Source organism: Larimichthys crocea, chromosome VI (assembly GCF_000972845.2).
Source record: "Larimichthys crocea isolate SSNF chromosome VI, L_crocea_2.0, whole genome shotgun sequence".
Lineage (NCBI taxonomy): Eukaryota > Metazoa > Chordata > Actinopteri > Sciaenidae > Larimichthys > Larimichthys crocea.
In genome coordinates, this window is record NC_040016.1 from 14272030 (window position 1) to 14393925 (window position 121896).

The window sequence follows — 121896 nt, forward strand, 5'->3', positions numbered from 1 at the left end:
GTTTGTGAAATAACACAATTTCTAACACATTTTTCGTGCTCTGTCATCATCCTGTGTAGGTTCTGAGGTTCTCATTTTTCACCCAGTGATTTGAAAAGCCTGCCAGAAGAAAGTGACTGAATCCTCAGAGTAACTTAGATGTCTGTGGGCTGCTTTCCCCACCTCATTTTACAAACACCCTCAAGGTGACCTTGAGCATGATAGTTAACCCCAAACTGCTCCAGTGGGGCGTTTTAGAAACTGGCAGTAAAAGACTGCAGCTAGTGTGAAGCATGCATGCTCAGCAACACTCACTGGGCGAGGCATGAAAATGGTTCGATATGTGACTGCTCTTTCACTTCTTCTCCTGGTTAATGTACGCATAGCGTATGTGTATACACATGCTCACACAGGGTTACAGAAAACGCATTGTATTATCTCATGAGGAGTGTGTCATTTCCTGCCAAATTAACCAATCAAGCTCTATATATAACTATGTTATATCATTTACAGGTCGGCTTGCTTCTATTGTGAGATTTCACAACAATCCGTTCAGAACAACTGAAGTTCGAGGTGACTGACAGCTCAGACTGACTTCCTGTTTGCACTTCCTCTTTGGAGAAATAAGCTCAGCTGCATTTGGAAGACAGCGCTGCCTATTCAACAAAGTTAGAACACACAGACCATGTTTTTAAAAAAAAAAATTATCTCATATCATTTTATTATTGCAGTTTAAGTTGCAGCTACTGGAGGGTTTCTCCACTTTGACACTACTGGGTTATTACTGGCAGTTTGCATCTTGAGTACTTTTGCGCATTACAAAAAAAGTACTTTAACATGTTTGGCTTTATACAGTTATTACTCTTTGTATTGTAGATACAAATGTGGTTGTTATCTGTACAGTCGAGCTCTTGTTTCCTTTAAACTGTTCAATGGAAACTGATAAGAGGAATGGAAACAATTAAAAATATAATTCAAGTTTAATTGATTTCTAAGTAGTGAATAATTATGTACTCATATGTCTACTCTTAGATGTATCTTTATATCATGTAATAACTGTACGCACATACAAACCAAGACCAAGCCAAAACACAAGAAATGAAAGTCAAGTTCCTTTTTTCTCGTTTCTGTTCACAGACAACTTGCCTTTATAAACATTCCTACTCTCCCTCACCTTCTTAATGTAGTTCATTCGTATTAGCACCCCATTCCCTCTCTCATTGAGGATGACGAGTTTTTCGGCCAGTTTCTGTTGGTAGTCCATGGCTGCAGGAACACAGCACCTCTCTCACTATGTTCGAGCCTTAGGCCGCTTTGTTCCGTGTAGCTGTTGAACCCTCGGAAACAAGTGCACCCAGAGCCTCACCCTGACACTAGGTCACATGGGGCTCTCTGGTGGAGGTGGAGCTAGTTGAGTCAAGTTGGACTGAGTCATCTTCCATCCTGTAACTGTATGACAGAATGTAGAGACAGATTAATTAAGAAAAAGGGGAAATAAAAGATCACTTCAAATAAAAATCCTAAAAATTTAAAGTTAGCAAAAGAATCCTAGAAAGTATTTTCATTGCACCATCCAATACTTTAATTTCATGCTGGAGTGAAAACATACATTAAAAGTGTTGTCATTTAAAGAATGTCAATGTAATGTTTCCTGTCCGTTAAACATACTGCCTCTATTGTGGTGTGCCGTTTCAGCTACTTCCTCTTGCTCTGTAAAATGACTCCTGTGAACAGGGAAGATAGGAAGGTTCAAATGACATTTTATTCAAGCTGGCCTGTTATTTTCTACTTCAACAAAACAGAAAATAAGACAGGAACAAAGATGGATTTTCAGACCTGTAAAAAAATGTCTCACCACAAGATGGCACTATTTACTAACTGAAGCTCTGTTTTCATGCAAATAAATGTGGGATCAACTATGCAACAAAGTCTGCCTGACATAAATTCCTCAACTCACACAGTCCAGTAACAAAAGACAAACCTGAATCAAAGGACATGATGGACCTAAAAACTATTAACTACATTATGTATGTGTACACAAAGGTGGGCAGCACAAAGGTAGTATAATTAACACACTGTGATAATAATATAATATGTATCTGTAGTTATTTTGTAATAATAGTACATTATAAATACAAAGAGTTGTTTTGCAGGTCTAGAAAAAAACAGTTTAATCTGTCCAGGGAAGATTTGGATCATAAATGTGTAAGCATTCAATTCAAATACAAAATCTAGTGTTTACTTGTCTATAACCACACACTATGTTAGAGATAAAAGGGTCATTTACAAAAATTTGGGCACCATGTGTTGGTACTTCAGGGGATGATAAAACTTGTTTTGATTGTGAGGTCTGTCTCGCTTGCTTCATGGGCACACAATTGGATTTAAAAGGCTTGTAAATCGTACAATCGTCCAGACTTGTTGACTTGTTTCAAAATGGAATTTGGTTCCTAATAAACAAAATAATTAGATTGTGTCTCTTATTAATCAGCTTAAAATCAGGGTTTGTGTTTGTGTTCTGTATAAATGGTTATAGGAGCCTCTATCACCTAGAAAGCATCCAGGTCTCACATCAGGCTATCTTCATGTCCAGCAGAATGACTGAGACTAAAGACTTTGTCATGTAAACTAGAAGGGCCTCAAGTTATTCAGCAACCAAGTGTTGTTTTCTGTTTTTTTTTCTGCAAACCCCCAGTAACTCCTCCTTGAATTAAGTAACGGGTTCAGTAAAGTGTAAATTGAAGGACTCAGAGTCGAGCACTGTAGAGCTTAGAGAGAGTAATTTTGTTAATGAGAATCACCAAAGTCAACCACAGCGAGGGCAGTGGTGAGCAAAGTGATGATTGATGTTAAGTGAACTCGAAAAAAAGAATCTGTTTATTATTTCCCTACTGGCAGAGGCTCAGAGAGCGGTAGGCATGTTAACAAGGGTGTCTGGGAAAGCAGAGGAGGATGTGGATGTGGGAGGAGGGGATGGGGCTCGGTGGTCGAAGGGTACAGAGTTTATAAACCTCTTACCCTCTGAGAACCAAATAAATACATTTTGATTTCTATCTGGCTCGTTATGAAGAAGAGAAGCTGTTTGGCTTCTCGACTTATCAACTTGCAGCCTGGTCTGAGGCAGCAGCTGACACAGGTTTATGGTCACAAACACAGATTTGAGAGGAAGAATGGAGCTGTGGATAAAAAACTAGATTAGAGCATCTAGACTGTGCTGAATAGACCACTGGGTTGAACCAGGATGCTTTTGTTTGATGGCTTGCAACAAAAGCTCAATACCAAATGAATTAATTATTCATCCCTGAGCACCGCAGACATAGAAAATAAAATGCAAAGAGCAACAACAGATGCACTGCCAGCCTTACAGAGTACAGAGAGTATTTCTTGCAGTCTGTGAGCAGGGCTGCAGGAGGAGGTAATGATAGAGGAAAGGTCTGGGGAAGCGCTCCTAGCTCCGGCTGCAGCCCAGATGTTGGAAGACTGATAGCAAAACACATGGCCCAGTCTAATAAATACAGTAAGTAGAATATAAGCTGTTTGTGGTATGAGTCTGGCACATTCGGTGAAGATATATATGCAGAACTGTTGACACACCATTTAGATTAAGTGTGTTTATGTCATTTTATGTCATCAATTAGCTAGTTAATAACGCTAAAATGTAAAAATTAGACTAAGAAAGACAACTCCAAATAATGCTGCCCCATGTCTTCTGGATGTCTGAATAAGCAGCTGTTTGTTAAAAAGCCCAGCATACTACTGATGTGTCCCCATTTGCATACTTCCATACTTCCACTTTTGCATGGAAGCCCTGAAAGGCCATAGATACATACATTTTATTCCACCCATTTTCCCGTGATAATGAGATAATTTCCTCCGTTTTCCCGTGATAACGAGATAATTAATTAGAGATCTCGAGAAAACAAAATGATAGTCTAGTGAATAAATCAAGTGCGCCTGTATTACAGAATGTATGACAAATGCATGTAGTCCATAAAATCCCTTTGATCTATAATTTCTGACAAAGGTTTGTACACTTGATCTCAGGACTGGAGTGGGGATTAACCAAAGTGTATTAACCTTTGTCAGAAATTATGGATCAAACAGATTTTACAGTGGAGTAAATATTGTACATAATGCCCTTTTCAATTCAAAATAATGAACTTTGAGGATAATTTGCTCAAAAATGATACAGTAAATATGCTTGACACTGAGTGAGTGAACAGTCAGCATGGTCCTGAGATCACGTGTAGAAACTATGGGTCAAAGGGATTTTACAGTGGCGTAATAGGTTTGCTCGCTCCGTATCATGGACTACATGCATTTGCCATAGATTCCGTAATACGGGCGCACTTGATTTAATACACTAGACTAGACTATCGTTTTGTTTTCTCAAGATCTTGAATTAATTATCTCGTTATCTCGGGAAGACGGAGGAAATTATCTTGTTATCACGGGAAAACAGAAATAAAATGTATGTATGTATGGCCTTTTAGGGCTTCCGTAATTTTGAGTACATAAGTGCATTCACACTTTAATTAGTCAGTTATGGCCAAATGCAGTGTATTGTGAGGACCCAGATGGTGCACTCATAACGGTAAGACACTGGACACTTCCTTTGGCTACGTGTGAAAGAGGAGCAACCGCTGGTTGTTTATGTTTTATATTTCTGTTTTGGCAGTCAAACGTTAGTGCTAATGATCAACTTAGTTGCAATTTGGGGAGAAAAAACGCGGTAAAATGTTGCGATCGTCATTTCCGGTAAGTACACAGTTGCTCGAATTAAGACTACCCTGAAGAAATTTGCCACACTATGCCACAGAACAGTACTAAGCACATAGTGCAAACCCAAGTGTCCTAACGGAGGTATCCAACCTGAGAAAGTGGCGGGAAAAGCAGTTACTGCTGGTTTAACATTATAGCTGTAAAACAGGACGTATCATTCGCAAGATCAGTACTCGTTAGCTACACAAAATCTTCTCAGCGCCTGTTATTTGCAAATGTTTCAGCCAACTGGACATCTGTCACAACTGCACTCTTATAATTGACCTAGCTAACAGTTAGTAGACCACTGGCAAAATATTAGCCTCAAACAGCTATACTAACAATCACAAAACTATGATAATGAAAAGAGTACTTACAGGTTAATGCCCCAACAAGCGGTTTTAGCACTGTAAATAAAAGATGTTTGTAAAGACCATAGAAAATTGGGTGTGTAAGAGAGGGTGTACTTTACCGTGATTATTGGCAAGACAGTGGGGGACAGTGGCTGCTCTTAAGAGTGAGTTTGCTGGTGGCAAAACACAAGCTGCAGTCGTGACTGATATGATATAAAATATATAGTGACAGTTTACATGCACACTGTCCTCATTGTGTAGCGTACGAACAAATGTTTTACCGAGCCTGTAATTATCGAACACTCACAGTTTTGGTCTTTTAACTTATCAAAGGTTTTTCCCTTAACAAAATTGAAGTAAATTTGGCCCCCAGCTATGACATCCTGCACAGTATGTAATTACACATCTAAATGGTTAAAGGTATAGGGGAGTTAAAAGAGACAGCATTCTTCGTTGGCACGTTGGGACATGGTACAGAGACAGAAAGCAAAACAAGACTCCGAGGATAATATACAACCCTGATGAAAAGTTAAATATCATTGGCCGACAGCAACAACAAAGACATTAAATCTTAACACTTTTACTCCTTGAAGGCAGCGTGGAATGTATGTGATGAGTGAGTGTACATGCGTACATGTTCAAATAAACATGACTGATGATTATCTCTTTAGAGACATCAGACTCACTTCATTGGCTTGCTACTGTATATAAATCACCAGTCTTTCTCAAAGTCACTTTTCTGTACTTAGGCTGGATTTCTGCTGCACTTATGCTTCATCCCCACGAGGAATAAAGTCTGTGCTCTCTTCAGCTGGAAGGAGTTAAACTGTTTAGTCTAGTGCCCGCAGTGTTGAAACACAATAGTGTTTTGTATTAGCGTACTAATTTAACACACTGACAAGTAAAGTAGTCTCATTTTTACCTGAATAAAATTAGCACAGGAGTATTGTAACCAAAATATATTACATGTAAAGTTATTATAGCCATCATTTGTGTGTGTGTGTGTGTGTGTGTGTGTGTGTGTGTGTGTAATCTGAATCTGACTAACTAGTAGAAGGAACTATAGCTGACAAATTTAGAGGTACAAAAAGTACAACAATTCCCCCTAAATGTACGTAGAGGACAAGAAGTATGGTTGACGTAAAGAAGCACAATATGAAAATAATAACATAAGTAAAGAGCAAATAACTTGAAACTGTACTTAACTGAAGACTTAAGTAGTGTTTGAATAATTGTGTTTGTTTGCACCACTTATCAGTAATTCCATTTAAAACTATCTAGACCACTGGTTCTCAAAGTATGGTACATGTACCACTTTGAAATACCCCTTTTCCAACAAATTAGCTCTGGTTCTTGAACAGTCAACAATAAAAAAACAACTTATAAGGAATAAAACTGCTTCCTGTGTGAACTGTCTGTAGCTGAACAGGGTCAGCCTACAATGCTGTATTTTAACAACTGTCGTGATGGTGGTAGCTTGATATTTTGTGAGGCGGTATGTGCTGTAAAAGCTGTAAAAACACTCATTTGGAATGAGACTAATAGCAATTCATGCTATTTCTTCATGCCAGCTATGTGTTATATTTGTTTTCTATATATAACAAACTGTAACTATATAACTGAACTGTAGTTTCCTGTGTGTTATCACTGTCTGTCAGGAGGTATTTCCATGTTGAGTCAGTAGTTTCTCTCCCTGCAGGTTTTCATGTCAAACTGACAGTGGTATGCAGTAGCTGACTAATGCCAGAGAAGGTGGGATGACAGCAGGGTGAGAGATCCAAAGAGATGAACATAGAAAGAAAGAGACAAGGTGAGAGAGAGCAAAAACACCACAGATGTAAGAAGGACGCAAAAAAAGAAGGAGTGACCAAATGACCTGAGGCTGGTTTTACTCACACTCGGAAAGGAGTGTAACTGCAGGACACCGGACCTGCCCTCCTACTTTGTCTGATAATTACTGAACTGAGGGAGGGTGGAGGGACCCAATAAATACTGACGAGAAATGCGGCATGTGTGCATGCAGTTACACACGGACTAGTGGACAGGACAGGGCGTGCCAGTGGGCAGCTCCAATAAATGTATGGCACAGTGATATTCATAGACTTGTGAATCCAGTAACCTGGCAAGACTTCACACGAATAGCTTGGAGAGAGAGAGGGAGAGAGAGATAGACAGAACCAGGCACATGGACAGAAAAACATTAGAGGTGGAAATGCAGGTCAGGGCACTGAAACGAAGTGAGGGGGAGGAGGTGGTGGTGCATTTTGAAGTTAGACAGTAATCCCCTTACCTGGCCAGAGGCTTAGCTACCAACTGTTTGTTACAGATTCTGTCTGGGAAAGTGACCTGTGAAGTCCAGTGAAAACTCAGAGAGAAATAAAGTTATACATTTATACGGCAAAAATAGCTGGTATTTGGAATGTATTCGGAGCATAATCTGTGTGAAGTTGCTCAATGTTCCTAGTGTACAGATGGTAGAGATATCAAGCCTTTGCGAGATTTTCCAAAATAGAGCAAAACTGTCATGTGATAGCCACATTTTCTGGTAATGTGAGGCACTCTGTATGAAGTATGATCAAGCACAACAACAGGAAACCACATTAAAGTCCTTCTTATGATAAATAGAACATTAAAAACAAAGCGCTTCACTTGCCCCTTGCAAAGTATCCAATTCACATTAACACTTCACAAAAGCACATATGTGTATACATCTGTATCTCTCCACTGCTTTGTGTGAAAATTTTCTCAAGGCTAGTTTTTCCATTTTCCCTCATGGTTTTTTTTTTCTTTCTCCCATACCAGTGCTTTTCTCTGGCATCTCTAAGTGCCTGTCAGGGCCCATTTAGCCGAGGTGTGTCCCTTCACTGCACATTGCACTTTTCAAAGACAAATTGGAGCTATATTAATGGACCAGTTTCTCCCACTCAGAACAATTCCCACCTCTTTTTTATTTTCCACCTACTTTGTCTCAGTTTAGTCACCAAGATAATGTTCCAAACACAAAAGTGTGTAATAGCTCGAGCTTAAAAACAAAGGGAAAAAGCCAGTGTCATGCATAAAGAGGACAAAAAGTGTTTCATTTAGGATTAAAAAAAGCTACACTTTTGTAATTACCAGTCATCTTGCAAAGCCTTGGACCACACTATTATTATCAAGTGTCTTTGAGGCTGTATTTTCTTTTATTATGCTAACAAGGTGATGAAAAATGTCAAACCCTGAAAGAAAAGAATGCAAATTGCTCACAGACAGCATGGCCTCACACCGGAAACAGATCAGCTGTCTGCCAGCCACTCAGCTGGTAACACCGATTAACTAACATATGGTTTCATTTGCACATTTTTCTTTTTACTTACCACTGCAGTGACCAGCACTCACTGATGGTTGGAGTACAAAAAGAAAGGCTTTGTGGCAGATACATAATGTTTGTGAGTTGTGATTTCTCTGGCAAGTCTTTGCAGGAGTGTTATTAATAAAAGATATTATCATCTACTCTACTGACCACAAACTTGGAGACCTCGGAGAGCACAAGTTTTTATAACTTATTCTTTTGCTTATGAAGTGACTTATGCGTACACTCTACCAATAAAAACTGCAGTTGTTGCAAAAATGATGAAGGACTTACTCAATATCAGCTGATATCTGATATGAAAGAAAATAATCAGAGAGGGAGGAGTTGACAAGATGAAAATAAAGAGAGTGTGCGATGATTGGGCCAGAGGCGTAAAAAAAGAAAGAGCGAGATGGTGGGAAGAGGGGAAAAAAACTAGGTGACAGGGAGGAGGCAAGAGTGAAAAAGAGGAGGTGAAAGAGTTGGTAAGATATTTCTTCACTGATGTGGGATTTCCTTCCTGACAAAATCCTCTAAACTTGGAATGTAGCAAGTGGCTTGCAATGTATTGTGGATGTCTTTACCTTCTTATATGTTTTACGACACCTGGCATCTGTACTTTTTGAAAAAAGCCTAACGTTCCATTCTGCCCTCGTCTCTATTCTCATCTTCCCTCCGGCCTGCCAGAATGTCTCGTCATGAGAAGAGAGTTAAGGTATGCCAAAAGGAAATAGCTCTAGCAGTCATCCATCCAAACCTACTAAGAGCTGCCGCAGTGAGGCTCCCTTCCTTAAAAAATTCCCCAAAAGCTGAGATTGAAAGTGCAGAAGATGGTGTTATGCTAAATGGCAGTAAAACTGTCTGTTAAAAGATGGTGCCTCAGTGTTTCTGGGTCCTTGTTCACTGTTGTGTTTTCATTTTTTTTTTAGCAACGTAATCACTTTTTCTGACTTTTTCTCTCTTTTCGACTCTCCAGCCACTTTCTGTGAGTAGATTTTGTGAGCTTTTCATGCTGTATGTGACACATTTTGTTTCCTTTCACATCTTTCTGTCAGCTTTAAGAAATGCAGTTTGTCAGCAATATGTCCCACATTCAGTTTTTTAACATTCAAAATGTTAAGTTGTGTGTATTTTGGAACTGAAGAATATAGTACTTTACTTTTTACCTATAGTACTTATTTATTTCAAAAAAAATCAATGCACGGTGGTGCAGTGGTTAGCACTGTCACCTCACACCAAGAAGGCTCCTGACTGGGGCCTTTCTGTGTGGCGTTTGCATGTTCTCCGTGTGTCTGTGTGGGTTCTCTCCGGATACTCCGGCTTCCTCCCACAGTCCAAAGACATGCACTAAATAGGTTGATAAACTCTAAATTTCCTGTAGGTGTGAATGTGAGTGTGAATGGTTGTTTTTCTCTGTGCTCTGCGATGAGCTGGCGACTTGTCCAGGGTGTACCCCGCCTCTCGCCCAAAGTCAGCTGGGATAGGCTCCCACCCCACTGTGACCCTGATGAGGATAAGCAGTTACAGATAATGGATGGATTGGACTAGTCTGGACCTCCAGCCCATATGTTTGACTCCCCAGCCATACAGGATCAATCTAATGCTATAGTTTTCTTATATTGTCAAACTGATCTCACTAACACATTTTCTCTATGTCCAAAGACTGATCAGCGAGCCACACTGTCACACTTGTTCCTTCATTACCGTGAACATGGGTACTGTATTTTGAAGCTATCACACATACACTGCTATCTTGCTGTAGAGCACCAAATGTGTATTAACGCAACTGAAAATAGCCCCAAACAAATGCATTATTTACTCCAGATACAGTAACATTTGCTAAAAGCTACAGTATGCAAACATTACTAAGCCTTTAATAAAAGATGAACCTATATATTTGTGACCCATTTTTAACAATTTATGTCTTTGGTAGGAACAGTTTGGTTTGCGGCTGAGAGCCACTGGGTAGAGAAGTTTCTTTGGGAATATATTTTAGGAATATATTCATTTAAAATCTACTGTAGACAATATGTCTTCTTGGGATGCTTGAGACTGACTTTTTTTCCTTCTTTTTGTGAATAATTGTAAAAACACATACACATATTACACCATCAGCTGCACATACATGCTGGGCAGTGTACCCACAAAAACTTGTCTTTACCTCCACATTCTCACTGTCTGTCAGCACCTGTAGGTGGCGCACTCTTCCTGGCAGTAGTGATGGCTGAGTGGTGAGGCTCAATATGAGACCTGTGTCTCTGGCCCACTGTCTGCTGTCTATGAGGCCTTTGTATCAGTGAGGTAAAGATAGCATCTCTCAGAAGACATCACCTCCATACACACAGAGTCCCCAGTGTTCACGTCCAACTGCCCATGAATGAGAGCTCAGCGACTGGCTGAAAACTCTACTCTGCTCCCTCTGACAAGTATCTTTCTACTATTTCTGTTTTTTCCTCTCCCTCCTTGTTTTACTGTCTTTGTCCTGATTACACCAAACACTTACTTCATGTCAGCAAGCACACTTATAGTCTCATTGTCGCTCAGCTGCCCTCTATGATTTACTGCCACTTAAAATGTGCCCACATAACCTATTGTGGAATACATCTACAGATTGTGACACTAAATAATAACACAAAAGAGGCTAATCTCACATAAGTGTTATCAAGGTGCTACGATCACAGATGAGTCCATTTACAAGTTTGTCCAGGTGGAAATACCTCCTTTAATCTTAAACAATGATTACATCAAGTGTTTGGACCGCTGCCAGTGTATTTATGAACAGCTGACATGGGTATCCATCAGTTGCCATAGTAACTCACTCCCCTGACATTTGAGAGGGCAGCTAGTGAGCTGAAGGTCAGGGCAGGTGTGTATTAATCTGTCATCACACAAAGATGGCAACAGATGAGGCTGCTGCAAGAGGGAGGTGACGACCGACAGGGTAATTGTGTCTGTCAGATAAATCTTCTGCCTTCTCAGGCCTCTGCTGTAACGCCCAGTGAAGCACATTAAGCAGGAAGTTATCCCCATGTAGTGTATAATTAGCTGGAAACATTTAAGTAAGTATCTTCATTAGATCAGCGTATTTTTCAGCTCACTTTAATCTAATCTATTGTACAAAAAGACACAATACTTGAGGTACTTCCTTACAATTAAAAGTCTAGGCCTCAGGTAAGTTTTAAAATCACTTAATCACGTTTAGGCACTCAAAGATTGTGAAATTACAGATGGGCCTAAAAAATTAAAAGTAATCCTTTTAAAGTAAACTCTGATGTAGTATGAAACATGATTTTAAAAAAAATATATTTTACAAAATCACAACAATAGCAAAGTGCTCTTGTTGTCTAAAATTCACCACACACAGGAATCAGGTGGTAAAGTCCTATGTTTTGGACACCAACCATCTTATGACCTCTGAAGATAAGAATAGGGGAGACAGGCAGACTGTGCAGTACAACAACGTAAATGTTAAATGTTGTCAGTGAACAGGCAGGCAGCCAATAAACTAGGACACCCTAAGAAAAACAAGTTAGTGAAAATATAACTTTAGTTTTAATACAATATATTTGGTTAACCTATGCTAGATTGTCTTTTCCCATACAGTCAGTTTTTTCTTTTTTTTGTAAAAACACTAAAGCCTGGACTGGTGCTCCCACATACTGTAACAGTCTACAAAATCACCGCTGTCAGCACAGGAGTGCACAACAATGTTTTGTCATTCCTCAGGTAATTCCTGAAACCCAGCCCAGCTGCACTTTCCCCCCTTTCACCACCACCACCACCAACTCAAATTACCCATTCCTTTCCTCCCTAACCAGCTCTTTAGAGTCCAAAAGTCAAGGGAAAAGATGCCTGAGGAGACACTGCACAGATATTACCTGCACAAGAGAGAGAGACACAGCACTGTGTGTTTCTGAGGAGGCTCAATACAGTTTAAAGCTGCAATAGACCATAAAGAAGTGATGTGCTGCAGACAGAAATGAAAATGAAAATACTTACATAATGCATACATAATAGTTTTATATACTTCATCAGACTAGAAATGTTATATTCAGTATCCTTTGGTTTACTCTTATGTTGGTCAGTAGATTCCATAAGATTTTATTTGCCATTTTTAAGCCGTTGATATGAGTCCTGTTATTGTAACCACAAATTAAAACCTGCATTGTTTTTTTGGCCACTTGGGGGCAGTGCAACAAGCTCCCATCACAACATTGATATATTATTTTCTTTTAAGGTTGGTACACCCCTAGTAGACATAGAAAACATTAGCATCCAACTGAAGCTGTGTTTATGTCAACCGGATGAATATTTAAATATTCTCTTTTTTGTTCTGTTTTGGTCCCTAACAACTGTTCCACTATGTTGGCCACTATTCCAACTTTGTCTATCTGTTGTTTTTTTGGGAGTAGTGGGCAGGTAGTGTAGAGTGTGTTTAATCCCTGCTGCAGCTGAAAATGATGCTGGTGAGAGCAGTGAGAGGGAACAATAAAGCTGAAGGCTGAAAGGTTGAGTGGCAACTTTCTGTGGGGGTCATCACTACAAGTGAGCCCGTACCCATTTCTCCCCTTGTTAATATAAAAATAGAGAAGATAGCAGCTTTCAATGCTGAAATGTGGGAATGTGGCTCCAAAAAGTCAAATGTGAAATCAGAAGGGTTAGTCTATGAAAATATTATGGAAATGATCAGTTGTAAACATTCACAGTTTGTATTTGTACATGTAATGCAGTTGTGCACGCACACATTTCCACACAAAGTAGTTTAATTCTGATGGTTAAAGTTATGATAAGTGACAGTGAATGGTGGTCAAAATTACAAAATAAAGGTCTAAGTTGTAATAAACAGGAAAAATACTTTAACTGAAATGATCCTCTTGGATAAAAAAAAGGTTAAGAAGAAACCACATAGTGTCTGTTGTAATATAATATACTGAATAAAAGAAATGAATCAAAGTGATTCATAGCTGTACCTCTATAAACAAAACATATCTAGGTCGACTGCTCTCACAGGCATTTATTTTTCCTTTTTTAAAATATATCATATAGGGTGCAGTGGTATTATAAGTTGGGAAAAAAGTTGAATTATCTCATCATCTTTATACCTCCAGGAATTCATACACTGTGACAATGACTTGTGCGATATATTGACCTAATTACTTCCTCTGCACTGTGACACTATACACTTTGATCCCACATCCAATTACAACACACACACATTTTTTAAAAATGAAAACATCAGCAGTCGTGGCCTTCAAGTTTCTCCAGCGCTGTAGGCAGCACCCCTCAGGAAACAGGATGTCCCGACTCATATTAGTGCCTTCAGCAGATTCAAACAAAATAAAGTTTTTCCAAAACACAATATGGGGCAATCGGAAGCTTTGGGGCCACCCAAAAGTGTTTCAACCTTTTGATCATCCCTTCATCTGTGTCTTAAAAACTTTTCAGAAGCAGAGCTTGTTCCAAGTTAAACAGACTACCTGCAAAGTCATTCATAAGATGAAGAGAAGGATTGTGCTTAGATAAGAAAGAATATGTAAATTCTGTATGGTGATCAGACTTGGCCTGTACCTCATTCTTGGTATCCACCAAGACATTTAAGCAGAATCTCGATTCACAATTTTAATACTGTAAATTAAAGTTTGGTTGCACTTATGTCGATCATTTTTGTCAATATTATACAGCAGAGCCTTGAATGTTCTTTTGCATAATCATATTAAGTACATGATTCAAAGTTAATCATGATCATTCAATACTGCTAGTGATTAATTATTTTGGTTATTCATTCTTAAATGAATTAAATTACATCGTTCACATACAGCTGAGTTCTCCCAGTCTCCCCTTCATATATAGGTGGTGAATGGAGAAGTTGTGGTGGTTGACAAATAAGTACTTAAGACTCATAGTTAAAAATAGTCAGGAACTACTTAGTTTCAACCTTGTTTATTGTTTGCTACACAGGAATGCGGGACCTTACAGTAGTTGTTGAGATTATACCAACATTCAAAAGTGGATGAAGTAAAGCAGTTACTCTGTTATACCAAGTAGACCCGGTATCCAGAACAGGTCCCCCTGGCCTCCAAGGCCATATGATCCTCTGCCCACTGAGGAATAAGTTCAGGCCTTTCATTTCCTCCCTGCTCTGCACTCTGTGGCACAGATGCATGGTTCCTTTCGCCTGTGTGGAGATCTCGACGTGGTTCACACAGCACGAAGATCCTAATCCACAGCGGCAGGGACCTCTCCCTGTCTGTTGTCTTTGCAGATTTGCCCCTTGCTCTGTTTTCAGCGTCAGGGGAAAACTTTTTCCATTACTGAGGAATAACATGAATGGTAGCTTTGTTGGTTGGTCTTCATGTTGGTTTGGTATGAGCCCCCTCCTTGACCACCACCACTGCACATGACCACCCCAGATCCCACTACCACAATAACTATCCCTCACTTACCATTTTGTCTTCATATGTTCTCTTGATTCAATAGATGTGAAAAGATTCATATCTATTTCGCTTTCTTTCTACCCACCTCTCTCTGTCTGTACATCTTTTTTTGATCACAGGAAGTAAAAAGTAGGACTGAACGAGCTTTGATCCAGATGGGGCCGTATGAGAGCATGAGTAAGACCCGAGAGCCAAGGCTCAACAAAGGATGCTCAGTGCTGCAGGCCTGACCAACTTTATTTGATGAAGAAAACGAAAGAGTCTCTGTTTTCATCTTCCATATTTCAGCTTCAACACACTCTTTTCCAAGAAACTCTCGTTTGATTTCACAAAGCTCAAGCTGATCACTCTAATCACATTTTACACCGATTAAACAACAATGCACAGAAATGAGTATTGTATTGTGTATTGTGGTATGGACTGCTGTACATTTGTTATGATGTATCAAAAACAGCCATACATAAGGCAAGTGCAACAACAAAAGACGTAGCCGCCAGCTAATATTACTTACTAGTCAAACAGCAAGCTGAGTCTGTCTTTCAGCCTTTTATTTCACAGAGCTCTAAGAAGGCTCAGAACAGATATTTGAAGATATTTTTTTGGCCTTTTTGACCCTTATTTGACAGAGACAGCTTGAAGAGTAACAGGAATGTGGAGAGAGACATGGGGAATGACACGTAGCAAAGGGTCGCAGGTCGGATCCAAACCCTGGGTCGCTGCTGAGCCTTCGTACATGGGGTGGATGCTCTACCAACTGAGCTAATCGACACCCCAGGTTAGATGCAGTTTTGAGCGAAATGTCCAAACAACTGTAGGTACTGCTATCAAATTTGGCACAATCATTTATATTTCCATCAGGATGAATTGTAATTACTAATTTAATCTGATTATTTTGAATGCAAAGAATGGCAAATGTTTTGTATAGCCTACTGTTTGATTTTGCTCTGAGGGAGAAGATGTAAAGAGAATATTCACCCTTGACTACAGAAAAATGTTTGAGAGAAGCTGATGAAAAATAACAAAATAAAACAAAAGTGGTTATACTGCTGTAAATTGTTTCCATTGCTTTATTAGGCTTACTGTTATTTGTTCCTCCCCATTCAGCTGTTTGCGCACATTTACTTTTCCGTCTGCTGATTACAACTTCAGTTAGTAATGTAAAGGTTTAATTACTCCCTCGCCCCAGAAGAAGAAATGTCTCCACACAATGAGTGTTTTACTTTACAGAATTGTCAACAAGAGGCAACAAAAGACTGGAAAAGTTGGGAAATGCTAAAAGAAGAAACTCCTGGGAACATCTCACAATTAATTAGATTAACTGGCAACAGATTAATAACATGACTGGGTATAAAAAGAGCATCCCAGTGAGGCTGAGTCTTTGTGAAGTGAAAATAGGGAGGGTTTCACCACCATGTAAAATTGCAAAGAATCAGTGGATTTCATTGTATGCAGTGCATAATATAATTAAAAAGATTCAGAGAATCAGAGGAAATCTCGGGCTAAAGAGGACAGGGACCAATGCACAGTTCAAACGGGACGGGTATCTGTGATGGTATGGGCACGCATAATGCACATTTTTGTAAAGACGGAACAAAAGATTGAGTGCAGCCATTACTCTGATGCAATAGAACAAAAAAAGAAACAGATGACTAACAAATCACTCAACACCAGCTACAGCGAAGTGTCTCTGTAACAACATCAGTGGTCAGAGAGGTCACTATGGCTGACCTTGTTTGTAGGAGGGCCGCTGGTATCCAGGGGTATTGCTTGAAGAAGCACGATGGATGCAGAGAGGTTAGAGGGAGACAAACAGAGCCGACGGTCAGTTTGTTTGGGATTCTTGAGAGTAGATAGCAGTTCACAAAGCCTTTCTAATGGGAACCAGCTGACCGCTAATAAAGCCATAGCCAGGCTGGGGCTATTTGCTTTTGTTGTGGACCTTTGGAGGGGGCTTCTGTTTATTGTGCTTTATTCTTCCAAGCCCCTCAAAAGGGGCAAGAGAAATTTATACAGGGTTGAGAGTTTACTTTAAGTCTACCCAGAGTTTATCGGGCTACTATGAGTTTTCCCAGAGTGTGAGATTTGCTGAAACCATAAAGTGAAATCAGACAAATGTTCTTGATTTGCTGATCTTGCACTACTCTGGGAGTTTTGATTTTCTTAGAATAAAGTGAGAGTGAAAGAAGTGCCTTTATAGCATACTGAATTTATTAGTGCCGTGACTTTTACATACCATTTGGTCGGTGAGTTGCATCTATGAAAAGACGGGAACTTGATGACTAGGAGTACAGTATGAAGAATACATGTACTCAGTTGCTAGTTTAATACACCTAATACACCTACACACAACAGTTGTTCAAGAAATCCTACCTTCATGAAGGTTATGAGTAGTAAGTAGAATCAACTTTGCTCTAAAACATTCATACGATTTCTTACAGGACTTCAAGGACTACCACGTCTGTGGCAAGACCTGCGACAATAATGTAGCTACATTTCCATATTAGCATCGTTAAAGCATCGACTTGAACAGGACAGCTCAGGAAATGCTATCATGCCTCATCTGAAGTAGCATGTGTATCACTCAAAACTATACTTGCCAGCATGCTAATATTCTCACAATGACAATGCTAACACACTGATGTTTAGGATATGTTTAACATGTTCACCATCTTATTTGCTATTTACCACTAAACAAATAAAGTACATTAAGGTGTGTTCAAATTATTGCAATGAATCCAGAGGGTTGCATGAATGTATTTTCTGTCTCTAAATTTCATGTTTCATGTTTATTTAATAGATATTTAAGGCTGGACAGGATGATGGATTGAAGAACAAACAAACAAACCATTGCCATCCATACAACCATGACTAGTGTGGCTGATTAAAATGAATACAAGACTGTAAAAGTACTTTCAGTAGTCCTAAATTCTGCTGTTTGCATCACAAGAAATATGACCTGGAAATTTGTGGACCAACTGATTTTGTAATGCTGGGTAGGAGAGAATCTGATTATATTCACTCCCTGTAGACTCTGTCCCCTTTTCTGAATTATGGGATATGTCTGGTTTCCTGTGTAAGAACTTTTCTGCTGCTCATCCAAAATCAACACAGAGAGCGTGCTCAGTTTAGGCCGAGAGGCAACAGATAAAGGAGAATTTGTTTCCTCTCTCAAACTCCATGACTTTTATTTTTTCACCCAAAGAGAAACAAGAATGTTTTGTTTTGGCTGAGCTTCTGTTGCGCTGTAGACCATGTCGGTATTCCTTTCAGACACTTGATTGATTTTTGGAAATGATCCAAAAAGCTATGGGTGTTAAGTATAACGGGTGAATGTTTTCTTTAAATAAAACGTATCATCTGTAAGACTTCTGTGAAGGCTTCTAATCACTGCCCCACAACATCACGCAGACATGATTAAATACTTAAAACCTCAGTTTCTCAGAACAATAGCACCCAAATCAGCAGCGGTTAATATGGAGCACAATTAGTGTCACTGGTGAGAAACAAAAACAAATCATCATCAAAACACTAAAAGAGACTGTTTGAATGCAAGAATTGCAAATGTCTGTCTCTTTTCTGATATTCTGTCTTCATAACACCACACGTCACACAGAAACTGATTTTAAAAAACATAACACAGGTGTAACCATGTCTTTTTAAGTGAGTAAAAAACACTGATGTGTCATTAGCTTGGCTGTTATTTGTTCCTGCACATTCAGCTGTTTCTGTACATTTACATTTCCGTCTGCTGATTACAACTTCAGTCAGTAAGAAATGTCTCCACTCAGTAAGCTTTTTACTTTACAGAAGGCATTTTTCATCATCAAGTGTGGACATTATTAGTATTACCATTTTATGTGGGACATTTTGAGAAAAACACAGAATTCAGCAATATTCAGTTTGACATTTTAATTATGAAGAGCAAAAATATACTGTATAGTTTGCCAGTTTTCCATCTAAATCAAATGGGAGAGAAAAAAATATGAAATACTTGAAAGGTTTTCTTGATCAAGTGTGCATGACTCTATCCACAGAATATCAACCATTTGTGTTAGACCTGCATATGAACATATTATATATCTTCACTGTTTTATTTAAGACCATAGAGTTAGTTATGTGTAACTGACAAAGATCATGACACAGACAACAAAAAGCAGGAATTGAAACAGATTATCTGACCTTATTCAAGTCTTTTACCTGAGAGCTTTGCTGTTTGGACGGTTGCTGCTTTTCTTTGGCGATGATACTTCCAATAAAAAGTGAAACCTTTTCAGTGTAACTATTTGTACAATATTGGAGAACAGGACCGATTGCAACTGTATTGGATATGGACTGTGAATGTTTGTACATGGAATGAATACTCTAGCCAGGAAACCTGATCTTACCCATGCCACTCAAACAATCTACAGATGGGGCACTGGCCTCCAATCAGAAACAATGAATGGTAATTTCTGGCTCTGTTTCACTCATAAATCGTTCTGTTCTTCAAAGCACAGCCAATGCTTTGGCTGGCTGATAATTAAAATGACGAGCCAAGAACTGGGGGATGAAAAAAGAAAACAAGTTTTGGAATTAAACAAGCAAATTCTTTTAATCGTTTCAGCAAATGTGTCGAGAGATTTGTGGATGAATGTTGTATTGTTATACTGTGGTGGCAGCACAAAGAGTCACTCATTACAGTATACTGCACAAGCAGGGATCTCTGTTTCTCCATTTCCTTTGGGAGGCTTTCAAAGCCGCTCTCCTCAGGGCTGGAAAATAAAAACAGAGTCATTGCTCCACATACTTTGGCCTGATTGATGTTGCAGTTATCATAAAGGGAGCCTCGTGAGAAACATAGACCCTTACTATTTATTATACCTGCACTTTCAGCTGTAACCCTTCCTCATTCCAGTTTGCATATAACACCTAGGGAAACTTTGTTCAGCAACTGGCGTCTCTTATGTTGCACTTTAAGTTCTTCTCAGAAAAGCTGGCATTTCAAACTAATTCTAGTGAATCAGGCCCTTGGATAAATCAGGACCTTGTCTTGCCCAGTATTGACACAGGCCTGTTCTCTGCCGCTTGAAAAGCTTTCACTGTCTGTATGAGCTGAACACTTCACAATCCAGACTTTTACCTACCTGGGCACTGCGTAGTTCCACCTCGACGACCAAAGGATTCCATGAGTGGGACGTATAGAGGGCTCTCTGTAGAGAGCAGCAGAAAAATGTGCACAAGGTTGAAAAGTTGCTTTCATAACCAAGGATTTATATTAAACACTGGATAAACCCATTTGGCTAAGATATAGCAAGGTCTATAAGTTGAGCATCAAGATTAAACACATTTCGCTGTGTATTTACATGTTCATTAAATGTACTTCCAAGTCTTAAAAAATGAAAAATACCAGATTGCCGACACGTAACAAGAGCTACTTGATCAGTGAATCTATTGTTATATTTTAAGGCTGAGCTCCCTTTAATTCATTATGAAACCTAACCAATCTAGACAGCAGAAAATAATTGTTCAGACGTGGAGAGTACAGTGGGGCACAGAGAGCCAAAGTCTAATTGGCATAACAACCCTCTGCCAGTCTGTGACTCAGAGAAATCAGAGAAATAATGTCGTTTTCATTCGGAGCAAACCACAAAACTAACTGATGTATTTTTGTGATTGCCTGGCAGTCACGTTGCTGCTGTAATTAAGATGTTGCTCCTACAGCTGCATATTGCACACTTTGTTTAGGTCCATGTGCTGCACTGTGCTCAAGCACAAATGTAGTAATCTGTGTAAAATTCCTGTGCAGACCACACCTCAAATAATTGGACATAGACAAAGTCATTCTCTGTGACGTCAAGGACAAAATAAACAGCTATGAGATAAAAGCAGAGCGGAAACTGAAACAAAACCGAGGAGACAGAAAATATGGGCAAAGAGACATTTTTATTGAATTGAATTGACTGTTTGTTAAACTCCTGTCCTGAACGGTAATTCTCCAATCATAGCTTAGCAACCATAACTAGGCACAGCAGGCCTGTCAAGGTTTGAAGCAGCATGCATTGGGCTGCAGTAAGAGCCTTTCCAAAACCAAACGAAATTGTAAGGGATGGATAAAATGATGTGTCTATCTGCTGTAGCGTAAGCTGTAAACATCAGCATGTACAGTTTACTAGTTTACAACCCAGCGTTACTTTCAAGTTCTAGAGTTAGCATAAGCTAACCACATTTTTGTGGGGTACAGGTAAAATAAGACACTTTTACGTGGCAGTCATTGAGTTATGAGTTAGCCAGAGAATGACATTGTGAAAAAACTCATATGGACCTAATGTTAGCTTACTTACGATGATGCCAATGACAGGGAGTTGTACAAATCTACTAGAAATAAGAATATTAAATTGAACATTAGAGAAATCAGAGACACTTTTTAAAAAATTGCAAAGAATTTCGAGTGGTACCATTATCTAGATAGTCTATAAAGTAACTCTTGATTTGCAAAACTCTCGTGAGATTTCTGCAAGTTTCACATAGGACACAAACAACAGCTTTATAGCATTAAAAAACTAATAATACAAAACTGAAGAGTTTTGTGAATCTAGGGAATCCCTCTGGACCTGACTGTGTCATTGTAAGCTGCATACATGATTTGCAAGAACAGAAAGCTTGACAGGCATAGCAACAGTATCTGGTTGCAGGCGCATACTAAAAAATCAAGATTCAAAAATCAACAATTATTCTGTCAGCCATAGACAGCAAATTGCCACTCAGCGATTGTGGTCTCTCTGTTTTCTTTGCTTGGACAGAATGACCTTTATTGTGCTGCCTGTTAATTCTAATGTCAACTAAAATGAACAGGGTGTAATGGTCTAACTAATGGTGCGGATCTCATAAAAATGTACATTTATGTGAGGGAAAGCAGTATTATGACTGTAGCTAAAGATGGTTTATTTCCCTGGCAGCAGCTGAAGCTCTCATCAAACATTTGCTGTACTGAACTAATGTTTGGTGGAGCAAACAGAGCATCTAGGACAAGCCACATTTCATCCTAGCCATTAGAGTTTGTGCAGTGTCAGAAAATACCTCTGCTCCAGAGCTGAGTTTACCTGTGGAAACATCACAAACAGAGGGGCTTCTTGAATCCTTAAAATCCCAGCCCACTCAAAGAAAACAGAGCTGGTAAGAAGGGGAATTTGACTTTCTACTCCCACAATAAACCTGCAGTTGGATAGGGTTTCCAGACTGGGGGGTAGAATCATCACAACTGGCACTCTAACAAACTTCATCAGCTTCTTTGCTTTCCCTCACTGTTTGGAACAAAAACACAGAAAGGATATGTATGTCATCCCTCTACTCAAGCATTCCCACCTCTGCCTCCTCCTCTCACTAAGGACACATGAAAATGACCCAAGTGAAACCGAATATGGGTTAAGCAGCTCTGACCTGCCCTTTTCTGAGGCGACAATTGGACATTTCTATTAGAAAACCATCTGTAAAAGCTGCCAACAACTGAAGTGGATATGTCCATCAAGATCGCGATTAATCACTCAAAAAAGTATAATTAGTCTGTTTATTAGCTACTTATATGGCCACCCAATTCGCTAGTTGGGCAGAAAAAATAATATATTTGTTCTGCAGTTCCTGGAAAAGTCAGCATCTCTACTAGCAATCCAGCTTATGAATCAGTGCTGCAGTCAACCAAACTGGAAGATAATCAACCAAATAATCATCACTTAGTCATCTAGGCTCAGTGAAGTGGCCATAAATTCCAACATATCCAGTAAGCAAGTTTTCCATTAATCTTTGACTAAAGATCTTGAGTGAAAAGGGATCTATTTTCTCTCAATACAGCCTGAGTAATTTATCTATATACCTACATTAGAGCTTGGAAGTAGATATATAGTAGAATATAGATAGATTGACACAGTTATGTGTAAATGAAACTGCAACAATGAGACACATCTCTTCTCTCTCTGGATTTCTGCTTTTTTCTTTTACTTAAATTGAATTTCTTTGTGGCCTCTGATTCCTAACTCCAGTATTGTGTCAAAACCCAGCCTCCTTCATCTAATCACTGGATGCTCTTCTCTCTGATCTTTTCTGTCTGTTTTCATGGGAGTGACTGGAAAAGATCCCATCTAACTAACCACAGGTGAACAGAGCAGCCATTCAACTCATTTCTGAAGTTATTTACTGGACCTCTGCCACTGACCGATTAGAGCTCCCCGGTCTACCGAGCTAATCCACTGAGGGGGGTCCTTGCTGGAGCTTTGAAACATACACGGTAAGGTGCTAAACAGATGTAGTTAGATTGTTACATTTTAAAGTGCAGTGATGGGGAATTGTATACCATTACATGAAGTTTAATTCTGATTAAAAACCTTGAAAGAAAATTTCAAAATAAAGTGAATAAAGTGGGAGATGCTATGAAAATGGCATGTACCAACCTGCATCATTCCCTTTCTTGGCATTTCTTGTGATATATTTTGAACACAGCTGTACTTTCACACAACAGGGCTGCCCATCAGAAACATAACATGAGTTCACCAAAGTAAAAAGAAGGAACTAAAAACAGCAGATCTCTCCATCAAGACTTAAACCCCCCTTTGTGTGACTAAGTCCATTATTCTGGAATAAGCCCATTAAAAACAGATAATAATGCCAGCGCTGCCAGTCTAGATACCTCAGTGTTTTTTTGGCAAGAATATTTCATTCCTGATTCATTTTGTTTAATGGTGCACTATAATCAGCTTAGAGGATTGCTGCTCTTTTACAGAGGTTCACATGCATTTCTTCCACAAGGGGGCCTTTTAATCTGAGGCTTTGCAACATTACACTGTACAGCACACTGAATATTGGTCCTGTTTATAAATGCATGTTCCCTAGTTGAACACACACACACAGCGTTCACCACGGTGCACATAGTCCCCCTTTAGGTGGCTATGAATTGCTCTCTCACACATACACACACAGCATAATCATTCCCTACAGTATACCAAAATATAACACTATGTTTCACTATTTCCAGCCCTCACACACACCTCTCTGTGTAAAAGATTCATATTCACAGACACACATCGTGAATAACCCCAACCACAGGACAAATATGCCGAGATTTGTTTGCTTTTCCTTTTATCTATTTAAGAGTTATCACCACCATATGTACAGCATATTAACTCTGGCCCATCCAGAACACTGTTCTTTTGTCCAGCCGTGCAGGTAGTCCCTCTCCGTTGGCCCAGTGACCTGTTTCCTGCCTTACCAAGTAGCCCTGATCATGGCATTAAGTGTCTCTCCTCTCAGCTGGAGGTGGACTGGATTACCAATACCTGCAGAGCTCTGTTAAGGTTTTTCTCAATATTTTTGGTGACAGGATAGCACATATTTTGTTAGCATGTTGATGAAGGACAACACCATGGGGAGTAAGTGAATGAGGAATATGATTTGATTCCCATTTGGCCCCATTTTGTTTGTTTTGTGCACACGAGCAGCTTGACACACATTCTTGAACACTATTCTATCGATTGGCAGTTGGTGGGGATAACATGCCAATAAACATAGTAACAACAACGATCAACAAAGATAATGATGATGTAGGCTGCTATCTAGCAAACACGGATGTACACAATGCACAAATACAATTTCAGAAAATTGTCTTTGCAGGTGTTGAATTTGGAAAGAAATTCAGCACATTTGTTAGACCTTAAGGACAATGTGTCTTTGTGAGAAATGCTAATTATGAACATGATTGTTTTCAAGAAAACTCCACAGGACACCTTTAAATTATTAAATGCTTCATGAAGTATTTTTTATCCAACAGAACTCTAAAAGTCCAATAATCAGTTTATAGCTCTGCTTTTACTATTAAACTCTAACTAGGGTTGGTTTTGGTACTCATGTGGGTATTGCACCTAATTTCATCTTTTCTTTTATTTTTCTTTTATGCTGTGAGAATAACTGGTTTGAATTTAGTTTATTCAGAGTTTTCTGGAGAGAAACATAAGTGGGGTGCAGGAGTGACTCTCATATCAACCTCATTGGATCTATTGAATGAAAGCAAGATATCAAAAACATATTGTGTGGTCTGTTCCTGCTTGTCTGTCAAACAGGAATAGACTGTCTGTCTTTTGAAACATGACAAAATCCAAATGTGACAAACCACCATAGCCTGAAATTAAATACACTCGTACTTTGGTCTCAGTGTTCATAGTTTTCCCTCCTTCAATTACTTTTACATTTTATCAATAAATGAAACCAGCCCTACACTAACACACATGTCACATGCAAAGAGAAGAACTGTGCAGCTTTTACAGTAGTGTAGCAATGTTGTCTGGTGAACATGTGGTGAAACTGAAACCTCTAATCTCAGCTGGACTATAAATCCAAAGTAAAGATAAGGCAGTGTACATTTGAAAATGAAGGGTAGACAGTAATGAGTGTTATTATCAAGTCAGTGTATTCCATAATATATTTTAATGTAAGATTAATCTATGGACTGAAGGATTCCAACTTAATTTATCACTTCTGCAAAATGGAAACCATCTATTATCATCACCTCCCCAGATTTTAAATATTTTACTTTTTTCTGCATGATCCAAGACCTTATTACAAAAATAGAAAATATTTTTAAACCAATATTGGCCTTAAGTCTTCAAATAACTTTATTTTGGATAGGCAGACTCATCTTTTTCTGCAGAAATGGAAAAAACATCATGGAGCAACATGGAAACATCAGATTCTCTGGGAGTTCATCTGGATTTAAGTGGATAACAACTGTGGACAAACGACTGAATTTGAGGTCTATGGCAAGATTTGGATCCATGTATATGTGTACAACTGTGTCCTAATTTTGTGCCTCCTCTATTATATTATGTAAGTGCTGTTTTGTTTTCTTTTTGTTCTTGTTTTTTTTCGTGGACCAGTTGTGTGACGTTATGTATGTATGTAAAACCTCAAATAAAAGTGAGTGAGTACATGTAAAGTCTTTGAAATATCATTATATTTAACGTAGCTATAACTTTGCTCCAACCTGCTTCTGACTTTAGATTTAAGATAGAAGTCATATTTTTTGGCTGGAGGTTATTTTTCAAAGATCTAAACCCACAGTCAGTATCTGAACCATCAAACTGCCCTCAGCAGGTCAACCAACGGCACAGTCCCAGTCTCCTTTTAGACCCCTGGAGCCTGCTCAGTGTGGGGGAGTCTGTAAACGAATCTGCCATCACCTCTCTCTCTATATATATGTGTGTGTGTGTGTGTGTGTGTGTGAGACTCTGTCTCTCTACACCATCACTTACTTTCCTCATAATTCCTTCACTATTACTTGCCCCAATTCAATATTTCCTTCTTGACTTGTCACCTTTACTAATTTCTGTAATAATCCAGCTCCTCCTTCCTTAATGTCACCCCAGACATCACGCGCTATGGTTACCTCCTACATTTAGCTCCTCGCGCTTCGCTGTCCCTCATCCACCTTCAGTCCTTGCTGTGATCGCTACTTCAACCCTCCATTTCTTCGTCTTATTCTGTTTCTTTCTCATTTGGCTTCTGTATCCAGCTTTAGTCCCCCTGTCCTAACTAAGTATCTCTTCTTATATGTCTTGAGGTATTCAGACAGTAAGTTTAATACCACAGTGTAAAAATACAAATTGAAAAGTCAAAGCTGTCTATTCAAAGTGTTACTTACTACAAAGTGCCTTATATATGTAGGGAGGGAACAGTTCACCATGTTGAACTGACATGTTTCTACAGTAGCCCAGAATGGACAAACAAAACAATGGCTCTAGAGAGAGACTTTTATATTTCTTGTGAGTTTTACAAGACTATAGCTTCTCCTACATGTTTAGAAGGGTGGGGATGAGGCATTTATTTGGTCACAATCTTAAAGGTTTACTCATTGTTTTCTTTTCTTTTATATTAATACACCAAATTTTCCACCTCAGCCAAATATGAAGATGTTTTCATAGATATTGCTAGATTTTTCCAAATCCAGTGTACACTTCAATAAAAATGATATTGTGAATATTTTGCTCTCAGTAATTTACAAATACCTAAACATTCAATTTAAGTACAATAAGTAAATGTACTTCATTATGCTTCTTGTTACCTTTTTTCCTCTTTATTCTGGCTGTCTTCCTCCCCCATACCTCCCATTTCTAAACCTTTCACTCACCACCTCCTGCTTGACCTACCCCATCCCTGACTTTCCCTTTCTTCACTTCTCTCCACACCCCCCTCCTCTTCTCCAGTCCTCTCCAGTCTTCTTATCCTCCCAAGATCTCATACCACACTCTCGACCACTTTCCGTCTCTCTCTCTTTATCCCATTTCTCTTCACTTTAGACCTCAGGCTACATTTCTGCCTGACTTCCTGTCTTAACCTGAACCAATCACCATCTGTCCCTTATATTTATTGTAGTTTACGTTATAACAACACAACTCTAGTTTGTAACCAGTACAACAAATATAACGTATGATAAAAATAATGTTTGAAATGTAAGGCAAGCAGGTTTACTATTTGCTTATTCATGTCACGAAGAGCACAGTACAGACAGCTATCTATCGACAATCATGGCGACAATCATAGGGATCAATGTTTATATTTTACATTTTTTAACTTTTAAATCTAATTTTTTATGCCGCTTGCCCAAGTAAGTCTTCTGGAGCAATGTCTTCTTCAGTGAGGTGTCAATGAAGACAAATCTAAACAGTAATGGCCTCATTACTGCCCCCTGAGACCGGAGGGCGGAGACACCCCAGGGCAACAATGAATGCATTCCACACTCGAAAACAAACTTAGACAAGCGAGACAAATTTCTGATGTATATTGTGTTTTGCTGAAAGTGTTTTCAAAATGTATTTTTTTGATCGATTGATTGATTTTAGAAAAGACTTAAAGGATGAAGAACAACTGGTTAGTTTGGCAAGTTATGTACGTCTAGTTAACAGTAACTACTTTTTCCTCAGCTAACACGGACAGCAAACTAAAACGAGACAAGACAATCCAAACTGTTACTAACTAAATCTTCATCTGGGTCCTTCTTCCTTCTCATTCACACATAAAAACATAAAAACTACAAAACATGATAGATAAAGAAAAGGTTTAGGTTAATGACACATTATGTTCTTCTTCTTCATTGTCATATCTCTATATCCCCCTATACCCATACCCAACCCATCTCTCTCCCTCCCTTCCTCTCTCCGCCCCCCCTCTCTTCTCCAAAGCCCTGCCATCTTTCAGCATTCCTCAGGTCCACCACACAGAGTCCCATTGTGTCCATGGGTTAGGGAGGGAGCACACAGTCCAACATCTCACCATGTGCTGCCTCTGGACTCACCTTAGGAGACCACAAACTACTGTACAGCCTTTTCACACACACACCTTGCCTCTTTCTGTCTCCATTTCCTCCCTCGTTCCATCACTCTCCTCCATCTCCTGTTCCACCATTCGTTCCCTTTTTTCTTCCGCTCACACTTCCACTGCTTTTTGGAAATCGGCCACCATCAACAGGCTTCACCCTCCTTTTTTTAACCCGTGTTTATAACCAAACAGCCATGCTCAAAAAGGCTATTGATGAGACTCAGAGTTTCAAAGCAAGAGGGCAAGCAGACCCCAAGGATGAGGGGGAGGGATGGAAGGAAGGAGGGGTGAAGGGGAGGTATAATTTGAAGGGGCCATGTTCTCCTGTATAAAATACCTGAGGTCCCAGAGTGCCTCCACCCTGCCCTGCCACTCAATCTGGGTCGGTGGTTCTTCAAACTGTGCAGATGTGAAAATAGCCAAGCGAGGGAGGTCGATCTAGTTAAAGGCTGTATTGTAGAGACTGCCAGTGGCCTGGATAATTGACAACGTTTGCTTTCAGTAACTTTGAGGTGAATTCTATGAAAATAGCAGAGGCTTTATTGTCATTTTAAAATCTAACGTCTAATCTCTTTGTTGGACTAAAAGACATTTGTGGACCTCTAAAAGTCACTTTTTAAAGTTCATTCAGGCCTGTTGCCAAAAATGACAGTAAAGAGCAGCTTTACCATGAATCTCTCAACTACTGGTGGCACCACGTCTTGTATAGAGGCTATAAACCAGCTTTAACAGATTTTTTGGCCACTTGGGGGAAGCAGAAAGAAGCTGTAAATACAACACTGACACTTTATCACCTTATAAACTTGATAGCAAACTTTCTAGCAAACGACTTTCATTTACACATCCAGCCGTCACAGAGCGACATTAGCGTCTCATTTGTTACTGAGCACCTTTTAGCTCTGTTTTGGTTTCCACTAACTCAACAACATTTGACTTTTTAGCTAAGTACTCCGCTATGTTCACCTGACTATGTCTAAGTTGGTTTATAGATTTTTTTGTTTTTTTTTTACTTTTTTATAAAGCTTGATAAGAGTTCAGTTGAACTGCACAGCCAAGAGATAATTGTCTGTGATTCATCTCCATAAAAGTAGTTGTCCTCAACTTGGACTTTTGTAGGCTTCTGAAAGTCACTTTTTTCTTCTTTTCTTCTCTAGAACCTACACATTCAAACACAGTGATGAAGATAGTGGCGCATTTACAAAATCATCACTAGAACTATGTAACTTTGAGCTGCAGATACATAAATACCAAAATAATAAGGAATATTTTAAAAACAGAGGCTTGGATGGAGAGGAAGCCAAAGAAAGGCTAAAATGCAAAAGGACAATGGAATCAATATGTAATATAAAGCAGATTTATTTATTTATTTTTCAATCATTAATTTCCTTTTATTATTTCATTTAGAGAACATCAGGCACATCCAAATCCCTTTATTGTGACTACAAGGGAACGTCTGTGCAAACCTTTTGTGGTGCAAGAACTGACCCATTTCATCCGCCTCAAGTTTAATGAGTTCAATTGGACCCATTCGAGAGATTATCACGTGTAACTTGGAAACATAATTCTGTAAGACTCTGAGGGTCCAGAAAAGCCAGTGGTCTGAAAAACAATATTGTTTTCTTGCTACTAAAAGCTTTACATGTTAAATATATTCAGAGCAACTTGTTTATGTGTAGTTTAACAGAAGAGTATAGAGTCAGACCTATATTACTGCAATAGTAGGGCAATAATCTACAATATACTGTACTGAATGGCTCATGAACATAATATACAGACAACGCTACCGCTACACACGAGCTGAGGCACAATGTCCAACTCCACACATCAGCACAATCTAACAGTCCGAGTCTGAGAGTTCAGCATTCCTCAGAGGCTTAGATGCCGGCTGAAAAGAATGAGCAGCCACACAGAGGGATCTCCTCACGAGATAGAAAGCCATGTGGCTTGCTTTCAGCCAGATTAGAGTCAGCCAGATAGAGTCGACCAGAGCACTCACCGTGACCTGAGGAATGGAAGGAAAAAAATACGCCAGTATCAATTTCAAAACAGGAAGATTAGTCCGTGCTATTACAGTTATGATAATTTACTTCAGCAGTGAAACACTTGTATTTTGTATTTGACTAATACATGGAGATTTAAATGTATATATTTTAGCACCATATCCAAATTATTATAGGTTTGATGTTGTTCCTTTACTGTCAAAAGCATTTTCATTTCACTTTCATTAGGCTCACATTCTTGTATCTTTTTGTCAATTGTTGTTCTTTTACAATGTTATGAACGCTTCTTATTAGGCAGGAACTTTCAGGTTTCTGAAATTCTCTTTCTTTGGTACTCATTCATTACCCTCAAAACAAACCTCTAGTTGTTTCCTGAGCATTTATATGTATGTAAAGAGATTAGTACCATTAGAAAGGGTATTTGGATAAAGTGTAATTACTCATGCTCATGTTGTACCATTGATTTGAAAGTGGCTCTGTTGCATAAATGATATTGCAGGTTTATTTATCTGTACTGAAATAGCTAATACCCTACTTGGCCACATGTTCACAACAGTTTAAACTTGAATTGTTTGAACATAAAACAAGATAAACCACAGCACATTTATAAATCAATGAAACACATTGCAAACTATGTTTCTCTTCTTTGTGATTCTCTATGGAAGAGCCACCAAAACAAATATTAGAAAAAGAAAAATTAGCTTGAAGTTGTTCAATTTCTTCAGTAAAACAGAAGGAAGGAAGGAATTTATACAGAAGTAGTATCGTAAATGACAGATTGCAAATCATACAACTATACACCGCCATATTTAATGGCAAAAGTACTTATATATATTTTTTATGTTAATTACATGAAAAATATTTTTTGTTTTGGTCTTAAAAATTGTCTTTTGCCACAACCACCACTACAACGACCATCAGACTGCTGATTACAGCTCCTGCATTGACTTCACCATTCACAATGTGGAAGCTTTAACTTTTCCTGCGTTCCTAAAGTACATCACAAGAAGCTGAATCTGCTTAAATAACTAAATTTAACCTAAATGTGGAAGACAGAATTGTAGTGGATATTAATTATGTCCTAATAACAATATATTTGTGTTCATGTTTACATTTTTGTCAGCGTAAATACAGGAAGTTTAACATTTCACCCTTTGGTGACTATTTTTACAGCCTCCTCCTCCGTTAGAATCTGACTGGTGACTACTGATCACCTGTCACTGCAAGCGATCAGTAACAACCATTTGTGATATCATTATGGTTTATGAGCTAGGGAAATATTTCAAATATAACTTTCAAAATACTGAATAATATATTTTTTTCTTTAAAGAGGTCGGAAACATTTTTAGTACTTTACAATCTGTGCGGGGAGGAAAGTTCAAATGCAGCACAGACTGATACTGACACCGCAGCTGGACAGACTTCAAGAGTTCTTATCTATGGTTTGATGTTCAGTCACTGAATTTAAATTTGCAGGTGTTTATAAAATCTCAAAAAGATCTATTAAGGTTATTTTTGGCTCATAGATGCTTTAGAGAGAAAAAATATCAGTTAGAAAACTAGGTTTTGGTTCTGTGCACCGGTAAAACTTGGAAGGTGTAAACATTCATCACAAGGGTTGATAACATGATGTCATCACTTTTCTGCTGTAACATAAAGTGTATAAGTGAACTGCACGGCTGGACTCACCTAACAAGAGTCCTTGTCCAAGAGGGCACGAAGCCGAGGATCTCATTTGGGTGTGAGGAATGTACATATTTGGGAACGGTCTGGTGTCTTGTATGTGTGAGTGTGTGTCTTTGTCTGTGTGCCACTGCCCTTCCTGTATGACTAAGCGCATGTTTGTGTGTGTGTCTGTGTGTCTGTGTGAACGTGCACAATGATGCACATGAGTGGGTGGGGGTCAGTGGTGCACCATTGTGACAGTGCAGGCTTTTATTGATTCAGCTGGGGCGGGAGAGTTGCAATTGTCAGAACTGCAACAGGGTCCAAAAGACCACCACAAATTTTACTGCCTGTCTTTACTCAGCACAAACACTGTCTGAGGCGGAACTAGCCTTCGATGTGAAAATATTCATAAGTTTGAACACTATCATGCTCAATGTGAACCGGATTGAGATAGTACTTTATGATGAGAATGGGAAATCGCAGCATTACATCTCGCTTCACCCTATTTCCTAGCATGAAGGAGAAACATGAAAGGCTGTATCTAGAGTCAGTGTTTAGTTTGCACTCAAACAAGCCACCTGTAGTGACACCTATCTGTCAATCAAAGTGGCCACACTGTTAACTGTGCAAAAATATATGCCTTAATATAATTTAATAACAAAAAATTAAAAAAAAAATTGCCCTCAGCACAGTTGTCATGGCTATAGAGACCAAAACTCTTTTTTGCACCAGCCTGTAAACATGTTTATTTCTGCTGTGAAGTCGGACATTTTAATATGGGGCCTGACGGAGATTGACTCATTCTGCAGCCAGCCTCGGGTGGTCGTTCAACGAACTGCAGTTTTTGGGACTTCTGCATTGGCTTCACCTCACAGCCACGGAGGTTGCTGCTTGGACTGTTTCACCTTTAAGCAGTTTTCTTGGGGGATTGTTTGAGGTTAAGTCTGAACTGATCTAAAAAAACTGTTAGCATTCCGAGGAACTTTTTTTTAACTGATTGATCCCTTTTTTTTGTCATTTCTCTTCAGACCTGCGGGGGCACAACAGCTGTGCTAATAACAGCATGCTTGAGCTGGAGTTTTTTAAAAGAGAGTGCTTCCAGATGGAAGCCAGGATGAGCTGAGGTAGGGAGATCCTTCGCAGCTTTTCAACGGGCATGACAGCTCAGACTTGGAGAGCTGTGAAACTCTGCTGCCCAGTCAGTTTGGGTGGGTGTGTAGAAAGTGTGCACGAAGGAGAGAAAGAAGGAGAGAAACAAATGGAAAGTCAAGACAAAAACTAAAAGAAAAAGGTGACTGGGGAATAAGCCTTTGTTCACTGATCACAAAACCCTTGCAGCCAATCCACTGCAGCGACACTGAAGATGTCCCACAAGAACCCACAACTCTTCTGTTTTTCATTAACACTCGAGGTTACCTTTTTTCTGTCTCGCTAACACAGTCCAGCTTGAGGCACTGGGAATCAGTTCATCTTTCCAGCACACAGGCACAGTGCTCAATGTGTCTTTGTTTTCCAGAAGAGAACTGTCCTCCTTTTTTAAAGTGGGGGTCTGTTACTTTTGGACTTACTCCCTATCAAATCCACCTCAGATTCAAAGCTGCAACAGGTGGAGATGTGCCAAAAGTTTCTATTTTCCACAACAATTTAACTCAACAGACTCTCTCTCTCTCTCTCTCTCTCTCTCTCTCTCTCTCTCTCTGTCTTCCCACTTTTATCCTTTTTCACTCCCTCTCTTTCCTCCTGGATGTATGTCAAGCCTGTCATTCATGGTGTTTGGCCAGGAACTGCAACAGTTATATGTGGAACATTCCACTTACAGCAGTAGACACTATTTGCTCTGATTATGCAACTGTATTGTACTCCATAACACAGCTGAAGGCCAAAATAATCTTTTTTTTTTTTTTTTTTTTTACATTTCTGCAACATTTTATATTGTTGCAAAGACATATGATGGTATATACATAATGCCAGCAAATACATTGAAAACTATTCCTTTTTTTAGAGAAACCTTTTTAAAAAACATAGCCATCATATAAAGGAATAGTTAGTGGTTAGTTTGGGAATTACACTTATTTACTTTTTTTTTTTTGGTTGACATAGCTTAGCATAAACACCAGAATTCATCTACCAGCACGTCTAAAGGCTGCTACACAGTAAAAACCGCTCTGTGCTGGCTGTGCCATTGTTTCCCTTTTAAAGGATAATGACACAAAACTAGGTGAAGCGCAACCCTTGGTGTTGCTCACATCTAGAAATTGTCACCAAGTGCTGTCTTCATTGTTCAAATTATTTCAACTTTGACCGCTGTTGCACAGCTAAAGGAGGTAACAGTTATATGTGACGTAGCCTAGAAACAGTAAATGCAAGCAGGGGAGGCAAAATGCAAAGAGTGAAGGAAACGCACCTTCTTCCGCACTCAACATCATAACCAATCTTAACAGGAAAAGTAATTCATGGGTTTTTAGATGGGGCAGCTACCAGCTTTGTGAATGGGCACAAAGTTAACACTTGGCTTGCTAAATCCAATGCTAAAGTTGGCTGATGTATGTAGCTGTCAGTCGATCTTTGTGTCACAAGCATAGCTATACGCTGATGTCAACGCAGAAATTCTGATTTGTTTTTGGTGAAGAAGAATGTATTTTTGCTGACCGCACTGTACTTTGTATGCTCTGCATGCTACCACACGGTGAACAAAGAGCGATTAATCTATTATCATGTGAAGGCGGCTTACTGTCATTGTGAGGTTGTTGAGTAACCATTGTGTCCCAGGGCACATAACTCCCTTAAAACCTCAACTTATGCTCTGTTTCTAAGTAAACAAATGTAATGTGTTGATTTGTGAGTTTCGTAGATGCCAGATTACCTTTTTTTTTACCTAGCCAGGCTAACTTTTTCCCCCTGTTTCAAGCCTTTGTGTTGAGCTAAGCTAACTGGCTGATGGTGTTAGCTTCATATTTATCGTACAAATGTGAGAACTCTCTGTGAGAAAGTGCTCACCCCAAATGGTGTTTCTTTACTTAGCTCAAATTATTTGGGAATTCATTTCCTTGCCAAAACTCAGTTTTTCATGTAAAATTAGCCTGTACATGATTGCACCAAGAGGCAGAGTCACCATAATCCAATTTAAAAGGGCACTGAATGACTGGCATCGACCGAATACGTGCCTCCTCAAACGTAACTTCAAGGGAAAAAAACAGGCACTCTTTGACTTAATGGCATGTTTTTGGTCAAATGTCTGTCATCTGAAAGGCTGGTGTGCTTTAACCCCACTATTACCCCACTAAAAAGGAGACTGTGTGATTGGTGGACTACCCGACCCACTATGGGCTCTGTCCCATGACCCTATTATCAAAATATACAAGAATACTTCCCTTATTCAAAGGCTGCTGTTTCAGTGACTGTGGATTTGTTTATAGATCCTCCTGTTCAAATAAAGTTTGGTGAACACTGAAAAGAGTATTTATATGTATACAGTATATGTGTGTGCGTATGAGTTTGCATCTGGGTGAGTGTGAGAGACAAAGAGAGACAGATGAAGGGAGAGGGTGGGAGGACTGTCTGAATCTGTGTCTATGTTTGTATGCTGTATGTTTACTGCAACATGACACCAATTAATCTGACTGACGGCCTTATAATTATTACCAAATGTAGGTGTGGTGAGTTAAACCTTGGATCGCTGTGACTTCCTGTCATTTGATGGGTAGTTTTATGGTTAAAGAGGTGGTGGCCTCTCTTTGATAGTTTTCTTTTTCATCACCATAATTGATAGCTTCAGAGCGATGCACAGCGCTGAGATTTATCGTCCGGGTAAAATATAATGCAGAAGAAGGATCAATACAGACGATTAGGAGGTGTACTGCAGGACATCAAGACATTTTTCTCATACTCCACTGTTTTCCGTTTCATTGATCCTGAGCTTCTTTGATTGACCCTGTCAAATGTTTATCACTGCAACATGTGAGGTGTAGTGGTCCACCATAGGTCAGGCCTGCTTATACAGCTGTTTGTCAAAAAAGAAGGGGAGGGACCAGGCCTGGTTTCTCTGGGTGATCATAGTGCTGAGTTCAGCCAAAGACTACAGATGCTGTCTTCTACCTGGACACTGAACTCGACAACAACAAAGACTCCAAAATGAACCACACCTCTATCAGACACATTGTTAGATCAGCAGACAGAGGAACAAAGGGAAATTCACGAATTACAATACAACACCACTCTTTTGAAATGTCAACAAATCCTAAAAATATGGTCTTTAAAATCAGTATTTTCACCAAATCTCTAAAATCCTTGGTCTACAAATAGAAAAACACAAATTGCTTCTATTCAAATCTCTATTCTCACCTCTTTCAAGATTTCACCACCTGGTTTCATCCACACACCCACTTAGCTCCCATAAATAGGGGTATTCATGTGTCTACCCTAGACCGATCTACTACAGGAAATGAGCTCCATACGTACAGGTCACAGAGACCCCACAATACAGTACCCCCTCACAAATATGAGCCCAGTGTTTTGACTGTGTCACGCCCATCAATTATAAGATGCATATCAAGCAGGGCCTGTTTTTGATGTGCTAAACTGTGTTTCTTGTTAGACTGCCATGGTGGAATAACATCAGAACAATGCATAATAGGGTTAGAAGGTTTGGATTGACTTTGTGATGTGCCTTTCTTAATTTATTTTACTTTAATATCATTTCATAATCAAATTGTAGCTGGTAGCAAGACAGCACTTTTGGAATTCATTCAGTCATTTACTAAGAGAACAACTTTCATGATTCTTACTGCTGTGTGATAACAAAACCTATGTATGTGGACCTTTAGGAAAGTTTGCATCTGACCCTGGGAATATTTTCTCAAATCTTATGACATAGTACCACTGTTTAACAGCGATGACTATGGTCCTTCTCAATGAAGGGTAAAAAAAAAAAATTACCCCAAGAAAAAAACATCCTCGAGGACAAAAAAAATGTGCTGCCAGCATCTCTTTAAATCAGAGCAAGTGAATCACTCCCAGATGGATCTACATAGTTCACGAGGCAGTTTGTCATTCGCTCCTCCTCGCTGTCTTTGCTTGCTGATTGTTTGTTTGGTCTTTTATAGTGGGAATTATAGATCTTAGCACAGCTGTCATTGATTAGCTTCTACAGATATACGTTCACGGTACAGTCAGCGAGCATGTCCCGATAACTCTAGTGAGAGGTGAGCACTGGACAGTAAGTTTTTTATGTTTAGTGTATTTAAGTACTTTTCAGGTTTAGATAATGAGTGAGTTACTCTAATGTTACACAGGTGGATTTTATTGACTAAGGTTGCATGCAAAAGGGTATTTTATTTGAATTTTTACTGAGGCATTCGAAATTTGGACACCAATAAGACCCATCTGTGTTCATTCATTCACTTGGATTGGATTGGATTGGATTCAACCAAATATGACTAACATCTATATTGTTTAGAACTGTGACCATGTTATTTTATCATTTAAGTCTTTGTCCATTAAGTATTTTTCTCTCCAAACCAGCTCTGCTTTCATGTTTTTAATGTAGTGCACATTTTAACCAAATTCCCAGAAAATTGGCAAATGAAAAAATGTGTTTCCATCCAATGTTGTGCAAATACTAGAAGCTGGGTACCTCACCATAAACATTTAGTGGAACCAATTCTAAAGTCGGGAAACATTAAACCACTGCAGACTAGATGATGTACTTTTAAATGAACAAAAACAATGGAAATATGGCATGTCTGTTTATTTCATGTATTAATTTGAAGAACGTTACAGTGTCCTCATCATGCCTCACAAATCTGTTCTGGTGTTTGATATGTTCATTCTCAGGTATTTCAATGTGCAAACTTAAAATGTGCATAAAAACAGGTATATTGTCCAGTCAGGAAGTGGAAATGCATTTTTAGACAATTTCTTCTATAAGTCTTGGTCGAATAAGTTCTTTCATCAACTGTATTTAAAGTTGAAACTCACAAGGGACAAAGAGATAAAGGTAGCGGGCAGTTTACAGTCCAGCTGAATGCCAACTCCTCAGATGGATGCTATTGGAAATCTCAAGAAGCCACGGAGAGCAGATGTGAGGGGTTGGCGCACGTGTGAGGCCATGGGTCTTCATGGACACTTTAACCGTCAAGTAGTCTTTAAGCAAGTACATTAACACCATTCTTCACAATAGTTTCTAAACACAGCATTTGGCAGAAGAAAGTGATCTTTAATGACCTTTAAAATTTGAAAAACAAGTGCAACTTTAAGGCAAGGCAGAGCTTGACTGTAGTCTTTATTATTTTTGGTGCAATACCCACAATGAACCATTAGAAATCCTCTTGAACATATAAGAATTTCACAAAGTGTTTTAATTTATTTAGCATCAGTTATCTTTGGCCGATGGCTTCTGTGTTGCGACAGGATACAATGTTCAGAGAACTTGAAAAATAGTGGATTTTTTTGGATGTGTTTGAAGTATTGAAAACAGCTTGCAGGAAACCTGACAGCACTGAAGAGAGAAAAAAACCTTCTCAAATCCCAAAGCTGGGCCCGTTAGAGAGGTGGGAACATTGATCAGACTGATAGACAAACCAGACACTTTCAGTGAAAGGGAGAAAGAGAGCAAAGGGGAAAAAAACTCAAGAGAAATAATGGAGCTGGAGAGAAATGCACACGGAGAAAAAATATTAATCAAAGCTTCATGTTTCTCTCTCTGCTGAAATTGTATTTGTCTCATACCTGAGGTGTTTCCAGTGTCTGTCAGCCTTTGCTGTCTAGTAGAAACACAAATCCGGATATATGTAACAATACAAGTGCTTCTCCTTCATGAGAATGGTCATCATTGCTCTTGGGGTCATTATTTGACAGCATGTGCTACTCTTTATTACTTAAAAAAATACTTTCTTTTAGAAAATATGTGAAGCAGTTCAATAATGTGTACGTCAGCATTCACAAATGCTCATGAAGTTTCCACTTCTTCCCCCCACCCTTCTCCCTCATCATCAATGCTCCCCTCTCTCTCTCTTTCTCCCTTTGACTCTCTCTCCCACTCTCAAAAACACATGCCCGGACCACTGAAACCAAGCTCTTCCAGAGATTTGGACTATTTCAGCACGTTCCCCACCCCCGACTCCTTGAAGAGATTTCCACAGATGCTGCCACATTCTACTGCTTTCCTCTATTTCCCTCTCATTTTCTGACTCTGTCTTTCTAACTTATCTGCACCTATCATGTGGTCAATATTTGAAATCTGCCTCTTCTTATTAAAATATATCTTTTCTCACTGTTGTGTCTTATCAAAGCTTATACCTTTAATCAAGTGGAAGAAGGTTATTTCTTTCCATGGTTCTCATTTCTTCATTTTTTTTAACTTGCTCACACTTTGGTGTCAACTGCTTCTAATTCAAATAGTGAGGGCTTTGTGCGAGACAGTCACTGACTTATGCAAACATAAATTGGGCTGTGTTGTTGACTGATGAGCTCCAAGCCAGACAGAGGGTTGTCTCTCAGTCTGAATCATCAGGTACACAGAGGTGGCTTCTCAAACATACACACACAGGTCTACATTCACACGCAATTACACATACACACAAATAATATGATGAAACAGTAATGAAAGTGTAACGTCGTGCCCTTCATCTCTCTCCAGTGAGAACCACTGCCACAGTTAAGTCTTTCTAAGTCAGAAAGTGCAACTCAGAGAGAACCAGCACATCTCAAATATATGATTTCTAGTGCATTATGAAACACATATCAAAAGATAAAACTAGAGAGTTTTGTCATGGTCAGTAGTGCCCTGTTTAGAAGTGCAGCAGTGAAAAGTGAGACCTCCTTGACACATGTCAATACCCCAAGAAGTCTTGTAATTCTTGATTATGGTGGAAATATTAAATAGTTACATGCTAATATCCATAACAAAGCAGAGAAAGGATTTCAACATCCTGTGCAAAACAGGAAAATGCAAACGCAAAGCACAACCATTACTGCTTACACAGATTAACCCATTTTCTTTTAAATCCATAGCAATGTTTGAAATCAATAAACCGCAGTTTGTTTAGTGGATCTAGTTTATTTAGCCAAGCTGGAAAACCATAAGTTCTGCTTGTTCCCAGCCCTTTTTTATGCTCCATAAATAAACTAAGTTCATATGACAAGACTGTACATTTTATTGCGGCTAATTATTGGTTGCTGGCTGATTCAGACATGATAGTTTGTGGTGCAGAAACCAGAAGGACATCAGAAGTAATTTCAAGTCCAAAGTAAAGAGAATAAGTGCAGTATCTTACTGTCCACAAATCCCATAAAAAAGACCAAAACCAACAATGAATTGATCCAAATAAAGCGTGATAAAGCATATTCCTCTGTTGCCCCAAACTACTAAAAACACATCTGTGAGCCACACCGTATTCCTTCATTATAATGAACAAGAGCACTGTAGTTTCATTTGAGTCAATCCCACATACACCGTCCCGCTGCTGTAAATACTAACAAGTACCAAATCCACAGCTGAAAATAGTCCCAACAAATGCACTATTTAGTCCTGTTTGAGAAACGATTGTGGTCAGTGGCCAGCTGTTTGATTTAATGACTTTGAGCCTTTTTGTGAAAATGAAGCTACAGCTATACCTAATAAGTATTTTTTATTAGCAATTAATCTGCCATATTAATCCTTTGGGCCATAAAGGTCAGGAAATAGTGAAAAATATCTATCTAAGACGCCAAGTTAACATCTGCAAGTGCAGACGTGCAGTTAGGTATAAGAAAACCTCCTTATATTCACATGTGAGAGGCTGGAAGCAATTCATGTATTTCTGCCCATTCATTTTCAATCAACAGGTCAATTAATTGATTTTTGAATGAAATGATCTAACCATTTTAAAGATTTAGGTCTTCAGTAGGACAGAGTGGGTTTGGGCCTGTGTATAGAAAAGTTATGGAAGTTGAAAAGTATTAAGAAACTTTGTTGGTTTTACATTTTGTATATGTTTGTTGACAATAACAAGTATCTAAGATAGTCTGCGTGGACCTAAACAATGTGAGCAGTGTGGGTGGTCAATTCTATGCCATTAGAAGTAATGTTATTGTGACTATTGGTAATCTGACAGTGAACTCTTTCACATCCAGCCCAGCTGGTGACGTCATGGTTTTTGTTTTTTTTTCAGTGCCGATCTGACATAGTTTCAGTTAAAGCTCTCCATACTGTGTGCACCTCTCTCTCTCTCTTCATCATCAGTCTCAGCGTCCCACACTCTCCTCCTCTTTTTGCTGTTCCCTCCCTTGCTCCTGCATTCCATCTTTCCCACCCACCTTACCTCTCGCTCTCTCCTTCATTTTCTATTTTTCTGCAACTCCCTTCTCCGTCTACCCCCTCCCCACCACCACCATCGCCACCACCCCTCTCTCTCTTCTTTTTTTTCCCATACTCTCTGATTATCTTTCCAGACAGACTTCATTCCTAAACAACTTCAAACCTATATTCACAGACTCTTCCCATAATTTTCAGCCTCTTTAAAGCGCAGGTCTTCAGTGTGAATTGTAAGAGCTATAAGCAGATTGAACTTCCTGTAGCTGTAATTTGTCACCACATCATAAATTCACAGAAACCCCACTTCTCTTACTAGGGACTTTTTTTTTGGACAGATAATGTTTTTAAAACAATATTTCAAAATTTAAAACTTAAAAACATATGGAGAAGTTAAAAAAAAAGGTTTATTGATGATTTTTCCTGTCCTCATGTTGGCAGGAATTATTCCTGATCTCTGTGGATTTGATACCTCAAGTGCCAGTGTTTATTTTCTCATATTTTCTGAAGCATCAGGGGACTCTGTCACCCTTAACCCCTCACCCTGTTGGAGGGGGACATATCTGTCAGTTCAGCACAGAGAAGCTTTGAAGAAGTAATCGAAATCCAGCCACAGGACGCTGCAGCCCGTCTCTTTTCCAGACATAATTGAGGTTTGCAGGTCTGAAACAAAGCATAGTCTTGTCTTGACTCGGTGACAGCAAACTGTAATACTTAAACCATTCGTGCACTCTCACAGACATGAAGAGGAGAAGCACAAAATATCAAAACTTTGCAGGATGTCATTTCCTCTTCAAAGAGTTCTTTTAAAAGCTGAAAGAGATCATATACACAGACAGCACAACACCAATGCTTAACACATAACTTACAATATCTCCAGCACACTACTCTAGATCAGCACGGTTCACAACTGTTGACAAATTTTCAGCCACAAAGCACTAGCTGATGTAGCCAGACTACTACAAACTACAGCTGATTTTAGGTCTCCAGCCTACAAATAGATAATTGGTAGGTAAGTGATCCAAAGTCTTTGATCTCTGGGTTGCCCAGGCTTTATGTGCATGCCGCAAGATCACAAAAGGAACACAGTTATAATATGACTTGTAACTTTGCTATACATAGTCAGACATATCCTTTTTATGAAGGAAATGTCTTAAACTATACAAAATTACAAGTTGCATAATTTTCATGTAAGCTTGTAGAGTAGGGATTACATGAATATGAAACATTTGAGAGACAATTATGTAAAACAAAAACATTTACATGCTTTTATGAGTAAATTAAAAGTAAAAGACCAAAATTTGATATTATGCACCTTCACTTTTTTAATGTGACATGCAGGAAATAACCACAGGTCGGATTCGAATGCTGGTCCACTGCGGCAAGGACTGAGCCTTTGTACATGGGGCGGATGCTCTACCAACTGAGCTAAAGGACACTCCGTGCACCTTCACTTTTGACCACATTTCATTCATATGGCTGTACTTAAGTCAAAAACTCTTCCAGCACTTATGTTGTTATTTTGTTTGCAGATGATCGGTCATTACGCCACTTGAACCTGAACTCAATAAATGAACCTCACAAACAAACTAACATGCATTGTGAATCTCTGACCCGCTGGACAACCACAACTCTCCTTAGACAGCCGAGCGGTAGAGAATAGCACTAATGCTGCACACTCAGGATGCACCAGCTGCTCCTGTTACCAATAAAGTGTGTGCGGTGTCAAAGTTCAAAGCTCACAGGTCACAACCTGCAGAGGGGTGAGGGCCTGCATACATAAATGATGGAACCAAACCGTCTCTTGGCATTTATATATAGCTAGAGCTGTAGCTACAGACTACAGGTGGCTCTTCATGGCATCTCCGTGAGCACTCAGTTAGTTGCCGTCTGACAGGGTGAGAGCAGGGACAGGAGTGTTATTCCGGCACAAACTATGTGCTCAGTCCAGAGGTCTGATGGGAAGATCAAGGCTGTTTGGTTTGGCCATGTGGTCGCTCTGTGAACAGAAGTGGTCCTGAAGATTATCATATTAAAGAGAATATAGTAATGCGTGTCGCTGCAGCGGTCATCATGTTTTAAATTTAGTGAAGTGTTGTTTTAGTGAGGAGAATTCTGGAAAATAACGTTAAGTTTTATAGCTGCAATCACTGATTATATTTTGGCCACTAGGGGCTGCCGTAAACAAGCTGCTCATTTACACATCGAGCGACATTATCATTTATTTGAAGTTATGTTTCTGACCACCTGATGAATGTAAGTCTACTATTCACCCTAGTTTATCTTTCAACTCCTGACAGAAGTATTCAAAATATCTCATGTTAACCAGCAAGAGGCTAATTTTGTCTGTCCACCGTTTGGTGCTGATCAGGAAGTGTGAGTTTTTAGAGCCTCTTCCTGAAAACAGCTTCCTGCTGCAGCCAACCAAACATGATGCTATGTGAGCCGTGAAAGTGAGCTAAAACAATAGAGGTTTATATTATTTTGTTAAATTTTAGATCTGTTATTTAGGTAAAAAGTTACACAATGTGTATGCAAAGCTAATAAATACTACCTATGATGTGATACGCCATTACATTGCAGTCAAAGTTTGTCAACCAGTATTTGGACCAGTAATGTAGAATATTTATTTTTCTTCACCACATTTATGAAATATTACGTCATATGAAATACTGTGTATGATTCAAATAGAGACTACATTCATGTACCCTGTGGCCCTTTGTTGCATGTCCTCCCCTCTTTCTACTTTCCTATCTCTTTACAGCTGTCCTATCCAATAAAGACATAAAAAAAACAAAGATCATATAATCATGAAGCTATCACTGTCAATGTATTATGGAAAGTTTTGGAGCTTGTGTGTCACAGCTATGCTCTGTAACCTACATATGTAGTCCTAAAATACACTGTCGTGTTTGAAACAAGTGTAAAAGTGTCAATTTAACAAAATAAATTCCTTCTAATAAAAATCCCTCCCTCTAATGTTCCCATAGTACCACTGAAACAATGATGCTCACTGTCTTTTATTCCAATGAGTATATCAGACTGGATGAATAAACACACCCAACGTTGGTGAGTGGATCATACAGAGAACAGTTCATTAAACCTCCTAGAAAACTAGAGCAGATTGAACATCACTGTTGGAACCATTAATCTAACAGTGCAGACAGTTTTAGAAAATTCAGTTCTGAAGCCATATCCGATCAGAAACCAGAACCATAACAGACTCCGGTCACCACAGTAACAAATACAAACCAGAAGACACACGGGCACCAACTCTTTAAGTGGGTCTGTCTTGAAACCAAGATCCTACTGAGAGAATACTGATGACTCCAACCCTGATCGTGTCTGTCTATGTCTTGGATTGGAATATGACACATCAACTGTCCCTTCAACATTACTCCAGCTGTCATACATGTTCATCTCACCATGATACAAACATAATTACCTGGTCAGTGATGTGTGATAGTCTGCATGCTGCAGGCCCTCATCCTTTCTTTTCCCACAGTCAGGAATGCCACTGCATCCACCATGAGATCATTCAAGTCTGAGCTTCATACTCGCAAGTCAGTGCAGCTTGTTACATTGAGGAGAGTGCCAACACAGTGGCCAAACCAGGTGAGACACCTGGGCCTGCCTTCTTTGGCAGATACAGATGTCATGCAACTGGTATGAAAATGATCATCTATAAACCACTGTTGTGCAAAATGAACATAGCAACAAAATTTAGGCTTATTTAATGTTTACCCTCGCAAACGACTCCATTGGGGAAGCAACCAATGATTATTTTTATTGTCGACTTACAGTGTCTTCCAGTTATATACTTTGATTAATCGCTGAATCATTTAGTTTGGAAAATGTCTAAAAGTAATGAAAAATGTCCCAGGACCTAAAGTTGCTTCTTTTTACTTGTTTTCGCATCAGAGATGCCAGAAAGCAGAAAAACCTCAAATCAACTATCAATACTTTTCTTTTGATCAACTAATCAATTTTATTGCTCCCTCTGCCAAAATACTCTCCTAATAGAGACATTCTCACTGTGAGTGTTAGAGTTTATTGTATTCTCACCTCCTACACTGTCTGGTGGATTCCCTGTCCCTCTGGTGAAGTAGATTATTACAGTGGCTGAATTAGGATATAATATTCACCTTTATGGTACACAGGTGGCAGGATTACATGAAAAAAAAAAAAGAATCTCCTTTAATTAGCGAAGTGATTCTGACATCGCTGTGCTTTCTATGAACAAGGCGAGGGGGGAGGAAGGGGGAGGGTACCAAAGTTAGTGAGGGAGAAGTTTTTAGTTTTTTCTTCTTTTTTTTTTCCTTTTTTTTTTTTTTAGGTAGTAGCAGCACGTGTAGAAAGGAGTGGTCTGGGACTGGAATAATGGAACCTGGGAGACAGAATGGGAGGGAAACGGGGCTCAGATTTCAGTCTGACGGGGGGCAAGGGGCCGGACTGATATTTGGGAATATACGAAGATTCATTGAAGGCAACGGGGACATAAAACTACAGCGTCTGGCCTGAAGCGGTCGGTGCTGAGTTTCTGCTGCAGGTCTGGGTCCTGCCTCTGGATTCCCCCATCGGTTTTTTTTGGGAAGGGTGAATTTCGAATGGTTCGGCTTTTGTAACCGGGGACACACACACTAAATACTGAGAGAAGCCTCCGCTCCCTTCGCACCCTTCTTTCTCCCTTGTGGGCCCTGCATGTCTAATATTTAGACATGTTCAGCTTTATGGATTCCAGGACTGTACTGCTACTTGTAGCAACTCAAGTCTGTCTATTAGCCGTTGTGAGATGTCAGAACGACGACCGTAAGTGACAGTTTTATTTCTCTCAAAGAGCTATCATGAAGAAAAGTTGTCATAAGGACCATATATAGAGCAGGTGTTCTTCCAACTCACATACTTATGAAATAGGTTTAACTTCACGCACAGAATCTGAACTTTGAATCGTTTAGTGCTCGTTTTGGTGCTTGGGGTGATTTGGTTGTCCCCTCGCACCTTTTACGCACAGAAAGTTCACGATTGTTTGGATACGCTGAGGCATGAAAAGTTTTCTGATTTATGATAGTTTCCGTCTAGCAAGAGTGCTGATCTTAAAATATCTGCAAGGTGTGATGAAAGACAATATATCAGAGTTGTGGACGTGCGTAAAAGTGACGCAATGGATGGAGAGATGTGGCAAGTTAACGCAAAATAACGCGCACAGAGTAGGAGCTGTTTGTTTTCTTGCTTCTGTGGAGTTATGTTTCTTTAGTTTTTATTCATTCTTGTTGAAGTTTACATTCTTGGATACAGTTTGGAAAGTGAAAATCATAGAGTAAGATCTCACAGTGAAGCCCAATGCATGATCCTACCTCCCCCTTCTACCTTAAGTTAAGCTGCAGGACACCTGTGGGTGCTTTAGGGGCCTTGACAGGCTCCCCTTTTAACTGCAGATTCACTTAATATAGAGGGGGAGAGGGGGAGGGGGTGGGTAAAAAGTGAAAGGTGGTCAGGCTCAAAGGCCTTTGGTAAAAAGTGTTCACATTCCACTGCTGTCAGAGGGCATCCAGGCAAATCCTGGCTTGTTGAGGCGAAAAAGGTGCGCTAACAATCAAAATTTCCATAAAAAGAGTTTTTAAAGTCCATTAAGATTCAACTTGCCATTATATAACTCTTCATACCTGGAGACTTTCTACTGTCTCTGCAGTAATTTTGAAGAAAAAAAAAAAAAAAAAATTGGAGCGGGATTATTCATCATTATTGATTTTAGTATCCACAAGAGACATTTGAGAGTCAAGGTACGCCAGTAGATTGGGGCCAGAAATAATGTTCCATATGATTTCAAGGTTTCCATCTGCTTAAAAGATTACCCATAAGCTGTGACTGTCAGCCCAGAGACAGACAGAGCCAGGTTGCAAGAGAAGTGATTGGAAAAATATATGATAGGGGACTTAATTATTATGAGATTCTTCTCAGTATAGAATAAGTCAGGCTTACCAACTTTTTAAAGCGATGAAAAGGTGTACTTCCAAGAAGAAAGAGAGAAAAAGTTGGAAAATACTCATGCCAACGCAATTGCAACTCTCAGGTTACCTTTTTCAGAGAAATAGGCCCCTGGATATAATGCAAGCCCTTCTTTCTTTAGGATTTTTCTGGGAGACGCTGAAGTGGCAAAGAAGTCTGATTGTGACCTCAGCACAGCAGGCTCAATGGCCCTAAGTCATTCAGAGTGGACAGGGGCCACTCACTGGCAGTTCATCAGGCAAGGAGGCCATAGAGCTAATCAGACAGTGGTAGAAGGGGGGTCAAGGCCTAAAAGTTACTAAATACAGTGAAAACAAAGTTCACCCAACTGTCCTCCAAGTACACCTGGGTTCACTTTACAATTTTCATTGTTCATTTTACTCCCCTGGAAAACAGTATGGCTGCCAACACATGTGAGAGGAGACTTAGAAATTATCCTCAGTGACGAAAAGCCAGCTTTCTATCAGTTCTCCAGTACACAGAGGAGCCCTTGTCCCAGAATACCCTGTATCAGAAGAATCTTTCATATATGAGCCAATGAAAGGACAGGTGTCGTTTTTTTTTGACAGTACATCCAGGCCCATAAAACTAAATGTTAAAACCACAAGGAATTCGCATGAAAGCTGACCATTTTCTTTTCTCTCATGTGTTTGAATTGGCATCTGACACAGCTATGGCTTCCAGATGGGGTTTAAAATGTGCCCCATGTTTATACAAGGCAATAGTTTGTGAATTGCCCACTCTGTCCCTTTCCAGAAAGACCTCATTCATTGCTGCTGAGGTCCGTTAGGTTACCTAGACTTAAGCAGCGCTCAAAGGTAAATATAGCTACTGTACTTGCTCCTTCTCTTACACCCAGCAGTTTGTACCTTGAGGCCTTTCTTTCAGTGGGTCAACCCCTTTCACCTCTCTGCGCAGGTTCAGTGGCTCCAATCAGAGCATCTTTCTGAGCAACTGTTTGGTCTTTTGTTGACTTCTTAGTAAGCTACCAGACTGGAAAATGTACAGGAGCATGGTTAATTACTAAGTTCATTGTTGAACTGTCTTGAGTGGTATAATTTGGTATAATCAAGTACAGTACCTGTATTGAAACATGCCCCACCTCCATCACGTTCAGCAATGCGCTCTTTGCCAAGTTGTGGTCTAAAAAAAAAGGAATCCAAACATTTTTCATTTACTGAATGCAAAGTCTGTCTTCTGTACAGTAAATTAGGGTGTCTCCCACAATGTAAACTCCACCTATATTTAACTTGTCGAGGAATTTAGGCACATGGTCACCAGCTCCTGTGAAGTTGTTGGAGGTTTCCTGCAGGTGTTTCTCAGCTTCACTGCGAGTCTGTGATGTTACACTGCCACCCTGTGGCTACCACTGAGTTTGCATGTTTTTGTATTAATTAAATAACTGGACTCAGTGTTGGTTATTGATAAATGGAACAATGTGACAAGATTTTTTGTTTCTTAAGATTACTTTTGGGACATTTTAGCCTTTATTTGATAGTATACGGTCTAGAGACAGACAGAAAATGTGGACAAATAGAGAGGGGGGTGACACACAACAAAGGTGCAACAGCTGGATTCGAACTGAGGAAGTTGTGGTCCATGTAGACTTGAGCTGCGATGATTATTGATTAAAAAAGTTAATCGGCATCTATTCTGATAATGGATTTATTGTTTTAGTTGATTTAAAAGCAAAATATGACAGTTATTTGCTGGTTCAAACCTCCCAAATATGAAGATCTTTTGCTTTTATTTGTCATGTGCGATCATAAACTGAACATTTTTGGGTCTTAAACTGTTACTAAATGAATGGGTGAATGAATGAATGAGTTAAACCTCCCACTGGGCTGTGGGATATTATAACAGGAAAGTTATAATAGACAAAATGATTAATCAATAAATCAAGACAACAATTGGCAGAATAAACACCAATGAAAATGATTATTAGTCAAAGCCCTAGTGTCCTTCCTTTGCCACCATGACACCCAAGAAGATTTTTTTCATTTGAAGAAATTTTGTTGGTTGTCATCCACTATAAAGAGGTAGATGACCACAGTTTGAGTCATTCTGTTGCCATCTGTCCTGTACTGTACTGAAAAGGACAGTTTATCATAACCAGCTCAATGAAATATCAAATTCAACTTTTCTTAAGAAGAATATGTGGGCAGTTTAAGCTTAAGTTTTCCAGCATGTTTATTTATGAACATATGAACACGTATGCACAGCATCTGTATCTCCCACCTAAACAAAACAAGTTTTTGTACGTTTTTGGGGATTTTGTGTCTAAAACACATGTTATGACTTACAGTAAGTACAGTAGTTGTTGTTTATGAGTAACATGTGTTCATACCTGATCTATAATCTCCTTTTTGCTCCCATTGTCTACCTGTCCTGTTCCCTGTGTGTCCCTTACTATGACCTCACACACAGTGGAGGAGGATGCTTCTAGCTGTATACAAGATGGACAGCGTTATAGCGACAAAGACGTATGGAAACCAGAGCCTTGTCGCATCTGTGTGTGTGACACTGGAATCGTCCTGTGTGATGAAATTGTCTGCGAGGAGCTAAAAGACTGCCCCAAACCTGAAATCCCATTTGGAGAGTGTTGCCCCATCTGCGCCGCTGACCCATCTCCACCCATTGGTCGTAATTTATTTATCTCACACCTCTCATAAATAAATTACTCTTCGAGATCATGTTGTTTATTTTGGGGAGAAAATGACACATTTGGTATTAATCAAAGGTTGGCCAGGTGCAGTTTTACCTCTTTCACCTTCACTTTAACATGTTTAATCAGGCCTTTAATATATGTCCACCTTTGATTTGAATACAGTTTTCTATCCCCAAAGCAAACAAATGATAAGAAAGAAATGACAACAGTGACACATCTGACCAGATTTCACTGAAATGCTACCTCAACGTCATTTTTCCATAGCTGGTTCACCTTGGCCCCATCTTGTTTGAATACTCTCTCCTTCCCAGAGTATCATGAAAACATGTGGGAGTCATTAAGGAAATACCTCAGTCAAGCAGACACAGCCTCACATTTCTACTTTCTATGCTCTCTGTGGATTTCTGCAGATCTGGTGGCAAGAAAAACTGTGACACTGTACTGAGACTTTTTGAAGGAGCTACTCACAAAAGTGCCGTTGACTCCTGACAAACAAGTAGCTTGTTGGGTCAGCTCTGGAAATATAAACAAAAGTCAGTTGCGGTGCATGAGTGAAATCAGAGGTGTCACTGTTTGCAATGCATGCTTGTGGATTAAAATGCTTTAGAAAATCTTCCATTAAAGGCTAAATGAAGCACTTTATTAGAAGTATATAACATGTACGCCATCATTTTAATTTATCAAGCACCTACAAATAGGGCTGGCTGTCAACACTTATTTTTGTACTGATTCCAGTGCGCTCAGATTACCAACTATTGAACACTGCCAAGTACTGAAAGTTGGCCTGATTTATATATAAATTTTGCAGATTTGTATTATTTTTTGAATTATGCTCTCTCATCGATACCCAGCCCTACAGTACCTAAAACATATGCAAACATCATTCAATATTCCCACTTAACAATGCTTATTTTAATGCTTTGAAATATAAAAGCAGCCTCCAACAGATTTAATATTCTGAAAGTTTTTTTGCTTTCTAGCATTCGCTTTACCTACAGCTGCTTTGCTTCTGCTTTGAGTTCATAAGATGGTGAATCAACCAACACTTTTTCAATCCTGATGGGCTCTTTGGGTGCTACAAACACAATTTGGTGGTGGTCTCCAGTGTAGTTCAATTTAGGAAAATGCAATCAGCCATCAGCACGTATAGCGGTTTGGGGTTTCTGGGAAATACTGTGCAAGCCTCTTGGATTGTTTGTGTGTAACCCATTCGCTAACTGTGGTCTGTTTCTCCCCTCTAACCCGCCTGACCACATAACAGGAACACCTGGAGCTAAGGTGAGACACTGTAGGATATTAAAACATTGTGTGTGTGGGTCTGTGTGTGCTCTGTAGCACCTGCAATTAAATCTGTATCTATCCCAGACTCATATCAGTTCTACATGACCTGTACTTTATGGATTTAAACTTTACTTTGTTATGAAAGAGCTTTGCCAGACAGATAATAGTTATTTCCTCCTCTACACTGTGTGCCATATTTATGTCTAATGATACTGTAGGGGATACTTATGCTCAACATTTTGCTGCTGCCCAGTTTCCTCTGAATTTCAAATTTTCCACCAGAAGTGCTTCTCAGTTGGTTTTTTCAAGGGCAATGTTACAAGAGATGTGTGAGAAAAGACAAATAACTGTAAAAATGTTTGAAAATCTTTTTGTAGTTCAGATCCTAATTGATGTTTTTATGCTTTATCTTTTCAACATCAGGGTCAGAAAGGTGAACCCGGAGACATTACCGATGTAAGTCGACGCCACGCAACACTAACAATACAACTTAGCATTCTTTTTATTTAGGACTTTCTATTTGTAAATAGTTTTATTTAAAATCTAACTGAAACACTCCCAAGAGGATGATTTAGGTCCTGTATTGAAGTAAAAAGTAGATAAAATGCACTATAAAAACACACGATCACAAGTAAAGTAGAAGTATTATTAGAAAAATGTATTTTAAGTGTGAAAAGTAAAAGAACTAATTACAATGGATACAAATGGCTGCTGTGAGTGAGATATTATACCATTAGATTATTTATACTGAAGCATAAATGTGTAAGTAGCATTTTACTGTTAATTTAAACTATTTTAAATACTGTCAGGCAGTTTTATCTACACCAGTGCATCATTTTTTATAAGCGTATCTTATGTTTTGTATATAAAATATAAAAAGTAGAGGTTAGTTTATCCTATGTTTTGTATATAAATTATAAAAAGTATCTAGTAGCATGTTATGAAAGTGCTCAAAAAAAGTACCTCAGAAAGTACAGCAAAGTTCCACCACTGTTGTTAAATATTACCCCTGGATGTAGTTATCCGTATGAATAGTTGTTAGTAACTAGAAAAACAACTAGAATAACTTATATTAATGAGTATTAACATCAGTCTAAAAAAGAAAGAAAGAAAGAAAGAAAGAAAGAAAGAAAGAAAGAAAGAAAGAAAGAAAGAAAGAAAGAAAGGAGTAAGCCAGAGAAAGAGGAGACAGGTCTATCAGCCCACTCCTCATGAAGCCAGCCAAGCACAACAATGCCTCTATGCTATCCTCAATAAAGATCCTTATAGGCCTGTGAAGAAGGAGAGAGAGAACAAACTCCCTGTTGCCACCGCTTCAGAGCTGCACCTGGAAATGCTTTACCCCTTTCAGGGAATACAAGTTCGTAGCAGGAAATAAGAAGGCATTGTTTATTGTATGTTTCTTATAATGCTTCGCCCGAAGAGATTAGCAATTAACAAGCCTGCTCTGATGGGAGAAAGATAATGTTTCCCCTCTGAGTGCAAGAAAATCTCACATGCGCTGCTTTAGTAGAGCCTATTTAAAGAGTATTTAGTTTGTGCACAAGCCTTCAAATACTACATCTAAATGACTCTAAATATAACACTATAAAAGATAATTAACATATTTTCCTTTCTTTACTTGCACAGGTTGTAGGACCAAGAGGACCAGCTGGCCCAATGGTATGCACCAATTTCTGCATTTATAGATTTTCCGTTGATTTTTACTCTTTGAAAGCTTTTATGTTTTGTTTTTTTGGATAGAGAATTCAAGATAGAAAGAGACTGCGTCTAGAGTAACCACATAGGTATTAAATTTAATTGCTAGTTGCAGTGACAGGAAATGGAAACTGATCTGACATAACAGTAGCAGAGTTCACAAGCTACAGCTGTTTCTCCTGAGAAAACACCTGAGGTTATTGATTCCTTCACTGTGTCCCGTTCACTAGGGCCCACCAGGAGAGCAAGGACCCCGTGGAGCAAGAGGAGACAAGGGAGAGAAGGTGAGTTTTTTTTTGGAGGGGGGGGGTCATTTTTCATGCCAAAAACCAGACCAACACTCTGCTCCCGTGAGAACTACAGTATGTACTCTTGAATCTGATAGCTTTGGGTGTTTGGGGGACAGGTTATCTGCTGTAGCTTGCAGGTTTGCAGAATGGTACTCTTTCATTGAGCAGCTCAGTCTAACTAGTCACATGTCGTTTCCATTAGGCTGTGTGGTCTGGATTGTTTAACAGATGTGAGACTGTCGGAGACTCATAATGTAAACCTCTGCTTCTCTCTGAGGCCTCCGTCTGTCAGTGTGGGAAGTCGTGTGTCGGCGTGTTGCCTGGCTTTAATCATATCATTAATGTAACAACATTTGGATGCAAAAATGGCTGCAGGCAGGGAGTTTATGTCGTGTAGTTGTCTTGTTTATGCAGATTGAAACACAAGGTGGATTTTGGCTAGCAGAGGTTAAGCTGCCTTTTAGGAGTTCAGCAAATTCTTTGGTTCAGGATCCCCTTGCAGGGTAATTTGTCACTACATGCACAGAGGTATGCCAGGTAATCTGATTTGCCCCGATAAATCATCAGCATGCTCTACAACCTCTTATGAAAAACATCTGTTGTTGTTATGAATTCTGTTATTTGGCCTATTTTTATTTTTTTTTAGGTTTCAATGTCCAGTTTGGTTCAGTTAAAAAACATAAACATGTCATAATGGATGGACTGTTTGCTGGTCAGGTGTTGTCGAGTTCCATCATGTAGACTGTCAGTGCAGTTTGGAGGAGGTTCAACTGAGCATTAGGCTTCTGTCAGCAGTGCCTGACAAATGTAGTCCAGTACTGTATCATCTGCCAGTAACTGTGTAATGATTTATCCAAAGTACAACTGAGCTCAAATATTGGCACAAAGTCCTGGAATTAATCAGCAGTGACTTGTAATGAGTATTATTTAACACTTTCCTGCACTCAAATATGCTTAGAAAATCTGTAGTAGTTGGATCGGTGTGTTTATAGTTAATGCAACAATAAAATTACAACACAACATGATATTTTTAGTCAAGCAAGAGTGATTAGATGAATCAATTGAAAGTCGATCAACAACCACCAACTCTTTAGGTAGTCACATTTTTAAGTCAAAATGCCAAAATTCAACTGGTTACAGCTTCTCAGATTTGAATATTTGCTGTTCTTTATTGTTTTTATGGTATAAACTGTTGTTTAGATTGTTGTTGTTCATATTTTCTCATGTTATGGATCAAATAAATACACATTTGACTGTTACCGTTAAGAGCTTGCATCATTTGGTCATTTCAAATAACAATCAGATTGATCATTTGGTGTGAGTACAAGTACTCTCAGTGATCTAACTCTAGGTCATATTGCTGTGTCCTTCGAATACATTTTATTCATTTTGTTATTATTTATCTATTTCAGGGAAGCCCTGGTCCCCGCGGCAGAGATGGTGAGCCTGGCACCCCCGGAAACCCCGGCCCCCCTGGACCTCCAGGACCTAATGGACCCCCTGGCCTTGGTGGAGTAAGTATCCCATGACAAGTAGGGGGTAGGCATTCACTGCAGACATAAGAGCTGACAGGTTGAACACTGATGCAAGGCCAAGAATGGCTATTAAGAATGGCTTCACTTTGACTGGGTGGAATAAGCAGAGAGAAAATGGAGCAAGGAAAGAATTCAGGAGCACAAAAGATGTGGGAAATTGCTGGCATTGGGAGGAGGCAGAAAGACAACAGAGAATAGATGCAGAGAGGGAGAATAGATCGAATACCTCTCATTCTTTGTAGGAGAAAAGGGAGGAGGAGGTGGACTGAGGGGAGGTGGAAGGGCAGGAGGTAGTATGATAGACTTGGGGAGGGGAAGGGAAGGAGCTTTTTTGGTGGGTGGGGAACAAGGGGACTCTTTGTGAAGGCGAGAGAGATGAAAACTGTTCACATGCCCTCTGTCTCTCTTCTGTCTGCATCAGGATTCACATAATAAGCTCTGCTGCTGACAGTCTATTAAAAGCTGATCCCCTCTCCAGATAAAATGACACAGCATCTTCCAAACTCTGCAAATCACTGACAACAATCTACATAATGAAACGTAGCCAAATCTCACTTTTAAAGTTGGTGCAATATGAGGCATTTCTTCTTACCCATTTTTCTTTTAAATACTACATAAAAAGGCACCTGAACATTAATATATCTTGATAAAAATGGTTATGCTCTCTTTTCCTTTGCCTTTCCCAGAACTTTGCTGCTCAGATGGCTGGTGGTTTTGATGAAAAAGCTGGCGGCGCACAGATGGGTGTGATGCAAGGACCAATGGTGAGCGAGCGATGATGAGACCTGCTGCCACTTCCATGTTTTGTTTTGTTTTGTTTTTTACAGCCAGCTGCTAATGATTCGGCTTGGATGCTACACTCTTGGAGCGGCTAAGAGCAAGAAGAAATGATTAGGCAGCCCGGTTTTGAATCGTCCAGTGCCTCATCCTGCATGTTTACCTTTCTGGAGGGGCACATACAACCTCTTTACATGAACCAGAGAAGCATCGCATCAAATATAAAAACAACGAGATGGACACATCATCATCGTGATGCTCATCATCATTGTTCTTCACCAGCAGAGGAGATACCCATGCAGGATTTAAAATCAAGGATGAGAGGAAACAAGGAAGATTACAGATTCAAGATCATTTCCAGTGATTTGTAGCAACACCTATGAGGAGAAAAAAGAAACGGGTTCCTGATGGAAAATAAACACCTCACATGGAGTACAGAGGGGTCATTTTATAAACCGAGGAAGCAGCCATTGATCGTTATTATATTTCAAGCTCATGAAAAACCGCTGCTGCAGTCGGTTAGCTGGCATGGCAGCTTGCCTGAGATGGAGTGAAGAGCACACTGGGAGCTATTTTGGTTTAAAGAACCGCAGAGCAGCTTGGCAGTTTCTCAGCCCAGCAGAGGTTTGAGACACCAGGAGGTGGGCCACGGCTGGAGTTGATCAGATCCCCACAGTTAGCAGCAGTCTGTGTGGCTTCACTCCTACTGACTGTCCTTCCACATGTCTGTCTGAGAGCTCACCACAATACTGGGTGCTTTTTGAAGCTAGCCCACATTTACTTTGGCATTTGCCAGCCTGCTGGGGAGAGAGCAGTGAAAGAACAGACTGGACTGATGTTTAATCACAAGTCAGGCTTATAACTACTCAGAACCCCAACTCATACAACACTCTTACTCAAATATATGCACACACACATAAGCACATATATGCATGTCCCTCAAACACACATTCAAAAATCCTGAAGATATAGAGCACCATTGATACGTGTCTACCCACTGGGGTAAAAGCTTCCCACACCCACTGAAAGGGGACTTTCATTCATTTCTGAGGACCAGTGTTTCGTGCTGTGACGTTTTCTTTGGCTGCCTCCCTGATTTTTTAAGCGTAACCAAGATGCCAAAATGTGTGGGGTTCATAAAAAGCGAGTCTATTGGAAGGAATATGTTTTTATCCAAGAGGGAAGCTGTCACCAGCAATCTGAATCAAGACCTTTTTTTTTTTTTTTTTAAACTGAAGACCTTTTTGACAGCAACTCTCACAGTCGCACAGTCGTTCCTGGTGCAGCTGATGTTCTTTGTGTATGTGTGTGTGTGATAAAAAAGCACAGAGAAAAAGGAAAAAGCAGCAGGGATTTGGCTCATCACCTTCACAGAATGTGATTTTCTCTTCCTGGTCAATGATGCATGAAGTTGAAGTAGAAATTACTTTGGCGTGTCACTCCAACCAGAAGTTCTCGCAGAGCAGATTAAGGTTCAGTCAGAGAGAATTTAGTTGATGAAATCTCACCTACTGTTCTGATGCCTGAAACATTTAGGGATGAGACACTTCCCTAAAACCAAACAGTTTGGTGTTGTGTTGTTTTTCACTTTAGGTCAAGGTGTAAAAAGTCATGTAGAGTTCAAACACGTAAGAGTATAGCACTACCACTCATGACCTTTGAACTACAGACACAAACAGCGGGTGGGAAAAAAATCTTGGAGAAGAAGAAAAGAGGTTGACAGAGAACATGGAAGGATGAAGAGCATTAGAAAGTCTAAATGCCACTGAGGAATTTCAAACGATTTATGGATTTGACAAGCTGCTGAGTTTTGTGTAGCTTCAGGGCAAAGCCAGTGATTTTATTTTTACAGCTTCAGACAGGATTCAAGTGGACAAAAACTTTTTTTTTCTTAACACCTACATTCAGACCTGCAAAAAGTTCAGATAAATAATCTGTTTTATGTGTTTGTATACTTTTAACAGTGTGTATTGATAAAGGATGTGATTATTTGTTGTTAGTCTGAAGTTGTATCTTTTGTCTCTTCCCATCAGGGCCCTATGGGTCCCAGAGGACCACCTGGCCCCACTGGATCACCTGTAAGTACCTCCTGTATGCACCAGACAACAGACAAGCCGGGTGCACCTGTAGACAAGATCCTGTGCTCGATGACAGACAGGATACTCTAGACTAAATCTCATAATTGTAATGTGATTGATGTCATATACATATACGCCCCTAGTGTATTTAATACAATTATGACCCCAAAATGACCACTGATTTAGTAACAAGGCTGACAGACATCAGTGTTTACACACAGACATGTTTTCACTGTGAGTGCCTGAGAAAGGTGGCACACAGAGAATGCTTTCGTCTCACAGCTGCAGGCTCCGGGGCTTTTTCCTATGCCACAAGCCGGACACACTGCAGAACACCTGTCAATTTACAGTTCACAGAGCCTATGGGCTTACACCTCCACAAACACACACCTCCCCTTTTTCAGCTTCTGCCCGCATCTCAAGCTCCACCTGCAGCCATTTCAGCCCTCCCAGCCTCCTGAGTAAGGCTGTTAAGTTGTAGGCAATGCCAGCTGCTGACTTGCCTCAACTTGATGGTTTTACTCACCCTGAGCCCACATTTGGAGAGGCATATTTTCACCTTGGACACCTTTGAGTGCTTTTTTAGATAAGACTCAAACAGGGTAGACTTTCTCAAAAGAGAGGACATTTGTAGGGAGAGCATGTCATTTTGAGAAGCTGCAGTTTGTAACGTTTACAGACACCGAGATGCAGTGTAAAATAATGTTTTGTAATAATTTTTGGTGTGGTTTTACTCAGTACTGCTGCAGGTGTATCACTGAATGTATGCATTCAACTCAACTCAACGCTAACATGTAAATAAGGATATGCAAATAAATGAATATAAATAGCAACAAATTACGCAGATTTTCTGCATAGCAAATTCATAATAGTATATAACTGGTGCCACACAATGACAGTTACACTTACAAGTAAGATGTATAGCTGCAGATTTATGTTCAGCTGCTTCAGTTAATTGTTTATTATTATTATTAATTGATTTATAGATTGCTTGGTCTTGTAAATATCAGAAAATCATTAACTAACTGACATTTTTAAAATATCTTGTTTTGTTTGTTTGACAGCCAGTACAAAACCCAATGATGTTAAATTTACTATCATAGAAGTTGAAAACAGGCTAAAAAAATGTAATTTAAGAAGCTATAATCAAAGAATTGGTTTGTATTACACTTATAATAATTGGTAATTTTCTGTTTACGGTAATTGGTAAATCCTGTCAGGTACTAACCTAACAGCCTCTCTCTTTTTTCTACATCCCAGGGCCCACAAGGTTTCCAAGGCAACCCAGGAGAGGCTGGAGAGCCCGGACAAAGTGTAAGTATCCCTTCTCACAGTCCACACTACATAGTTTATTATAAATACTTGCTTTATAAACCATAAACCTCCTCTCCTATTTTTAACTTCTTCTTTTGTTTTTCAACTGGTTTCTTTCTTATGTCTGTTTGACTCATTGATATCAATGACACTGAGGACTGCATAAAAGTTATTGCAGCCATACTGTTTTCGTTCCTCACTTCTTCATGTGGAAACTTGAACCGCTGCTACCTTACTGTAGCTATACTACATTCCCGTAAAGTTCCCCAACACTTTCTAACCTTTCATTGCTCACCACTAAGTTTTACATCTTTCTCTATGTGACCAGCCACTTCCCTCAATCCGAACATTTACAACCCTCTTTAATCAATGCTTACAATGTCTCAAACACAGGATATTAAAGCAGTGTACTGAACTGGCTCTACTCACTCATTGCTGCACTTTGTGAGGAGTGGATTTGCAGTTTTCGTATGATTTTCTTTTTCTTACTTTATCCAGCTTCTCACTGACAGCTCCCAATATTTGTGTGTACCTCTTCTGCTATGTTGTATTTCTCCTTGGATAATTCCCTACCAGACAGAAGGCAATTATCTAAGTTTATTATTTTTATATATATATATATATATATAGTTTCCACCCTGACTTACCTCTAAGGAAGTTTCCAGAAATCAGACTGCCCACCCTCCCCCGTCCTTCCCGTTCCCTCAGCAGGTAGACAATGCAGGGTCTCCCCTCTGCTGGGTTAATCTGCTCCTGCGGAGGTCAAATGTGCAGCCTCTGAGCTGCCCTCTCTTTTAAAAGTGTTCCAGTGCATCATTATGTGCGATTATAATCAAGCTTCCTTTCAGAAAATAGCTTGACAGTTGTAGAAGGGTCAACGTTGGCCAAGTGTTTGTGAGAACCGGAGATAATTTTAGCCTTTGAAATCACAATCAGTCAAAAATGGTGTTTTCCAACAGAGCATAAAATTACCAGCAAGATGCCGTTAATTGGCAAATTAGATAATGAAAGAATTATTTGTATTCTTAATAAAACTCTTGAAGCTCAGTGTTTTAGTCAACATTAGCACCTTAAAGTTTTTTTGTCTCCAGTCCTGCCTGCTCAGTCAAGACAGACCAACACAGAAAGAGAGAGAGAAAGGTCATTTAGATGGAAAAGTAGTGACAGAAATAATAAACATGAAATAAGAAGGCTGAGAAAGAAAACTGGCAGATAGAAAGCAAAAAAGATGGAAACGTGATCTTTGTACTAAGGATTTTGGATAAACATACTGAAGCATTGTTCTAATGTTCATGGCCTAATCTTGACTATAAATCCTGCTGACTCCAACCTCTTCTCATTGAAAACAATGCTGTACGAATCGCAATATAATCATTATTGTTGAGGAACTCATTTTAAGTGTTTTTATATAAAGAAATCCACATTATTAGAAAGCAAAGTACATGATTAAACAGTCACTTGTACAGTTAAAATTATTATTAGTTATTATTTATTAAAGTCATGTGTGGTCTTTTATGTACGGACGTTGAACGTGTATACTGTTGCCCTCTGTTGGTTATGAATGGAAACTGTGTCTCACCTTTGCTTGTTTTCTCTTTACTAATAGGGCCCCATGGGTCCCCGTGGCCCCCCTGGACCTTCTGGAAAGCCTGGAGATGATGTGAGTGTGTCTGTCATACCTTTATAAAACTGTACACTTTTAGATTTGCAACAAACAGGAACCCTGACATCGCTGATACATAGTGAAGCTTACTGTAAAATATCTGCTGAATCTCCTCTAAATCTGATCTGAAGCCAGAGAGAGAAATACATTTTCATGCTTTATTTTCATTTATTTGTACTAAGGATACTATTATGAATGAAAGTGTATCCAGTTGATTTTATTGGTCTCTTTGCTCTGAATGTTATTCTGTGGGCTTTCAAAGCCATTTCCACAGTGTCTGATAGTTGGTGTTATTACTGCTGTATTACTATATAAAATACAGGATTTATAAAATGTGCAAATGGGCACTCAGATGGCTGTTTGGCAGTACATGTACAACAGATCAAGACTCTCCCCTACCATTCCTGTCTCTCTCTACTGTACTGTCAAAATACATCAAAATGCGAAAAAAAACAAAGTGCAAACATATTTTACATTGCACCTTTTATAATGTTTCGATCACAGTCCACGGACTTCTGGGCTAAGCTTATACAACAACTGTGACAAAACTACAGTATGGGACATAACGTGTATGCCATTGCAGCCATACTTTTAGGATTTTACCATATTTGCATATTGGTTTCAGTCAGGCACAGAAGTCAAATTACTAGTGTCTTTTGTATTTGGTTATTATGACACTGAACTCATGGTGCACAGATGAGTGCAGATTTACCATCCTTAATTTGAGTTTATATTAATTCCTCCTGGCTGAACATGAAATACGTTGAAGTTCTACTTTAACCCGATGTTTTTTGGTTATTCACCTGACATAGGCATGATAATGTAATTCCTACTTTTAGCCACATGATGGCAGCACGCATGACATGACACAATGTGTCCACTAGGAGTGCTCACGTGTTTTTTATTTTATTTTATAGGAGCGCTTAGATGAAAGTCAATAATTCACACATTTTAAACACATTTTTAAGTAACTCATCATTTCTGTTTCTGTTTTAGGGTGAGGCTGGAAAACCTGGCAAATCAGGCGAGCGTGGACCTGCCGGACCTCAGGTGAAATTTCTCAAGCTGTTGATTCATTCATTCATTAGTTGTTGACTCTGTTACATAAGTGTTAAGTGTTAAGTAACAAGCAGTTTGCTAATGACTAGTCTCTCTTGATTTAATGGTTTAGTTTGTTTGTCAATCTGGTGGTCAGCAACCAGCCTGGTAATACGCTGTGAGAAATTAGTTTAGGGCAACTGTACAATCTTTATCTAAACTTTTATCTTTACTTTTATAATGGACTTCACATGCAGTTATACTGTATTTTTATATTTAATTTTACATTTACTATGAAGCAGCATATATGACAATATATGATGCTGGATTACTGTACAGAGCGAGCATTTTTAAATTTCCTAGAAAGCTTATGATAATCACATTACACATTTCAGATGCAGTCATCTATCATCTCAAAGAAGACCCTACATGTTTTGATGTTTTAATGCTTTAAAACATGTTTTCTAATGTTTGGGGTAAATCTATTCTAATGTAAATGTGTCCCATTGGCTCCATGCAATGGAGGAAATCTTTATACTAAAGCGATCTTAAACTCCTGTATCGTCTCTCCTGTTGCATTATAGGGAGCCCGTGGATTCCCAGGAACTCCTGGCCTTCCTGGAATCAAGGGACACAGAGTGAGTGTGCTTGTTGTTAATGGTTTCCAGGAAAATTAGGTTATTGACGATGTTCTTATTATTGTTTTCCTAACTGTGTGCCGTCTCTCTGCCCTTTGTTTTAGGGTTATCCAGGTCTTGATGGTGCAAAGGGAGAGACTGGAGCTGTTGGGTCTAAGGTAGGACTCTATTCTGTGTGTGTAGCCATTGTTTTCCAGTGATCTAAGGAAGCACTGTTTATTAGGGTTAGGGTTACAATTGGCTTGCAATGACTTTTCATTTATAGTTAACCAACTGTAGACTGTATACAGACTCCAAGAAGAGTAGTTGTCACTAAGATAACCAACCATAGGATGTCTATATTTAAGCTTGCCTCGTCGTACTAACAGCTAAATGTTTTCCTCTCTTTAGGGTGAGTCGGGTGCTCCTGGAGATAATGGCGCTCCTGGACCAATGGTGTGTATTTCTGGAGATCACAACAATAACATGTGAAAGCAAAACAAGATGTACAAATTCAGTCTTGCTTTGAACAGTAAACTGATTCTTCTCCTCTCCCTCACCCACACAGGGACCCCGTGGTCTGCCCGGTGAGAGAGGCCGTCCTGGACCCAGTGGAGTTGCTGTGAGTCCTGTCTTTTTATCTAAAACCTAACGTCTGATTCATAACAGATGGATTAGATGCTTCAGTTTGCTTTGTTAGTATCTGCTACAGAGCTAGGGAGCATATTCTTTCAGAGGTCTTCCTTTTAATGCACCAAACAGAGGCTCATGTTTGCTAATAATACACTACAGTTAAGAGAGATTAACCTCAATGTGTCATCAGGTGTGATCTATTACTGACCTGTACTAGATTCCTAAGTTGGACAAGATAGTTTGTGTAAAGGTGTTATGCCCTGATATTAATACAAAAATTAGGACCAATGTTTTGATGCCATGTGCTGATAATGTGTTGTTTATTCAGGGCGCACGTGGAAATGATGGTTTGCCCGGTCCTGCTGGTCCCCCAGTAAGTATCTGTTTTTATCTAATTTAATTCATTTTCATCATTTGGTTTGTGTGAGAACATACTGTTTATGAAATCCATCTCCATCTGCAACATGACAAAAGCTTCTTCTTCACCTATACACCCGGATGTGTCAGTGATTAACAGCTGAGTCTTTTCGTCTCTGTAGGGCCCTGTCGGTCCCTCTGGAGCTCCAGGCTTCCCTGGCTCTCCTGGCTCAAAGGTAAGTCACACGGTTACCTAATTAGTATCCCAACTTCCTCTTCACCTTTGTTGTGTTTATTCTGTGTGAATGAGGTGTCTGTGTCTGTCCCTTCCAGCCAGCATAATTGAACTTCCAAAAGCTTACTTAAGACTTATTCTTTTAAAAGGAAAACAATGTTGTTGTTGTTGTCGTCGTTGTCATTGTCGTTGTCTTTGTTGTTGTTGTATAACAGGTGTAGGAATTTTGGTTTTAGTGAATTATGTGAGCAGTAAAATATCTAAGAAAAGGGCGGCACAGCTCAGGGAGGATTTTGTGGGGACGAGTTGAAATGCTTTAGTGAAATCGGAGACGGCTGCTCTGCATTGAAAAGTGCTTTAGGCCTCCATCTGTGTGGAAAATTAGGAGGTGGGAGTTTTAAAGTGTTATTCTCCCTCTCTCACCCTCTCATACTGTCTTTTTCATCGTGTCTCTCTCTGCTTTGCGTCTGATTTATTCCTCCTGCATGGCAGACAGGCTCGGCTCTGTGCTCGAGGGCCCAGTGATCGTGGTTTGCTTTCTTCTTTGAACCCCTTGATAGTTTGAGAAATCTCTTAGGAATTACAATGGGTGTATCTCTTTACAAAATCCAGGATTTTCCCTTGAGGTAATCAAGGCAAACCTTGGCTCAAGACGTGAAAATGTGTGCCTGTGTGTGTGCCTCTGTATCGTATTAACTAACATCCATAAACACTTTATGTTTGTCTGCAGGAGAGTCGGAGAACCTGTGTGTGAATGTGTTTTAAGATTCTAGGAAGTTTCCCGACGAGGAATGTTAAAAATCTCATATTACATTATCGTGCTGTACTTTCAGGAGCCTGTTACAGCTCATGAAATGCAGCCTCGTTTTAGTCCTTTCCTCTCTGAGCCTTATGAGCAAAGCTTTGCAGTTAAAAAGGACCCAAGACTAACATAATAAAAAGCTAGCATGACAGAAACAACACAATTATCTGAACCTCGGCTGAGTAAACCGTGCTCTTGAACTGAAAAGTTCTAACCAAGACAACTTTTACACTGCTGAATATTGTATTTTTTTAGCAACAGCCAAGCTATCGCCTCTAAAATGTTGAGAATTTTTTCCATAACTTAAAAAAAAAAGCAGATGTTCGTCCTTTTGTCCCACTTTTCACCTCAGTTTGAGTCAGTAAATAAAACCCACTGACCTTGATAGTGGGTTTAGAGGAAAGAAAAATTCAGTACACTACATCACCATTTTCGCAAACACTTGCAAACTCTGTTATGTCATAGTATTGAGTCTGCAAAGCTGCAGCCATAGCAAAGGAATTTCATTCACCAACATGCTGGAAATGCTGCATAGCACCAGTGTGGTGAAATCTTTGGCTTGTGTCCACAGTTCTGCTGAATTGTGGCCCAAGTCCTATTTTTATACTGAACCAGATGGTCTGCAAAGCATTATGCACCTGGCTTTGTAACAGCAGTCCATAGATGTTTTTGGTCATTTAAATTTGATTATTTTATAAGCATGTACTATAATTCCAGTGTTGTGCCACAATAAATGTGTTTGTGAGCAGTAGTTTTCTGTTTTGTTTTGTTTTTCAAAATGAGACAGATAAGCCTTTTTATGTTCTGACCTCATCAGTTTAATAATTGAGATGGACCTCAACCTGTCTTTTCACCTGATATTCATCAGCAGGTTATGAAGCAGATAATGATTTACTCTGGTGCAACTGGACTTGGTTGTAGATCTGTGAAGATGTTACACCTCTCACCCAAGAGCCTTCTTCATTTCTGATGTCCGGCATATTCACAGATCTACAGCCAGAAGTCCAGTAGTCTCAGATTGAACTCTTCTTAAAGAAATATGACAGGAAATCTCTTGCATTAATTGCAGCAGAAGACAATACATATAGGTTAAAAGTTGCATTGAGTGCAGCAGCATTTAGATGTAATTAATGTATTCAAATAATAAAGCAGGATGCTCCATGAACACTTTAATTTGAGGTGAAATATCTATCAGTTGTGTGTGTGACTGCAACATACGCTATGTAGCTTCTTTTCAAGCTGCTGTAACAGATAGAAATATTTATCTACAAAGCAGTGAATAAATGGGCTCCTTGCAAGATAACACTGATGTGATGTTGAAGTCCCCAGATCAACAGCAGCATGCCACAAAGTCAACAGCATTTCATCACTGTGCTGACAGCGTGGCAGCTTCAAAACATACTATCACTTCAGATCAGATATTAACAGCCAGCAGCAGGAGCTATCTCCAAGAGGAAGAGCAGCTAAGGAAGCTCACAAACTCTAGAAACAGAGTTTCATTCATGACACAAGTTTGCAGAAACAGTGAATATTTACATTATCCTATTAAGTGAAGTAGAGATCTCTGACATCTTCATGGATATTAAGTCAAGTCATTGAGTTGCAGCGTCCCAAAGCTGTCAACAGGGGCAGGAAAACTCAGTTTCAGGTAACACCAGTGTTGAGTTTGTTTCTCTGTTGATTTGCAGTGTGTTTCCCCTTATCTTAACCTACTTCAAGTGGCATTCGATGTAGATAGTGGTGTCGTGGTCGGAGCAGGGAGCCGTTTTTTCCCCCTCAATTTAGCTAAACATGGACGATGGCTTGTGAAATGCTATATGAAAAGGTGTAGCAGCAACAAAGACTACATGGAAGTGGGATAAGAGAAAATCAGTCAGGTCAAAGCGTGTTTCATGTGTGCTGTGGTGTATAATTGTTATGTGACATTAACTAGCCAAAGATCTTTTAATAATAGTTTTCTGCTTTAGTAGACCTACCATAACGGTCCAAATTTGTTGCCTAGCGATATTGATATCTTACTTCCGGGTTTAGTATCATGCTCGCATACTTTTATTTTGTGGGTGTCTGACTTTATACAGAATACTGTAATATTTGCATATGTCTTTTTAAATTATCTGTGCTGTTATTTATGTTTTATCACAAGTGTATTCCATTTATAAGGTATTTATGTTACATGTGTGTTATGTTTTGAACTTTTAAATTTATCAGTCCTGTCAGATAAATTCCTCATTTTCTGACTTTAATTTACAATTCAACATCATTTTTGAGCCCATCACTTAAAATACATATTTGCCATGCCTTAGTGTAAGCTGGAATTTTAGATATAAATGGATGTCCTTTACATTTAAGCCTTACCAGTGAATCTCTACAGTACAACCAGAGTTATTAAATTGGATGTCTGTGGCAACAGTTTTTGTGTAATTACTGTCATTGCCAGAAGGGGGAAACAAAAGTTTTGCACTGTAGATTTGGGTTCTTTCCTATTACACATCCTTTATAATATCAGCCCTGTGTCTGCCTATAAGCAAAGAAAAACACATTTTTTACATATTTACATATATTCACCAGTATTAGTTTTACTTTTTCTTTCTTGTTTTCCTTTATTATTATTTTGTTTTAGCTTATTGACAATTATTATTATACCTTAACTTCCAAATATCTTTTTTAATGTCACCTCTCTTCTTCATTCTGTGTTGCTAATTAGGGAGAAGCTGGTCCTACTGGTGCTCGTGGACCTGAGGGTGCTCAGGGACCCCGTGGAGAGTCTGGCACTCCTGGATCATCTGGACCTTCTGGAGCTTCTGTAAGTGATGGTTCAAACACGCATTTAATATGGAAAATGTATTATATATTGACTATAGCAGAGAAAGTACATGTTGTCATGATGCACATATATCAAACCATGCTTTGTCTCTTTTCCTTTACAGGGAAACCCTGGTACTGATGGTATTCCTGGATCCAAAGGATCAGCTGTAAGTATAAAACTTTCTCTCCCATTTAACTATCTTCCACACATTTGGTTTTAAAATGCAAAACGGCTATTGCATTGTAAATGAAAATACAATAGGTGTCCAATTACCACCCTAAATATGAAAAATTGGACAGCCAAAATCAGAGACAAAATGTCTTTGAGTTTACTATTAAATCATGAAAACTTGAGACGAGACTCTTCTTCGCTGTGTAAGTCAGTCAGTCTTAAATATGGCAGTTGTAGTTGTAGAATCAGTGGTAACTTACTGTGGATGTTTGAGTGTTCAACCAGCTGACACAACCAATGACACGTCTCTCTCGCTTTCTTTGTCTGTAGGGTGCTCCTGGTATCGCTGGTGCTCCTGGTTTCCCTGGACCTCGTGGACCTCCCGGGCCTCAGGGAGCAACTGGACCCCTCGGACCCAAAGGAACATCTGTATGTACTCACTGAATCATATATTAATAATTCATTTCATTCAATTCATGTTCCAAATATTATAAATAAATAATAACATGGTGCCTGTCTGTCCATAGGGAGACCCAGGTATTCCAGGATTCAAGGGAGAGGCTGGACCCAAAGGAGAAATTGTGAGTTTTCATTTTACTTGTCCCTGCGTTCCCTGATTCTTAAAACACAATATCAAACCAAATAATAAGTGTGGATAACAATCACTTGTAAGATCAATTAAGTTTGAAATCAGCAGATTATAGTTACTATAGTTTTTCTTCCTTGTACTGAATCAGGTTTCCACACATTTGAGTCAAGACACAGGTCCTTCTTTCTTCCTATAATAACATGATCTGTTATGGATGTGTTCTCTAGGGACCAGCTGGTCTTCAGGGACCTCATGGCCCACAAGGAGAAGAAGGAAAGAGAGGACCCAGGGGTGAGCCTGGTGCTGCTGGACCACTTGGACCTCCTGGAGAGAGAGTGAGTAGCATGTGATAGTTGAAAAAATATATTGTATAGCTTAAGTAAATTTTGGTGCTCGGGAGAAGAACGTTTCCTCCTTCTTCTCGACTAATGTTAAATATCAAATATCTTCAGGTTATAGATTATACATGTTTAATAAAGTACCACAAAATCCGGATATGAAAGTTTTTGTTTAGGTTGTATATTGCACATTTGGAGATAATATTGGTAAGAGTGAAACTATGTATACGTTTTAATGAGGATAATTTCAATCAAATAAAATTGTAATTAAATTAAACAGTAAAATTAAACCTTGTTCTGGTGGGCACCACCACCAACAACCTGTTTAAACTGTTTGTAATGGTAAATGAACTTTAAAGGAACACTATGATAGTCAGTGATGTAGATATTGTTCTTATACTTACAATCATGACTCTGGTTTTGCATTTTCCATGTAGGGATCCCCCGGTAACCGTGGTTTCCCTGGACAAGACGGTCTGGCTGGTCCCAAGGTGAGCATCGGTTTTATTATTGCTGCAGGAACAGAGAAAGAGGAAATGGACATGGATGATTTTAGATGCTACAGATCTGGCAGAGAATGATAAGGAAATTCATGCAGCTGATGCGTCAATAGTCACAAGGGTAAATCTGTGAAAGTGACAATTAACTTATTCCATCTGCTGCTTATTGCATTTGGAAATTGCTGTCAACAATGACTTGCTGCAATACTCTCTCTGGGTTTATAATTGTTTTTGACTGCTGCTGCCATGAGAAAATAACATTCCTAAGTCACCTAATCACAATGTTGTCTGATACAGTCACACGACATCACCACAAACTGGATTCACTTTCTCTCAATGTGTCTCAGTAACCTTTAAATACAACCATGGCACTGTAGTTTACTGCAGTGTCATCAGATCCTACAAACATGTCTAACAATGCAAGTCTCTGCTGAAATGAAAGAGTTGACATTATTCCGCTGTTGCACTGTCGGAGACAGTCAGCACTCTCTGGCCTGTATGGGTTCTCCCTCTCAGCCAAAAAAAATCCACTTTCACACAACTTTAAATCTCTATGGACGGTGCGCCTCAGCAGATTATTGTGGGACTTTTCTTTTGTCATTTGCAGTTGATCCTGTGCATGTGACTAGTTTAACACAAGCTGAGCAAAATATTTCCACCTCCTCGCATAAACTCTCCCGAATAAAAGTTTCAAGGCTCAAATGTTAATTAATGTGTAACCAAAACTATTATTTTTATGCATTTATTGTTTGATCAGTGCCAAACATTTATACGTGTTTTGTCAAATCAAACAATTCAGATTTTAATGCAGTTGCTGTTTGATCTCATAAAGGTAGTAAAATTGTTCAGGTATTCAGTGTTGACAGAAACAAGTTTTTCATAACTGTAACTTTAATTAGATATGTATCATTTAAAAGCACAAAACTGAGTTAGAGATTTATAAACCTATATCTATCTTACGGGAATTACTAAAAAGCATGAGTCATTAGTCATATCTGACCAAACAAGGGCAAACAAAAATAACTGGATAAAGCACTTAACATAATTTTGGCAGAAGTTTACATTAAGCATTTTATTAACTCAGACATCTCTGAAAGATCATTTTTCACTTCAGTAACTCATAAATAATTATTAAATCAAGCAAAATTGCACAAAGAGACGTGTAGAGATTTGATGTAATGTGTTCGCTGAGGCACGTAATCAGTGAAGTGCCTCTTCAAGCTTCACACTGAGCTCAGAATCACTGATGAGTTAATGGAGAACATAATGAATCATATTTATAGTGAAGAGCAAAGACGGAAATTCATCAGTACTTCTGCTTTTTCATCTGAAGCTCATGTACAGGCAGCAGTGATACATGTAACTCCTAATGTGGCCACAAGATGGCAGCATATCTCAGAAACCCGTCATGCACCAGTGACCTACATGTCCCATAATGGCAAAGCCAATAACATTATCTCCCCTGCACAATTTCATTTATCCCAAATGAATCTGTCAGAATTTAATCTTCTCATCTCCTGCAGGTCAATGAAACTCTTTCACACTATCAAGAGGGAAACGTTTTTCCCTTTTTGGTTTGAGAATTGAAGCCCTGTCCTCCTCAATGATTGACTGAGTGACCAATCCCTGTTTTATTTCTTCCCTTCTACCACAGGGAGCCCCTGGTGAGCGTGGACCCGCTGGTGCCAGTGGTCCCAAGGGTGCCAACGGTGACCCTGGTCGCCCTGGGGAGCCTGGTCTGCCTGGTGCCAGAGTAAGACTTCTTTTAACTATAAAACTACAGATTGTGACTTACAGAAATGTGCTGTAAAACATGCAGAAATAACAAAATTATCAATGATTTAAAGGTTTATACCAAAAACGACATATCTGCAAACAGACAGTTTTCCATGAGTTCAAGGCTGTGTCAAGACAAACCGTCCCATTTTCTTTCTGCTTTGTTACAATTTGTTTGATAATGCAATGAGTTTGTAAATGGTTGATTTTAATTAAGAGGAACACTCCATTTTACACTCCCCTTAGTCCCTTCAAAATCACTGGATCCTGTCCCACCATGCTGGAGCACCCTCAACATTCAAATTTCATGTCACCTACATTACCCACAGTGTCAGTCAAAGATTCAGGTGTGTTATGCTACTAGAACCTAATGTAGCCTCAAGTTGCTAGCCTCAAGCAGAGATCAGATTTTTTCATTTTCAATCTTGCAGTCTTCAGCTCCAACTGATACTCACTCAAGTGACACGAGTCACTCTATCAGACTTTGCCCAGATCCCTCTAGAGAAGGTTTTATGCAGATGTTCTCACATATAACATTACTCGACCAAGACCTTTAAAAAGACTCCCCAGAGCCACAGAAAACAAAACAAATCCCCCATTTGATAAAAAAAAATCACTAGTCACTACTTAGCAGTAGGAAGGTAAATGCATGTTTTTACCGGAAAGCATTTGCGTTGCTGTCTGACGTGATTTCATTTCCCAACAGCAGGACAAGTAATTGTTCATATTTGCAAAGAATCACTCCAGAGGAAGTATTAAAAAGGCACCTGTAGTGAATCCATTAACAGAAACCAGAAGTGAACCCTCATTCATATTTTAGTTCTTAGTCATTTCCTTCAGGAAGTGTTGAACTGTTGCTTGTGGCACACAGAGCCAATCGGAGGTGTAAATTCAGTTCCCCACAGTGCCATATGTTCCCACCTTCCTGAAGCACGTGTCTGCATAGAGATGTCTGATGACTCTTCTTGATGTGTTTCTATTCTGACAGGGTCTGACTGGACGCCCTGGTGACGCCGGTCCTCAAGGCAAAGTTGGACCTTCTGTAAGTTCACCCTTTACCTGCTGTCGTAATGCATTTTTTGTTCCTTTGTAAACCAGCATATATGTCTACCCAGCATGCACCGTTGTGTGTTTTTTAATATCACACGTGGACACTGGGAGAAGCTTGTAATTTTACTAAATGTGCTCTCATCACATAATGACTTGTAAGTGGTTTCATCAAATTGGATTGCAGGATATTTATCCAGCCATTATCTAGCAGCCTCATCCCCAGTGGAGTTTTAAATAGGCTTGACGGTCATAGTTTTTTCCTTAACTGTTTCACTTGGACCTGAATTTTCTCGTGATAACTCTTAATCTGTTGTTCTCAATCTAATCTATTTCTTAACTGAGTGAAAAGTCCCATATTCTCCCTTGAAACCTCAATAAACGGAAGTATTTTTTATACCTCTTGTAGACTATTTAGCTGTTGTCATTTGTACATCATACAGTGCAACCTCACAGCCACTTTTTTTTAATATTTAACTGTTGTTATGTGAACATCATATGTGCATGTTTAGTGTTCAGGGACTACGTTTCATGAGAACACTCAGACAAATTACACAGATTTTTCATGTTTTAACTGATCAAACTCAGGATTGACAGACTATTTCATCTTTCATCTGTATTTCTTTACTTCCTGGCTTTCCTACTTTACCTCTGAGGGATTTATTTATTTATATAGGAGAAATGAAAGTTTGCAATAAATTGAGTAACTGCTGCATATCCTTGGGTCATGCTGGACTCTTGGCTCTGCTAGACCCCACTCCAAACCTCCAGACCCAGTTCTGACTAGATCGTTGGAGTAATTACTCCCCTCCACTCCACATTCCCAGTCTAAATCTAAGTGTGATTTAGCATCTTGCATTGTCAAACCCATCTTTTTCCTGTTGCCTATTATTATTATTATTATTATTATTATTATTATTATTATTATTATTATTATCTATTTGGATTCTTATTTGACTTTACTTGACTAGGGAGGTGCTGGTGAGGATGGTCGCCCAGGACCCCCTGGCCCACAGGGAGCCCGTGGACAGCCTGGTGTCATGGGATTCCCCGGACCCAAGGGAGCAACTGTGAGTAATTTTATTTAAAAAAATGTATGTGAATAAATAGCCAATTGGCCAATAAAACTTGTTTTGTTGTCTGTGTTGATTTATTTTCTAAAAATCCATAGTCATTCAAGTCCTTAAATCAGGAATATAAATAATACATGTTCAACAACAACTGGAGTACCGCTGTCGAGCCATTTAATGTACACCATCACATGCACCTTCTCTTTTCTCAAAATAGATGCAGGACCAAGCTAATCAGCCACAGCTCTGTGTCTAATCGCTGCATTTTGTTTCTGTTGTGATTAGGGTGAGGGTGGCAAGTCTGGTGAGAAAGGACTGGGTGGAGCTCCTGGTCTGAGAGTGAGTTATTTTTTACTTTTCCTGCTTTTGCTGTCACCCAACTGGGTCTTACATATACCGAAGTTTCAAAATACAAAAATGATTTAGTTGATATCACTTGATGATATGTTGATATGTTTATTGTAAGGACATTTTAAATTAAGTTATTGTAGGATTGACTGTATGGAATATCATATTGACAAGCTGATTTCAAGATATATGTCCATATAAATCATAGGTTAATTACATACGTAACATTAAAAAATGGCTGTTTTGGAATATAGAATGGAAAATACAGGTAGCTGCTGAAGTAGCGTAGACTGTATTATAATATCCAGGTTAATAACAGATTAAATGTAACCTTTTTCAGAAGGTTCTTTTGTGTTCTCTGGGTACTGTGACTCACCAATGATCTACTGTTATTTCTATGGTTCTGTAACTCAATTATAGCTATCAGATGTCTGTGTAGTTAAAAGCATCACCTTTGGCTTAACTATTGATATCTCTCTACTTGTCCGCCCCCTCCCCTCCTTTCTCATTCCTCCCTCTCTTTCTTCCTCTCCTCAGGGTCTGCCTGGCAAAGATGGAGAAACTGGTGCTGCTGGACCCCCTGGCCCTGCTGTATGTATCTCTATCTCCCACATCCAACTCCATATAGCTTTAACACTGATATTATCTTCCACTATTCTCAGTCTGCACTTTGAAGCAACCTTCAGTACCTCCGTTTCCCAGACTACCTCTAAAAAGCAGTATTTGACGTAAATGCCTGCACATCGTAAGATGGCTGACTCACAAACTTCCAGCTTATTTTGAAATTTCAGTGCACTCAACAAAATCAAGCCTGTTTACACTTACATTATTGATTCAGACACATAAATAATCTTGAACATCAAAGTCATATGTGAAAATTCCTGACTTTTAGTTTATGATAAAAGTTCATTGTGACTATGAATTATCTGTTTAGGGCCCTGCTGGAGAGAGAGGAGAGCAAGGACAGCCCGGTCCCTCAGGTTTCCAGGTGAGTCTGTCCAAACCTGTTAAAGTTTAGGTATGAATGTAACTTTTTCTCTAATAGAGCTGTGAGTGTGTGACTGTTTTTACAATATAAGACTTGGGGACAGTGTTTTTTCCCTAATATTTCAATTGCTGATTTCTGAACATTCATTTGTTGGAAGGATTTTACTTACATCTTTTTTGTTTCTTGCCTCTTCTCAGGGTCTTCCTGGACCTCCTGGCCCCCCTGGTGAGGGTGGCAAGCCTGGTGACCAGGTGAGTGCACTTTTTTGTGAAATATAGCTTGTAAAGTCACATAAAACCAGTAGAAATGCTAGCATAGTGCTGTCAAAGGCTTGAAGAAAATAGATCCTGAAGGAATGATCAGATATTACTCATTTTCTTTTAACTCTTAATTTTTTCCTCTCCTTTTAGGGTGTTCCTGGAGAGGCTGGAGCTGCTGGTGTTACTGGACCCAGAGTAAGTTAACAGTCTGTATTAAACATCATTAGTTGTTTGACTGACTGATTGTCAGACATGCCGCTAATTGTCGATGCATCACCATTCAGGGAGAGCGTGGTTTCCCTGGAGAGAGAGGAGCTGCTGGCCCACAGGGTCTGCAGGGACCTCGCGGTCTGCCTGGAACTCCTGGAACTGACGGACCCAAGGTGAGTCCAATATTTGGTCTAAAACCAGATAGAGACAGAATTTCAAATTATTAACACCTAAGGTGACCCGCTGGCAAATACACTTTGGTGGTACTATGACCATTTCCTGATATATGCTTATCACATACAGCAGCAGCGACACATTAGTATGGGTATGTGATTAAATAATAATTACCTCAGGTGTTTGGGAGTTGAGTCGTGTTTACATTTATTGTTTTCTCCCATAAATTGTTTACTGAAGGTGATAAGCCACCCAGAATCATTACATTGCTATAATTGTTGTATGAACTAGCATCTCTGCTCACTTTTCCTGATGCTAGATGTCATATTTTGTAACAGTGTATTATTTCGGGCAGCAGCTCGGGGGACAAGGGAGCACAAAATTAATCTGAGGTGTCACAGGTTGATTAACAGGAGTGGAAAGCAGAAAAAAAATATTTCTGCTACACAAGTTCAGACTCCAACTTTTGCTTTTTTTTCATATAATTTACTGGATACCTTCAGTACTCAGGGGAACATTCAAGTTAAGCAGAAACTAGTCTTATATAGAACTGATGACAACCAGTGGACATGCAACATGTGACAAATAGACACTGACACTCAAACAGCTTAAAGCTGTTTGAAGCCAAAAATGCTGTTTCAAGCTTATTATATTGAGAAACCGCAGGCCAATTGGTTATGGCATTGACCATGAACTAAAATAATTCTGGTTCGATTCTGGCCTGTGGACCTGTTGTTGCATGTCACTCCTTAATATTGTTCATTATTTCTGTCTTCTCTCTAAAGGCAAACCAATGCCCCCCAAAAATACAAAATAAATCACATACATTTGAACATTATATATCTGTTATGTCATATATATATTAACCTGCACAGCCATATACACACACATCATACATAACACAAACAAAAACAGAATTAGTTTTTTCAAGCCTGTTCATTTTATATGGCATTAGTACATTTATCATTTAAATAGACATCTGCTGTTTTGCCACTATAAAGATCTGTATGATTCAACAATTATAACTGAATTCAAATACAACATGTGATGACTTCATACAATGTGAGGATTTGCAGCTGCAGTAATTTGTCATAACTGCACTGTGAGTAGAGGAAGAGTTCAAAACGGCTTCACTTCTCACTTTTGGTTTGTTATCTGGTCAGATTTTAATCCCAGTTTATAGGTTTTTCTTTGCTTACGGTCAGACTGGAGCGGATAGAGAGGATGAGGATTAGAGAGCTGACATGAGTGTGATGGGGGTGGTGATGGAGAAGAAATGAGCAGACAATTTGTGGAGGGTGGAGCTCAATTCTGAGCAGAGCAATTTGTTGCAGAAAACGAATTGTAAATTTGCCCCCTTCAGTAAAAAACACATCGATTGAATGTATTCACAATATCAAGGCTTTGTGAGCCCTGTGGTTACAGCTTAATGACTGTAGATAGGCAGCAGCGGTTGGTGTTTGTGCGTCTGGTCTCCAGTCTAAGGCTGCAGTAGAAAGCACTGCTGATAAGCCTGACAGTTTTTATAACCAGGAGTGGGCCTGTTGGAGCCACTTAAAAAAATCAAAGTTTCCATTATCTTGGCTTTGATATTTGAAATAGAAATTGTGTTATGATAAGACCCATTTGTACTTAAAATACAGAATTTAGCACATGGAATTTGTGATATTCTTTATCGAGTTTATTTCTAGAGCACATTTAAAGAATGCTCAAGCTGATCAAAGTTCAGGACAAAAGAACATTCTAACAATATTAAATACATTGAAAAGCATAAAAATAAATATGCAGAAACAGTAAACAACTGGGACAAATAAAACTAATGATGTTTTGATGCCAAAAAAACAGTGAATAAAAATGTCAGTCTAGATTTAAACCAGAGAAGGAAAGGGCACGTCTAATATCAAATAGCAACTCGTAATTCAGCAACTGCAACAACTCTGTCACCTTTTAGTTTTAGTTGTACCGTGGTACATACAAAGGAGATTTGTTGTCAGATCTTAGAGACCTAGGAGCTAAGTGCCAGTGAAGGGGTAACCTTGAAAGTAATCAGCAAGGTCTTGTATTGAATTCTGAAACAAACGGAGCCAGTGAAAAGAGGCTAGTGCTGGAATGATGTATGAATGCATTCTAGTACCAGTCAACACTCATGCAGATGTAATTTGGACTAACTGCAGGTGAGATACAGACTAGGGATGGCCTAAATATAGGAAATCACAATAGTCCAGTCAATGTAATGAAGTTAAGAATTACTTTTTCATATCATGGAAAGACAAAATTGGCTTAAATTTGGGAATTCTTCCTAGCTGAAGAGGTCTTAGGGAATCCCTACAACCTCAGCTATATAAGGGAGGTACAGCTGAGGATCATCAGCGTAGAAATAAGGGGATGTTATACTTCTTATTAATGTTTTCAAGAGGGAACATAATACAAAACAAATTAGAAGTGGCCCAGGATGGATCCCTGGGGGACCACATAGGTGATGATGGAGAGGAACGATGTCCTATGGGATAGGAGCGTTCTTCTAACATTCATGAGTTGATTGTTAACTTAACTTAATCAGTTAGATTTTAGATCTTAATTGTGAACAACCTGTGTCAAAATTGATTATTGTTCTGATTAGTTTTTGATTCCTTTTTTAACCTGAAGCCAAGACAAAGAGCTGATGCCTTTTCACTCTGGGACAGCGCCACTTTTGTGTTTCTGTATGAATTACAGTTAATCTTGCAATGTTAATTTAAAATTAATTTGTGTATTCACCTCACAGTTTGCTTAAAAATTTACTGGGTTTTTTCTTGTCCAATGTTACACCCTTTTGCCAACTTTCGTGAAAATCAGGTCAGGAGTTTTTGAGTATTCCTGCTGGCAAACAAACAAACAGAAATCATAACTTCCTTGGCGGAGGAAATAAACACAAAGCCTTCAAAAGCTGAAATATGACAACAGAACATAAGCACAAAAGTATTGGGTGTGGATAAGAACAAATTTAGTTATTCAGTATGCAACAGTGCTGAAGTACCCTTTCTGTCTGTATCTGTTGCTGTATCTCTAATTTATTTCTGCTCCATAATAGGGAGCCATCGGACCTGCTGGTGGTGGTGGAGCTCAGGGACCCCCCGGTCTGCAGGGTATGCCTGGAGAGAGAGGATCTGCTGGCATTCCTGGACCCAAAGGAGACAGAGTAAGTATGGGAACACAATGTTGAATAAATTTAATATGCAATTTTTTCTACTTGATTTCAGTTTTTGTGTCTACCAGGTGAATGACTAATATTTATTTATTTATTTTTTATCCCTATAGGGTGACATTGGAGAGAAAGGACCTGAAGGTGCTTCTGGCAAAGATGGTGCTCGAGTGAGTGATTGCCATTTATTCTGTTTTTTATGAGCAATAATTGTCAGTGTTGAATATAGCAGGGGTTCCACTGTGCATCTGTATGCATCTTAAATGTTCAAACCTTTAAAAAAAGTTTTTGGTGGGTGGGATTTATGTGTTATTTTTTTGGGTCTGATTTAAAAAAAAATTGCATATCTTTACACTCTTTTGCTGTTTCCTGTCACAGGGTCTCACTGGTCCCATTGGTCCTCCTGGACCTTCTGGTCCCAATGGCGAGAAGGTGAGTGTTGTAAAATGTAATTATTAGATAGTTTATTAGTTAATTGGCAATTTGGCTCTGTGATAGTTTTATCTAGATGTTTTCATTAAACATTGTGTTGAGTTGAATATAAATGTCCAACTGTCATAGACTGGCTATCTATCTGTACATGTATCTGAACCCATTGTTCATAGTCCCTGTGTGTTGCTGATGGTACTGTGTTTTCTTATAGGGTGAATCTGGTCCTGCTGGTCCTTCTGGAGCTCCTGGGACCCGTGGTGCTCCTGTAAGTGTCATAGTTTACCCAAGATATGAATTTAGTGCACTTACAATACTTTATAGTTCAGAATACTATCAATTTGTAAGTTTGAAGAAGCATTATTTGAGATATACAGTTAGAGTTTGGAAGGTTTTATCAGTTCAGTTCTCATTTTCAGTCAGCCCTGCAGCCTGGACTAACCTCTATGTTTTTGTTGCCTCTCTTCTTTCCTTTTTCAGGGTGACAGGGGAGAGACTGGACCTCCTGGGCCTGCTGGATTTGCTGGACCCCCTGTAAGTAACAATAACACTGACCAGCTCTGCAGAAGTCTGAAGAGCATGACTCCAGGGTCTAGACTTAAATGTCACGACATGTAATCTATGGCCCTGGAGCCATGGTCATCGTCTAGACTTGGTATCAAGGTTATACAAAAGTAATACTTAAGATCTCTTTTCTAATCAGTTATAAATATTAGAGTTATAATAACACTGAGTCAATGTTACAAATAATTTAAAGAGTATAAACTGTCAACCACCTCACCTAGAAAGTGACTCTGGTATTGTACTTATGTAAGCACAATTTTGAGGTACTTGTACTTCAGTTGAAGAATAATTCAATATTCTGAAATGGGACTTTCTGCATAATGAGTACTTTTACTTTTGGTAATTTAAGCATTTGTAAGTATTGAGTATTACTGCTCTATGGTATTGATACTTTTACTACATAAGGAGATGATGAGGAGATATGGTTTTAAATGAAATATGTTGATGTTCAGAGATATAGCATAAAACTGTTTGGCTTTTTAAAAAAAGATCTAAAGTACATATTTAGTTAAAATACTGTCAGAATCAAATATGTTTACATAAAACTACAAATACAAAAAGTTGCTAGTAACACAAAGTTTGTTAAAATATTAAGCACAAACTTTAGTAACTCCTTCAATACTGAAAATAAAAAAAGATCTGATATTTAACTACTGGAAGCGCAGTAGATAAACAACAGATAACCTCAACACCTTGATAATGATCAAATGAAGTTTCAGTCAAAACATGTGTTTTCTACCTCTTTTTTTCTTTCATCAAAAAAGACTCTTCTGAGAGTCTGGGAGATGACAGACATAAGTGGTGGTTCTTATTTCAAACCTTTCTATTATTACTATCTGAAAACACTTCGATATCTTACTGTCTTTGCTTGGTGAATCATTTTTTATCTTGATGTACGTCTTGTTGCGTCAGTATATTATTCTGTGTAGACAGTCGGAAATCTTTGTGTCGCGCATCCATTTACTTCCTCCCAAAGACTCCAGGCAGACACCAAATAAATGTTTTTAATAAACCGGAAAGGATTTTCATCAGTGTTTTATGACAACTCAATTTATCATACTATTTTTTCTTTTTGGTTGCACTATGATTAATTATTGAATTTATGTCAGGATGAATAACACTACAACGTGTCTAAATCATTTTTGGTTTACAGCTCACAGACTGTAACATCACAGCTCATCAGCACACCGACTGAAAATAGACAAAAAAACATCAGTAGCTCTCATTAAATATTGTGAAATCCACATTCACACTCTGACATGTTTAATTGCTGCTGAAGCAGTCACGATATCAAACATGATTTCTGTGAAACAAAAATGATTTAAAAAACAAGCTATTGGTCATACCAGATATTATGTTATTTATTTAAGTCAATAAATTGGAGCATCTGTATTTTATTGATTATGAATTTAGTTTTTTATTCATAAAGTTACTTTTTCTTCAAAGTTACATAGTCTAGTTTTAAAGGTTCCTCATTGACAAATATAAACATTTGTTGTGTTAACGGATGACATAGTTCATTCATTCAGCTGCTTCTGTCATTTTCTTTCAGGGTGCTGACGGTCAGCCTGGAATCAAGGGAGAGCAGGGAGAATCTGGACAGAAGGGTGATGCTGGTGCCCCTGGACCCCAAGGACCCTCTGGTGCCCCTGGACCTGCAGTGGGTGTTTCTTTCTAGCTTTGCCTAATACTTAAATAATGAGGGGCTCTACCTAAACCACGGCTGTTTACCTTGTAGTCTTCTTTTTAATAATCAGAAACATGATACAACAGGAAGACAGTAACACTGATTGACAGTATTTTTATGAGAAGGGAAGAATGATATCCATAAACAGATCAACAGATCAGCAGTTCCAACATTTGTGGAGTCAAAATGTAAGCTGTACCACACCATAAAAATAGGTCCAACAAACCCTCACTGAACAGATTCAAACAACATTTCAAAACTCTTACAGGGTTTATATTGTCATTTATAAAACATACAATAAATGCCAGACAGTAATGTACACTACGTGTTCTCTTCTAGGGTCCTACAGGTGTTTTTGGACCTAAAGGTGCTCGTGGTGCTCAGGGACCTCCTGTAAGTGACCTTTTTAAATCCATTAATTTATTGTTTTACTTCTGTCTCACAGTAGCTTACAGAAACCATCATGTTGTTTGATTATTTTTTGGCTTTGTCTAACTTTATCTTTCTGTTTCAGGGTGCTACTGGTTTCCCTGGTGCTGCTGGTCGCGTCGGACCCCCTGGTCCCAATGTAAGTGCACAACTACACTGTTCAACAACTGCACCCTTCAATTCAACCTTTATTGAATACTGTAGATAGATTTGATTCATTATTCAGTCACCAAATGTGAAATTGTTTATGGGAAAGAAGAAGAAAGAAATAAGGACTTGATTTGATGTTTTACAAGCAAGCACAGATACAGGAATGTTCTCGAAGTGCCACCTGACTTATTGTCACCTGTGAACTGTTTAATTTGTACCTGTAAAGAATGCACTCTGTTTCACAGCCACACATTATCAACCCAGTATGTCTGACACAGTGGGAGTTTCATGAGGAAAAAATTTACAGACTTGCTAAAAGGAAGTGTAACACAGTGTGAAAAACAAGCCTGATCCTGTGAGGCTGCAAATATGAGATATGTGTTATTAAAAGTTATTTAACGATGCTCAGACACCACAGGCCCTTATTAAAATAATCACAACTATAATGCCACAGCCTCTATAAAAATGCCATGTGCATGTTTATGCATATACACCACAGAATTGACATTGTGTCACCCTCCTCTAGGGTAATCCTGGACCTGCTGGTCCTGCCGGCCCTCCTGGTAAAGATGGACCCAAGGGTGTGAGGGGAGATGGTGGACCCCCAGGCAGACAGGGTGATGCTGGGCTCCGTGGACCTGCTGGGACTAGTGGAGAGAAGGGAGATGCTGGAGAGGATGGTCCCCCTGTGAGTTTGCCATATTTAAATCATGCTCCTCCATGAAAACACTCAAGACACTTCTGAATTTTTACATAATAACTTATTGACCTTGTGACTCTTAAAATACCACTCCAGTCTTGTTAGCACACGCATGTTTAGCCATTCTTTTTACCGCCAGACTGCACATCTCCTTGAACACTGTCAAGGTGAACACAGGTGTCCATAATAGAAAGAAGTAAAGGTTTAAATGTGTTTTTTTTCTACATTTCTATTGACGTTTACAAAGCTCTGTCAGCCCAAGGAGCCAATTTTATCAGTAATCAGTAATGGACAGCCGCTGAGCACACTCTCCATTAATACACAGAGCTGTCAATGTCCATCACTGACTGTAATAGCAGACCAAGACATATGAGGGCACAGGGCAGCACAAACCCAGTGACAGGATAATAACATGACCCCGGGATTTTACCTTGCCTGCACTCACATACACACACGTCACACATTATGACGAGTCCTGTCAAGATGATGACATATCACAAATGATGGCAACCTCAAATTAAGGATAGCTGTTGTCTATAGAGACCATTCCCCCTATAGATTACATATATATTAAATCAGTCATGTATCAGCACATCAGAGTTTTTGTCGGCTTATTGCCGTGTTTCAGGTGTTACTAGAGTCAGGTATTGTGAGCATGGGTTAAGGGAGCTTTTGTTCTGCAGCACAGGACATGTGGCAGAGCAGATCTGTGTTGTTGTTATTGTGAAATCCCAGGTGGACAAATGACACAAGATATAAATCAAGTAAAGGAACAGTTTGAATGAAACAGAAGAGAACACAAATAACACTTACTATAGCATAACCATTAAGACATAAAGATAGCAAAACTCCAGGAAGTCACTGCTCCTGGCCAAGAAACCACCTGGCACTTAATCGCCATGAATTATCGTTTTCACACTTCAGCTTTTGGATAAATTCAATAAGTGAGATATAATGTGTTTATCGGTGAGCTTTAGATGTGCTGGTAGCTGTCACCTCTGGGCAGTCTTTAAGACATGATTACTCTTTTGTGTTTAATTATTTTGTACTGTTTGCTAAAAAGAATCACTTGGATGTGGAAAGGACAGGAAGTCTGACTCCTGTGATGAATCTTAGAAGGTATAATTACATATAGACAAAGGAAGTTACATTATTTCATTATTTCCTTTATTGTATATTTGTATGTGCATAACTTATGTTGTGTGTGTGTGTGTGTTGGCTATATGGTGGGTTATATATTGAGCTCAACCTATGAAATTGGCCAGAGGGATGTATAGTCTTTTCTTATTGCAGATATTCTGGATACAGCATCTTGGTCAGTAACAGGAAGTTTCAGTGCAGATAAGCCAAAGAGACAGCATCACTGTTACAGTCCACCATACCAATCCAGAACAACAACTTATTTTTCAACTGTAAAATGTTTTAATCAGTATATTATCTTGGTAACAATTCTTTTAAAAATAAAGGTTCCTTATCAAAAATGTCTGTTTATGTAAAAATATGACCATTGGCCTCAAAAACCCAGTGTCCTTCATGGTATAGTTGTGTCTGTAAATAAAAGATCATTTTAAAAAACATGGAAACACAACCATAATTAAGTAATACCAAATGATTTGACACATTAATATTTGTTTTCATTTTTTCTTCTCTCAGGGTCCTCCAGGACCTTCAGGTCCTCAGGGTTTGGGTGGTCAGCGTGGTATCGTCGGTCTGCCCGGACAGCGTGGTGAGAGAGGTTTCCCTGGTCTGCCTGGACCCTCTGTGAGTAACATACTGTTGACTTTATCAAATAATTTAACAACAACAACAACAAATTAAGGCTGCAACTTAATTTACCAATTTTCATTGTTGATAAATCTCTCCTTTTGACAATAAATTGATCATTTAGTCAAAAAAAACTAAATTCACAATAATTTCGTTGAAACCACAGCCTGCATCCATCTGACTGATTTAATTCAATTTATTTGAAATGTATAGCTCCCACTATACATTCTTAATAAAACAAAATAAATAATAATAATACTAGTGTAACAACAACAAATGAATAAGGAATACATAGTCCTAGGCAGTGTCCTCATTTAGGATTCTAGTGGCCTGAGGGTGGAAGCTCTTCCTGAGCCTCTCATTGCTGTCCTGCTCTATCTGACACAATAGTAAACAGCAATTATTTTTTCGATAAGCGATTACTTAAGCCGTCTTTGCAGCCAAAATGTCAAAAAATGTACTAATCAAAGCTGCTATGCATTGCACTCTCTCTGCCACCGACACTTCAATCATATCATTAACCAGTTAATTGTGAAAATATTTAATAACAGTTGCAGCTCAACACAGTAATATTACATAGTAAAATGGAGAAAAGGCATCCAGCTCTCACAGTTGAAAGGCTGCTTGCTTTATAAAAGAATAATAATGACCAAAATTGTGTCAAAGTGCCTGTCACTCAAATTGTTTACGCACATGTGCAAACAGATCAAAATGCGTTCCCAGTTGGAAATCTTAAACTGGAACACCCCCTGAAGTCACATTTCCAAACCTCAAAATCAAAGATGGCTGCTCCGCAACAGTAGTGAAAACTGCAGAGTTGTTTCATGACATGAGGTGTTTCTGTCTCTGTCTGTTAGATAAATACATTTTCATGACTATGCCCTAAGATCACAATGACTAATGTTTTGTCACTCAGTACAAGAGAAAGCAGACAAACCACAGAAAGGCTGTGGACTGTCATTCTGCTGTGGCCTAATTGGATCACAATCAAATCACATCTCACATGAGCCAGGACCGACTCCATTTGATGTTCGGTATGACATATGACAAGAAGGTCCCCTGCTTACGTCTCACACCATTTGATGTGACATGAGCCATGTCCCTTCTTACAGCCTCTCAGTGGGCATGTCCTTATCATTAATTATTCATCAGTACGGATGAAATAGGAACCAAGAAAAGAGGCAGTGATGCCTAACTCACGCAGGACTGTTTTAAGCAGAGAAATATAATATATAATTTTAATATCAGAAGTAAAGTTTGAATTGCAGACACAGTTTATGCGACTGTCTGTAGATTTCTTCGAGTTTGGTCCCCTTGAACACAGCAGTTTGAACCAGTACCAGCACTTCTTAAATCATTTTCAAGTATGAGGAGAAAGTCATGGGTAAATGAACACGTCAAGTACAAAAACATGCAGCATTTTATATCTCTAGCAGTAATAGTTGATATAGCTTAATAGCTGTTAACAAGGCTTGGGTGTCAGAGACGACAGACATGTTGCCATTTAAATGTTTGCTGATTGATCTGGTGCCTATATCAACATGTAAACGACATATAGTCATTATGTTAGTATAGTCAAAAACATGTAGTTTTTTTTTACATGAATTTAATTGTTACTTGTGGCACAAACCTCTAAAATGGATTTAGATCATTCTCTTCAGGGGTTACTGCTGATTTAGCAGAATGCAAAAAATGGAAATGGTTGAATATAAGATTTAATTAAAGTCCTCATCGCCATCTGAGGACTTACTATCTAATTTTGACTTCATTATCAGTGATTCACTGGCATTGTAGACTGAATACACACAGAAGAGTGAACATGCCAGTCAATTGATTATATGACGAGTTGTATCTCCTGGTCATTCATGATGTAACACATTTAGTTTAGGTGTAATAATGAGTCCTCTTCTCTTCTCTTCTCTTCTCTTCTCTCAGGGTGAGCCCGGAAAGCAGGGAGCTCCTGGTGGCAGCGGAGACCGCGGACCCCCTGGACCTGTCGGACCCCCTGGACTCACTGGACCTGCAGGAGAGCCTGGCAGAGAGGTCAGAGAATGGGCAACACACAGCATGTGTGTGTGTGTGTGTTTGGATTCATATCTGCCAAATTGTATGTAATCCATGACTGAAATGGCAGAATCTTGGTCTGGAGGCCAGGACGATTTAAAATGCACTGCTATTTGCGTCATGTATGCATTTGCATTGTGTTATAAATGCACTGCGTTGGAGCCCAGTTCATTATGCAGCTGATCAGTATTCAATAGGGCATCTGGCTTGATGGAAGTGGAAGCTATTAACACTGCATCCGTCATCTGACAGGGCAACCCTGGATCTGATGGACCTCCTGGTAGAGATGGTGCTACTGGAATCAAGGTAAGAATATGAGTCACACTGCATATGATACACAAATATTTTATTGCTTAGTGTAGGGATTATGCTCCGATTCTACTTGATATGCCATTAAGCTTGAATTGCACTAGTCACAGGATAAAATTGAATGTACTGTACGCTGATTGGCTGACAACGCCATCAAATTCACATCATGCAAACTGAGTTTCCATTTAGCATATCACCCATAATTTCCCCAAACAGTATGAATATTTGTTATTATTTCATTTGTAAAGGGACTCTGCATGTGTTAGAGTTATTCTGAAACAGCTTGTTAAATCTGTGACTTGGTATTGTAATAATGCTTTTTAATCGAATACCAAGCAAAATCTTGTGGAAGTGGAAATTAACATTTTCCACAAAATGGGCACTTTGGTGTCTCATCTCAGCGTACCACGTTGCTCTTCTGTCATGACTGAGTTTCCTGCTGTTGTGGTCTCTGCTCTGCAGGGTGATATTGGTAACACCGGTCCTTCTGGTGCTCCTGGTGCTCCTGGCGCTCCTGGTGCTGGTGGCCCAGTTGGTCCCACTGGCAAACAGGGAGACAGAGGAGAGTCTGTGAGTACTAACTCTGACACAAGTAAAACAGAAAAGTTATGTCTTTCCAATACAGGATGTTGCTTGGGGTGAAGTGTGTGTCTCACTGTTAGATAAAGAGCAGGCGTCCTTTGTAAGCACCCTTTCACCTCCTTGAAATAAGCATAAGGTTTAATAGCACACAAGTACAGAGAAGGATGTCTCAAGGGTTTTATCCTTGATTAAATGATCTGTGGGTTTGAAGTGGACAGTGTACCTGATGTGTAATCAGTGTATTTTAGTACAGAATTTCAACTATTTAAAATCATTTGGTCCTTAAATTCATCTTCTAGAAAAAAATGTCTTATTACAAAACACATATTTTACCTTAAATTTTACCAGAATGCTTTTGGGAAAGTTGCACTGTGTTTATTTAGTTAGAAGTACTAATTAAGTAAGGTAGACGAAGGCACCATCTAACTACAGTACATGTATGGGAAGACAACAACAAAGATACAGTATACACCCACACAACACGTTAACATCTGGTTTAAAAAAGGAAATGATGGTAGCCACCCACAAACAATTACTTAATTCTTTTTAACACATGATAATATTAACAGATAATATGACAGCAAAGGGTGTCTGTGCTCCAGTAATTAATGTTTGTACTGTAACATCACCATCTTCTGTTGTTTACTTTCTCAGGGTGCTCAAGGACCTGCTGGACCTCCAGGACCTGCTGGAGCCAGAGGAATGCCTGTATGTGTCTTTCTACACATTAACACACACACACACACACACACACACCTATGTGCTCAGTTTTTAATTATTTAGGCCACAAGCAAAAAATAATAATAATTACTAAACATGGTTATTGGTGAAGTTCTGTATTCATTACATTATGACCTCCAACAGAAAGAGAAATATTAGTAAAAAATACTGAGAGTTTTCCTAACTAGGTTGTTGTCCACTTGTTTTCAGGGACCCCAAGGACCCCGTGGTGACAAGGGTGAGGGTGGAGAGTCTGGTGAGAGAGGACAGAAGGGACACAGAGGCTTCACTGGTCTGCAGGGTCTGCCTGGACCTCCGGTAAGCATCCAGACTGAATGTAACTCTGCGTGAATCTAAAATATCTGCCACATAGCCAGATTCTGTTTATATACTGGATTTCCATCATACTTTCAGATTTTGGATACTGTGACTGTAATGTAAATATTAAACTGTGCTCTATGTGTTTAACCTTGTGAACCCTGCAGAAACTTTAAAGTATGTGTGTATGTGTTTAGGGTCAAGCTGGAGACCAGGGTGCTACTGGACCTGCTGGACCTTCTGGACAAAGAGTGAGTGTTAATGCTACCAACATACGCAGTTATAAATGTTTCTTCACATGCAGTTTCTTTGGTGCTTAACATTAAGAGCTTTCATCCATCTCTGTATATAGGGACCTCCTGGACCCGTTGGCCCTGCTGGAAAGGATGGTGGAAACGGTCTGCCGGGACCCATTGGACCCCCAGGACCTCGTGGTCGCAGTGGAGAGACCGGTCCCTCTGTGAGTACCAACTCCAAACGAAAACACTCACTGTTACGTCACGTTAGTCTTCTTTACAACAGGCTAAAAAAACATTTTCATGTTACAGTTACAGCTACGACCCGACAGTGTGCATAATTATGACGCATCACTGTGTTACACATACTGTATGTTATATGCACATGACCAATTATGTATTCAGGAATTCAAAACGCCCTCAGCATTAGAAAAGATATATGTTGAGAGCCTTTGAAATAGCAAGACTGACATCTGACTGGCTGACTGATGAGTAGCAGATGCAAATCGCATTGTTGCTGGGTTTGAATTGAACACTAGTGATATCCTCCAGTCCATATACATCTCATTATGTGACCTACTAATATCACATCTTTATATTCAGTGTAACTTTTTTGAATCGAAATAATAAAACACACAAATAGCAGCAGTAAAAATTATAAAGGAGAATTAATAAACATGAAGAAAATATTCCAAAATGTGCAATTATTTAACTAAAATCTATTGTATCATTTCAGTTGTGATTTTAATATCAATATAATTCTTATTTTCTGGATACTAAGATAGAACATCAAAGGTTTAAATTTACAAATGTAAATGTGATTAAACATTTAAGAACAAATATGTAAGTTAATATTAGACATATACTGTATAAATACATTCCTTCTTTTTCTTGTGTCACACTTGGTGAAAGCCCAAGTCATTTTACAAGCCCAGAGCTCAAAACATAAGAATCACAACATTATCTCTGTCTCATATTCTTACAAGCTACAAACTTGCTCAGATGTTAATTTCGTGTTTAAGATCGTTCTTAATGCTTCTTTGATGCTAAACTGGACAACAGAAGAAGGGATTACTCTGACCTTAATCAATGAATAGCAGATTTGACTACAAATACAGCAATTCCATACTTTAATGGGCACAAAAATAGGAGGGAAAGAAAAAAAAACAATAAAGGTCAAAAATGTAAAACAACTAAATAAGATGTAGCAAAGAGTTCAGTTGGCATCTCTTGAGCTTGTTTGCAACACGTGCATTGTTGAAACTAAAAGTGAAGTTCTAGGCAGGAAAATTAATAGAGACGTGCGAACAGATTGCATAACAGATGGCAGCATTTCCTGCTCTTATTGTGGGAGATGAGGAGGGAGAAGAAAGAATAATCCACCATTTGTGAGCGAGAAATGAGACTAAGCAAGTTGAGCGATGACTAAACAAAATAAAATGCTATATATAATGCTTCCATCTTTATTTTTTTCCTCTCAGGGTCCCGCCGGAAACCCTGGACCTCCCGGTCCTCCTGGTCCCCCAGGCCCTGGCATTGACATGTCTGCCTTCGCTGGTTTGGGTCAGACTGAAAAGGGCCCTGATCCTCTCAGGTACATGAGGGCTGACCAGGCTTCTGGAAACCTTCGTCAACATGATGCTGAGGTCGACGCTACACTCAAGTCTCTCAACAACCAGATTGAGAACATCCGCAGCCCCGAGGGATCCAAGAAGAACCCAGCTCGCACCTGCAGAGACCTGAAACTCTGCCACCCTGACTGGAAGAGCGGTGAGTGACAGGGGGAGGAATTGGTCAAAATAGGGGTGAAATGAGTAGTACACGTCGACAAGTTCAAGTTGGGTGACAGGTAGTCTGGGAGTGTTTGGAGGTGGCACTTTCAGGGTCTGTTTTTGAGATATCACAATTATACAATATTCCATAATGTTATACATTTTCAATGATTATCATCTTTTTATGCAACCAAAGGCAAAGTTTATTATAAAAAAAACAACAACCCTGAAGCTGATATGTTTTGCTTTTTTATCCTACAGGAGAGTACTGGATTGATCCCAATCAGGGCTGCACCGTCGATGCAATTAAGGTCTTCTGCAACATGGAGACTGGAGAGTCCTGCGTCCTCCCCAGGCCTTCCAGCATCCCTCGCAAGAATTGGTGGTCCAGCAAGAGCAAGGACCGCAAACACATCTGGTTCGGAGAGACAATGAATGGAGGATTCCACGTAAGTGGCACCATTATAAAAAGTCTAACCTACTGTAAAATGCAGTGATTTAAAAAATTCCAACTTTGGCAACCTCTAGTGAAAAAAACAGCAGCAGGCACTACACTGCAAATCCTGCCCTCAGAGGACCGTCTAATTTTCATACAAACAATAACTTATGCCATCAGAATTAAACCATAATCACATTAAAATTCTGAATTAAAATTTAAAATATGGTAATTTCTCTAAAAATAACCTGCTGAAAGCCAAAATGATGAGCCTTACCAGTCATGTGGCATGCATATCAAAAGCATGCAACAGCTGTAATAAAAGAGATATTAACTGTTATTCTCACTTCCTCTCCCTCCACCTGTGACCCATTGCAGTTCAGCTATGGTGATGACAGCCTGGCACCCAACACTGCTGCCATTCAGATGACTTTCCTGAGACTGCTGTCCACCGAGGCTTCTCAAAACCTCACCTACCACTGTAAGAACAGCGTGGCCTACATGGATGCCTCAACAGGTAACCTGAAGAAGGCCGTGCTGCTGCAGGGCTCCAACGACGTGGAGATCAGAGCCGAGGGCAACAGCCGCTTCACTTACAGCGTGATGGAGGACGGCTGCACGGTAAGACTGGACCATCACTTTACCTTTATCAAAGACGATAAGCAGTGTCTCTCTTACTCTGTGTGTAATCACTGAGACATCACAGTCTCTGCAATTTTGGAGAAAGTTGTAGGTCAGTTAATAGCTATTGTGTTTTTTTCCCCCCTCTGCACAGAAACACACGGGACAGTGGGGCAAGACAGTGATCGAATATAGATCGCAGAAGACCTCTCGTCTGCCCATCGTGGACATTGCCCCCATGGATATTGGTGGAGCAGACCAGGAGTTCGGAGTCGAAGTCGGGGCAGTCTGCTTCTTGTAAAAGAACAAGGGGAACGAAAAAAAAGAAGAGTAAGAAGAAAGAAGTGGAAATCTGAAAAAAAATAAAATAAAATGAAAGAGGAGCACACTTCAGATAAAGGAGGAGAGAAAGAGTGAAAAAGAAAAATCAAGACACTTTTTTTAAATGGGACTTTTTTTCTAAGTAAAAAGTGCTTTTTCCAAGTCGAACTCCGTAGGATATCTGCACTGATTGGCACCAGCAACTGTCATCTGTGATTCATCCAGCATTGCCTCCCCCTTCCCTACTATAGATACCGAGCATTGCCCCGAAAGCCCCCACTTCACCCTGGGTGAACAGAAACCACCCGTCCCCTCCCCACCCTGCCTTACCCCACCCGTGAACAAGAAGGAGGAAGTATGAGGAGAGTACGGGAACATGCCAGGGAACTAGAGAGAGAAAAAGAAAAATGTGTTGGTGTTATTTATTTATTGTTTAGGTTTGGGTCCCAGGTGTGGTAGGACTGAGTTTGTTGCTAAGTAATAAAAAGCCCACTTACACATATTTAAAAAATAAAACCTTATCCACCAACTTCCTCTCTTACTTCCTCCTCTTTTCTAATCACCCCATGACTCCTGTACCATATCCACTAAAGCATACATATCTCTTTGAAACCAAAAAAAATCTAGCTACGTAGAAAGTGCAGGTGTTCCTATTTCTACCACCAGTGTGTATCGAAAAGTTACTGTGTATTATAATAAAAGTCGATGGTGCTATTGTTGTAAAACAGTCTGTATTTTTTAACAACCAGATACTCGTATGCAGTGACTTGTATATATGTATATATATGTATATGTGTGTATACATATATATACAGTTTCTCAGAGAGAGCATTTCACCCAGGGATTTGTGATTTCAGGGTGATAAATGTTCCTGCCTCACCCCACCCTCCTGCTTCAACCCCCCATATGTAAACAAACGTGCCCATGATGAGTTTTAACAATCAAGGCATGTCCAATTTGGAATTAATACTGAATTTAATTTTCTTTTTAGTTTTGTTTTGATATTTTAAAGCTACCTCACACTAAAAAAAATCCACAAATCAAGGCATTTCCCCCCTGATTCTTTATATACAAACCCCCCATATTTTAGGTGAATATCAATATGACCAATATGTTTGAGAAGCTTGGTCATAAAAGCCCAGTCTGCTGCCCCCATTTGCTGTGACCTTTGACCCCCCCATCCCTCTCTACTTCCTCCCATCAGTCCCCTCACACAGGGCATGCCCTCTGCCTCGGCATACACACTCACTCACTCACTCTCACACACACACACACACACACACATAGTTGAAGAGATTCAGGGTGTGTTTGACTTTGTTGCTCCAGTTCTACAGCCAGCGCAGAGGGCTCATTTGTGTGAGGTTGTGTATATTTTTTATTATTAATAATATTATTATTATTAATAATAATAGCATTATTATATTATTATGATCATGACTTGTTTTTGTTACGTTTTAATTAATGTAAATTGGAAATAAAAGACAAAACCAAGTAACAGGCTGAAGTTGCTTTTTATTTATGTCCTGTTTTGTTCTCCCCCATGTTGAAATATCTGGGGCGACGGTTTTGACTCATCCCCAAGGAAAATTTCTTATAAAAAGTCACACTTAAACATTTCAATGTGCCCTGCTTCTACTGTGTGTTTTCATGGTGATATATTTCCAGGGGGAGAAACACCTCACATTTCAAGAAAAAAGGCAGTGGAGAGATGATGGATGAACGCGGGGTCATTTTGATTTTGTTTGGTGATTTGTGAAAAAAGAAAAAGAAAAAATCAAAGAAAACGTTGAAGAAGGAGGAGGTGAAAGTCCTTTATGATGTACTTTATATGTAAAATAGTTTTTCAATCATTTCCTTTAGTTTTGATGCATGGAAGAGTAGAAATAAGAAACACTGCCTAACATGATCAGCTCATTCTGTGAAATGATAATGTCTTCCTGTACTTCTGTTCCTTCTCTTCATCTTTTTCAACCTACAGTAGCAATAAAAGGTAGAAGCATGTCTATGAACAAAGTAGAGCAATGTTTCTGTTATTTTTTTATATATATTTGTTGTTGTTGTTTTTCTTTCCTAAAATCTCTTGGTAGATCATTTATTATTTCATGTAATGGTTTTCGATCGATTTATCCTTGTTTGAATTATCGACATACAAACAGGAGAAGAAAAAAAAACAAATCACTGGGACAAAAATACATCACCAATAAAGAAAATACCTACAGAAAAAAAACTACACACAGAGGGCATGCTTGATTCTTGAGTTTCTGATTATCCACATCATGAGTGAAAAGGGGGTAAAAGATTGCGTTCACGGTGGAAACTGAACTCTGGCACATTGATATTAGATGTTTGATTTGTAACAAACAGATAACATTCAGGAAATATTATGTAAAGTTACACCGACAGTGCTACACAAGTTTGTCCACAGACTCACAGAACAAATATCCAACGTTCTTATTCAGATCTTTTAGCCTGGGGTCTACCAGCCAGTTTTTACATGGACCAGTTATAACAATATCAATATGGTTTTAAGTTTATTCTAGACCTAATTCACAGTACGTCTTCCTCCTGAACAGCACAACAGTCTGTAAATTACAAAGCACACACACCACATCTATCACGTTACAAAACACAGAAAGTTGTCCTAGTCTAGGTTTTGCCTCAGTTCTTACCACTTTTCCAACCCAATTGTTAAATGGGGTATGGTAATGAACAATTAGACTGTACACTTTAATCCACCACAGATTAAAGACAAATATGAGTAGGAATAAGTCTACAGGCATGCTGGCATCACTGTGCGGCTGAACTTGCTGATGTCAATTATTTTTGCAAGTATTTCATTTTAAAACAATATATTAAGACACATTTTGACCTGATGATGGCGCTAGATGAAAGATTACAGTATTACAAAGGTTATTACAGTACACCCACAGGGGCAACATTAATATCTGTAAGAAATTTCATCCCAGTCCATCCAATAGTTTCTCCATTTGACAATTCCTTAGACCCACGCTGCAAGCATGGCTTAAAAACATCCTCTTAAACCAGTTGTTTCCATCCTTTTGTGTCCCAATTATCTGTGAGCCAATATCAGAATTTGTTTTGTTTGTTTTATTTTTTGCTTGCTTTAATTCATTTTTAAAATCTTAGAAAGTTAGACAAAAATCTACAAGAACAAACACATTAAAGAAACAGTGAACCTAATTTTGTGTAGCAGAGATTCGTTGTTTCTGATTTTAACATTCAGTCAATAAACTCATGACCCCTCAGATTGAATTTATGAAGTCTTGTGGAACACACGAGACAACATTAAATGTTGCTGATTATCAAATCTAACAGTGAAGAAGGACAAGTACTCATACATTAACCACACGATATACCCTCTCCTCAGAGAGAGAATGATGCTCTGTAGTATTGCCACAGTAAATATGATTACAGTGAATTCAAATGAAATTAAAAAATGTGGCTTGTTATAATCCAGTCAGGTTTTGTTCCATTTACACAGAACGCTGAGCTGGATGTTCAGTGCACCTACGGTATACACATCAGGAATGGCATTAATCTTTACAGGCGTTATATCTACTGACTGAAAAAATAATTCAATTTATTATCAAAGTGTTTTCCTTCATTTTAATGTGACTTGAAAAAAAAAATCAATTATGATGCACATCATGTGGAAAATGGGAGACAGAACAATTTGTACACAGCAATCAGTGAAGAGAGGACTGAAAAGCAGGACTCGAGAGGTTAATTAAAGCTAGCTTCCCTTTGAATAAATGGTTACACTAAACTAATTTTTTAATGCAACGATCCACTTCTAAATCTGGAATTTGAAATTTTCTCTTCACCAATCAGTGACAGCTGTATGTACACAAAGCTGTCCGAATATTTTAGAGCTGAATGCTTCAGTTTGGAAAGACAATAGTTCATCCTCAGCTCTAATGGCTTCCTGCGAGTAAATTCAGATCAACAGTTCTCCACTGGCACCAAAACAACTGGCTTAGTGGCCGTGTATTGGGAAAGGCTTAAATAGCACAGTGCAAAATCAGTGCTTTCAAAGTCAAAATGGCAGCAACAATACACAAAAACGCCACATGCGCACACATACACACGCACAAATTAAACAAGCAATTAGATGAGGTCACACGTTTGAGTTTGCGGGTTGTCCTTTTGGACCTGATAAACACACTCCAGCTGATTAGTGCATTTCAAGTCTTCACTAAGGGTCAGTTGGTCAATGACGCTTAATTAGAGCTTAATGGAAAATAAAAGACTGCAATGAGGGACACAGTGGGAGAAGAGGGATTACAGTGGGAGAGGGAAGGTTATAAGTTTTCTTTCCTTTTCTATTCTTATTTTTTCATCCTTTCATCTTCTACTGTACATTATTATTTCCACTCTTTCCTCTCAGTGCACATGGCAGAAACACTCACTTCTCATGTTTCGTTGAAATGGGAAAATGCAATCGCTACAGAAATATCAAGGAAAACAGAAGGGGGGCAGTTGTGATAAATGTTGTAATCACAGCTGCATGAGGTGCATTTCCTCTTTATCAGCATCCTCCACAGTCAGCTCACAGTAACCCCACACAGCAGTTTGAAGTTTATCAGTCGCTCTACAGAGGAATTGAATTATTATTCCATTTAAATTACAGCCGAGCAGGAGTTCAAAAACCAGTGCTTAGAGTGTCTGTCTCTGTGGGAGTCTTGCGTGGGCTGGGCAAACTCTTCAGGTACTCCAAATGCCTTCGGGCCTCGGCTTGGTTCTGTCTCACATAATACACTACATAAACAATGACCATAAAGAACCACACAAACATCGTCACCAGCATGGCTACATCAGTGGTTTTCCTCTGCAGGCTGCAGAAATTCACCCCAGAATCCAACAGTTTGACCATCGGTTGACCTGCATGCTCGCCCAGCGACCCCGGGTCCTCCCACCTGCTCCCCTCACCCACCCCCCGCACAGAGCTCTCACAGATGATCCCATTCACTGTCTCAGGCTCCAGATTCAGAGTCTCCATCAGCTCCTGAAGGGTGCAGTCACAGTGCCAGGGGTTGTGGTAGAGGCGTGTCTTTGCACGAGTGGAGCCAAACTCGTCCCGGGTGGCCTGCCTCAGCTGGTTGTATGAGAGGTCCAGCAGGCGCAGCTCGGGGCCCAAATGTCGTAGAGCCCCCGAGGCAAGTGAGTCGATGCGGTTGTGGGACAAGTACAGGTCGCGCAGGTGGACCAGGTCGCTGAATGCACTCTCTGGGATGTTCCGGATGTAGTTGCGTTCCAGGTGAAGGGAGACAGTTTCCGGTGGGATCCCCTCTGGGATCTCCCGCAGCCCGGCATCTGAGCAGAGCACTGTGGCCGTGTCCCAGGCACAATGGCAGCTGTCCGGGCACTGGAGGGATGCAGGCCCCCACAGGGCCGAGAACAAGAGCAAGATGCACAGCCATGAATGAAGATCCACTCCTTTACCTCTCCATTGTCTTCCACTGCTGCTGCTGGTACATCTCTCCTCACACCAGCCTGTGCACATCGCCTCACCATAGCCTCCTTACACACACTAGGTCCCAATCAGACACCACGCAGTCGCACCAGGAGAGAATCTGGCAGGTTTGAGGGGGGAAAAAAGAGTCAATCAGTAAAAGATGGCTGTGTCTGTCTCAACACATGCAATCAAAATGAATGCTGACAGGAGAGATTATGATGTTTAGGAGGAGGAGGAGGGGGAGGAGAAAAAGGTCATTGGGTAAAAAGATTGACAATGAAATGAGCTTAAGTCGGTTTATCTGATAAATACTGCACAGAGGGATAAAACATGTAGGAGGACAACCATCCAGTTATTTACAACAGCGATGATAGATTAAGTGATTTCATAAAGATTGAAACAACTCTTATAGTTCTGCATTAATAGGACATTAATCATTTTACATGTTTATCCAAAGTCCTTCCACCTTTTCCCTTCTGTTTCCTTCATGAGCAGAAGAAAAGCATCGCATGACACTCATCAATACATGTTCATCGCATTTATGCCTCTAATTATCTATGATGCCATAGCTCCTTAATCATAATCCATGGGTTTAGGAGGTAGAGCGTGTGTGCATTGTAAGGATGGAGGTTAGAAAGAGAGGGGATGAGATCGATAGCCCAAGTATTGCCTGCTGCGCTATTAACTGGAAGAACATCAATCCTGCCTGTAACCCAGGGTGTCAATAAGTGACAGAGCTGAAATAAATCTGGCTAGACTCTACGTCCCATGGGCAGAGAACATGTGCTGTGCATGTTTTAGGTTATAATGTTGTTTTAGGTTCAGTCAACTGCCTGACTGTTTCAGTTTGTTCAGACAATCCAATCAGGTGTTAAATACCAAACACGTTCTGCTTTCTCCTCGTCTTCATAATAGAATCAAAAGTGTCACACACAGCCTAAAGACTTCAAACCTTTAAGTCTTTAATTCACCACTCAATAACCCTCTTGTTATTAACATACGGGATGCAGATGCATGCAAATCACCAGTTAACAAAAACAATCATCAGATGCATGATTATGAATGGGGATCAGACTCTCATAGCATATACAGATGGCACTGTGGGTACAGCTGTTTGCTGTAGTTTCTAATTAAATATTCCTAATAATTCACAATAATAACTGAAATGAGAAAATATTTATATATTTATATTAAATATTTATTTATATATTTTTTTCACATTAACCTTTCCTACATTTCCGGGAGCATTGTATTTAGACAATAAAAGACATTAATTTGGGTGAAAAAGGTCAATAAGAAGGTAACGATGACAGATTTTTGGCTTCATGCAAGCACACAAACTGCTCTGTGCATCGTTTTTTGCAACTTTTACATCATAAAATTTAAGTTTGTTTCGGGGTTTGAAGAAAGATTTCGCCCCGTTAGACTACTAATAAAAAGTTGAAGCACATTAAAAAGACAAATCCACGACTAAAGCAACAATAAACTGAGTAACTAGTCCCAGAGACACATTGAAATAAGAATTTAATTACTGATTTTATACACGGACTTACCTGTGAAATGGTTTCTTGTGAAGTTTGAGATCCAGAAAGCGATTTTTTTTTTGAATCCTTTATAATTTGCAATTTTTCTTCGGGCTGTTCATCATCATCTTCTTCCTCTTTTACTTCTTCTTTCCAGTGTCGACAAATTTGTGTGGGGAAAACTACGTGGAGCGCATCAGTAGTGGATCCGTGGTTTGTCGCCTGCAGACGGCTTCATCACCGACTGCCGTAACACAAGGTAGTTATAGCAACAAAGATGTGGGGCAAAATCTCTCTCTCTCTCTCTCCGTGTGTGTGAGGCAAACATAGGAGGTGTGCCATCAGAAGTCCTTCTTGGTCCCCACAACAGATACAATCAGTCTCGGTTTTCTGAGAAGACAGTGGTTGCTTCCATGTGAGACATTAACTTAATTACCTATAGGTATAATTAGATTCTTATGGTCATGTTTTCCTGCAAAATGTGATTGAATGTCATGCAGGTAGGTGACATTTTTAGACACACAGTGCCACAACTTAATACCTGAAATATAAAAAATCACCTGCAAAGACATTTTTTTTTTTAGAAAATTACTATTTCCATTTATTACTACTGGAGTACTGACTGATGGAGCTGCAAGGAAACAACAATAAAAAGAAAGATGTGCCTCCTTCAATCACTCTCTTTTTTTTTTTTAGGCTTAAGACTGGAGGTAAACAGAGACCACATCTATCATTGTGTAAAGACCTCAGACTACTGATACACTGCACATCAAGTTAAAAGATTAAATATGTATAAATGATAAAAACCTCTACATGTATATATTTACAAACACATGAGATATTACACACAAGGCGACCTTGAGAGTCCCAAGGATCACACATTTCCATATAAATAAGAGTGCGTCTTCACACAGTGACACGAATGACATATATGTGTGGGAAATGGTATTCATGGAGGTTTCCCTCTTGGGACGAGTGTCCCCCTCTCTCTCTTTGCTTTTTTTTACCATAAGCAGCAAGAATATCTGCCCATCTACAGAGGAGCCCTCAGGGGGGGAAAGGATAGGTCTGACAGCCAAGATGGCACCTGTATCCTCTCCTCTGCCTCCCCACTCTGTCCTACTCCTGCTCAGTCTGCAAAAAAAAAAAGACATTTTCACTCCTGACATGTTTAATACAGAATGCTGCAAGTGTAATGCATTTTTTTTATGGCTTTACTGCTGAATTCTTGGTGAATGTTTTGTCCTTGATGGGTGATTGTCTTTTGTGGTTGCCAGAGACAGGGGCTTCGGACAGGCAGCGTTTTGTGTTTTTTCAGATACAAAACAGGGGACAAAGGGGTTCATAATGAGTAAACATGAGATGGCAGAGAGGAAAACTCACCTCCTAACAAAGTATTACACATTCAGGTCCCCGAGCTGGGAGTGAATAGCATGGTCAAGGGTGAGAAGATGAGTTTGCAGCAAGAAAAAAACAAAAATGGAAAAGGCATGAGTTGCAATGAAGGAGGTGGTTGTGTGGCGTCTGTCTGAGATGTTCTCAGAGGAAGCAGTTTTGAAAGATGTACTTGCCTTGGATCAGTTTGTTGATAACGTGTTGACAATGTGAACTCTACTGGAAAACCCGACTTAAGTGAAGTGAAGCAGTTTGACATCATCTGTTTGGTTTGGTTGTAGTCCTCCAAGGGGAGAACTGACTGAAGCATACATAAATTTGTAAAGTGATAGAGAGTGTGGAAAATATCTGACAGCCAGCGGCAGAAATTGACTCCTCCAAGACACAGAGCGCATGCATGGTTATGACTGTGTCGATTATCTGTGTAGTGAAATGAAAGAAAAGGGACAAAATACGTGTCCTGGCTGCATGTCGAGTATGTCTGATGGAGTGGGAAAGAGATATATAAAAGCATTGGAGCATTTCATGTAACTAGCTTGTCATTCTCTCGGGATTGAATCCACTAACAACAGGTCAGGCTGGGGGCAGGTGTTCTGCTGAAGCTTTCAGTAGCCACTTTTCCACAGTGTGGCCAACTGGGACTTACCAGGGCTTGAGTCGTCTAAAAATGCTTACGATCCAGGACAAACACAAAGGTTTGGTACTGTGTCCTTAGAAACCACAACGCAGACGGAAATTCAACCCTGCTGACAAAACAAAGTATTAAAATGTTGCTTTGTAGGTAATTTAGGTGGCAGGAAAGGAAAGTTTGTATCGTTCTGAACAAAACAGAGCACAGACTAACACACAGACACACAAAAGAATTTTGAGGACACTTTGGATTTTAGAATACAGTCAGACGATCTTGTGATTTAATGTCCACAGCAATCAGGCAAGTGCACTTGATCATGAATAAGCCTAAAATTGTGCATGCAAGAGTAAAGTGGTGGCTGGAAGCTCAAATCAATACATACTAGGCAACAAGTCCGTTTTTTCCCCCCCTCTCAGTTTGATGTTTGGATTCACGTGTCTGCAATTACAGCACACCCCTGAGGTCAAAACACCTTTGCTGTTTCATGCTTTTTTCGGTGAGGCGTATGCTGAGAGTAAAAGGGGTCATCTTCTGTATCTCCCCAAACAACGCACCAACAACTGGTTGGCAGAGATTACAATATGAACCATGTGACTGTAAAAGGCTGTCACAAACGTGTATAGATTGGATTGAGACCTTGGCTGAGGTCCAGCACAATAGAGAAAAGTAATAACACTAAAATATGTGTGTGTGTGTGTGTGTGTGTGTGTGTGTGTGTGACAAAGGTAGTGTGGAAAATATGACACAAGAGGAAGTGTACCTTTCCAGATCTATTAGAAATAGCAAAAGCACTGTCAGCTAAAAGGGAAACAATAACTCAGCAGTTGAAACTTAAGACCAAATATAGATCATTGCGAGTACGTGTTATCTGTTACGAAATGTTTGTATGTCTGAGCAGAAGCCACTCAGAGTGTAACAAGTGTCACTGTTTCAATTAAGAGAGAAACAAAGAAGCAAAAGAGTGACAAAGAAAGTGGGTAAAAAGATCTCGTCACTGAAGACTTAACAGTCTGCACCACTGAACATGACGAATGACAAATGAAGAAAAAGAAAAAGAAGCAGAGTATCATTAACAGCTGTAAGTAGCAACACATGAATTATTTGTTCACTGCTGTGACAGTAGCACTAATGGAAATGAAATGTACACCGATATGTTATACCAATATATAACAGCAGAAGGGCACCCTTGTGGAGTAACGGGTAGAGATGGGAGGAGGAGAAAATCTGGAGCATTAATGAGAAAATTCAAGGCACATCCCCTGACTTTATTACAGGGAAATTGACTGCGCTGCTCGTCCTACTGCCAGTAACCTTGTCACGACACTGGCTGCCATAAGGAGCACCTCTTTGTGGTGTTTGAAAATTTAATTTCTAAGAATTAATCAGGCTTCATTATTGATGCTTTGATCTAGGAGCAAGACGGAAGTAGCCTCTGCCTCTCTTTGTAGTGCTACGTTTAATGTCAGCATGCTGGAAATGAAAGGATGAACCAGTGTCCAGGTGTCTCTATAAATCGACCCTTGAAAGGTAAGACCGTGGTATTCACAGGCTTTGAAGATGTTGGTCGGTCAGATTGTTTTGCTTCCCTTGAGAGACAAAAGAGATAAAGAGCAGAACTGGAAAAGCAACCTGTATTTAATCAAATACAGAAATGTTCACAAGACACCAGAATATAACCCAAATAGTCTTTTATTGCAAATGAAACAAAACAAAGCCACATGTACGAAGACAGGAACAGAGAAGAGTAACATGACTTAACATTACAATTCAGAGTCAGTCTGTGTTGGGATATAAGTAGGTATTTAGGGAACTGCTCCAAGGTTAATTGGCTGCCACTTCCATACCTTCCCCATCCTGGAAAGGAAGAACAAAACAACATTAGCCCTGGCTGGGATAAACAAGCTGCAAGCTAGAAAACCAACATATCCTCTCTAAAGACTGACCCGAGAACGAAATGTGCAGTTGACTATCTTCTCTAACCCTTCAGCTGCTTCCATTCGCAGGGGACTTGGCGGCGGCCTGCAGAGTCCTTCGGGCCATCTCCAGGGCTCCTTCCTGGGTCTTGTTCCCGCCAATAAAACCTCCAGCATGGACGAAGATGCAGTCCTTAATCCCGCTGAGCTTCGACAATGCTTCATCGCGAACACCGCGCCACTCTTCTAGCAGTGACAGCCTGAGACAGGATGACAGAAGGGCAAGTTGGCTAACAGATGGACACTGTGGTCAGCTGCTCGCTTCCTGTTGACACATTGCTTTTTCAAAAAGGCACTGTGCTGTGCATGTCAGTACAGCCAGAAAAACATGAAGTATAAAACCTGCTCTGGACTGAAAGAATAAGAAAAAGAAAAGAATGAAACTAAATAAAGCTGCAACTGGCAGAAAAATCAGCTGGTAGCTGCTTATCAAAGGTGAAATGTGTCTTAAAGTGTGTGTAAAGTGAGCAATAACTGTGCCACTGTGCGTTTTATGGTATTTTATTTTATGGCTTTGCACAAAGACTATTCAAGTCTTTGCAGATTTCTTGACTGGAGGTAAGCTGCAGTAGCCCTCACACATAGCACCACTACAATCAGCCCCAGCAAATAGACCTATAAAAGAGGTAGTTTTATTCTACTCCAGTAATGTAGGAAAATCAGAGATCATCACGGTACTAGGAAGGACATTCAATGGCACCGCAGTCAACAGGCAATCTTACAAAGTGGAGAAAAGATTGGCCCTGAGGGTTTACGAGCTGACCTCGACAAAGTGTCTCTGGATACGACGTTCGGAGGCTGAAAATTCATAAAAATGTAGAGCAGCTCATTTACCACCCAGAGCGTGTAGGGTACGTTTTTTAAAACACATTACTATATCTTTTTTTCTCTGTGTCATTTCTGCCTTGATGGGGTTATTATCTCCATTATTACAGGCCTCTCTTCTTCGCAAAGTAGTCATATATTTAGAAATGTTTTGTTGTGATTCTGATTTAATTCTGCTCCTCATCTCTCCACGGTTTTTGAAAAAAGCCTTAAATGCCTTAAAAACTGGCTAAATCTGCTTTAAAAACATCAGATTTCGTAAAAATGTCACACCGACCTCAGGCTCCTCGTCTTCTCCTGTCACATGGCTTGATGAATTATGGAACTGTACAGTCTAACTTGTCAGAAATAAAGTGACACGTTGTCAAACACAGCTGCAGTCTCAAAGGGTTTTCTCTGGTCCTTGAAGGGTTTATTTCCCATGCATTCTGCTTCCCTTTGAATATTTAATGCCATTCTACATAACAATCTCTAAAATTGTAATAGTCAAGAGAATGACGGGGCTTTACAAGTACAAACGTGAACCGTTATGTCAAATGATTCGCATGTAGATGTGCACTGAAACTCCTAACTCTGCTCCCTGTGCTATTATCTCTGCTCTACAGAATAGTCTCCTTATTAACTGTCATAGAACAACATGGGAAGGCAAGCATGGCAAACCCTTAATCCCTGTTAAATGAATCAGCCAATCGATAGCTCCACAGTATGGCTGGGAAACGAACACGAGAGGAAAGGTCAACAGGGCTGGTAATGAGGGAAGGAGTAGGAGGATGGTTGTTGTTGTGACAGGCCAGGAAGCTCAGATTCTCAAGATGACCTGTCAAAAAATAAGCTCACAATTAGAAAATTAACTTCTCGCACGCCCAAGACCTTTACCATGACATAATAAGATAAGATATTATTAAGATGTTAGGAATTACTGCTTCATTAAAAAAAAAAAAAACCTCAGGATTAGATTTATTGGAGATAATGGGTCATTATAACAGAAAATATCTAGTGCATGAGTTTAGTGGTTTTGTAGAGAGCCCCAACCTTCTGTTCAGTCTTGCTCTCCAAGACACACTTGTATATATGCAGAGGTGTTGAACCCCCCTGTAGCTTGCTGACTCATAACTAATCCATCTCTGCACCAGAGATTTTATACACTTCACAGATTTTTGTTCCCTTTCAACATGGGCCATACCAGCAATCTAGCCAATTGATATCACCAGAGGGCCAGAGAGAGAGAGAGAGAAAAAACATGCATAATTTTGCTCGTTTTGAAGGGAAATTACATGGCAGCTCCCTCACTTCCTCATGACAATTTTAATTTATCCACTTCTCTCGAGCCAGAGGCGGCTTTTTTTATCCACCTCTATTTTTTGGTACACAGATCGGATCTGGAAGTTTTACTGATTAGTTCACCATCGAAAACATAATCAGACTATTTTGATAGTCAACAAATTATTTTACCATTATATTCCAAGCAAAAATGTAAATGTTTTATAGTTCCTCTGGTTCCTTTTATTTCACTTGTGATCGTATCGATAATATCTTTAGCCTTTGGACTTGAAAATGTCGCCAAGGTCTTTCTGGAGTTCTAATCTAATAAGCAAATAAATAATTAGTTGCATCCCTAATACAAACACACAGAAGACAGCTGACTGTGTTTCTTTCTAGAAATAGAGATATATGTTTTGGTTCAGCTCATATTGCTGTCAACCTACAGTACAGCATTATCCTATACAGTCCACCTCAAAAGAAGCACTGCTTCCACGCCTCTTTTCCTTCTCCCAGCTCACATTTCTGTCGCAATGTGAAGCTGATAAAAATAGACCTTTTCCCCCCTAGGTGCATTAGCTGGGACACAGGTGATAACAACACCCCTTTCGCAGAGTCGGCACATGCCCACTGGGAGGAAGTGGGCCACCTAGAGAAAGAGCCATCTGGAGCTATGTTTTTTTATCCATCTCACAAGCTATTGTTCTCATGTAGCTCCACACCAACCGCCATGTTTGCATTAAATTAAATCTTTGAAGTGCTCTGCGATCACAAGCAGGTGCCTGCCTTTTTAGTTGAAAGCGTTGCCGCCTGACGGGGTTCTGCAGCCGAGTGGAAAAAAGCCTAGCGGAGGGATGAGATGACGGAAAGGGAGGAAGGTGTGAAAGGTGAGACAGCGAGATAGGGAAGAGGGTGGGTGAGGTGGGGGAGAAATAGGATTAATGGGAAAGACGGCGAGACAGATGGGAAGAAAACGTGATGAAATGGAAGAGGATGATTATAGGACAGAGACAGAAATTCTGTACATAAGATAAAGAGACAGACAGTGGCAGAGAGGCAGAAAAGAAAACACTAGTGAGAGGGCCAAGAGCAAAAGGGACTTCATGGAAAGAGGTGAAAATAGACATGCATGTAACAGAGCAGCCACTGGTGAGAGCAGGACTGAATCAAAAAGCTATATTCCTCCGACTTCCTGGTGCTTAGGGCAACTCGTAGTGTATCAATAATGAGACGTGTCAAACTCACGATAACAGCATAACATCAAAGAGCGCCATAGGTAACAAGACATTTAAAGATTAGAGAACATCATGGTGATCCAGGGGCTTAGAGACCTCCTGCAGTGATTGTCAGGTCTCAAGGAAGAGTTTTTTTTTTTTTTTTCCCCACTCATATAATATGTAACACCTTAAAAAAAGCCTCAAAAGACGCTCAAATCAGATAATGCTGCATAACAGCGGTTTTCCCGATAAAGCAAACCAAACATTGTGTCCATCTGTTTGGTCTCAAAAAGTGTTGAACTGGCAAAAACAAAGGGTGGCTTTTATTTTGAAGCCGTCACAACCTTGGTGTATTTTTTCCTACCAGGGTTAGTATAATACTGAGTGAAATTGAGTGTGATATGATTAGGTTGAGCTAATTTTTGTGAATTTTTGTCACAGCTACATCACTTCATTTTATAATAATTCATACAATGCAGAAATTATATTGAAAATGTGACAGCTTGTCACAGCTATAAACAGAATTAGCTTCTCTTTGATACTTGTTGAACTGTCTTTTACATAAAGCATTACATTTTCTATTAAGCTTTCCTTTGGGATTGTGAAAATAAGATGTTTCAATTTATTATTTATTTATACTGGGGTTCAGATGTTTTAACTCATATAATGGGTCTTTCCTGTCTTTTGCATGTCTCGTGCACTTCCCTTATTTGGACTGTGTTTTGCTGAGGATGGCAGGGAGAGATATCAGTAGTTCAAGGACAGGAGAGACAAGGACGTGAGAAACAGGCCTGAGAAGTGTCATTTTGATACATAATGTTCATTGCTGAGCAGACTCATCAGTGAGGGAGGTGTCTGAGACAGCCCATTTTTAAAAATATATAAGAACTAACTGTTAGAGCTCCTCAGGGAGCCTTTTCTCTGTAACTCCCTTTGTGTGCTGCACTGTTAAACGCTCCTTCTTGTACAAGAATAATAAATTCAACTTAAACTTTGATACTTTGAATCCAGTCTTGCTTATTCAAGAAGTTTTTCTTTAAAAATTCCCTTAACATTACTCCTTCCACGTTTCCCGAATCATCATCTCCATTTTTCACATAGTTACAATATGCAATCCCTGGTACAGCAATGCTAGGGATGGGATTTGATGGTCCAGTATCAAATCCACTTATCAAATCAAATGCTATTAGATTTGACCTTTTAACATTTGCAAGTAACTAAAGGTTAAAATCACCTTTTGTTAGATGGGGGAAAAAAACTAAAGTTCACCTGGAAATATGATGAGCAGTGAAATGCTCATTGCACTGATGATTATATATGATATGTTAATTAAATGTATCTGAGAGAACAGATAACCGACTTATGCACCTGTTCACTTCACAAACAATCATTATCTGAGTAAAGACGCCAGCTGCACAGAGCAAATTAACCAGAGAACATCCAAACTTTTAATTTCATCTGTTACCCAATTAACGATAATCAGCTAGAGCTGATCTAACACATGGGCAGTCATATCTGTTATCTTAACCAGTGTAATCAGATAAAAATTAGCCTGTTTAATATGGTTTGCACTCCTGGCTAATAATAAATTGTGAGGAGAGATAAACTGTTCGATCAAAGATTTAGTCGGAGCTTAATGAATCTGGGTATTTTAAGCCTGGGGCACGTTTCCTTGGCCATACATTGCTCATGTGTGCTGTATGCTGGGAATTAGGGCAACAGTCAAACAACACACAACAACTACAGGACTCCAGTGGGGATGTTGATGACGTTATTAGAGCAGCATTGTGGCCGAGAAAGCCGAGAGGCTCCTCACATACACAATTCCCCTCTGGAGGTAACGAACACAAACCTGTGAGGTGTTATTTGGCTGTGGCTCAGGAGGTAGAGCAGGTCGTTCACTAATCAGATGATCGGTGGTTCAGTCCTTAGCTCCTCCAGTCTGCATGTCAAAGTGTCCGAGATACTGAACCCCAAATTGCACCTGAAGGCTGTGCCATCAGTGCATGAATGCGTATGATTAAGTCGCTTTGGATAAAAGCGTCAGCTAAATGACTAAATGTAAAGGTTATTCATTTGACAAAAATCACACGGACATTCTTTGTCTTGCCATCACTGCCATTATGTACAGATTGACAAGAAAAGAATAGCGTTTTGATTTTATGAGCGTGGATGAGGCATCTTTTTTACTCATGTGCTGGGCTTGAGGGAGCTCATTATTGGTAAAAGATGCAGAAATGTTCCACAACAACAGCAGCAGCAGCATGTGCATAATGGTTGCACCATGCACTTGGCAAGGAGAGGAACAACATTTATATGTATGGCACCATTTAAAGTGATTTACAGTATAGAAGGCATGAAATGTATTAAAACATTTTAAAGGTAGTGAAATAAAAGGCAAATAAAAGTAGTGCTGTTTCAGAAAGAAATAGCCTACAACTTAATAAAGGTAATAATAATAATAAGTTGCAGCAGAGCTCAGACATGTCAGGATGTCTGTTCCAGATGCATAGAAACTAAATTCTGCTCCACCATGTTTTAGAAGTACACCAGTCAGACAACCCAGACATCTGAAGAATTGTGACTGAGAAGTAAATAACAAATCTATCTAGTCCATAATTGATTTAAACACATAAGAGTGCAGTAAAGTCAGTACTTTGACACACAGGTAAACATTGTAGTGATCTGAGAACTGGAGATGTGCGCTCGTCTTTCTTCATTTTAGTAGGAACCATGGTCTAAACTGAAATATTGCAACAAATATTTCATTGGCATGAAATTATGCTGAAACATTCCTGGTTCCTGAGGATACATCTGGTTGACTTTGGTGATCACCCCCACACGAGATTTACATTTATAGTTTTTAGTTAAATGACTTTACTTAAAGGTTTGTCATGAAATGTGGCTCCCACATCCATTTCCCCCTCAGAGTTAATTGTAAAAACCTTGGTAAAACTTAACTTTTCATCTGGCATCATCAGGTCACAATGTCCAGGATTTTGATTTACAGCCACTATGGTTGCAAAAGGGGTGGTAAATTTCTGGTAAATTTTCAGAAACTTTCCAGAAAAAATGTATTGTGTGAAGCACTTTGTGTTATGTTTTGTATGAAAACTGCTATACAAAAGAAAGTTTGATTGATTGATTGATTGATCAGCATGTTACCATGGTCATCGTGAACGTGTCAGGGTTCAGCTCTGATGTAACTGCACCAACGTGGCTGATTTGGCTTTAAGTCATCAGAGAAAAGGATTCAAGGTGAACACTGATCTCTGACCTTTTTTCTTTTACAACAATAAATAAGCATACTGGTACATTGAACCACTGATGTGTTCAGTACTATTATTTAAAGATGGCACGGGACTGTAAACACTCATTGATGCAGGTGTGTGACTTCTGAGTGGCCTAAATCACATTCATATTACGAGAGGGTTGTGAGTAGACAATGGTGTGTATTCAATAGAGCAATCTCACATTCATTAACAGTCCCCCTCATGTAAATCCTGGAGGACGTTTAAGTACGCAGCTGTAAATAAAAGCGCCTGTCAAACCAGCATGTTTTGTATATCTGTCAACTTGCTGTATTTGGAGCAGAGCGTGTAAATAACATTTGGAAAACAAAAAAGGAACACCTGAGAGAAATGTGGGTATGGAGAAAAGGCTCAGGTGTCTTTTGTTGAGGTGTTTACATCCTTTCAACCCCTCAGAGAGCAATGTGAGAACAAATCCGCTGCCTTACGTAAAGGAACATCCTCATTCTACAAACAAGTATTTGCATCCAAGCAGGAGTTGGTCTCTCACCAGATGACACATCAGCCCTCCGTGAGTAGTTGTCAAATGGTCCGATAAGCATGAAAGTTAAATTGTACACCATCGTCCCTGTCACCAGAGCTCAACTCAATTCAACGTGTCTGGGAGACTCCAGATCTGTGCCTGTCACTGTGTTTACCACTAATGTTTGAGAAAATCCGGCTCATCCTACATCCCTGCGAGTTCTGCATGTTTGATTTCTTCCGAGGTAACCTATGCAAGGTGTTCCCTCGACATGAGACCACAAGTTGTACCTCACGAGGTAGACATGGCATTTAAATAACCTTTAAGAATATTGAACTAAAAATAGACTCTGGGTGAAGTCGCACCTGTTCTGGAAAGTGTTGAGCCCAGCAGGGACGCACTGGACCCTCCACTGTCCATTCTGGTCGGGGTAAAGGACAAACTTGATGGGCATCTCCACCTGGAGCTCCTTCTCTAGGGCAAACAGATGCTCCTTCCAGGGACACCCGCCCTGGGAGAACAAAAGCACCTCCCCACTGGGATCTACCTGGAAACAAGAAGAGAACAAGATCATTGTGTGTTTAGATTAAGGGAAGACAAAAAGTGTGGAGATCTTCAGCAACGATCGCTGTTTTCTGTTAAATTTAGGATTTCTTAGAAAATAAAGAATAATCAAACTAATAATCTTGATTACAGCTTCATCCAATTTCTCAACATCATTATACATAAGAGTATATAATCTAACTGTAGCTAAAATTAAGGAGCCAGAACAAAGATTTTAGTTTTTAACATTGAAAATATAATGTGCAAACACTGCATCAATTATTTCATCAGTGTGTTTAGTATTGTATGATATAATACCATTATACTGCACATTACAATAAACAATTTACAAGAGAAGGGAGAAACCCATTGATGCTAATGAATTACAAACTACTACATTATGTGGCAATGGTGACACGAACGATGGACAATCAATATTGACAGCTTCAGAGATTTCTTTTTCCAAGGCCCAAAGTTACAAGATTTACAAACAAAAAATGTAAAATGTACATTAGATCGCACAGTTTTGTACCTGATGCCTCTCCTTAACGGCATTCTCCACCACCGTACGAGCTGGCAGCCAGGCGGACTGGTAGAACTCCAAACGGTCCAGGAACTCCTCCCCAACCATTTTCATAGCTTTTCTGAAGCCATCCTTTTAAAAACATGCATACACGCAAATACGTTAGAGTAAGAGGTAGTATAGGGGTCATACAGTCTCGTCCAACCACTACCTTACTAATCTTTGCAGCCCTGCTTTATGAGCTTCTTGTCACGTGCTGCACAAACCCCAGTCTGACCTCACTCTTTCATAGTCTTCTGAGCAGAAAAGTCAAGTGAGCATAAGAAAGAGAGACAGGCATGCAATCACAAACACTTGCACACAGTCTGTCGGGCAGAAGCCTGATCTGCATGCATCAGATGAAGGAGGGGGTGAATTCAGGTCCCTGAATTTTAACACTTTTGGATGATAGAGATGAAAATCCATTAGGTTTTTCGAATATTACAACAGCAACTGTTGAGTGTTCTGCGGGTCAGTCTACCGTTACGTTATCTGCAAAACATTTCTCACTACACATATTTTACACCTTTAGAGCAGTCTTGCCTTGCAGCATGAGTTAGAGGAGAAATTGGAAGAAAGTTCCTGGACAAGAATCATAATCATGTGAACTGAAATGTGAAAAAAACAAATCGGCTAGCTGCTCCTCTGAGACAGACCTTTTTTTTTTTTTTGCTAGCATTGTCTACATATATGCGAAGCCAAGCTGCAGGTATCTCATGAGAATCTCAGAAAACAGGTGTCGTTTCCCTGCTGGTACTCCCCTCCTGCACTAATGAGAGATGGAAAAAGTCACACCACCTCTGTTGTCTTGCCACAGCTCAAAAAACAAAAAAAACAACAACCTCTGAACACTGACTGTGCTGCTTTGCACCTGTTGCATTTACCGCAACATACTTCACCTTCATCTTGTAATTTTCTTTCATTACACGTTGCCCACAGTGTGTAATTATAATTACATTTTTTTAGCCAAGCACCTTTTATGATAGCGCCCGACTGTGGAGCAGCCGTCTATTAAAATAAAGATGTCAAAATCAAAATGAACATATCCATGGTGCAAGGTGACAAGTTACTAAGTTATCAGTTAGACAGTTGTATTGTTGTATTTTGATCTAGATGTTAATTTTGAGACATTTGTACTAATGTTTGATATTTTTTTGCTGTTCCATCTGGGACCATGTTGAATATAGCTATTAGTCCATTGACCAAATTCAGCAACTATTTTGATAAAACAATTTATCATTAAAATCAGTGTTCCAACCTCTCCAGTGAGATAATTCATTGCTCTTCTTTGTCTTACGCAACAGTGACTCAAAATCTGTGTGTGTGTGTGGACTGCACAAAATGCATTTTGAAAGCAATTTGAGGACATCATTTTGAGGAAACTGCAATGGGCTTTCAAAGTCTTTCTGACATTTCATTGACGATTATTTAAAAAAATAATCTTATTAATTAATCGTTAATGAAAATAGTTCTTTGTTGCAACCATATAAATACAAGCCCCCACTTTAAGATGGTATACCTTGGATTCAAAGTGTCCTGTAGCTCTACAAACACATCAACATAAAAAAAAAATTAAAAAACCTTACATAGATGTTAAATATTAGTATATAGTAGATACTCTGATCTGAGTCGAGACATAGAGATAATGCCTGTTTATGTGCTGGGAGAAATTTGGCTCCAAGGAAAGATGATTAGCATCACTTTGAAATTCATATGTATGGCATTGTTCTGCCGTGTTTCATGTGTTTTTTTGTACTTAACAGATATAGTACTGCACACACAGTCCATGAGTCATAGTGTACAAATTCGGTCAATGATGAAATGCATATTGTACTCATTATCTTCTTACACCTCCTTTTAATGAACTGTCTTGTTAGTTACACCTTATGATACTGCTACATCTACCACTTCCATTTTGTGTGGGAAAGTATTTCAATCCTTGTGACATCCATTGTCGTTTAAATTAAAAGTACAAGACACAAAACGTATGTTGCATTTTAATCATCTTATATCACAGACACAGACCCACACACCGTGTCATCAACCTGACATATAATAAACGTGCTGCATCAGACAAGTCTGTGGGTATATAATGACATTCATGCAGTCTCTCACCTCAGTGTCCTGACTCTTGCTGTTCCAGCGTGGGTTCAAGTGGCTGACACGTGCGCTCAGCGTGGTCGAGACGGCATAGCGGGCCTCCCCGTCGTACTGTGAAATGCCGTTGTCTATGGCGTCCACCTCCTCCACAAAGTTCTCATACAGCTGCGGGGAATTAAAAAGAGACATGTGACAAGAGAGGTTATGAAGCTGTAATGATGAGCCGGGAAAGTTAAGAACATTCAGGAGGGAGAAATGCGCTGGGATTACATTATCCATTTGGTCAGTGTGTGGGCAGTCACTAAACAGAGGCCATGTCTTTAAACTGAAAGGAAGACAAATTGCTGCTATTTTACAGTCCAACTCCAAAAACTCAAATAAGAAGTTGAAGTGCTGGAAAGTCTTAGTAGACTGGAAGGTCGATCACCAAAGAGTTGACATTTTGGAAGTGGCTTAGAAGTGGAACTAAGTTTTGAAGCAAAAATAGAGGTTCAGTTTGTCTGGCAAAGGACAAGACATGCAACTTCCTAAAATAAATAAAGCCCCAGCCATGATGAAAAAGGATTACTTGGGATATCTAACAAACTGACACATCAAAAAGCCAAAGATAACATGAGTTAATAGTGCTAATATTTACAGTGACATAGGATTTGGCTAAGTTAAAGACATCAGCCTGGACATCAAAACATCTCTGTGTGCCAAGGCCTCCTGCTGATCCGGGTGTTTGAAATGCTTAAATATAACTGCAGAGTCTTCAGTTTGAAACTGGCAGAGGAACTTTGTCACATCCCTGTCTCCGTCTTTTTATTTCTAATCACACTCTACTGCCAACTGTGCCATCTGATGAAGGCATAACGCCATAAAATAAACTTTCACAATGGACATTCAGCAATTTCTACAGACACTGACTGCATGGTTTTTGTTTTTAAACAGCCGGAGATAAGTGTCCTTTAATTTCACTGTAATTCATTTTACCAAAGTAACTGATGAGCTAGTTTTTCCTCTTTACATCTTAATACAATTTTCTGATCTCTGTCTTCCAACTTCAATATTAATCTTGCAGCGTTCAGGTTCAATTTATCTGCTGAGGCCATGTCTTTGATACAAGTGAGGTGAGGGAGAACATCTGTTTTCAACAGAGCGTTTGTGTTGTGAATAAAACACAGTGGTTGCTAATCCACTGCCTGCTGTAAATCCATAGTCTTTCCCCTCTCACCTTGTCAAAGAGCACCTCCAGCTGCCTGTCGTCCTCCTTCAGCTGCGTCAGCTGGGCGAGCAGCTGACGACCAAAGTGCAGGTAGACCAGGCCGGCTGAGCTGAGCTTGGTCACCCATGGCTTCTCTGGACACAGGCTGTGAAAGGTCTCTGCAAAAGTCCTGAAGAGAGACAAGTTGTCACGATACCAGAATTATAAAGTTTGAGACAATAATAGCATAAAAAAAAAAAAAAAAAAAAAAATATTAGATATATACATACATACATACATACATACACACACACACACACACACACACTCTATACCTCCATACAGAAAATAGGATAATTTTCTTCCATATTTTTAATCAAAAACCTCCACACAGTGCTGGTACAGAAATGTCACTGTCACACATTTGTATTAATGTCAATAGTCATTAGCATTATTACATCAACTAATTTTCTTCCCTGCCGTTTCATCTGTGCAGCCTTGGGTTGAAAATCTGATCGTAGTCTGTTTTCTGTTTTTATTTTATATCCTACACTTTCACTATAAAATAATTTGTTATGTATCATTTTAAGGTGTCGATACTTTTGACAGCCTTAGAACAGAGGGAAGATATACTGTTAGCAGACTGCAACAGAAACATGCAAGATCGTATGTACGACGCTTTGAAACAGATGCCCTTCACTTCATGCTTCCAAACTTGGGCGCAGAACAGCCTTCCAATCTATAAATTAATTGTTTAATTAATTAGTTCCAGCCTGAAACTACAGATACATTGGTGTTGTTCCTGAAGCCGTGGCTGAGTAACTGATTAGGTTCAGAAGGGCACCCTAACTGCTGATTAGAGATGCAATGAAGGAGGTTCAGAGAAATATTAAGGATTTCCAGATGTGGAGTTTGTCAAACATATATTAAAGCTGTATCTTTCTTATGTTGAATGAGACAGTCTGATAATAAACCGCCAACTGAAGATCAACTTGTTGTCTGTTGCGTGTATTCCTCTACTTGTCTCTTGATCCAGAAGACCATACCTACCAGTGCTGAAGATAAATTACTCACAGTTTATTTGCTTATGTAATGAGAATCTAATTAAAGCAAATTATGAGCTGAACTAATCAACTTGTTAGCGGGCATCTGTCCGTGCAAAAGGAACTGGAAATCAGCTCATATCGATATCATAAAAACTGGCAAACACTAGACAGGCAGATGATGTCCAATACTCAATACTAAAGCAAAGATTTTTGGGGCTTCTGCTCATAAACTCACTCTTCACATTTTCTCCAATAGGCCTCTTCAATAAAATATCTGCCAGATGTATGTTGTACATTACTGGCTGTGTATCAGATAAATAAAAAAAAGGGGGACTTGAATCCATAAATATTCACTTCAGCTTCAAAAAGTGGGGAGCACTGACTAGAAAGCATGCTCCGGCATGTTTGTGGGCGTGAGCACATAAATAAAAGACACCGGAGGTCTCTCTCCTCAGCCACGTGCTGAGATGGGTGGGCTCCAGCGCTCAGCCACCGCTGGTCATTTAATTCAGGCTTAATTAGGATGCTTGGGCTGCAGCACTGCGGAAAACAGACAGCCAGATGAATGAGTGACATGCTTTGGAAGCAGGGGGTAATCACGGCCATTAAAAGGGCTAATTGGCCAAACTGAGGCATTTCTATGCTGATTATCAGGAGATGGGAGTGAAAGAGCAAAGGAGTACAGCTGTCATCAAAATGTTTGTGTGAAATCAAAGACGGAAACATTCTCAGAGGCAACCTAGCGTTTACCACACCAAACTAAATCGAGGTGTCTTAGCAAGGATGAAGTGTCACAAAATATTGTTCAGATGTACTTAACATATAATGTGCTACGATTCCCATAATGCACCAGCCGCACCAATTACTTTTGCTGCTCATTGTATCATTGGAAATAATGGAATTATTGAATATTGCCTCAAACTCAAGCATTTTTATGAAAACAATATTATTCATTCATTTTTAACAGGTGAGTCCTGAACATCTCTTAGTTATGCTGCTATAGGCCTAGACTGCCAGGGGACCTCCCATGATGCACTTCTCTCTCTCCATCTGTACACATTCATGTCCCATTAATGCATGTTCCTGACTTAGCTTCTTCCCCTGAGTTCTTCTGCTTTCTCGCCTGGCAAAGTCTCGTGTATCATGGCTATGCTTCGATCTGTGATTGGCTGAGCCTGCTGCTGTGGTCCTGATGACGTCCACTACAAATATTTGTTATCATTAACATCATTACTAACTTTAGTCATATCTCCATTAAAGTTTCTAGCTCTGGTTATCATTATTTTATTGCTGCTGAAGACTTCTGCCTGTTAAAAGGAAGTTCTTGTTACGGGAATTTTAAAGAAAAACCCTTAAATAAGGAGGATCGGATTCAAAGCATCAAAGTTTAAGTTGAATTTATTATTCTTGTACAACTTAAACTTTGATGCTTGAATCCGATCCTCCTTATTTAAGGGTTTTTCTTTAAAATTCCCATAACAGTTCTCTATTATTCTAGCTAGTGGTGAGGGAGAAAGAGTACGGTCTAGACCTGCTCTATAGTGAAGGTGTCATGAGATAGCTTTTGTTATGATTTGGCACTATATGAATAAAATTTCATTTAATAATATCCTTATCAGGGTCGTGGGGGGCTGTAGCCAATCCAGCTGACATTGCGCAAGAGGATGGGTACACCCTGGACAGGATCATCACAGGGCTGACACGTAGAGCCAAACAACCATTCACACTCACTTTCACACCTTTGGGTAATTTAGAGTCACCAATAAACCTATTAACATGCATGTCTTTGGACATTTGGACTGTGGGAGGAAGCCAAAGCACCAGCAGAGAACCAGACACAGACACGGAGCGAACACTCAAACTTCACACAGAAAGGTCTCAGACAGCCAGCAGGGTGGAACGTTCTCACTGTGATGCGACTGTGCTAACCACTGTACCACGAAAAGGAAAATAGATAAGGTAATTAAATTAATGGCCAGTCATTTTTGATAATTCTGAGGTCACATCCTTAAACTGATGGGAGACATGGCTTTGTGAAGAGACACACATTGTGTTAGAGCACTGTGTGGGCTTCAAATGTCTACATTTTCTAAGAGAAGGACCATTGTTAATGTAATGTCGCTGACAACTGGGGTTGAACTATTCAACAGTTAATGACCTCAGTAAACAGACATCAGTAAAACTGTATTGAAGCTTTCCAATCTGGTTACTCATGTCCTCCTTTCAGAGGCAGATGGTATGCCTGTATTCATTTTCACATTTATAGTTTTTTTTTTTAATATTGCAAATATGTTAAGTTAAAGCTACACACAAACTGTACATTATTGTAATAATAATGCATTATAGCAATTTGGTGACAACCAAAGAATCTGTGTACATGGATCTTTATTTGCTGGTTTGCAATTTAAACTACAACACAATACAAAGCTGCATGAGAGCGATTTATCTATTAGAGTTCTCTGTGAAATGCAGAACACATTCATCACTGCGTCACTGTTGCAAAAATATATTTGCTTACTTTTATTTCTTTGCTGTGTGGGAGCAGTGAGTACATTCTAGCGTCAGCAACCACAAATATAATACCTGCCAGATCTAATCCGTTGTGCTTTATTAACTTTCAGTCGGCCTTTAGAGAAGATTTCTCATGCCTCCAACTTTTACAGCCAGATGTTTAAGAATCTTCAAATATTAAAGTATTATAGTAATACAGTCTATGACACCTGAATCAAATTTTGGATGAAAAAACAAAGAATCTTTATTAATTGTCCTTGAATCAGTCTTGAAAAGAATAGTTCAACATTCGGAAAATACCCTTTTTTGTTTTCCTTGAGAGTTAGATGAGAACATTGATACCAAACTCTGTTTAAGATGAGGCTGGAGCCAGCAGCCGCTTATCTTAGCTTAGCATATAAAGTGGCCAAACTCTGAAAGAAAATTTCTCATTTTAAAAAGGTGTAGGACTTTTTCCTTTTTCCTGGGTGCGGTGACGCTCTGGAGTCTCTGAGGGTAACCTTTTATATAACTCGGCAATAAAATTATATTAAGTCTTAGAATTATGCATAATTAAGAGTGTGGCCACTGGAGTGACATTACAGGTGGCTTGTTTGAGCACCCAGGCTTCACTCAGCCTGTCTCAGCTCCACCCACGGCACATGTCTTTAACTATTTTTGGATTAGTCGAGAACTGCTATGGGTGTCACGGATATGATGGCCATGTTGTATACAGTCTTACAGTCCGGCCAAGTAATAGTGAACTGTTTCCAGTCCATATACTAAGCTATGCTAACTGGCTGCTGGTTCCAGCTTCATATTAAAACAGTGATAGCGGTATAAAACTTCTCATCTACCTCTTGACAAGCAAGCAAATAAGCCCATTTGCAAAGTGATGAACTTGTGCTTTAACAGCTTAATTTCATGCTCTTATTTTACTATTCTTACTGTGATGTATTAGTATTGCTGTCACCTTCATCTGTACAGTGTCACATATTTGAAAAAGTGTTCTCGAAATAAGGATTAACTGTTCTTCTTAGCTCCTTTCCATCTCAATCTCCCTCAAGCACCCCGGCCCACTTACATCCATCCTCGCCATCACAACCATCTTGCCCCCATCCGAGCATGTGAGTGACAGCCACATTCTCCTGTGTGCCCCTGACAGTGTCGTGGCAGCCTCTGTGCCTCGTGAACCAACAGCGGGGGGGCGTTCAATTGAAGGAGTACTAATTATCACTAACCACCTGCCAGGAAGAGAGCCCTGGCATATCTGTATCACTGTGGTCATAAAAGCTATCTCTGATTATCCATCAAAAAAAAGCATAGAGCCCGTTCCTTCACGGTTCATGCAGTTATGGGCGTTTCAACGATGTCAGAACAGAAACCACTGAGAAATATATTTTCTCATCCTATGAATCTTTTTGTTTTCTCGACAGCAAAAAAGCAACAGGTCTGAACTCCAGTGTGATTTCCCAGTCTTGAGTAAATAAGATCATTTAAAAAGCCATGACGAGTAGATGCGAACATAAATTCAGGTCTATAAAAGGTTAATGTGTGAATCAATATCTCTTTACTTTAGAATGAACACAGGCCACACAACAATCACTGATGGCTTAATAGATGTTGCCAAACCTTCTCAAATTGATTATCTGATTTAATCTGTACTGCTATTAACTGACACTAATCTGACTTTATTGATCGACTAAATGTTTAGTCTAAAATGTTTTGTGGTGACATTTTCACAGGACTGTAACTAAGTTATTTTCACTACTCATTACTGGTCAGCTGATTATTTTCTTGATTAATTTTTTAGTCTATAAAACTTTGGATATTAGTGAAGATTATCCAAGTATTTGGCAAACTGATTGACTAACCTATTAAACAAGTAATTGTTTCAGCTCCATCTGAAAACTAATATCACCCATTGACATCTCTGATAAAAACCAAGGCAATCTGCCTTTTCCACAGCAGACAGTATGCAAGGTTAAAGCAGGACAAGTCTAGGTGTAATTGACTAAATTAATAATGGTGGCTGGCTCGATGACATGGCTTACTGGCACATCGGAAGGGGAAGGAGCTGTTTTTAATAATATTAGCTACCCCTGGGGCTCTGCAGCTGTGACATGTCAAAATATCCAACAAGAAAGAGGTCTATGGTGTTATTTTACATCATTAAAAACACATGGTGTGCCTATATTTTACCTTCATATAAATCTGAATCTGAATGACCTGAGAGTTAAACATTGTATTATAGTATATTTAATTATCTGTTTACATGAAGAATAAAACATCAAATTATTTGGCTGATGTCCACTATATGGTCACCAAGTCAAACTGTCACTTTCAGCATGCGTACTCAAACATTTCTTGAAATGACTCTGCAAAGAATCTAACTTAGTTACTCTGTAGTTTTCATTAACAGGTGAGGTGTTCCAATCATCTGTATAAAAACTTTGCAAACTTAATATCTTTGCAGCATCTTGCTGCCAAAGTCGTACCTCTGATGATGGTCATAGCGATGCTTCTTTGGGTCAAACTCTCCTCCCACATCTACAACGACGTCACACTCTGCCAGCTGTGCCGGTTCTCTGGTCCGAATGATCTCGGCATCCTGTGCAATGAATAGAAAGTTTTTCTACATCTGCAATCATCATGTACCATCAAGCATCCGATTTTATAGCACATCTGGATTTTATGTAACTGCCTCATTGAGTTTCAGAAATCTTTTCAATCCAAGAGCCAAGTGCACATAAATCAATTCAACCAAGACCATTCATTATAACGAGAGTTTGGCCCTAATTGAACCCACTGGAGGAAACCATGTAGCAGATTCTGAGCTCTAATGGGCACAATCTGTGAAGTAAAGTCTATTTTTTGCTTGTAAAAAGATTATGTCAGCTTCTCACCTAATCACACATAAACCTTTGCACCTATCTGACGCTGCATTTACATGACTGAATGATTACAGTATCAGAAGAAATATACGGGTGGTATAGGGTGGTGCAATAGTCCATTTGTCAGTAGTCAGAGATTCTGCCACACTTTAATATATCCAGCTCTTTGTGGATGTTGCAAATCAATAAGCCAGACTTCATTATGACCATTGATTGATGATTTGACAAATCAACAAAAAAATTCAATTGGCTAGACTAGCCCAACAATTTGCTGATTCGTTGTTCAGAAAATGCACTGCATTAAGTTATAGATCAATATCATTATGTGAAATGATACATCCTGTGACAGAGGATTGTGGTGTTTTAAGTTTGCTGGTGGGGCTACAGTTTTGAGACTGTACCAACAGAGAGTCCAAACCAAAGTCGTCTTCACTTGCTGAGGAGACTGAGGTCCTTTGGAGTGTGCAGGACACTGTGTCACTGTGGTGATATCTGCTATATTCTATACAGTCGTCTACTGGGGAGAGGAAGCAATGAAACAGACTGTAAAAGACTCAACAAACTGGTCAAGCTCCGTCCTGGACTTCTCTCTAGTCTCCTTAGAGGAAGTGGGAGAGAGTAAGATGTTAGCAAAAGCTGACATCCATCAGCTCCTCTCACCTCCCGCATGAGACTGTGGGGGCCTTAAGCAGCTCCTTCAGCAACAGACTGCTGCTTCCTTTTTTCGATATATAATTTCGTATCCAGCTTTTGTACATGAGCTGCTGTGTGAAGTAAATTTAAATGTGAAGTAAATCATATTTTATCTAATTCATCTTCTATCTATTTTCATTTCTGGTTGACTTGTACATGTTGTCTACTAAATGTTTCAGGGCTTTTGGATACTCTGCTCTGATGTTGTTGAATTCATTTGATTGCATTGTACTTTTATTATTTTCTAGATTGCTATGCGTTGTAATATTGTGTCTTTGTGTCCTGTATATGATTTAATTGGACTCGGCTGCTGCATGCCTTGGCCTTGAACTCGGTCAAACTTTATTTGTAAAGCACCTTTCATACAAAACATAATACATAAATAAAACCCCAACGCCTCAATGGGAGCCTTTAATCTCAAGAGGACACTTTCTGGTTAAATAAAAGGGTTTTAATTGTGTAGTGTCTTTACATTTAATCATTTAGCTGATGCTTTTATCCAAATTAATTTACAAAAAAGGGAAACAACCAAGGTACAAGTTGTACTTTACTGAATTTTTTTTACACTATAGCATTAAAACGTAGGTGTATGCTCTTTGTGGTGGCTCCATCTGTTTGCAGCGTTACAGCAGCACCACCATTAGGAGTGTAAAAACATGACACGGACAGAAAAATGACATAAAAACTCAAACAGAGTCAGGCTGGAGAAACACATTTAAAGCGCGGGTTTGTCAGCAGAGTTTAAAATGAAGTCGACTAGTGAAGAGTGCATTTGAACAGCAGCGGTACCGACCCTCCTCTCTGTTGAACCCACCTTGTACTCAGGTAGCTGCCGGAGGAAGAAACAGGCCAGAACCTCGTCACAGTGAAAGGTTCCGTTGTGGGTTCCGATCTTCATGTTGGTCTCGGTGCAGAGCCTCTTGGCTTCACTGGACATGTGTCGTGTCTCTGTGACGGTGACGCCTCCTGAGAGCAGACAGCAGCTGTTACCGTGTGAACCGAAGGGTCGTAAAACACTCGCGGGTTTGCTCGAGTTTATCAGAGACGTTAATTTAGTTAAATTAACTATCGCCGCGCGCGCACATCCCATTCAAACACTGCACACGAGACAGACAGAGAGGTGGACGGATTTAGCGGACGGACCGGATGGTGCGACTGTTGTTGTGATCCGGAGAAATCCGGCGAACTCTTATGTGTTGTTTGTTTGTTTGTTTGTTTGTTTTTGATATTGTAAACAAGTCCTTACGATCAAATCACACGACTGAACTCAACTGAAGCACGAAATGTTAGATACGAAACAGATATCAACTTCACTGATGCTAACCAGTGATGTGTCGTTCGTGAACGAGCCGGTTCAAAGAGACGTCGCCGTACGAAGGACCTCTGCCGTGAAATGCATCCCCATATATATGTGTATATATGTGTACACATACAAATACGTAAGTCAAAACAGTGCTAAATTTGGCTGAATTATTATGAAAAGTATAAGTGGTAAAATGAAGAGCCGTTTGGGAGCCGAGTCAAATGATCCGACTCCCAAAAAAAGAACCGAACTTCCCATCACTAATGCTAACTATGTCCTGTGACAGCAGAGGGCGCTGTAGGCAGCTGT

General features: G+C 39.4%; 4 protein-coding genes across 6 annotated transcripts in view; 1 reads left to right on the forward strand and 3 right to left on the reverse strand.

Annotated features, from left to right (window-relative positions):
- The window catches only part of nckap1l (NCK associated protein 1 like), a 25284-nt gene extending 23922 nt beyond the window's left edge, over nt 1–1362 (reverse strand). The window contains exon 1 of one of the 2 annotated variants that reach the window (XM_019270731.2): nt 1154–1362. In XM_019270731.2, coding sequence (XP_019126276.2) covers nt 1154–1243 — 90 coding nt within the window. In that variant the 5' untranslated portion in view covers nt 1244–1362. The remainder of the gene's footprint in view (nt 1–1153) is intronic. The other variant, XM_010732085.3, reaches the window with a different exon arrangement.
- A 44140-nt stretch (nt 1363–45502) lies between these two features.
- On the forward strand, nt 45503–92126 carry col2a1b (collagen, type II, alpha 1b). 2 transcript variants are annotated; one of them, XM_019258839.2, is made up of 54 exons: nt 45503–45953; nt 49578–49790; nt 51080–51096; nt 51523–51555; nt 52729–52761; nt 53028–53081; nt 54500–54601; nt 55309–55386; nt 57433–57477; nt 58738–58791; nt 60398–60451; nt 61451–61504; nt 62077–62130; nt 62235–62288; nt 62521–62565; nt 62678–62731; nt 63071–63115; nt 63282–63335; nt 66841–66939; nt 67064–67108; nt 67444–67542; nt 67641–67694; nt 67930–68037; nt 68478–68531; nt 70195–70293; nt 71305–71358; nt 72335–72433; nt 72719–72772; nt 73319–73372; nt 73716–73769; nt 73967–74020; nt 74180–74224; nt 74314–74412; nt 77484–77591; nt 77711–77764; nt 77973–78026; nt 78238–78291; nt 78504–78557; nt 80140–80247; nt 80614–80667; nt 80789–80842; nt 81380–81541; nt 83207–83314; nt 85253–85360; nt 85634–85687; nt 86153–86260; nt 86927–86980; nt 87203–87310; nt 87508–87561; nt 87663–87770; nt 89028–89316; nt 89580–89767; nt 90133–90375; nt 90530–92126. In XM_019258839.2, exons 1-54 carry the CDS (start codon nt 45863–45865, stop codon nt 90674–90676), a joined length of 4476 nt encoding a protein of 1491 aa, XP_019114384.2. In that variant the 5' UTR covers nt 45503–45862; the 3' UTR covers nt 90677–92126. The 2 variants fall into 2 exon arrangements, with proteins under 2 accessions (XP_019114384.2, XP_019114385.2); XM_019258840.2 differs by lacking the exon at nt 49578–49790.
- A 65-nt stretch (nt 92127–92191) lies between these two features.
- Nucleotides 92192–98165, reverse strand: LOC104919953 (leucine-rich repeat-containing protein 3). Its single transcript, XM_019258841.2, has 2 exons — nt 97726–98165; nt 92192–96290 (listed from the first exon to the last, which is right to left on the reverse strand). The coding sequence occupies exon 2, from the start codon at nt 96218–96220 to the stop codon at nt 95360–95362; it is 861 nt and encodes a 286-aa protein (XP_019114386.1). The 5' UTR covers nt 96221–96290; nt 97726–98165; the 3' UTR covers nt 92192–95359.
- Nucleotides 98166–101392: 3227 nt separating this feature from the next.
- myg1 (myg1 exonuclease) lies at nt 101393–121542 on the reverse strand. Its single transcript, XM_019258830.2, has 8 exons — nt 121099–121542; nt 119196–119308; nt 113192–113351; nt 111991–112140; nt 109846–109968; nt 109136–109317; nt 101665–101894; nt 101393–101575 (listed from the first exon to the last, which is right to left on the reverse strand). The coding sequence occupies exons 1-7, from the start codon at nt 121372–121374 to the stop codon at nt 101705–101707; spliced, it is 1194 nt and encodes a 397-aa protein (XP_019114375.1). The 5' UTR covers nt 121375–121542; the 3' UTR covers nt 101393–101575; nt 101665–101704.
- Between the last annotated feature and the right edge of the window lie 354 nt (nt 121543–121896).

Bases quoted from the DNA above. Each gene is read 5' to 3' on its own strand.
- LOC104919953 (XM_019258841.2), bottom strand. From the start codon at position 96,220: ATGTGCACAGGCTGGTGTGAGGAGAGATGTACCAGCAGCAGCAGTGGA.
- myg1 (XM_019258830.2), bottom strand. From the start codon at position 121,374: ATGGGATGTGCGCGCGCGGCGATAGTTAATTTAACTAAATTAACGTCT. The intron at 119,309-121,098 runs GTGGGTTCAACA...TTCATTGCACAG, and splicing joins GGCAGCTACCTGAGTACAAG to GATGCCGAGATCATTCGGAC. The intron at 113,352-119,195 runs GTACGACTTTGG...GTCTCTCTTCAG, and splicing joins CGCTATGACCATCATCAGAG to GACTTTTGCAGAGACCTTTC.
- col2a1b (XM_019258839.2), top strand. From the start codon at position 45,863: ATGTTCAGCTTTATGGATTCCAGGACTGTACTGCTACTTGTAGCAACT. The intron at 60,452-61,450 runs GTGAGTGTGTCT...TTTCTGTTTTAG, and splicing joins CTGGAAAGCCTGGAGATGAT to GGTGAGGCTGGAAAACCTGG. The intron at 85,361-85,633 runs GTCAGAGAATGG...GTCATCTGACAG, and splicing joins CAGGAGAGCCTGGCAGAGAG to GGCAACCCTGGATCTGATGG.